The sequence below is a fragment of the Taudactylus pleione genome, unplaced genomic scaffold (assembly GCF_031769625.1).
Source record: "Taudactylus pleione unplaced genomic scaffold, aTauple2 ptg000225l, whole genome shotgun sequence".
In the NCBI taxonomy this organism is placed as follows: domain Eukaryota; kingdom Metazoa; phylum Chordata; class Amphibia; order Anura; family Myobatrachidae; genus Taudactylus; species Taudactylus pleione.
Window position 1 is genome coordinate 13,734,388 of NW_028284627.1, and position 144,179 is coordinate 13,878,566.

General features: G+C 45.3%; 2 protein-coding genes and 1 non-coding gene across 4 annotated transcripts; 1 reads left to right on the forward strand and 2 right to left on the reverse strand.

Moving 5' to 3' along the window:
- Positions 1–4,509: 4,509 nt before the first annotated feature.
- Positions 4,510–107,844, reverse strand: ITK (IL2 inducible T cell kinase). Of its 2 annotated transcripts, XM_088479019.1 has the most exons (18): positions 107,704–107,841; positions 85,025–85,129; positions 79,951–80,032; positions 77,640–77,759; positions 65,392–65,406; positions 38,187–38,227; positions 37,173–37,318; positions 36,377–36,442; positions 35,284–35,338; positions 30,510–30,589; positions 22,592–22,725; positions 15,920–15,994; positions 12,495–12,666; positions 10,424–10,640; positions 10,221–10,285; positions 7,315–7,433; positions 5,652–5,809; positions 4,510–4,581 (listed from the first exon to the last, which is right to left on the reverse strand). In XM_088479019.1, the coding sequence occupies exons 1-18, from the start codon at positions 107,839–107,841 to the stop codon at positions 4,510–4,512; spliced, it is 1,860 nt and encodes a 619-aa protein (XP_088335145.1). The 2 variants fall into 2 exon arrangements, with proteins under 2 accessions (XP_088335145.1, XP_088335146.1); XM_088479020.1 differs by lacking the exon at positions 65,392–65,406 and having other exon boundaries at positions 38,193–38,227; positions 77,631–77,759; positions 107,704–107,844.
- A 21,806-nt stretch (positions 107,845–129,650) lies between these two features.
- On the forward strand, positions 129,651–133,423 carry MED7 (mediator complex subunit 7). Its single transcript, XM_088479021.1, has 2 exons — positions 129,651–129,750; positions 132,309–133,423. Exon 2 carries the CDS (start codon positions 132,329–132,331, stop codon positions 133,013–133,015), a length of 687 nt encoding a protein of 228 aa, XP_088335147.1. The 5' UTR covers positions 129,651–129,750; positions 132,309–132,328; the 3' UTR covers positions 133,016–133,423.
- A 9,926-nt stretch (positions 133,424–143,349) lies between these two features.
- Positions 143,350–143,431, reverse strand: TRNAS-UGA (transfer RNA serine (anticodon UGA)). Its single transcript has one exon. It is a non-coding gene; the product is annotated as a tRNA-Ser (tRNA).
- Between the last annotated feature and the right edge of the window lie 748 nt (positions 143,432–144,179).

Consider the following 144,179-nt stretch of genomic DNA (forward strand, 5'->3'; position numbering starts at 1 on the left):
AAATCCAATTTCAGCAATTTTGTTGCTTTATTCGACACACAGTTCCAAATAATTTTCTAGACAAAACTGTAGCTTAGATTTGACTATGAACATGAGAGAAACGCCACTGCAACAGATGCTTTATTGTCACAAAATGCCTGTACATATGTGTCACAGCAGCTTTCATAGGAATTTTACACTACGTTGCAAATGACCCCCATTTATGTTCAGGCTATTTCTCTTCTACAAAACATAAATGGTCTGCTTATTTTATTGCATTAGAATCACAGAAAGCTATATACAGAATTACGAATACAATGTGAAATATTGAATATTTGCAGTAGAGTTTAAAGTGCAGAGAAATACTGTACTAATGTCTATGCAGTTGTACCATATTAATATTAATCCACCCCCCCCCCCCAAATAAAAACACTATTCAGCTGGAACACAGTTAATGCGGCACCTCTTCTGCCCAGCAGAAGAGGTAAAGATAATTATTTCCTATGTGAGCAAGCAATGTACATACATATATATATATATATATATATATATATATATATTTGATGTGAGATTTGGCCAACAGGTATACATAGTATGCACTAGCCATTTATCAAAAGAAAAAAAGTCAAACATTTTGGCACCAGGTGGCAATAGAAATCACTTGGCTAGGGCAAGAATTGCTATGGCAACACTTTACCGAAAAAACGGGTCATCAGATGGTAATTTCTTGGCTACCCAGATCGCTGGACCTTACCCTATGTGACTTTATGGTGTAGGTTTTTTGTAAGCATCAGGTGTAGGTGTCATATCTGAAAGACAGCATTAGATGTCATGTGCTGGTCACTCCATCTGACATTTTACGTTCCCATAGAGAATGTTGTTTTTCAAATGAAAACTGATGATGACCATAAAGGAGGACACATTAAACAATTACAGTGCACTTCAAGTAATTTTTATTGCCGTATAGTTATCAATCATTCAGTGTCTTATAATAACTTGTCTTTAATTATATATTGTGACTATATACTGGGATTTAAAATATAGAACATCCAAGACCCATGTTTTAACCAATGATGTCATTTTATTATTACCCCCTCCTATAAAAAAAAATGTACATAATTTTCTCTATATATTTTATTTTATTATATCATGGAATGAAAATCGATTTACTTGGGAATTCTTGCCATTAACCACTTAACTGTCAATTTTTTTTTCTGCACAAAAAAAACAATCAAAAATTGTCAGTTTTCTCCTTATTTAACAAAGTTTAGAATGTATTTTCAAAAATATATTTAAATATTTTATTTAAAAAAAATAAAATAAAAATAAATATATATATATATATACACACACACCTAGTGGGGGGTTTCACCCCCTTCATGTCCATAGGCCCCCTTTGCAAAATCACCTCCCACGCCCCCACCACCATCAGAAGTAGCCCTCCCCAGTGGCAAAAGATCACCACCATTATCAGCCTCCACCTCCCTAGTGGTAATAGACCCCAGGGTCAGAGCCCCTGCCCTCACCCCATTGTCTATGGGCCACCACTGTTTAGTGCCCCCTACCCATATGTCACTATGTATGCAATTCTTTATATTTTATATGTTCCCCCAGCCAAAACAACTTTTTTTGTGGGACAGCATAACCCACCCCAATGCCAAAGATGACCCATCATTACTCCCCCTCCCGTTTCACTGGGGGGGTGGGTTATTCTGCACATGAAGAGATCAGCATATTTGTGCTGGGGAGGGGGGGCTTTATTCCCCTCCTAGCACTTTTAGTTTAGGCGAATGCATCCCAGAGTGCCGTTTGCATAGCATTCTGTGGCGTGATCTTGGGAGTGATGTCGGCGGTCACAGACCACAACATCACTCCCAGGGATCCGTAGCAGGAGGAGGAGATCCGTTCTGCACATGGATTTCCTCCATACAAACGGAAAAGCAGAGGGGCGGCACTAACACATGAGATGTGACCTGGTCAGGTAAAGCACTCCTGGCTACGGTCACATCCTATGCATTTGTGCCATGCAAGTGGTTAATCATCACCAAATATTCTGTAACAAACTGTTCTAAAATCAGACAATAATTGATGACAAATGTATTTTTCTTTAATAATTACTAATTAGTGGAAGCACCTTTAGCTGCATTTAAGTGTATTTGGGAAAGTCTCCCCCAGCTTTGCAGATTTGGGGGCCGATACAGAGATGAATGTAAGTTGGCTATAATTGCTCCTGCATTGCTTGCACAAAATGCGTACATTCGTCTATAAGCAGAGTTTAATACATCTCTGCAGTAGGACCATCCATATCTAGGCCCTTGGTTTCATTGGCATCCTCATCAGTGAGTACTTGTACCAGCATTTCCCCTGGTGCAATACATCTGTTGGAAAAGAGGCATACTTATGCATGTGCACAACTCTCTCAGCAGGACCCCCTCAGAGCTCGGCCTATATGCAAATCCCAGTTACTACCCCCATCAGCTGCAAGTGGCGATGTGGCTGAGCTGCGCGGTGCTCTGCATCTACTTATGTATGCTCTGCTTCATAGCATGCACAGAGAAATTCTCTCGCTCCGGAGCTCACTACAAAAGGGGCAGCTGTCGATGTTGATCGACATCTCGCCCCGTTTTGTAGGCAGGGTGGGGGGTGGCTACACAAACGGAGGCTTTCCCAAGCGAACGCCTGCCGTTTCGTGGGCGGCCGCACGGACATCAGCAGTGATGTCAGTGGGGAGCTTCCTGCTCCCTGGGGCTTGCGGTTGCCGAGACCCAACCTTAGTGTCTCGTTGCAAGCCCTGATGGTCGCGATGGTCTTGACCATCGCGACCATCACCCTGGTCGGTCGCTAAGCTGTGGGTGGTAACCCACAGCTTAGCTAGCGACCAGGAGGCCGCACTTAATAAATCAAGTAGCCGTCCTCATTCAGAGAGAGCGATTGCTTCTTGCGACTGCCTGTGAATGAGGGCCATTGTCCTGATGGGTTATTAATCTACTCCCAAGTACTACAATTGGACTGAGAAGTCTTTCCTCTAACATTTGTCTATATCTATAATCCATTTTGTCCTTTATAATCCATTTTGCCCTCTATAATCCATTTTGCCCTCTACCTGGAGGAGACTTAAAATCTCTGGAGTAGAGAAGCTTCTCCGTACCATTATCCTCCCAGTACCATGCTTCATGGTAAGAGTAATGTCTTAGGATGATGAGCTATGTCAGGCTTGTATCAAACAGCATAGCTATAGTACCAAAAAGTTCAATCATAGTCTCATCAGACCAGGGACTCTTCCTCCTCTGGTATGAGAGTCTTTCCCATGCTTCCTGCTAAACACTAGGGAATAGTCAAAGATGACGACCAACCAGCAGACTTGATGGACAGGAGAAACGATAGTGTTAGCAACTGAAAGAGTGAAATGGGAGACAAAAAGCTCTAACATATTCATCCCTTCAAGTGGCCGTCTCACGCATAGGCTCAACCTTCAAAGACGCCCTGTTCTCATTTACATTTGCTTTAAAATCTCTACATTTCTATAGGGTGGACTCGGGAGTGCGCCAGGGATAATAAAATCTTTAAAAATCTCCTTTTATCCTTTTCCTGATTGGCGTTTTGCTTTCCATGAATGAGCTCTTGTTTAAAAACGCACTAAGCAGCTGTGGTACCTCGCCCAAACAGGTGTATTTATTTGGAAATTACTTAAAATCCTTTCATTGTACACAGGTGGTCTCTAATCAACTGATCATGTTATCAATTGTTGTATGCTTTTTATTTGTAATACTTATGAGAAAGCTTTAGCGTTTTGATTCTGTAATGTAAATGTGTAAATAAATACCAAATAGGTGAATACTGGGCCTGATTCAGAGCCGCTCGTAAGCGGCCGCTCGCTCGCTCCGAGCGATGTTCGCACATCTGCGAATGCGTATGGGTCGTAATGCTCATGCGCCAACCAGTCAGTGCGGTCGGAAATCGCGTGCTCGCAAAATAGCGAGTGCCTGCTAATTTGAGTGACAGGATGAGGCGTTTGTGGGTGGTAACATCGGAAGGTGCTTGAAAACGGGGAGTGGAGATCCGAACGCAGGCGTGCCAAACGGTCAAAACGCGCGGTTTGAGGGTGTGCATAATTAACAAAGCAGCGTCATCGACCACATCACTTGGTTGTCTTTTAGCCTGAACTACTCGGATGATTGCGGTAGGAAAATGCTACCTCAAGAATAGCGAGCAGTTCATACGCCTTTCGATGTACTCGATTAATCAAATAAATAGCGGAGATGACGTATGATGCGAGCGGCCAAGGGGCATCTTTACAAAATAGTGAGCGCATGTTTCGGACGCTCGCTCAGACAAAGGCGTCAACAGACCGCAAAGAGCGAGCGCTCAATTTAAATAGCCAGCCCCTTTTTCTGAACGAGCGAGCGCAAATAGCGTCCGGCTCTGAATGAGGTCCACTGTTTGTTATAGCTGTATGTTGATAAGATTCCCCTTTTACTCTATATGTGTCCTTTCACTTTTAATTCAAATTGTCCATTGTCTTCATTCAGATCACAATTCAGACTCTACTATATCTGTGATCTCTCTCATCAGTCGGCAGAATGTCGGACGCATTTCTGGCATCTGTTGGAGAAAAGTGTAACTAAGTTATGATAAAACAAACCCCTGATATACATATAAAGGAGTGGGAACTATCACCTATATTCCTGTTTAATATTTACCATCCTCATACTGCCCAATAATGGTATCAGATGAAGCCTCTTTAAAATGTGTTATTTAGTGGGCCACAATGTGGAGGGCATCAGAAGTGTGAATACCTGGGTAGAAGTCTAAAGAAAGTGAAACGTGTTATCATGTTGGGGAGAAGGGTTGGAGCCTGTTAATAGCTGGCACGTTATTCATTTTGCTTATCTCTAGTCTTGAGCTGCACAGAGTAAGGGCCAGCGGCAATATGTTTTTATGTACATTTTGTTATGTTTTTATTTATATATTTTTGCTAATTAGTCTTTACCATCTACCTATTGTGTAGGTTCTCACTAAACTTAGGAAGCACACACAGGGCCTGATTCAGCAAAGTTCACAAGCGCACACAGTCGGACGCTTTTCACATTCTGTGCATGCAACACAGCGCGGGTTTGCAAACTAGCCATTGCGATTGGTGTGTACACAGACCCATCGCAGAGTGATTGATAGAAAGTACCATTTGTGGGTGGTGACAGGGGTAGGGGTTTGAGCGAACGCAGGCGTGCCAGTGCGTTTGTATGCCGTTACAGAGGCAGGCATAATTAAGCCCCTGCGGCATACGCAGCCTGACCTCTAGATACCGACAGGAGGTTTAGCAGTTTGTGAGTGAGGTCTGACCTGCCTTAATTGTGCGTGAGGCTCCGATGGTACTCGATGGTACCGGTCATTTCGCAGACTTGCACGGTATTACGGATATGAGTAAAGGGAAGTGGGAGTCTTTATGTTGTGCTGAGGCGGCATTGCGGTCCCAGTCATTTGCAAAATTTTGCAGCAGAACTGCATACACGCTTGCTGCCGCGATCGCATCAGCGATCCTTGCCGAATCAGGCCCACAGTGCTTAAATCAGCATCAACCTTAAGTACAGCCCTGGGTATTGCACTTAAGTTTCCCAACTTAAAGCTGCCCTATGTATTATAAATACTCTTACACTTTATACACGGCCACTTACCTCCTGCCAGCAGCTGTTCATGAGCTTATAGAGCTTCTCTGATGCCAACTTGGGTTTGAAGAGCCTCAGTCCAGCTGATATCTCTTCCACGGCATCCGAATTACTAAGGTGTTCAAAGGGCGTCTTTCCCTCACTGAATATCTCCCAAACCAGCACTCCTGCCAGGTGCAAAGTCATAATATATAAGTGCAACATAGTGTAACCTGCTTACATCACTGCTTCCTCTACATCCTCCTGCAGAAATATTACAATGAACTGGTACCAGGCATCAGTCTGTCACTTATAGGTCATTACACAGAAGACAGGTTAGAAATATAATTGGCTGTTCTGCTCCTGATGCCGACATAGTACACTGCCTGTGGGATTGTCCGCTTGTACAGGTTTTCTGGGGTAAACTCGATAGTTATATTAAAGAGGTTCTCAAAATTGATTTCACGCTCTCCAAAGAATGGGTTTTTTGGAATATATCCACAAACACACGTTCACAGGGTTTGACAAAAGGAAATAAATTACTTCTGACCAAATTGACTGCAGCTGCAAAAAAGACCATTCTCTCACAATGGATTGAACCTAATCCACCTACTCTTACATTGCTATATCCGAGAATTAAATTTCTGTTTACCATGGACTGGACAGAGACGTCCACCAATAAAGAAAATCTTACCGAAAAGTTTTTTGGCACATGGTTACCCTATATTTATAATTTATCCTCCTCACTTAAAGATTCTTTACGGAGATGTTTCCAATTAACGTCTTGGTATAACTTGGTAATGGCCCTCCCTTTTGATCCTGATTCTGATATAGATTTTGAATATAATTTTGATTTATACCATAAGTATAACGGACATGTTAATGGTATTGACAATAATAAATGTAACTGAAAGGTATAAGTAACATTTTATATGGATGTTTTTTGTGTGCGTAGCTATATTTTATATCTAAACCTATATACTGCAAATATTTCAACTATTTTGTCAGATGCTTCTTTGCAATGTGTTCATTTTGCTGAGAAAACTCATTGTTATATTTATGTTATATTATATTGTTGTTTGTTTTTCCTAACAATAAAATATTTTACAAAAAAAAAAAAAAAAGAAATATAATTATCTGTAAATGGTGCTAATGTTCATTTCCACTGTCTGTTCATTAATGACAAATAGTATCCTGTAGAGCAGGGTGGTTGTCACTACATTTACTGACTTTCACACATTAGAAGGGAAAAACTTTTCAACTTCTTACACTCAGTGACTATCGGCAACTTTTTATTTTTATTAATCCGTTGTAAAGAAAGTTCGATAAACATAAATGTATGAGAAACACTAGCCTTAAATAAAAACCAATAAGATGGAGCGCTGTCTTCTCACAGGGAATATTAGTATTAAATATAAATATTTTATTCACCATAAAATGAAACAATAAAAGCTAGTTGGTATAAATGCATGCATGACTATTGTCATTTCTGTGCAGTAATATCTGAATATGTAAGTATTGTCAACATTTATATTGATTTGCCTATAACCCTAATTTTATTTTTCATTTGTGTTTTCTGTGCAGCATACTAGTTTTTTTCTGTCCATACACTCCATATAATCCATACACTCCATACACATTTTTTCCTTTTTAAATTGCCAGTAAAAGTATTTTCAAGGTCGGTAATCCATACCAAAAGACCACACGTCTGATTTGCTGCTGTAGCGTGCATAGCGGAAGACCTCTGGAGCTGACCATTTGATAGGGAATTTAGTGCCTGCCGAGCTGGTGTACTGGTCGTCAATGACAAACCTGGAAAGGAGTAGAGATGGATTAGATTCTATACTGTATGAAACCCTTTGGTCTTTATAAACCAAGAGGTATTTATCGTGTGATCATATAGCAAAATGCATCACAAAATGCTACTAAAACATTCAGGGCCTGATTCAGAGCCGCTCGTAAGCGGCCGCTCGTTCGTTCCGAGCGATGTTTGACCAACTGCGCATGCGTACGGATCGTAATACGCATACGTGAACCAGTCAGTGCGGCCGAAAATCGTTTGTTCGCTAAATAGCGAATGCCTGCTATTTTGAGTGACAGGAGGAGGCGTAACGGGGGAAGGTGCTTGAAAACGGGGAGTGGAGATCAGAACGCAGGCGCGCTTAAAGGTCAAAACGGGCGTTTTAAGGGTGTGCATAATTAATACAGCAGCGTCATTGACCACGTCACTGGGTTATTTTATATTCAGAACTGCGTGCATGATTGCGGTAGGAAAAACCAACCACAAGAATAGCGAGCAGTTCATACGCTGGTCGATGTACTCGATTAATCTAATAAATAGCGGACATGACGTAGGATGCGAGCGGCCAGGGGGCGTAGTTTTCTAAAAAATGACCGCATGTTTTGTTTGCTCGTTCAAACCTAGAGGCGTGAACAGACCGCAAAGAGCGAACGGTTCATTTAAATAGCCACCCCTTTTTTCTGAACGAGCGAGCGCAAATAACGTCCGGCTCTGAATCAGGCCCTCAGTTCAGATGCTGGCTACAATGCATTGCAAACATCTACTAAAATAAACACAAATGCATGTGTTCAAGTTCAACTTAATGTTCTTGTTCAGAGCCATATTGATCCTTGTGTTCAGCGCTAGCTGCATTTATCAACCATAATGAATTACATATTGATTCATTATAGAAAATAATGCTTTAAAACGGATCTTAAATTGATGCCATTTACAACCAAGTTCAAACTAGAAAACTGATTTCATACGAGTTTGGCTTCTTATGTAGTGACACATAAATAAAGAATTGTGTAAAAGATATAGGACCTCATTCAGAGTCGGTCGTAAGCAGCCGCTCGGTCGTACGCCTAACGACCGAGAAACTGAAAAAGGAAGCAATCGCACGGCCGGTCGGTCGCAACCAAAGTGACGCCCATACGTGAACAATGCACCTCCTCTAGCTAGCGAGTGATAGCAGCTAGCGATCGAGTCAATCGTCAGTCGTTGTCAGTCGCTGTATGTTAAGTTTCTTCCGATGGTTGCGGCCGCTTGTGTTGTGTTCATGTCCACATGTCGTGTTTCCATGCTCTATCGATCAGCTTGTTAATAGCTCGTTGACAATTATGTATTTACTGTTCTAAAGTGCTGTTGGCTTTATTTTACTCTCTTTCAATTGGTCTTAAAACTTTATTGTTCAAATATCATTTAGTTCATGCTGATGTTTTACTGGTAGTGCGTTTGTTAATAAAAAAGATTTTAAACCCGGATTTTGGAATAATAATGCAAATTACACCAAAGATTAACAAAAAAACGCATAAAATAAGCCATCCCCATGAAATGTATTTATTCTTATTATTCGCTAATGCAAACGCAGCTGAATCAATTACAAGCCAATTAGCAATGTTATTAGCTTCAACAAACGATTATTAGCTGCTTGCATTGTGTGGCTCAAAATAGAAATATCAATCCTAACATCAATAACATTTGATAGTATCGATTATACTCTGGGGCTTGCGAGAGCACGTACCCAACCTCAAGCTGGACGATCAGCCAGGCCTCGTACCTGCTCGCAGAGTGACGTTTTACTACTTCCGGCCTTCTATGTCAGTCATAGCAGGTAATTTATGTACGCCCTTAAAACGCCCTCAAAATGCTGAGGCACGCCTGCGTTTTCAGACCACCACCCCCATCAACACCCACAAACGGCCTTTCATGTCAATCAACTCTCGGAAGCCACTTCCTGCTCGTAAGCCGTACGATCTACAGCACATTGGATCGCAAAGCCTCGTACGCACATGCGCACAACTAACCGTGTGCATGCGTGGTTTGGAAACATCGGATGCGTACGAACGAGCGGCCGCTTACGACCGACTCTGAATGAGGTCCATTACCTCTATCTGCCTGGGACATAGAGACCACTACAAGCCAACTTGCAAACCGCCCCTGGCTCCCGTAAAAACACACCTGCATTGCTGCGTGCACCAGTGGCCGTTACGCAGGACACCCTTTTGCAGCATTTGTTGGGACACACCCCCTAACAGATCCGGCAGTAAGGACAAAGGACAGACTATTAACTCTTGGACTGTCCTACAAAAACTGGGAGAGTTGGGAGGTATGAAGTTATCAGAGTACTGTAGGGGTCAGATTTCATATCTAAAATCATAATATTAGGAAATTTGGAGTTGTGATTGGATTTAAGCACAACTGTAATTGTCGCCTGTATAAAGGTCTAGGTCCTAGAGCCACAGTAAGTCTGAAGCCAGCTGCTTTCATTTAGGTCCTAGACCTCCAAGGGTCATGTTACAGACAAGCCGGTACATTAATAGTAGGGTGACAGTGAAATACAGTTTAGTATTTTATTAGCATGTTATTACATTAGGGTGTGGTATACCAACTGTTCTGTTTTGTTCATATACTGTTTTTGTTTTCTTTTTTAACGTGAAAAGAATGTTGTCACAGACCTGCATTGTGTAAGAGATTTGTGGTTGACTTCTCCATCGTAGGGGGTAGGGTTGGGCAGAGTGGTGATTATACTTACTGAGATCACCCCTTGGTGCATTCTCAAAATTTATTATTAATTGGAGGCAATTTTGTCTCCTTACCTGGTCATGCCAAAATCGGATACTTTAACCACCAATGACTCTCCAACCAGGCAGTTACGAGCAGCCTGTAGGGACCAGGTAAGAAAGTTTTGACATTTAGGTTGAACAATAAAACTCAATGCAGTTGAAGACCAGTTACAAGGCACATTGTACTTTCAATGACCTGAATGTAGACATTTAGGTCATTGAAAAGCGGTATATACCAGATCTCGGTGAATGAAATTAGAGGCCTCCAGGTATTGCATCCCCTCACAGACATCCTGACACATCCCCAGAGCCACACTTCGAGGCAGCGTCCCCCGGTTCCTGCGTAGGTAGTCATTCAGGCTGCCGTGCTCCATGTACTCAAACACAAGGAAGATGGGCATTTGTTGGGTATAAACGCCCAGTAGTTGTACCAGCTTGGGATGGGACATCTTCCTAATGAACAAAAGGAGAGCAAATACCATAAAATAGAACAAAAACACAGAATGCATCTAATCACCTCATAGGAAACATTTATATATTTGTACACCTTGATGGTTGGGTAATATTGGTGTATTTAGAAACACCATTTGAAAAACAATTATGGCACCTAAGGGTGGATTGGCAATGGGGGAAGTTACTGCCCATGGGATAATTACTCTCTTTAAAACTGAGCTGGAACTCTGAGGGAAGAGCAAAACTTATGCTGGGTACACACTAGACAATGTGTGTACCCAGCGACGATACACACTGCACGTTCTGGTGTATGACCATCTGCTATATCGTTCCCCCGTTGCATCCAAATGTATGGTGTCAGCTGCACGATCTTCTGATCTGCTGTGCATGCACAGCAAATCAGAATATGCGACCAACTACAGTCACCACTAATGAGGAGTCCTGTAATGGGACGTTCTCACATAGGCAACGATCAGTGCAGTTGTGTTGATGTAACTGTTGGCTATGCAGAGTTGGATGGAAGGGTAAATACGCCTGTTTCCAAGTACGCCCAATTTCCATCCAGCTCAGCATCTAGCCCTCACTGTGCTTAATGGGTATTGCTATCCCATAAAGGCTATAATATAGTTAATTATTCACAGTTATTTATATAGCACACAGATATTATGCAGCGCTTTACAGAGAATATTTAGTTATTCACATTAGTCCCTGCCCTAGTGGAGCTTACAATCCATATTCCCTACCACATGTACACACACTAGGGTGCATTTTATGTGAGAAGCCAATTAGCATATCAGTATGTATTTGGATTGTTGAAGAAAACTGGAGCACCTGGAAGGAAACCCACGCAAACACGGGGAGAACATACCAACTCATCACTCATAGGGGGAGATGTATGAACCGCTGAAGCGGTATCAGCGCATGTTATGTGCACCGATACCGCTTCTCCCTGATGTATGATCAGGGGGCTGTGTGGTAAATGACAGGGGCGCTATGCGCCCCTGTAATTTTTGGCGATGCTATCTACAAGATAGCAGTGCCGATCGGTAGGGCATGTATGAACGGTCAGATCAGATGCCCTATCCCCACAGCAGGGATAGCACCGCCCCTGCTGCGGCAGCTGCCGGCTCCAGGGCTGCACGCGGGATCTCGCTATACTTGCGAGATCCCGCGCATGCTCAGTGGAGCCGGCCGGCTCTGAGACACAGCGCATCAACACTAGGCTGATGCATTATGTCCTCAGGCAGAGATCACCGGAAGGGGGAGGTAACACTCCCCCTCTCCGGCCGATGAGATGTTAATACATCTCATCGTTAGTGCTTCCTGCTTCGCCTTGGTAAAGAGGCAAAATAGGAAGCATTATAGCGGCACGTTAGGTGCCGCTATAATACATCCCCCCCATAGGGCCTTGATTGGAACTGAACCCATGACCTCAATGCTGTGAAACAGCAAGCTAACCATTTCCCAACCATGATCCCCTATGAATAATATAAGACATTTCCTTAAAAGACTTCAATAGGATAAATATTTATATCCATAACAATCTGTCTATAGGACACAGTGATCATTTCCTCATGAGTTGCTACCTACTGTGATATTATAACCTGTTGAGATAACAAGGGTCACATGGGTAAAGCATCCAGCCCCTGCAAACAATGCAATTTACAAGCTGAGCTCTTACTCAGAATTCAGAAATAACTTGGTAAACAAATACCACCCTGGTTTGGAAAGCCTTGCTTATGGCACCTCTCCACCATTAACTGTGATTAATACAGCACGTAAAGGAGAGACCTTGAGCCGCTTAGTGTAGTGTTTATTCCAAAAATAATTTTATCAGAGCCAAATTGTCCTTACATTAACACCTGGGCTTCCTCAACAAATTCTTCCTCCGACATCATTCCTTCTCGGATCATCTTTACCGCAACTTTTTTTGTCCCTTGCCAAGATGCCAGCTTCACCACCCCAAACTGGCCACTGCCAATCTCTTGAATGAATGTCAAATGTGTGGGGTCAATTTCCCATTTTCCTGGGGAGAGAACAAAATGGATAATTTCAGGTTAGCTCTAAATGTAGTTCTGAAGCTTCATATAAGTACCCAAGCAGCAGTGTAGGCAATTGTTGCATAGACCTACAGCCAAACCTTTACAGAGCAAGGAACAGACCTAACGTGCACTAAATTATAAAACGTACTTCCCTTCTTGCAAAGGTGTATATCTCTTTAGTTCCTCTCAATGCGGAAATCCTCTGTTCATGTGGAGTATTCTTAAGGCAAATTCCCATATCTTTCAAAATTATTTCAGAACAAGTTCCCAGTGCACAATGCTCCAATGCATACGCTCCAGCAGCTGGCACTGGCAGAGGAAGTGGCTGAGGTGATGCACATATATTGCACTGGGAATGTGCAGATTTCTCCAATCAGCCGCTATTTTACCCCACAAAACCCAATACCCATTTTCGGGTTTTGGTTCTTTTTTGGATGGCAATTGGTGTTTTTCGGAGTGGCCATCAGAATAGGTTCATGCGGGACTGGTCAAGAATTTGCTCCTGCTTGAACTGTTCCCCATAGTTGTGGCCCTGGAGCTCTGGAGTCCTCGGTTATGTGACAAATCCGTTGTGTTTTGGTGCGACAACCTGGGCGTCGTTCAAGCAATTAACAATCAAAGATCGTCGTCACCGCCAGTTCTGCGTCTCCTTGCCTGGCTAATGCTGTGTGCTTTGCAGTTTAATATTCTATTTACAGCCCGTCATGTGCCGGGGGTTGATAACGCCATAGCAGATGTGCTCTCCTGGCACTATTGAGGGAGGTTTCGAGCATTGGCGCCATACGTGGCTTTGATTGGTGAGCCTTGTCCCTCTCATTGTTGGCAGATCATCAAGCCAAAATGGAAGATCTCGCAAGTCGGTCCGTGGCCCCACGGACTTTGACTGCTTACCAGGCATCATGGAATCAGTGGGAGAATTTTTGCGGAGACAGACTTCATCAGGTAGATCCCGCTATTCTCATATGGTCGCATTTGTGTGGTATGTGTTTGATTCCGGCAGGTCGCGGGCATATGTCGCTCAGAGACTTGCCGGTATTTCCTTCTTTTTGCACATAGCGGGCCTTAGAGACATCACTAAGGGTTTTTTAATACAAAGAGCCCTTAGGGGTTGGTCTCGTGTCAGGCCTACAGCGGACGATCAGCGTCGTCCGATTGGCCCTGATTTGTTATTGCTGCTATGTGATAGCTTGCCAGTCATTTGTTCCACGCAGTTCGAGGTTCTGTTCTTCCACCTCGCTTTTGCGATGGCCTTTCATGGGGCCTTTCGCATCAGCGAGCAGGTCGCGGCTTCGCGGCATGCCCAACCCCCTCTACTTCGGTCCCACATTCTTCTGCGCGAAACGGTGTTGTGTCGTGTTCTGCATTCTAAGACCGATCAGATGGGTAAGGGTCGCTGGTTGTCCCTGAGATCCTGTCCTGATGTCAGGATTTGTCCGGTTCACTTGGCCTCCCAATATTATCTCTGCCAGCCGGTGCTGCCGGGCGCTTGGCTCATGCATGAGGATGGCTCTCCTCTGACAAAATTTCAATTTTGGTCGGTCTTCCATCGCTACATACGGCACCTCTGGCTTTCCCCTTCGGAGACGGCACCCATTCTTTTAGAATAGGTGCCACAACTTTTGCGGCCTCTTTGGGTCTTTCTTCACAAGAGATCCAGGCTCTCGGAAGACGGAAATCCAATGCCTACAGAAGATATGTACGTGTGGAACCATAAATTGTCATACTTTATTCGTTTTGCCTTGAGTGCCTTGGCCAACTCGCCACCTTTCTGGTGGGGATCCCGAGAGATTTTGCCCTTTTTTTTGCCCTGCTTTGGACATTGATTGGTTACTTAAAATAAATATACTAAATGAATAAATAAAAGAAGCTCATAAAAGGAAAATGTTTACAATAGTAAAGATCCAGCAGGTTTTTTGTAGGTTTTCACCTCGGGTCAAGTCTTCCTTCCCCCCTCCCACCCTCCCAATCCTCCTTTATGATTTGACATGTTGCATAAATACTCATCTATTATATTTCTGTATATTTTCAGGTTTCCAGGACGCTGGACCCATTTGGTGTATTGGTCACTCTTTTATTTTTTGGGCTGGGCAGTCGCGCTTTAAAGCAATTGTTCGCGACTTGAGGGAGGTGGTTCATCTATGGCCTAACTGCCTTTTGGTATGGTCCTCTATCATCGCCAGGCTTTCCTGGCGCTATTGTTATAATAGTGTGGCTTTGGACAGGTTCAGGAGGAAAGTGAACAAATGGGTGGCTAGGCACGTGCTGGAGTTGGGAGGGCTAGTGGTGCATCATCCTTTAATTCGGATCCAGGATGCCCATCTTTTTCGTAGGGATGGGGTACATCTCACTGAGGAGGGTAATTTTTTGTTTCTGGAAGGCATATTTGCGGTGTTAAGGGGTTTAGTTAGTTAGTATGGTGGCGGACTGGTACTTTACTGAGATCCGCTGTGGCGGGAAAGACCGGCAATATTGAAGCGTCCATCTTGCGACAGTAACAGCGGTGCGCACCCCTTCAATGCACTGATAGGCTGATTTCACCCTATTGGGGTCAGCGGCACCTCTCGACCGAGCAGGATGAAAGGTGCATTGGCATGAGTGTTGGGGCCGCATCATTTGCTCTGAAAGGGATAGTTGGCCCTTGCAAGTTTTAAGATCACACTTACCCTTGTCTGGGATAGTTGAACCTCACAATTTGTGATATACTTTTGGCCTAAGACAAGGGGACGCTGGTTGTTTGCCGTTCTTTCTCCTGTCACCATACCTACCATTGTAACTAAATAAAGCTGACCAGTTAATTTAAACGGCATAACTTGGTCTCGTGTGTTTATATCAGTTAAGTTTAGTTTAAATTTATGGGTCACATCTATCATCTGACGATAGAAAGTTTAATATAACGGAGGTTTGGGCTAGAACCGAGGGCACATAAACTTCTAGTTAGGAATAGAGGGGGTTAATAAAGTTAAAGATGTTTGTTTTTTGTTTACAGTAAGTAGGCAGATGTGATAGGGCGAGAGGTTAAGGGGCGTGTTAAGTGAGAGTGTGTGGGAAATCTGATGTTGTAAATCTGCCTCTTTGAATTTGATCTCCCACCCTCCCTCCCCTATTGTGTCGGCTTTATTTCATAACCGTATACCCTAACTCTAGTTCTTTATGTTGGTAACTCAGGTGACATTTCCTTCTGTGTGTAAAGTAAACACAATTACACCATTCTCAGCAACATCACAGCGCAGGCCTTACCATAGCTCAGTCCAGCTGTCATAGGGGTCATCTCCTTCCAGCAACACACGGGATTGCGAAGCCGCGTCACCAGACCTGAGTGAGTGACACAGGCAATAAGAAGGCATAAAGCAGACAAGAAAATAGAATTATATAATAATAATATCAATCACATTGCATAATGGGCAGATATACCCCCTCATTAATACAATGTTTTGCTAGATGCACTGGGGTAAATTTACTAAGATGGGAGTTCTATTTAAGTAGTGATGTTGCCGATAGTAACCAATCAGATTCTACTTCTCATTTATTTAGCACCTTCTAGAAGATACCTAGAATCTGATTGGTTGCTATTGCTATGAGCAACATCACTTCTTAATACAACTCCCATCTTAGTAAATTTACCCCACTGTCTAACAGAGTGTAGCACTTATCTTTACTGCAGTGTCTCGATTAGAAACTATATGAAGCAAATTATTGCACAAAAATTTTTCCTTTTAAAAATGAATAATAATAATTAGCTTCATGCATTATTGGCTCATCTGTGGTTTGACATCAGGTCAATATTTTGAGGTTGACTAGCGCTGCAGTCACCTTTCATAACGAAATACATCATTTCCCAAACATTGGTATGTACCCCTTTTCCACTGACTTGAAAATCCCGGGTTATTGCATCATGGTCAGTCTATGTACTGTATTGCTGCATCATGTTCAGTCTATGTACTGTATTGCTGCATCATGTTCAGTCTATGGCCCTGATTCAGACCCACTCGCAAGCGGCTGTCCGCTCGCAAGTGGGTCGATGGTCTGCACTGAGCATGCGCACGATGGAGGGAGCTCCGTCGTGCGCATGCGCCAGACGCGACGAGCGAAGGAAAGTCCTTCGCTCGTTGTGTCTGATCAAAGGGGGCGTGCTGTCGATGTTGATTGACAGCACGCCCCCTTTGGTGGGCGTGCCAGGGGCGTGCCTCCCTGACGGGGGCGTTCCCACGGGAACGCCTCCCGTCAGAAGCCGGCCCACTGACATCACTAGTGATGTCAGTGGGAGTGATTTTGGCTCTGATAGAGCCAAAATCACTCCGGGGCTTGCGGTTGAAAACCTCAACCGCAGGCTCCGGCTGGCAGTTTCGATGGTCGCGATGGTCACGACCATCGCGGCCATCAAACTGCACTCTCGTATAGGCTGTGGGTGGTGACCCACAGCTATACGAGCGTCCAGGAGGACGCTCCATTTTTATGGAGGGCGGCCCTCATTCAGAGCGTGCGCTCTGCTCAGAGCGTACGGCTCTGAATGAGGGCCTATGTACTGTATTGCTGCATCATGGTCAGTCTATGTACTGTATTGCTGCATCATGGTCAGTCTATGTACTGTATTGCTGCATCATGTTCAGTCTATGTACTGTATTGCTGCATCATGGTCAGTCTATGTACTGTATTGCTGCATCATGGTCAGTCTATGTACTGTATTGCTGCATCATGGTCAGTCTATGTACTGTATTGCTGCATCATGGTCAGTCTATGTACTGTATTGCTGCATCATGTTCAGTCTATGTACTGTATTGCTGCATCATGGTCAGTCTATGTACTGTATTGCTGCATCATGGTCAGTCTATGTACTGTATTGCTGCATCATGTTTAGTCTATGTACTGTATTGCTGCATCATGGTCAGTCTATGTACTGTATTGCTGCATCATGTTCAGTCTATGTACTGTATTGCTGCATCATGGTCAGTCTATGTACTGTATTGCTGCATCATGTTCAGTCTATGTACTGTATTGCTGCATCATGTTCAGTCTATGTACTGTATTGCTGCATCATGGTCAGTCTATGGGGCCTATTCATCAACACTAAAATAAAGTTTTTAAGGACATTTTCCTTAAATAACGTTATTTTGGTATTCATGAACAGACTTAACACAGGAGATATCACAGATATCTCCTTGCTAAGTTCCCCTGCGTTAATTTCCACACTCCCCATACATTAGTATGGGGATGTGGAAATTGTGGTATTCATCAAATTCCGAAAATTATCAATTTTCGGAATTTGATGCAGTTACTATTCGCCACTGTGAGGTGGCGAATAGCAGAATCCACTTACCTGTATCAGCGTGTGCAGGTCCCCCGACGAGTCCCTCCGGCGCTCTGCTCTGTCCTCAGGCTCCGGAGGATGGTCGGACATGTGTGCTCCCCAGCAGAGCACAAGAAAGTTTTGAAAAAAAACATTTTTTTTTTTTTTTCTAATCCGTCATGTGGTCTGCTGGGAAACCACATGACAGACCAGCAGGACGGAGCCGGAGGCTGCTGCGCGGACAGGTAAGTCGGGGGGGGGGGGGGTGAGCGGAGGTACACAAACTTAATGCACCTGTAGGCAGTGCTGCGCATGCGCTGGTTTTACAGATGTAACAGCGCATGCGCAGCACTGTTTCCAGACGCGATAAGGTAGTGTAGGCAGGGAGAAGTATCTATTTCCCGAAAAGCTGTCATCGCAAAAATGACAGCTTTTCGGAATAGATACTTATGGAGAGGTGGAATGATGAATTCCACCTATAATTAGCTAGAACTCCATGAGAGTTCTAAAGCTAGTTATCTCCATTGAATTTTTACGTTTAATGAATAGGCCCCTCAGTACTGTATTGCTGCATCATGGTCTGTCTATGTACTGTATTGCTGCATCATGGTCAGTCTATGTACTGTATTGCTGCATCATGGTCAGTCTATGTACTGTATTGCTGCATCATGGTCAGTCTATGTACTGTATAGCTGCATCATGGTCAGTCTATGTAGTGTATTGCTGCATCATGTTCAGTCTATGTACTGTATTGCTGCATCATGGTCAGTCTATGTACTGTATTGCTGCATCACTCCGGACGGAGTTCGGTCAGCACTACACAGTGACAAACACACAGCCGCCGCCAGCGCCAGCAGCTGTGTGTTTGTTTTAATTAGCAGCCAATGAGAGTCTGTCAGACTCTCATTAGCTGTTGTGCCCACTGCCGGAGCCGCTCCATCTTCCGGCTCCCGCAGTGGGTAATGGGAGAGACGTCACAAGGTCTCTCCCATAATGCAGAGCGGCCCGGCCCGAGTGGACGGACTGAGGAGCGGATGGCAGCGGTGGGAGCAGGAGACAGAGCGGGGATTCAGGTAAGTGGTTTTTATTTTTCTAAATACACATGTGTCTACTCGGGGGGGGGTGTCAAAGGGGGGACTACTACTAGGGGCACTACAGAGGGGCGGCTACTACTGGGGGCACTGCATAGGGAGGGAACCTACACTGGGGGCACAACAAGGGGGGGACTACTACAAGGGGTGGACTACTATTAGGGGCACTACAAGGGGGTGGCTACTACTGGGGGCACTGCATAGGTGGGGCAACCTCCACTGGGGACACAACAAGGGGGGGGAACCTCCACTGGGGGCACAAAGAGGGGACTAATACTAGGGGCACTACAAGGGCTGGCTACTACTGAGGGCACCGCATAGGGGTGGGGGGACCTCCACTGGGGGCACAACAAGGCTGGGACTACTAAAAAGGGGGACTACTACCAGGGGCACTACAAGGTGGGAGCTACTATTGGGGGCACTGCATAGGGGTGAGGAACCTACACTGGGGGCACAACAAGGGGGGGGACTACTACAAGGGGGAACTACTACTAGGGGCACTACAAGGGGGTGGCTACTACTGGGGGCACTGCATAGGTGGGGCAACCTCCACTGGGGACACAACAAGGGGGGGGAACCTCCACTGGGGGCACAAAGAGGGGACTAATACTAGGGGCACTACAAGGGCTGGCTACTACTGAGGGCACCGCATAGGGGTGGGGGGACCTCCACTGGGGGCACAACAAGGCTGGGACTACTAAAAAGGGGGATTACTACCAGGGGCACTACAAGGTGGGAGCTACTATTGGGGGCACTGCATAGGGGTGAGGAACCTCCACTGGGGGCACAACAAGGGGGGGACTACTACAAGGGGGAACTACTACTGGGGGCACTACAAGTGGGGGACTACCACTGGGGGCACTGCATCACTGGACCACTACTGGGAGGACTACATAAAGGGCAATACTGGGGGTACTGCATAGGGGGGGAAACTACAACTGGGGCCACTGTTTAAAGGGCACTGCATAAAGGGTACCACTATTGGTGGCACTGCATGGGGGGACTACTACTGGGGGCACTATATAAGGGGCACTGCATAGGGGGTACCACTACTGGGGGCACTGCATAGGGGGGAGTACTACTGGGGGCACTATATAAGGGGCACTGCAGAGGGGGAACCACTACTGGGGGCACTATATAAGGGGCTTACTACTGAGGGCACAAGGGGCACTGCACAGGGGGGACCACTACTGGGGGCACTGCATAGGGGGGGTGCCAAAAAATATACTCGCTTACCAAACAATTGGGGCTAGGGCCGGCCCTGACTGTAGTACTGTATTGCCGCATCATGTTCAGTATATGTACTGTATTGCTGCATCATGTTCAGTATATGTACTGTATTGCTGCATCATGTTCAGTATATGTACTGTAGTACTGTATTGCCGCATCATGTTCAGTATATGTACTGTATTGCTGCATCATGTTCAGTACTACATACTGTAGTACTGTATTGCTGCATCATGTTCTGTTTACTGTATGTAATGTATTGCTGCATCGTGTTCAGTCTATGTACTGTACTGCTGCATCATGTTCAGTAAATGTACTGTATTGCTGCATCATGTTCAGTCTACAGTATGTACTGTACTGCTGCATCATGTCCAGTATATGTACTGTAGTACTGTATTGCTACATCATGTTCAGTATATGTACTGTAGTACTGTATTGCTACATCATGTTCAGTATATGTACTGTAGTACTGTATTGCTACATCATGTTCAGTATATGTACTGTAGTCATGGGCATAACTACCATAGGCGCAAGGGTTGCAGCTACTATGGGGCCCAGAGCTGATGGTGCCTATCTTCCTTGTCAAAGTTACATGTGTTATAAACATTATTCACCATTGAGTTATACATAGGAGCCCTTACAAACTTTTGCTATTTCAGTGGCAAACGCAGGATTTCTAGAAGGGGGTTTCCAAATGCTTGATTTTAGAGTGAGTGTGGCCAGTCCATGAAGAGGGCATAATTAGTACTTAACCAGCTTTAATATGCGCCATACAAAGTGTATTATGTGTCATAATTCCAGCATATACAGGACCAGCAATCAGAGTAAGCTATTAGATGCGGCAGTAAGGCCATCCTGCCTGAGCTGAATGTTTTTATTTTAGATGTGGGCACCATTACAGACTATTTTAGCATGTCCGGGAGCCTGGAGGAGCAGCAGAAGAACCTAGCACTGCCCTGGACATATATGTACATATTGGGCTCTATAGCAGTGCATCTCTAACAGTGCATGTTTTCCAGATCTCCTAGTTGGTGCACAGGTTATTTAATACTGGCTGATACATGTTAAACGATCCACAGGTGGTGCTAATTATTTCATTTGTGATACTGAGAAGAATATGCAGCACTAGTAAAATTCTATTATATTACTATTTCTATTGTGGTCATGGTGTTTGCTTCAGTATTGCCGCATCATGGTCAGTATATGTACTGTATTGCTGCATCATGTTCAGTATATGCAGGGCCATAGCCAGAGCCGTAACTAGACTTTTTGGTGCCTTGTGCCAGAAAGAGCATTGGCGCCCCCTCATTTTTCAAAGGGACATAATGCACCCAAAAAAGGCCACCAAAAAGTCTAGTTACGGCTCTGAGTATATGTACTGTACTGCTGCATCATGGTCTGTATATGTACTGTATTACTGTATTCCTACCCTCCAACATGACCCCTCCCATCAGGTACAAAATGCTCTGCTCCTGGACTTACCACCTAATTTATGATTGCAGTCACCTGTGCTAAACTAGTTAACTGATGAGAAATGTGTTTCAGCACAGGTGGCTGCAATCATAAATTAAGAGGGAAGTCCAGGAGCAGAGCAATTTGTACCTAATGGAACGGGTCATGTTGGAGGGTCTGTGTATTGCTGCATCATGTTCAGTATATGTATTGTACTGCCCAGGGACGTTTCTAGAGAGGAGGGGGCCCGTGTGCAGTCTCCGACACGGGCCCCCTCCTCTCTGTCCGGCTGCCAGCAGCACACTGAGCTGTGCGCGGCCAGCGCTTGAGTTATAGACTCTGGGCACTAGAGTGTGCCCAGAGTCTATAGAGTATGCGCAGGTCACCGGGAAAATGGCCACGGCGGTCATTTTCCCTGTACTGTGCATGCACAAACGACGGGAAAATGGCAGTGGCGGCCATTTTCCAGTAGTCTTTACAGCGCCGGACCCTGCTCCGACATGGGACTCCGGAGAGGTAAGCAATACTATGGGTGCAGGGTGTGCGGTGCGGGGCCCCCCTGGACCCAGGGGCCCGTGTGCCCTGCACACCCTGCACCCATTATAGATACGCCCCCGGTATTGCCGCATCATGGTCAGTATATGTACTGTAGTACTGTATTGCCGCATCATGGTCAGTATATGTACTGTAGTACTGTATTGCCGCATCATCGTCAGTATATGTACTGTATTGCTGCATCATGTTCAGTATAAGTAAATCACAAACAATAAATACAACAAAGCGAGCATTTTCAAATTCCTTAGCCGCATGAGCTTACAATTTAAAGGAATATAATGTGACATCAACTTTACGTACCCGCACAATTGTGCTGGTGGTAATTAATAAGTTGGGGGATAGTGGTAAACACAAACTTCTCAGCCAGGTAGTATTTTGGTGATGAATCATTTGTTTGCCGAATGTGATAATGTTTCACCGTGGGAATGCCGTCACTGTAGAGAAAATCACAACACATGTCAGTTATGGAACAATAAAATCCTACACTATAGGGAGATTCAATTCTCCAAGATGGCCACCAATAGCCTTCTGGAATGGCTGGGATAAGGCACTTCATGACCAGTAACATCGCTGGGTGTACAAGGAAATTAGCAACGTGTGGCTACTGTAATACTTGGTGATGTGTGCCGTTGAACATTGTGGTGGCACATTGGGCAGCATTGTTGCTGGTGGTTAGCATTACTGTCTCAGAGCACTGAGGTCATGAGTTCAGTTACCGACCAGGGCTCTATCTGTGTGGAGTCTGTATGTATAAATGTAACTAACCTTTTATATGTATATCAACTTCTATCAAAAAACAATTAACCGTTAATTGTTCCTCTCCATCTCTTGGCTACAGCTCATACTGGCTGTGCAGCCATGCCAAATGGCTAATAGTACTGACAGAGCAGTTACTTTTATAGCATACTCAGGGCCGGTTCTCCTGTTACGCATGGTACGCAGCTGCGTAAGACGCCGCATAGTGAAGGGCGCCTCAGCTGCGTACCATGCGGGCCACGGGCAGACTGTGTCTCTGTGACACAGCTGCACCACGTGTGTAGTGCTGACCGGACGGAGTTCAGTCAGCGCTACACGGCACAAACACACAGCCGCCGGCGCCGGCAGCTGTGTGTTTGCTTTAGCAGCTGATGAAAGTCTGACAGACTCTCATCGGCTGCTGCTCCCACTGCCAGAGCTGGACATCTTCCGGCTCCCACAGTGGGTAATGGGAGTGACGTCATGACGTGACGTCACTCCCATAATGCAAAGCGGCGGACGGAGGAGCTGATATCGGGGGCGGGACCAGGAGTGGGTTTCAGGTAAGTGGTTTTTTTTTAATTTTTATTACGTCTCTACTGGGTGATGGGGGGGGAGGTGGATTACTACTGGGGGCACTACAAGGGGGGATTACTACTGGGGGCTACTACTGAGAGCACTACAGGGGGGGCTACTACTGGGGGCACTACAAGGGGGGGAATACTACTTGGGGCACTACAGGGGGGGATTACTACTGGGGCAACTACAGGGGGTGAATACTACTTGGGGCACTACAGGGGGGGAATACTATTGGGGCACTACAGCGGGGGGAAAACACTACTGGGGGCACTACAAGAGGGGTACTACTACTAGGGGCACTACAAGGGAGGGGGCACCACTACTGGGGACACTATATAAAGGGCACTGCATAGGGGGTACCCCTACTTGGGGCACTGCATAGGGGGGGGGAGTACTACTGGGCCACAAGAGGCACCGCACAGGGGGGACCACTACCGGGGGCACTGTAAAAGGGGCGCCAAAAAATGTACTCGCTTACCTAAAAATTTGGGCTAGGGCCGGCCCTGAGCATACTTGGCAACTCTCCCTCATTGTCAGGGAGACTCCCTGAAATACAGGTTGAGTCTCCCATATCCAAATATTCAGAAATACGGTATATTCTGAAATACTTATTTTTTTTGCATGACTGAGCTAATGAAACCTTTGATTTTTGATGGTTCAATGTACACAAACTTTGTCTAAAGCACAAATTATTACAATAAGGTGTATATGAAACATAAATTAATTTAATTTCTGTACACAAACTTGTTTGAGCCACAAAATGATTGAATATATTGTATAAAATTATCTGCAGGCTGTGTGGATAAGGTGTATATAACACATAAATGCATTGTGTATGTATATTTGGGTCCTATTCCCAAGATATTTCATTATGGTATACAATTATTCCAAAATGCGGAATATTCCGTTATCCAAAATACCCCTGGTCCCAAGCATTTTGGATATGGGAGACTCAACCTGTAGTAGCAATCTCCCTCACTCCCTGAAAACTCTAGCAATCTCCCTGATTACACCTTGCCCCCATTATGCAGCTGTTATATTAAAAAAACCAGAAATATATATATTCAAATGTTATGTTGTCCTGAGGAAGCGGTGAAAGACCCCGAAACATTGACTGATATTAATAAACCCCTCTGGTGAGGGTATTTGGATTTATAAGTCTCTGAGTGCCGCTTGCCACTATGGAGGATATTGATCAGGGGCGCTGACCCCATCAGGAGGGCACCAGAGCCAGTCAGGCTATATGCCTTTTTGTTATCAGAGTGCCGGAGGATTGCATGGTATATATATATATATATATATATATATAATATATATATATATATATACAAAGAAAAAATAAAACATATATAGGTTGAATTAATTAGAAGCAATGCCTGTGATTTGGTGTGCTTCCATGTCGCACGTATGACAGTCCTTACATTACGTATTTTATTACTCACCCTTATGGGCCTGCGAATGAAAATTCACAATATAGGGATGAATTTGGCATGATTTAGGGTGCTGTTGCCAGTGTTTCAATGCTGTTGCAATGGCACATCATGGGCATGTCCTGAAATATGTCCATTATTGATTGTCCCCATAGGGTTAGATTTCCTTTACTGGATTCGGTATGATATACTGCCGGCCGCATGTCAAATCCCGGCAGCGGCAGCCCGACACAGGTGGAAATCCCGAATGTTGGAAGGTAAGTAAAAACTAACCTATTCTACCCGCTAACCCTAACCCTCCATTAGGGGTGCCTAACCCTAACCTCCCCCCCAAGTGCCTAACCCTTATCCCCCCTCTAAGTGCCTCAACCTAACCTCCCCTTCCCCGCCCAAACCTTCGATCGGGATGCCGGGCGCTGGTCTCCCGGCGTAGGTAAAATGACAGGAGTCGAGATTTAGACGCCTGTCATTTAACCCTTGCTGGGATTTAGCAGTCGGGAAGCCGGCGGTCGGCATTGCGTCCGCCGGCTTCCCGTCTGTTTCCACCTTTACTGTCTCTGTGTTAGGATTAGAATTGGTGGGTAGGAGGGTGAAGTGGTAGTGGATGGATTTGTGGAATTCTTTTAGCTTTTGTTTAAGATTTGGGGTTAGAGGAGGGTTTGGTGGAAGTTTTTTTTTGAACTGTGTCCAAGTGTTGTGGTTAGTAGATAATTTGGTAGAATTTTCAGAACCTATGTCTTACGGTTGAAATAATGGATACTTTGATGGGATTTTCAGAGCCTGTGTGTACGGGTTCAGGTTATTGGATGGCTTAGTGGAATATCAAGAGCCTGTGAGTGAGTGAGTATTGTTGTTAGTTGATGGATTAGTGGAATGCTGAGAATCTTTGTGTGAGGGTTGGGCTTTAGTGGATAGCCAATTAAAGTTTTTAGGGTCAATCTATGATTGGTTGCTATGGGCAACAACTCCTTTTCTAAAAACCTGCACTTATATATAAGTATACCCCTTAATCTCATACCATAAAGTAGAATGGAATCAGTTTTGGACTTGTCATAATACTGTCATAGGTGTAGTATCAATGAAAGATTCCCAAATAGAGAAATGTTTGCAATTGTTTGTTCTTTATGCAATGATGTCCATTTTGCAGACATAGAACAATTTGTCTTTAAATGTTTGTAAAGAAAGGGAGAAGGGTAAATCCACTGCTGGAATATACATTTTCTTGCCACAGGTGAGAGTATCAGAAGCATTGTCTTACAACCAGGGTACACTAAAGATTCCATCGGTAATATACCCATCACTGCCCATTCATGAGTCAATGGCAAAAATTTAACCAGGTCTAAAAGTGCAAATTGTTTTAATTGGATACAAAATCGTTTACTATAGTAACAATCCCAAAAACAATGACACAAGGAGGCATCTGGTTTAGTACATTTGGGGCATGCTGACGTAGAGGAGATACCAATTAATTTATAATGGGAGGGAATAAAATATTTCAGTGTAAGTGGTAGCAGGGAGTTTTAAAATAGAGGAAAGTAATGCTTGCAAAGTGGTTGATTCACTCTAGGTAGGTAAGTGTTTCTGCCATTAAGTAGTTTATAAAAAAAGAGAGATGGCACCCCTGCCACCTGTATAAGAGAGGAAGGCAGTACCTAGCTGATTAACCCAATCCACAGGCGAGAGCAAGGAAACACTTTAGAAACGTAATGTTGAGCTTGTAAAAAATCTAAATTATATAAAGCCAAGAAAGGAAAGTGTGATTGGGACTGGAGAATGGTTGAAGGTGGCCATGACAACAGCTCAGTAAATTGACGTACAGTTCTATGACCTTGGGAGGCCCAATTTGAAAATCGAGAGGAAGAGAAGTCATTTTGAAAATCATCATTACCCAGCAGTGGGAGAAATGAAGAGTAAGAAGCACTGAATTTCCATTTACTCCGAATAGTGTGCCCTACTGACCATGCTGACATCAAAAGAGGATTGTTGAGAGCTTCTATAGGCAAATCATGTTTTTGTTGATGTATTAGACTGCTCAGGACTTAACCATTAGGTAGGTTTATTGTGTAGCAGTATGTTTGTACAGTCGTTCTTACAGTAACATACAGTCAGTGTCCTGGATGGAGCGAAGCTTGAGCGGAACATACATATGTATGTGGGTGTATGCAAGCAAGAGAAGAGATACTTATATCAGTCTGATGAGAACAGGAAGAGGGGAGGGGCAAGTGATCAAGAACAGGGTTACAAAGAGAATGGAAATCTCCATCTATTAGTAAATGAGGAGTATCATGTCTCATAAGTAAGTAGTTCAAGAGTTTTTTATATAAAGAAAAGTTTGGAGAGTTCGGACCATAAAAGTTAAGAATAGTAAATTTCTCACCGTGGATTTTAAGATGAAAAAGCAGATAACGACCCTCAACATCTTAAATTACATTAGTAATGGAGTATTGAAGATTTTTATGAAAAAGAATTGCTACCTCCTTTTTGTCTTGTCAAAGGAAGCAGAAATGCACTGTTGCACTCAGTAAGCAGAGCTGGGGGTCCCCTAAGCCAGTGTGTTTCACAAAACTATGTTGGGGTTAAATCACCTTAGGTTGGATACAACCCTGCGCCTTCTAAAGGTAGCACTGAGAACCGACATGTTCCATGAGATAAATCTGTGAGGGTATAAATAAATTGGGGGATTAAATCCCGAGCAACCTGAGACACAGTCTTCCTATACCAGTTATGTGGAGAAAACAATTGATGGAAAAAATTAGTAGTAGGCTAGTAGTAGGCTAACCACCTCATCCCACGGAGTAAGGTAGGAGGAACTATAAAATAACCTCTCAGCCATGGCAAGGACAATAGCAGAGGCCACATGTGGCCCAAAAGAAATTGGGGTGGAGATAGAAATAGGAAGGCACAAGGGATCAGGAAAAAAAAAGGAGAAGAAAACAGTAGAACAACTTAACAATAATAACAAACATTACCATATATGTGAGAAAAACATTTAACCAAGCAGAAAAAAAATTACTGTAGAAGCGTTACTCCTTCCATAAAGGAGGGGAACGACCTCAGCAAATGAGGAAAATTAAAGAGAAAATAAAAAATAAAAAATACTAGGAACCATAGAAATAACCAACCATTGGAGGTGGGCTACCAGGAGAGCTCAAAGCAGGAATACTAAAGTGAGTCCTAGCCAAGCCAGGATCCACAAACACAGTAGGTTTTCCATCAATAAACATTCGTAATTTAGCAGGATAAAGGAAGGGAAATTTTTTATTATGCACAAACAGCTAATTAAATGAAAACCAGCAACCAAGGCATGCAGGCATGTCAGATGGCTAATAGATGGCAGCAACAACAAATAGACCAAATTAACAAAATCCACTTATCCTATATAGGCACCAAAAATGGCTGAAAACCAGCAATAGAAAAATGTTGTAGGTAGTCTTAATCCCAATCTGAGAGGCAATAAATAAACCTTGGGTAAAGAGACGGATGGGGATTTAAGATGGGTAGACAGTCACTAAACAATGTGTGAACCCAGCGAGTCGACTGATGACCCCCCCTGCCGACAGGCTGACATATTGGGCAGCCAGTAGATATTAGACAATCCGGTGCCTGATTGCCCGATATGTCGGCCCTGCCGCATCCTGCTGAATGGGGTCGTCAGCCACATTGTCAGGTTGAGCTGCATGTAAGGATGACCTGATGATGCGGCTGATGACCAAATAGGAGCGCACACCACCCGACATAGTGGGTACACAGTCACACTAAACGATTTTGATGATTTTCCATTCTGATTCGTCGAATCGGGCATATCGTTCAAAATATCGCTAAGTGTGTACCCAGCTTTAATTGTTTATCTTCAATAGCAAAAGGGAAGGACTAGGAACAGCAAGGCTACCAGAAGTTCACCTGAACAGGACATCTGTGTGGGAGAATAAGGTATAGGAAACACAGAATAGAAGGTGGATACTGGGAAGGAAATTGGGAGAGGAAAGATAGAAGGTGGGTAGGGAATAGAGGAGGACATTAGTAAGGGATTACACAATACCAGTTTAGAGGGATGATCTGGTTCTGTCACTGCAGGTCGAGGTCAACTTCTCCAATGTTAGAAGCAAGGGACCTGCACAAGGGCAGATCAATCGGATTGACCAGCAGAAGAAGTCACCACAAAGATAAACCGAGCAAACAGCAGCCAGAAAATCCATGCAGAGACAACTGAGGGGGTCGGGTAGCAAGGAGTAGCTGCAGAGAGAGCACTAGATATCCGTGACTCAAGGACTGGCTCCGGCAGAGGAGATCAGGCAGCCAAGAGGAGAGATTCCATAAAAGAACTAAGGACCTAAGCTGGGTCAACTGTCCAACCAGCAGGGCACCCAACAGTTCAGGGTAAAGGAGACCAGGGAAACATAGATGGAGGCGCATGGAAGACAGACTCCCAGGGAGTCAGCAGTGGTGTCTAGCCTATACTACAAGTCCACAGCCCAGACCAGAGAGAGGAGTTAAGAAGAAACAGGCACTATCCACTTTCCAGCGGTGACAGGTTAGGAGGGTTGGGATCCCAGCGCTGGTAATGCTGGTGGTCAGAATCCTGGCACTGTAATCCCGATGGTGGAAATCCAAATGCAAGCTGGTAAGTATTCTAACCCTTTCCCTATCACTAACCCACCTTTTTCTGCAGCCTAACCCTAACCCACCTTTCCCGCAGCCTAACCCTAACCCTCCTCTCCCACAGACTAACCCTAAACCTCTCCTCCTGCAGCCTAACCCTATCCCTAGTGCCTTACCCTAAACCTAACCCTAATACTCACCGTCGGGATCACAGCCATCAAGATTGTGAAGATGGGATTATGACTGCTGTCGGGATTCCGCCGCAGTGATTCTAAACACCGGCATTGTGTGTGCCTGGATGTCAACTACATGTCGGTTAGGAAGGCAGTATTCAGTCAAGAGCACTGCTGCCCAGTAACGCCCCGGTGGATTAGCCATCTGGACCACGAGGAATGCCAACAGTCACTTCACTAGATCCTGATACCAGTCCTCCAGCTCAGGCAGCAGTTCTCAGAGGGAACAGGAGAGGGATAGACGGTTAGGACAGTGAAGAAAGCTGTAGCGTAGGAGCAGGTGAAGGTGGGATGAGTAGGTGAGCTGGCAGGTTGCGGCAAACAATGGCGGTCATAAAAGCTTGGCACCGCAGGCTAGGTTCCAGGCTTTGCGTGATGCTTCTCCAAAAATAAAAGGTCCAACAGTAAGCTCCAGCCCTCAACAGCAAATACATATAAGGATGCAACACATGGAAGCAATATTGGAGGGGAAATGGACAACAATTATAGGCAGGTTGGACGAGCCCTGGTAAAAAGCTGAAGTCAAATTGTAAATTTGAGTACTGGCACATTTTTGTATTAAAAATTAGCTCTGCATACAAGATTTCAGTCACATTAACTCAATCAGTTTATATGCTAAAAAATATACAATGGCATAATTACCCTAAAGATTTTGTGAAGATAGATACAGTGTACATTCCTGGCTGCCTTGAATCCCGAACCATGAACGCGCCTTCCTTTCCCTGCGTAGGAATAACAGAAATGCAACAAAAAAATAAAATAGAAAAAGTTGTTTATTAGAAAAACTTATCTTACTTCCATCGATAATACAAATATCCATCAAGAAGTTGAATTTGCTGAAAGACTATATAATGAATGGCTATGTTTGCTAGACAAAATGAGCCCAGTCCCATTGCTGGGCAAGCCATAAGTGACTGCTGTTGAATCATTGCCTTTGGTCGATGAATCTTTGCCTCAAACCTATATTTTACAGTCAGTTGGCTGTTGTAAACCGCAGGCCTGATTCAGTACGGATCGCAATTCTGCTTATACGCACGCAATGCAGTTGCTAATATCAGCGTGGATATGCAAATGTTTGCATTCACAATGCAATCGCAGCCTAACATAAGAACGCCCACTTCCCCTTACTCACATCTGTATACTTTGTCAAAATAGCGAAACAATCGGTAACATCGAGTAACATCGGACCCAGGCGCACACTTGCACAAGCCCTGACCTTAATCAGGAATTGCTAACAGCCACGCACGCTATGAGACCTCAGGCTGCATATGGTATCGCAGTGGATAATTTATGCATGCCCCTGCAACGCCGTTGAAACGCACTAGCATGCCTGCATTCGTCTGGCCACCCCTCCTCTCACCACCCACAAACGGCACTTTCTGTCAATCACTCTGCCATGGGTCTGTGGGCTTGATTCAGACCCGCTCGCTAGATGCGTTCGCACGCAACGAAAGTATGCAAATCCGCGATCGCACGGCAAGGCAATAGTACGCCCACCATGTCTTAGTGTGCGATCGTTCTGTGTATGCAGACGCCCACCAGCCTGTCTTAAGATGCCCACTTTCCCACGTCATGTCCAGGAAGTGTATGCAATCATCAGTAACATTGAGTACCATCGGAAACGATCTCAGCACTTGTGGCTGACCATACCCTACCGCAAGCACTGCGAGTGATTCAGTGTGATTTTCAACCATGTGACGTGTACTATGACGCTGTGTATTAATTATGCACGCCTCTTAAACGGCATTAAGACGTTCAGGCACGCCTGCGTTCACACCACCACTCCCCCGTTTCCATCGAACCAACTCCTGTCACCACCCACAAATGGCATGTCCTGTCACTCATTCTAGCGAACGCTTCCTGATCGCATGGACTAGTTTGCACATGTGCACTGCGATGCATATGCATGCGCAGAATGCAAACATCGGCTGGCTGCTTGCGAACACACCCTAGCGAGCGAGTCTGAAATCAGGCCCTGATCTCATTTTCGAACGCAGTGGCTAGTTCACACACGTGCATTGCGATGCATACACATACACAGTACGCAACAATCGGCCAATTGCGTGCATGTTAGCACATGCGATCCGTGGTGAATCAGGACCCAAGTTGGTCCCAATATCAATGCAGGCGAACACCTCCAAGATAGCACTGAGGGTCTCATTCAGACCCGCTCGCAAACGGTGAGCGTTCGCAAGCGGGTCAATGTTGAGGTCCTGCGGATGTGCAGCGGACGCACTGCACGTGCGCAAGCCCTGAAACGAGAGAGAAATTCTCTCGCTCCGGGGGTCACTACAAAAAGGGCGACTGTCAATGGTGATCGACAGCTCGCACCGTTTTGTAGGCAGGGTGGGGGGGTGGCTGGCCAAACGGAGGCGTTCCCGAAGGAATGCCTGCCGTTTGGGGGCGGCCCCACTGACATCACTCGTGATGTCAGTGGTGAGCTTCCGGCTCTATTAGAGCCGAAAGCTCACTGGGGCTTGCAGAAGACGAGACCCTACCACAAGGGTCTCGTCGCAAGCCCCGATGGTCGTGGTGGTCTTGACCATCGCGACCATCAACCTGGCCGCTCGCTAAAGCTGTGGGTGGTCACCCACAGTTTAGTGAGCGGCCAGGAGGCTGGATTTTAAAAAGGAAGCGTCCTCCCTAATTCAGAGCGAGGCTCTGAATGAGGTCCTGAATGTGGAGTTCAGGCATTTTTAATATTCCCAGTAAATTAAAATAGAGATTATTCACTGACATGGAAACATAGGGCCTGATTCAGAGCCACTCGTAAGCGGCCGCTCGTTCGCTCCGAGCGATGTTTGCCCAACTGCACATGCGTACGGATCGTTATACGCATGCGCGAACCAGTCATTGCGGTCGAAATTCATGTGCTCGCAAAATAGCGAATGCCTGATAATTTGAGTGACAGAAAGAGGCGTATGTGGGTGGTAACAGGGGAAGGTGTTTGAAAACAGGGAGTGGAGATCCGAACGCAGGCGTGCTTAAAGGTCAAAACGGGCGTTTTATGGGTGTGCATAATTAAAACAGCAGCGTCATTGACCACGTCACTGGGTTATTTAATAGCCAGAACTGCTTGCAAAATTGTGGTAGCAAAAACCAACCACAAGAATAGCGAGCAGTTCATACCCTGGTCGATGTACTCGATTAATCTAATAAATAGCGGACATGACCAAGGATGCGAGCGGCCAGGGGGCGTAGTTTCCCAAAAAACGACCGCAAGTTTTGTTCGCTCGTTCAGACCTAGAGGCGTGAACAGACCGCAAAGAGCGAACGGTTAATTTGAATAGCCAACCCTATTTTCTGGATGAGCGAGCGCTAATTGCGTCCGGCTCTGAATCAGGCCCATAATTCAATAAACCACTTTCTCAGATACCCAGAATAATGATATATAACTTTTTAACTACTATATATCTCTATTACCGAAAAAAAAGGCTGCCTCCTCTGTGTGTAGCCAAAAAAATGCACTTTAGGGGGTAAATTTACTATAATTCGAGTTTGGTCGAGATGACAATCTCGGGTGAGTTTAGGCATGTTTTTCATCTCACAAATTTACTAAAGACAAATTCGGGTTTACTAATCTCAATCGTAAAACACGGGCAAGATCGCAAACTCGAATCAGCCCACCAGCGGGCAAACTCGGAAGTACTTTTCATGAAAAAGATGCTGTTTGCAAATTTACTAAGATTCGAGATTACAATCTTGGGTGAGATTAGAGTAAACTCGCAGAGAAATTGAAGTTTCAAACACTCTTGCTCCTGAGCTGCCAGTTTGCCAGAAACATACACAGATTAGTGTGATTTGTGTATGTTTCTACATGTGTACTTAATGTAAAGTGTTTATATTTTAAAAAAATTACGTAGGGTCCCCCCCCCAAAAAGATATAACCAACTCCGGACTGGTCAGCCAGTCCTGGTTCCAAAAATTACGGGGAACAAAATGAGTAGGGTTCCCCCGTAATTTAGGAACCAGCATTTGGCTGCAGGGCCAGTGCTGGTTGTAAATATAGGGGTTAAAAAAATTGGCTCCCCCTATATTTAAAAAAAGCACCGGACCTAAACCGGCTGGGGTGTAATGCCACAGCCATTGGGTTAACCAGCCAATGAGCGGCTGTTACATGTAAAACGGCCGCTGATTGGCAAGCGGCCCATGGGAATTAACAGATGATCGCGGTCATCTGTCATTTTGCGAGGTGCAAGTATTATGTCACAACATATACTTGCACCTGTCTAAAAGGATCGTGTAACTCGTTTTCTTATTTTGCCAAGTACGGGGATGCTACAGAGAGCGGCGCCAGGATGGAGGTGAGTACAGGATCTTTTTTCCAGGTACACCCGTGGAATCTACATGGGACAAGGGGACAGACCAGCGGGGAAGCAATCGGGAAGCCGACTGCCTAAATACCGGTGGTATTTCATACCCATTCCGACCAGCTGGCACAGGTAAGTGTGTGTGAGTGGGTTAGGTGTATGTAATAAAGTTTTACTGTATATGGTGTGTGTACTGTGGTTTTTTAAATATTTATTTTACAGTGAGGGTACGGGTGCTGGCCGCCTGATGGCACTTGTAGTTCCACAAGTGCCAAAGGGCAGGTATGCTGGCACCTGTAGTACCCCTGTAAAATACAATCGTTTTCAACTAGTTTACACATTATTACCCCCATACCCACAGCCCAGGGGTGTGGGGAAGAGCCCCAGGCTTCAAATTAAGCCTGGGGTTTCGGGAGAGGGGGGACCCCTTTTTAGGGGGGGTCCCCACCTCCCCTGAGATCCCTGGCTTGGCCTGACTGGCTTGGGGTGTGAATGATTTGGCCATGGAGACCCCTGTAAAAGGATCTCCTGGCTGTGGCATTACACCCCGGTCGGTTTGGGTCCGGTGCTGATTTTAAATATAGGGGGACCCCTACACAATTTTTTCCCCCCTATATTTAAAACCAGCACAGGCCCTGTAGCTAGGTGCTGGTTCCTAAATTACGGGGGACCCTTCTCATTCTGTTCCCCATAATTTTAGGAACCAGGACTGGCTGACCAGTCCGGGGCTGGTTATGCTTTTGGGGGGGGGGGAACCCTACGTAATTTTTTTTAAACATTTAACCCTTCTTTAACAGGTTGACCACACAAGCAGCCTTCACATATCTCACTGCAGGCTGCTTGCAAGGGAGAGTATTGCAGAGAGAAAACACTGCAATCTCAGGTGAGTAATCTCATCTAAACTTGCTACTCGGGGGAGAAATCTTGATCTGCTTTACCATCGGAAAACTCACTTTCATCTAAACTCACTTCTTATTAAATTTGCGAGTTGAAAAACGGGAAAATCACCCGAGTTTCGGCTATGCTAATCGAGTTTAAAAATAACCAAACTCGATCAGACTCGATTCTTAGTAAATTTATCTCTAGGTATAAAAGAACTGTTTTACCTTGTCAATTAAAAGTTTTTCAGCTTGGTTTCTGCCAATGTTCCTGTTATACCACCTAAAAAAGGATGAAATAGTTAAATAAAGCTAATAATGGTCATTGGTGACACAATATTCTAAAAAGATTTTATAAAAAACAACAACAAACAATTATGCTTTCTGCCTTTTATGTTTATGCTCTGTATAACTGTGGTTCCAAGTCCTATTTTTGTCAGCCATGCTTGTAAAATATCGGGCAGGTGGCAACTCGGTGGGGCAGTGATTAGCATTGCTTCCTCACTGCACTTAGGTTATGGGTTCAGTTTTCATTTGGATCCTAACTGTGTGGAGATTGTATGCCCTCACCATATTTAAGTAAGTTTCCTCCAGGTGCTCCGGTTTCCTCCCACACTCCAAAAAACATACTGGTAGGTTCATAGAACATAGAATTTGTCGGCAGATAAGAACCATTTGGCCAATCTAGTCTGCTCTTTTTTTACCTTTTGGTAACCTCAACCCTTTATGATTCTTAGTTTTTTGTTAGGATATTCTTATGCCTCCTATGCTCATATTACTGCTTAGCTGTGTCAGACAGTCAGCAGTGTTCCCTCAGGAACCTACCATTCATGGAAATGGAACGTTCCCAAATCCCACAGGTTAGGGCAATCCATGACCGAGGTGGAGGATGCTAGAGGCCCTGCACAAGTTAGTATGGTAGAGGATCGCAGTGCTGAACTACTGGAATCTCTGGTGTTACATTTAGGATCGGAGAATCACTACACTGATGCAGTGATTCATATCTTACTTCACTCAAAATTAAATAAATGTATTTTTTGAGGGGGAGGGGGGGAGTTTTATAACAGAAAATAGGTTGACATGGAGCCTGGCTAGAGGAAAATTCTGTTTATATGAACTGCTTTATCGGAAAATAGTTTGGCACAATGATAAACTATGAAGGCGGTGGTGGGTGGTGTTTGTGGTGGGGGGTTATCAGATGGTCTAAGATACCAATCTATAAACCTTGTCTACACATGTGCATATGTGTTACAGATCTCATGGTGCAGAGATAGGGTGCATTTATATGTTACCATGTATTTATACAGCGTCATACACTTACTCATATGTAAGGAGGCTGCCTTCGCTCTGCCGCGCTAGATAGCTGCTTGGGGCATAGCCCACATGCCTGAAACAATGGAAATTAACATATTACAAATTTACAATTCACCTTCAGGGGTAACTTTATTCAACTATATAAAGAGGACAAGTGTAGAAGTTGTCTATAGCAACCAATCAGACTATAGCTCTCTCTTTATAGAATGCAATAGATTACAGCGAGGAGCTGATTGGTTGGTACTGGCAACACTTTTCCCATTCATTATTATGGGCCTGCTGTGGCTGCCTCATATTCAACATACTCCGGAAACTGAAACTTCTCTGCGTTTACTTGCGGGAACTGGGGTCATCTTCAGTTAACATTAGCTCCCGAAGGGCCGCTCCACCCGATTGGAAGGAATTTTGCAGTGCGAAGATCCCTCCGCCTCCAGTGGTCCTCTCTGTGCACTTGCATGAATTCAATTCACACAAGTGCACTTACACTGCCATGTATGGAAACTTTTGCTGTTAGTAATTAGGGGTCAGTGGAAGTTATTGGACTTGTAGGATAGTTGCTTTTTCGGAGCAGCTGTCTGACAACCGGAGCAATGCTAAATTGCTTTTTACTTAAGTATCTACTGCCACAACTCGTGGCGAGCTGGATACCTAATTATCAGGGGCCAATTTTTAAAGATGTCCATTACAGTGTTTTCTGCTTAAAATTGAAAGAACATGTAAAGCTACAGAAATTGGCCACAATCCTTTGTGTAAAACTGAATTGAATCTTGAATTTGCATCAAATAGCGTCACTAAGCACATACCCATTCTTATCCTGCACTTTCCACCAGTGTGGTTCCGAGGTGTCCAGTGGTAGATACTCTTCCCCTCTGCGGAGTACCAGCTCTTCAGAGTTTTCTGTCATATAATCATATAATGCCAGTGCCCAGCCTGGCTCTAACTGACTTATCTGGAGGCCAAGGAAGGAAACAGAATCAGAAAAGAAACATGACTTGGCTAAAACAAAATAGATTTATTTGCCTAATATAAATATTACACCCTCCGACATTCTACTCACATAACATACATAGGTGACTGCCTAGTCATTCTATTTTTTGTTTCTTTGTTTCTCCAAAGAAACAAAAAAACTAAATACTAGCCAATAGGCTTCAAAGGCTAATGCCATGTAAATATGGAGTTAGCTATCACGGCATTAAAATTGGGTATTTCCGCAGTCCCCATAAAAAGCTAATCAGAGGGACCAAGGCAGATAATAGCCTTCATAGAGGCACAAAACAGGGATCAGGAGTTGCTACAAGGCTCCAAGAAAGATCAGTACCTGGGGCCTGATTCAGAGGCGCTCGCTATTTGCGAGCGCTCGCTATTTGCGAGCGCTCGCTCTGAATTAGGGCGGATATTTTTTTTTAAAAAATCTGCCTGCAGGCCGCTCGCATAGCTGTGGGTGACCACCCACGGCTTTTCCGAACGGCCTGGCGATGGTCGCGATTATCTCTAATAAAGCAGGAAGTTCACTACTGACATCACGAATGATGTCAGTAGGGTCACCCACAAATGGCAGGCGTTCCTTCGGGAACGCCTGTTTGTCCAGCCACCCCCTGCTCTCCGCCTACAAAATGGGGCGAGCTGTCGATCAACATCGACAGCCGCCCCGTTTTGTAGCGAGCCCCGGAGTGAGTGAAGTTCTCACTCGCTCCAGGGCTCGCGTGCGCACTGGCAGACCATCGACCGGCTTGCGAGCATGTGCTTAGATTTCAGCCCCCTTATACTTTTATCTCTTTTGCTAGGGAGTGATTGGAAAAAAATATCTATGCACTTACACTCACCCTGTTGTCTTCTGGAGTGGGTGGCAGGGGTTTCCCTGTGAAATAACAGACATATATATATTTTAGGCAGGTGTGAAAAAATGCTGCAAAGTAAGAATGTTTTCAAAAATAGAAGTGTTAATAGTTTATTTTTATCAATTAACAAAATGCAAAGTGAATGAACAGAAGAAAAATCTAAACCAAACCAATATTTGGAGTAACCACTCTTTGCCTTCAAAACAGCATCAATTCTTCTACTTGCACAAAGTCAGGGATTTTGTAGGATTATAGTCAGGTGTATGATTAACCAGTCATACCAAACAGGTGATAATGAGCATAATTTTCATATGTAGGTTGAAACTTGAAACACAATCATAAACAGAAACAGCTGTGTAGGAGGCTTAAATCTGGGTGAGAAACAACCAAACTCTGCTACAAAGGTGAGGTTGTGGAAGACCGTTTCATGTCACAGGTCATACACCATGACAAGACGGAGCACAGCAACAAGACACAAGGTAGTTATACTGCATCAGCATGGTCTCTCCCAGGCAAAGACTTCAAAGCAGACTGGGGTTTCATACTGCTTCTGCTGCCTGCTCACCTGCTTCCATGGCATAGTGCCCACATCTTCTGTAACCTCCAAGACGTATAGGCTTCATAATTCGCGGCCTACTAGGCCTCAATCCACATCAGATCCTGACCTGGAGTACAGCTGTGACAAGTCTCAATCATCTGACCACAATACAGCCAATCGTAGACAGCATGAGCTTCCCTGCATCACCTTACACCGCACAGCCTATCCCAGCTAACCCAGGGGTATATTCTCTAGCCTGTGGCACCCAGAATTTGCCAATACAACGTCTTAGTTCAGTTCCTACTGAGCCTAAGCTACACTGAGTTCCTGGGCTACTTTCCCTAAAGGGGTGAGTATCCTGTAAAGTGCAGTTTTGTCATTCTGTTGTACTTCTGCTGCCTAACCTAGTCTTCACTGGGCGAAGCTTTCCTGCATCCTGTACTACTTTCCCTACTAGTATGCCTTCTAGCACTTGTAGGGCCGTGGGCCAATCAGCAGCCGCTACTATAATAACTGGTTGCTGATTGGCTTTGAGTGGCCTAGCTGTCACTCAACAGTCAGGTCACTGATTGGCTAACAGACACAAAAACCATGCTAAAATAAGAAGCATGAAGTAGGACTATTATTTGTGAATGTTGTATTCAATTTTGTGTTACATTTTATAGGTGATTTTATGTTAGATATAGAAATGGATTCCAAAACCGAACGAGAAATCACTAATCAAAATTGAACAATATCAAATTCAATTTTGAAATAGAGCTCAATTTTGACAGTGATATCTACATAACTTTTGCAAATATACCCCCTGGTGACTGTGGAAGCCTTTGGAGTACACTGAACTTATTGGCATGTCCGAGGAAACAGCTTGAGATAATGGTGTATTTTTATGCTGGAAGTAGCCTTTAGAAGATGTTAGACTGTGGCTATAAAGGGAAGCACATGGTCAGCAACAATACTCAGGTAGGCTGTGGCATCTAAACAATTCTCAATTGGTATTACGGGCATACTTATCACAATACGCATTTTTAATGTGGATGTGATAAATATTTTTTGCCCAAGTTCGCAAAGTGAAGATGAATATATATTTACGCATATTTACTAAACTCCTCTTGCCAGGAGACGGGCTCATATAAGAGTGATGGCGTAAAGCATGCGTCAATGGGGGGCGTCTGGCTCCCTCTTCGAAAATATTTGCGAATCAGTAGCCCATAAACTACTATAGGGTGACACCATCTGGAGATGGGATAATCCTATCAGGGCCAAACTACAGAATGCTTGGTAAATCTGACAGCTTTGCAGCCCCCACAGAAACCTATGAGGGCTGCGACTGCTGTCGGAAATGGATATTGGGGACATTTATACATTCAGGGGGATCCTTAATATTTGCGTTTATCCCACAAATATTATTTGATAAATAGGCCCCTAAGGGGTCTATTTACTAAGCAGTGTTAGGAGACAGAGTGAAAAGTTATAAGGTGCCAGCCAATCAGCTCCCAACTGTCATTTTTCAAACAGCCTGTTAGATGACAGTTAGGAGCTAATTGGCTGGCACCTTATCACTTTTCACTCTGTCTCCTGTCGAAGCTGGATTATTGGCTGAGACAAGATCAGTTTAAAATTGAATTGCAGCGATGCCATCTTGCGACTAGCCGCAAGACGCCATCTTGGAAATGAGATCGCAAGACACCATTTTGTGAATGGCCGCCCAAGCGCCATTTTAGATAAACTCACACTTTAGTATCGTATGGCGATATTACTATTAGCATCATGTGATTGCATCTTTCACCATTTCTTATACGCACAATTGCGCTGTTAACTAGTCGCATATTAGCGAATGCCTAGGTCATGCACACGCATCTGCCCCAAGTACACTAGCATCTTTACATCAAACCCCACATACTCACACATTACACATTCACATACAAGGTTCCATAAGCTTTAAGGTATAAGATTCAAGTATGCACATTTACTATAATTGCTATGAAATAAAAATTATTTTGTAACTAAGGTTTTATACGTGATAAGTAAGCCATGTTTGGTATTGTACTGATGCGTACTCTCTCAACAGTATTCCGGTAACATCGATGTAGAGATCGCAACAGGCATTCTCAACTTATGGACCGCAGAGACTTCAAGCAACAAAATGTACATTATATGACCAACTGTTAGGATTTGCATGAGGCAGGAAACCAGAGACCCCCAGTTGTTAGAGGCTGGACTGTGTCTATTTGAACCAACTTGTTAGATGCCTTGTAACATATGCCCTCTCCTTTAGGACCAATGTTATTAGCAACAAACTTCTCTATTGTGTTGCCAATTATTCTGGGGGGTATAAATATGTGTGCTCTGACCCTGGGTTTCTAGTCTTCATGCTGAATGCTGATTGACAAGGGGTTTCTTGCTGATGCCTACATCTGGTCCAGAGCGCTGCGTATGTATACTGTACTTGGGTCTGTATAATTTCTTTGTGTTAAATTGTACTTAGTCAGGTCCATAAATATTGGGACATTGACAGAATTTTCATATTTTGGCCTCTATTCACCACCACAATGGCTTTGAAATGAAACAAACAAGATGTGATTTAACTGCAGACTTTCAGATTTAATTTGAGGGTAATTACATCCAAATCAGGTGAACGGTGTAGAAATTACAACGGTTTCTATATGTACCTCCCACTTTTTAAGGGCCCAAAAGTAATGGGACAAACTAAACAATCCTAAATCTAACTTTCACTTTTTAATACTTTGTTGCAAATCCTTTGCAAGCAATTACAGCCTGAAGTCTGGAACGCATAGACATCACCAGACGCTGGGTTTCATCCCTGGTGATGCTCTGCCAGGCCTCTACTGCAAATGTCTTCAGTTCCTGCTTGTTCTTGGGGCATTTTCCCTTCAGTTTTGTCTTCATCAAGTGAAATGCATGCTCAATCAGATTCAGGTCAGGGGATTGACTTGGCCATTGCATAACATTCCACTTTTTAGCCTTAAAAAACTCTTTGTTTGCTTTTGCAGTATGCTTCGGATCATTGTCCATCTGCACTGTGAAGCGCCGTCCAATGAGTTCTGAAGTATTTGACTGAATATGAGCATATAATATTGCCCGAAACACGTCAGAATTCATTCTGCTGCTTTTGTCAGCAGTCACATCATCAATAAATACAAGGGAACCAGTTCCATTGGCAGCCATACATGCCCACGCCATGACACTACCACCACCATGCTTCACTGATGAGGTGGTATGTTTTGGATCATGAGCAGTTCCTTTCCTTCTCTTCTCTTCCCATCACTCTGGTACAAGTTGATCTTTGTCTCATCTGTCCATAGGATGTTGTTCCAGAACTGTAATGGTTTTTTTAGATGTTGTTTGGCAACTCTAATCTGGTCTTCCTGTTTTTGTAGCTCACCAATGGTTTGCATCTTGTGGTGAACCCTCTATATTCACTCTTGTGAAGTCTTCTCTTGATTTTTGACTTTGACACATATACATCTACCTCCTGGAGAGTGTTCTTGATTTGGCCAACTGTTGTGAAGGGGTTTTTCTTCACCAGGGAAATAATTCTTTTGTCATCCACCACAGTTGTTTTCCGTTGTCTTCCGGGTCTTTTGGTGTTGCTGAGCTCTCCGGTGCGTTCTTTCTTTTTAAGAATGTTCCAAACAGTTGATTTGGCCACACCTAATGTTTTTGCTATCTCTCTGATGGGTTTGTTTTGATTTTTCAGCCTAATGATGGCTTGCTTCACTGATAGTGACAGCTCTTTGGATCTCATATTGAGAGTTGATAGCAACTGATTCCAAATGCAAATGTCACCTCTAGAATCAACTCCAGACCTTTTACTTGCTTAATTGATAATGAAATAACGAGGGAATAGCTCACACCTGTCCATGAAATAGCTTTTGAGTTGATAGTCCCATTACTTTTGGTCCCTTAAAAAGTGGGAGGCACATATTGAAACTGTTGTAATTCCTACACCGTTCACCCGATTTGGATGTAATTACCCTCAAATTAAATCTGAAAGTCTGCAGTTAAAGAACATCTTGCTTGTTTCATTTCAAAACCATTGTGGTGGTGAATAGAGGCCAAAACCTGAAAATTCTGTCAATGTCCCAATATTTATGGACTTGACTGTAGATCATAGCGTGTAACTGACTGTACTTTTACTTGAATAATACTTTGTGCTTTGGAACCACAGGTTCTAGGTCTGGAGTCTTTATTTACTGTATGACTGCGTACGCAAAATTAGTGTCATCCTTAGAGGTTTATAGGCAGGATATTAGAAGGTATAGGCAGGACATTAGAGGGTATAGGCAGGAGTGTATAGAGGTTCAAATATAGTTTCCTTAGTTGGGGGCTCGTAGTGAAGTCACTTACCTACTCACACAGCACATATGGTTATCGATATCTCACCAAAGGGTGGAGTGGCCACATGCAGGGTTTACCTGCAACCGCTCGGTGCTGAGAGATCGCTACCCATTTTCGTGTGAGCCAAGGACGCTGACTAGAATCCAGGGACAAGAGAGGAAAAAGTTTGTTTTCCTTTGTTGATAGAACCTAACGTTTAAAGGGGTGCCGCAGTATTGAACACGCGGCTGAGTCGCAGTTTTGCGCACAGTAAAGACGCACTTTTGTGTACGCAGCTAAAGGTTGTTATACGGTTGTGTGGTAGTCGCATTATTGTGTATGCGACTGGTTGCACAATAACATATACATACTTCCGGTTGTGCTGCCACGTGTTTAAACAAAGCCATTGAGGTTTACATTCTTTTCAATTGTTGACAATAATTGGGTTAACGTGTAGTTTTCTGCGCAGGAAAAGAGTGTGTGATTGTGAGTATTTGTTTAGAGTGTAACACGGGACCTAAAGGTTAAGGGTATTGTATGACCCTTAAGTACTAGGCACAGGAGTTGGCCTAGTAGCTCGGTAAGTAGCTTACCGTTCTATACACATCAGCAGCTGTACATGTTGTCTTTGTTGTAGGGACCGGCTCTTAGTGTGATTGCAGTGTTCAATAATTAGGTTGGGTTATTTGAGCATTGTAGTTGAGCCACACTAGGAAACTTATGATTGTGAGCTGAGAGATAATAGGTGAGCGGGGGCATGTAGAAATTTTTTCCGTAGGTGAGCGGGGGCATCTATAAATTTCTTCCGTAGGTGAGCGGGGGCATCTGGAAATTTCTTCCGTAGGTAAGTGAGAGTATCTAGACTGTCTTTCACCAATTTAAATCTTTATTGAAAACTTAGGGTTCTCCCAGGATGAGGGCCAAGCGATCGGTAGAGATGTTAAATGATTTGCTGCTGTTGGAAGCGCCACTTGGGTCGGCGCGGCATATTATGCATATTAAGTACGGTGCTAATGCAACCAGGTATTGTGATTTATGGTTTAATATGACGAGGAAGAGTGTTAAACCGTTTCCTAGAATTGTTAGTTTTGGTAAAGATGTATTGAATAATGTGCGAGACCACATCAGTCTGATGCGCTCTCGAGGTAAAAAAAGGTAAAATATTCTGAATGTTTAAAGTTGTGGCAGCATGAAGGGGATGCGTGGCTTAAGAATACGCAAGCGACGCAAACTAGCGTTGTGAGCGCATTGCCAGAGAATGCATCTGTGACGCTAAATTGCAATACGAGCGAGCCGCAAAATGGCGCGCACGTGCGGCAAGGTAGCATTGTAGAAGGTATTGCCAGCAGTTCACGTACACCAGCTCCACCTTATGTGGATGGAGGTGCAAGTACAGTTATCAAAAATACCCATAAAAATGTAACAAGCAATTTGTACCCTCTCTTAAGCAACCATAAAGAAAATGTTCATGATGTGGATGATGAGCCTATTGTAATGTCTGCCATTTCCCATGCTGTACAGATGATAGATGTTGCACCAAAACAATCACGAGTGGTGCCATCATCTCCATCAGTAACAGTAAGGGAAGTGCTAGCCCCCTCTGCACCCATAGAGGAAGTTGTTAATATCATACGATCATACGTAGCAGCAGCAGACTAAACCCCCAGCCAGGTAACAAGGTCAAAGGTAGCAGCGCTGCCGGTCTACATCCCATTCAGACTATAACTGTTCCGAATGGAAATGCAGATGCAAACGGTGTAGTGCCCACGAGGGAAGTGGTAATGCATTGTCCTTGGATAAGAGCAGAACTAAATTCCATCATAAATGATTTCCCCGATCCCAAAAAGGAACTAGCCAAATGTCAAAGATTTTTTAGGAATTTGGGTAGTTCTCATGAGCCAACTAATAAAGTTTGGCGTGTGGTGTTAAGGGCCTGTCTACCACACAATACCAACGTGACAAAATTTATCACGGATTGTGTATTGGATGGTGACGTTCCCTTAACAGACCAAGTAAACCAAGATAATATTTCCCGCATCATAACTCATTTGAGCAGGGGCGGATTGGCCATAGAAGTAATCTGGAAGATTCCCGGGGGGCCGATGCTCCTGTGGGGCCGCCTGTCGACCAGTCAGGTGATTTTTAATTTTTTTTATAACAGGCAGCTGTTGCAGGGGTTGTACCGCGGTAAGTGACAGCCAAGTGTCAGTGTGAGGGACAGGCAGCTATCAGTCTCAGCCAGCGGGGCTGTGGGGGGCTGGGCTGACTGATTAGGTCAGTGGGAGGCAGAGCTAAGGGGTCCGGACGCCAGAGAGTGCTGGATTGAGAGGCTGCCTGCCAAGATGGTGGCAGGTGGAGCTGCGAGTGGCCGGATTACCTGTAGATTTAGGGGGCATAAGGGAAGGTACTAGAGGAAGTACCAGTGACCATATGACAGAGGGGCCCGCTGTTTCTGATGATCGCGGCTGCAACCTGCTTCTCACTCACACAGGCAGATGTCTGCCTGTGAGTGAAAAGCAGTTCAGGGCTGGGATCATCAGGGCCAGCAGGCCCCTCTGTCATATGGTCACTGGTACTTCCTCTAGTACCTTCCCTTATGCCCCCTAAATCTACAGGTAATCCGGCCCTTCTGTCAGCCTTTGATAATTAGATCCAGATAGGGGCTGTTGTGTGCTCCCCTCCCCCACTCTCGCAGCAGGGGACTCCAGTCTTCTCTCCTGCCTATCACAGCTTCCTTTCCTGACTCCTCTACATCTTGTCCTGCCCCCAGGTCTCCTGCAGCTCCTCCCTTGTCCTCCTCTCCCTGGCTGGGCTAGACAGGCATTCAGGAGTTGAAGTTGATTAGCTGTGCCTCTGCTCCTACCCTCCACGATGTTTGCCTCGACCTCCCTCCTGAATCAGCTACATCTCTGCCCCCTTCCATGTGTGCCTCTGCCCCTCCCTCTTCTATGCATCAGCCCCCTTTGATTCTTGCCCCCTCTGTGACACTGCCCCCTTTGCCATCTGTACATCTGTTATTATCTGTTTGTCCCTCTGCCCCCCCATCATGTGTGCCTCTACAACTTTCCCCATCTGTACCTTTGCTATGTGTGCTTATGCCACTCCCACCCACTCCATGTCTGGTGGCTGCCATCAGAAGTGGTGCTGGCCTGCAGAAGAAAGACCTTGAACAGCACCAGAATTCATCTAAATGATGGCAGAATTTCCTGTAATAATGATAATTTTATATTTCTATTTTATGGTTTTGTGTGTGTGTATATGTATGTATGTATGTGTGTGTATATGTATGTATGTATGTATGTGTGTGTATATGTATATGTATGTGTGTATATATATATATATATATATATATACACAAGGTATATACAGTATATATTTTTTATATATATATTATGTACAGTATATATTATTGTTATTATTAAATTTGACCCCAGTGTAAATGAATTTTGTCTGTGGCACGTGCACGTCTCAGGTCCTCTTCATTCCCATTGCTGTGGAAACACCTGCACGGCACGCCTAACGTGCATGGCACGTGCAGTGGGACTGGGCGCTAGTGGTGCACTTTAGGTGTGACGTGCAGGTTTTCACAGCAGCAATGGGAATGAAGAGGACCTGGAACAATGGAGCAAGGACAGGGGTAGCAGAGTGGCTGAGGAGATCGACCGTAGATGCCGGGACCATTTATTTACGTGGGGTGTATACAGCATGTATACTGTATGTGTGTGTATATACATATATATATATATATATATATATATACATATATATATATATATATAATTCTGTGGCATGGATGTGGTGGGCAAGCCTTTGGGTTTCTATTCACGATGCTCCCGAGGGAGGGATCCAAGCACATCCCTTTCATCTCCTCCTGCGGTGCATGCCAGAGGGACTTCTGGGTCATAAACCCCGAAGTCTCTTGCTCGCAAAGGACAGTTCTTACAGAGAGAGCTGTCCTTTGCATTTGTCTTCATGCACACCAGCGTAGTTGACGCTGGCATGCATGCAAAGAGTGGAGGAATGCATCGCGTGCAAATTGAGATGCGTCATGCATTTCGTCCATAATGATGTACTAACCCTGCCTACTTTGCTGTTGGTTCCACCTACAGTTGATGTGACGCCACTTACAGACTTTTTGCCAGGGCCACTTTTAGTTCACAATCCGCCCCTGCATTTGGGTGTATATTTTCCAGTAGTAGTTAACTGGAACAAAAGTTAAAAGCAAAAGGAGAGTGATTCTGCAGAAGATTATTGCGACCGGGCTCTGCAGACTATCACCCAGTACACTGGGTTAGAAGATATTAAAGATAGCACTCACCACAGGGGAATGATTGTCACCATACTCATGGATGGCCTTAAAGAAGACTTAAAGACCAGGGTTCAGACCTCACAGCCTGGCTGGAGGGGAGTCACAATAGATACCTTCATAGAATCTGCCATAGAACATGATAAAAACATCTCAAAGAAGAGAGAGACCCAGAGCGAAAAACTAATGGCTGTCAGTATCCAAGCTCTGGAAGGAATGACTGTAACATCACAGCCAGTAGACACCCACTGCACCTATACACACACTTGCACCTGAACAGTAACATGTCCTCACCAATCCCACACCACAGCAAACACAACCTTGCCCCACATATCATACACAACCACAGGTCCCATGCTACCCACAAACTTCATACCTCCCACCATACCCTTATTCTCCATATTCCTACCCATACCCACCATCTTTCCCTCTTGCTCAACTCCCACAACAATCCTTTCATCCACCCCGTTCAAAAAGATGTTTTAGCTGTCACCAAGTGGGACACATAAGTAAGTACTGCAAAGTGAAGAACACCACCCATGAACACGGGTTTCCCATGGGTTCATAGGCAACCCCAGTATCTTCTCCCAGGCCTTATATGACTGTTTACAATCTTTTCAACCTGTCAATGGATCTGTTCTAATGTAAAATGTGGACGATTTATTGTTGTATTTAGGTCATGTTTAAATGATATTAAACTGTTGTGCTTTATCTCTCACACACAGGACACAAGGTTGCTAAGGATAAACGGCAGCCATGCCAGGCTATGGTCAAATACTCGGAATACTATCCAACCCAGGGGCCCAGGCATTATTTAGAGCAGTAGCTATTAAGATTTAATTGCAGGAACCTGTATGCAGATACTATGGGGGTTATTCAGACCCGGTCGTTAGCGCCAATGCGCTCGGACCGGGTCGATGGCCCCCCACAGAGCATGCGCACGACGGCGCCAGCGCCATCGTGCGCATGCGTGAGACCCACTATGACCGACAGCACCGGTCGTAGCGGGTCTCGATCCAAAGGGGCGAGCTGTCGATGTTGATTGACAGCTCGCCCCATTTGGAAGGCGGGTCGGGGAGGTGGCAGCCCAAACTGAGGCGTTCCCATGGGAACGCCTACCATTTGGAGGCGGCCCCACTGACATCACTAGTGATGTCAGTGGAGAGCTTCCGGCTCTGACAGAGCCAGAAGCTCTCCGGGGCTTACGACAAGGGAGACCCTACCCTAGGGTCTCGTCGTAAGCCCCGATGGTCGCGATGGTTTCTGACCATCGCAACCATCACCGGAGCGGTCATTAGAGCTGTGGGTGTTAACCCACAGCCTAACGACCACAACAGAGGCGGCCGGTCCGGATGCAAGTGGCCGCCCAGTTTCTGAGCGACCGCTTGCATCCTCCGACCACCTCTGAATGAGGCCCTCTATCCCTAGAATTATCAAAAGTGATAGGGGGACTCATTATACAGGTAACGTTTCCCAGAACATGTGTAAGGTGATGGGTAATAAAACCAAGATCATTCCAGACTGTCATTTCTTTTATCTGTCCCCCCCTTTGAGATACTGTTTAAACAGGCAGCCTCATGTGAAAAAAAAAATTATAATGAGGTTGTTGTGCAGGGTCCAACAAAAATGAATAAGAATAACAGAAATTGAAAGTGTTATTAACTAACATGTCTAATGCAAACTGTCATGATGTCAAACCATTTGTTATGATCCGAATTTTTTTAGCTCAGGTTGTTTGACTGATCGGTGGAAAGGTCCATATCTGACGATTGTTGACAAAGTACCACATCCTCAAAGGGTGGCCGGGGAAGATACGTGGGTCCATTCCACTCACTATAGGGAGGTTAACCAACTGGTGGAGATACAAGGCGGAGACGAGGCCGATAACGTGGACCTGACGATTGCAAGCTTGTGCCGGAAGGATTAAAAAGGTGACAGTGAGATACCTGAGCTATAAAATGTGAAAATTCTTCCAGCAATGGAGCGGTCTGCTGTGGTCATCCTAGTTCTTTCTTCCAGAGTTTCTGTCGTGATGATCTGTTTGGGGAAACCCAGTTTGTGATGGAGGACCGATAGAGGAGATGGAAGCTGATGGCAGCACTGATGGAGTGGAGTCAGGAGGAGTGCTATGCCAATCAGGGGAGTGTCTGACCAATCTTAGTACTGTTATTGTTAAGAGAGCTGTTATTCCGGATACTTGGGGACGGTGTGAAAGTTTGTCATCTGAAGATTCCTGTATTTGTGAGCTTTGTGGGTCCCTAGTTGATGAGAACTGTATCCAACGGTGCCAACCTAAATATAACCCGTACTGGGGTGGGTATCCTTTAGAGGATTATCATAGCATGGTAGGTAAAGTGTTAAATCAAACTGATTGCTGGGTGTGTTCACATGTGCCACAGCGACAGCATAATGTAGGGTTGGTGCCATTTCCGCTGAATACCATGGAAATTTTAGAATTACAAAAAGGGAAAACATTGGATGGAAAATTCCTCTCATCCAAACCACCTCATTTCAAACTCTATCAATTCCAAGTAGATAGATCACTTTTGTGTTTAAACATAACCAACCCCAATAAACCCAGGAGTTGGGAAGTGACAGGGAATAATCAGACGATGACCTTCTCACAAAGAGCTGATGAGTCCATAAACCATGATCTGTTATGCTCAATTAAATCTAGTGGGAGACATTTTAGGTACCGGTATTCATTGAGTTCCACCAAAGAAATTATTGGTAAGGTGCCAGATGGTTATTGTGCTAAAATAATACAGCCAGAGACTTGCATGTACCAGATGGAAGACCCAGAAATAGGATTGTTTGCAAGGGAAATGTGCTTAATGATAATGATGCATACCATTCCTTATGTTCTCCCTGATAATGTATATTTTATATTAGGGATGTGCAGGCTCGGTTCTACTCGGTTCCGTTCGGTTCTTTTTACCGGATCTTATTGGGTTTCAGCTGTCACGAGTTTTGGATAGCCAATAAGATTCGGTAAAAAGAACCGAACGGAACCGAGTAGAACCGAGCCTGCACATCCCTATTTTATATGTGGAAGAAAAGCATATAAGTGGCTCTCCCCGAGTTCCGTAGGTTTGTGTTACCTGGGAAGAGTAGTCCCAGAAGTTATGACCCTCACACATGTTGAAATGCTTGGTATACATAAAAACACACCATCACCATATCTTCACAAGCAATGTGAACACAGAGGCAAACGAAATATGATGCCTGGTGACGTGCACAAAGCCACTCAGTTAATTAGTGAGACAACTGGCTTTCAAGTTTTAGTCGCACTGGATCCCACCAGGATCGCTCGGGGTACATTAAATTTTAGATATATTCAGGAACTTGCTAAATTGATAGATAATATCACCGAGATGTATGATGACACATTCAGGTATACAGGGAGAGAATTGCAAGCGTACAAGAACTGGTGCAACACAGGCTAGTGTTGAATTATTTAACTGCTGTTACTGGAGGGTATTGCGTAATGTTGGCCACCCAATTTGGAGTAAAATGTTGCACCTATGTCACCAATGATACCAGCGATCCCAAGGAGGTGATAGACTGGAAGATGGATGAAATTCTGTAGCTAAAATGGGAATTTTCGTAAGAACCATAATGCTTCAGTGGCTGAAGTAGGGGAGAAGATAGAAGGATGGGTTTCATGGCTGAACCCAGTGAAATGGTTCTCAGGTCTAGGGGAATGGGTCCAGGAAGTGATTGCCAGCATAGGCAAATTCTTAATACTTATACTGATTGTCATAATAATAATTGGCATATGTGTCCGGTGTGTTCCTATTGTGTTAAAGTGTGGAAAATGTAAAAATAGAGTAAAACGAAAGAACGAAATTATGATGGTGGTCAGTATGAATACTGAGGTAAATACAGAACTGCATTACAACGCTGAACTAGGAAATACCATCATTTAATGTATTATATTTAGACCTGCATAGAATGTATTATTGAAATGTTATTTTTAAAACACCTCAGATAATGTAAAGTCTCAAATTCCCCTTCAAGACTGCCTTTATAGGACTGGTGTATCCCCACACCTTTCACATGATCTTCCAAGATTCGCGGTGTGCGTATAATAGTAGTTTTATGTCCCCACTCAGAGACACATTATTGATGGATTAAGAACCACCTTGTGCCATCCCATAATAACACTAAATAGTATATAAATGTAAGCCTAAAGAATATATTTTAAAATCATATTGTGATAGCATGTTGTTCGCTATCAAAGGGTGGACTGCCGAAGCTGGATAATTGGCTGAGACAAGATCAGTTTTAAAATTGAATCGCAGCGACGCCATCTTGCGACTGGCCGCAAGATGCCATCTTGGAAATGAGATCGCAAGACGCCATTTTGTGAATGGCCGCCCAAGCACCATTTTAGATAAACTCACACTTTAGTACATGTGGCGATATTACTATTAACATCATGCGATTGCATCTTTCACCATTTCTCATACACACATTAATACGCACAATTGCGCTGTTAACTAGTCGCATATTAGCGAATGCCTAGGTCATGCACACGCATCTGCCCCAAGTTAACTAGCGTCTTTACATCAAACCCAACATACTCACACATTACATATTCACATACAAGGTTCCATAAGCTTTAAGGTATAAGATTCAAGTATGCACATTTACTATAATTGCTATGAAATAAAGATTATTTTGTACCTAAGGTTTTATACGTGATAAGTAAGCCATGTTTGGTATTGTACTGATGCGTACTCTCTCAACAGTATTCCGGTAACTTCGATGTAGAGATCGCAACAGGCATTCTCAACTTATGGACTGCAGAGACTTCAAGCAACAAAATTGCAAATTATATGACCAACTGTTAGGATTTGCGCAGAGACCACCAGTTGTTAGAGGCTGGACTGTGTCTATTTGAACCAACTTGTTAGATGCCTTGTAACATATGCCCTCTCCTTTAGGACCAATGGTATTAGCAACAAACTTCTCTATTGTGTTGTCTATTTCTGGGGGGTATAAATATGTGTGCTCTGACCCTGGGTTTCTAGTCTTCGTGCTGAATGCTGATTGACGAGGGGTTTCTTGCTGATGCCTACATCTGGTCCAGAGCGCTGCGTATGTATACTGTACTTGGGTCTGTATAATTTCTTTGCGTTAAATTGTACTTAGATCATAGCGTGTAACTGACTGTACTTTTACTTGAATAATACTTTGTGCTTTGGAACCACAGGTTCTAGGTCTGGAGTCTTTATTTACTGAATGACTGCGTACGCAAAATTAGTGTCATCCTTAGAGGTTTATAGGCAGGATATTAGAAGGTATAGGCAGGACATTAGAAGGTATAGGCAGGAGTGTATAGAGGTTCAAATATAGTTTCCTTACTCCTAACACTGCTTAGTAAATAGACCCCTAAGATTACTAACGTGTGCCAAGAAAATATTTCCTACACTATTACTGTCACCACCACCATTGGCACAAGGCAGTATAGATCCATGGCTTCATGTTTATGCTAAATTCTGACTCTACCATCTTTACTGTATGTTGCAGAAGAAATAAAGGGCCGCTGGGTGAAAGTGTCATGTGCAGTGGCGTAACTACAGAGGGTGCATGGGGTGCGCTTGCTACGGGGTCCGGCAGCTTAGGGGGCCCGGCAGCCCAGCAAGCATCCCCCTGCACCCTCTGTAGCTGGTGCAACTGGAAACGCTGGACTATGAGGCGATCAGAGACTAAAGACACCTCTGATCGCTTCAAAGTCCAGCGTTCCCAGAGATGCAGTGTGCGGGTGACGTGATGACGTCACCCGCATCACCTGACATGTGAGGAGCCTGCCGGATCTAATTAGATCCTGTCAGCGGCATGCACAGACGCCGGAACGGTGAGCGCTGACATGCGTGGAGACGGGTAAGTACTACAAAGCGGAGGGGTACAGCATAAGGGGCATTATCTGGGGGCTCAGCATAAGGGGCATTACCAGAGGCTCAGCATAAGGGACAATAGCAGGGGCACAGCATAAGGGGCATTACCGGAGGCTCACCATAAGGGGCAATAGCAGGGGCACAGCATAAGTGGCATTACCTGGGGGCTCAGCATAAGGGGCATTACCGAAGGCTCAGCATAAGGGGCATTAGCAGGGGCACAGCATTAGTGGCATTATCAGGGGGCACATCATAGGGGCATTACAGGGGGCACTGCATAATTGGCAATGTATAAGGGGTACTACTGGGGGCACTGCATAAGGGGCTTTAATACAGGGGGCATTGTATAAGGGGAACTACTACAGGGGGAATTGCATAATGAGCACAACTACAGGGGCACTGTACAGGTAGACCTATGGCGGCCCCGAGGAAATTTTCCTATGGGGCCGCCATACCTCTGGTTACGCCCCTGGTCATGTGCATAGAAACCAGTCACTGACAGCAACAGAGCTGAAAATACTGCTGAAGAGGGGGATCATTGCTGGACCTCGCCAGACCTCACTGGGGAGTGGAGGTAATGGTGAATACCAGTGACATATTTGTTAGTATCACTGCGATACTAAGCGCAGTATGCCGCTGGTATTTAGGTACGTTCTTAAATGGGGCCCAAAGATGAGTCAGAGCAGGTGACGTTTTCCCAATCTTCAACTGTGAAGATTTGCTGAGCCTGTGCCCACTGTATCCTCAGACTCCTTGCTCTTAGCTGACTTTCTGGCTGCCAGGTCATTGCAGCAGGGGGCGTGGTGGCGGTGTAAGTGGGCGGTATGTGGGCGTGGCAGTGCGATTGTGTCATCGTTGCCCCGCCCCTGCTTTATAATGCCGATATTACAGTCATTGTAAAGCAGGGGTTGGGGCTACAATGATGCGATTCAGCGATTTCGCTTGATAAGTGAGTGCAACCGGGGGGTGGGCGCGGGGGCTGCAGCCAATCCAGGAGTGTTGCCTTCTCTTGCGGGGAGCCAGGAACGCCACCCGATTATCGGGAGGGAGAGTAGATAACCATGTTTTGCATGTGGCACACAAATGCTGGACAGCTTTATTGTTACACTGCCATTTAGATTTATGTTTGGACACACCCCTCCCAAATCTAAATCTCTCTGCACAATTTACATCTACCCCCACCTGCAGTGCACCATGGTCTTATCAAGGTGTACAGTTCCTTGCTATACCTTACTCTAGTCACAAAGCTGAATCAGGCCCTTACTTTGATAATATGTAATTCTCACATGCAGTGGAAGTCACACAATCACTTCCTATTCCTGCTTCCACTCTGCACTGTAACACAGGTACCTGTAGACGCATGTGTTACTTGCTGCAGGGGGAACATATTCATATTCAATGTTTCACTTCCTATGACAACTAATATTCTTACTAGTGTCACTGCTTGATAACGACAGAACACAACCACATTCCTCACATATAGTACATGACTCAGTTATGAAAGACCCACCCCATCCAGTGTGTGATCTCTAAAGCTGCATACACATAAAGATTTTCTGCCCAACCATCCATAGTTGATTGGTTGGAATGAAAATTTGGTAAGGTAAGAAAGCAAATGACAATCAGCAATTTGCTCCCAAATGCCGGACAATGGACAAAAACTGTTGTCTGAACAAATTGTTTAGATTAAACATTTAACAAACTTGTCTGACGACCATTTTCAGCTGTTTTCTAGCATTTAGGAGCAAATTGCTGATCATCAGTTACTCCCATACGTTACCAGATTTTCATTCCAACCAATCAACTAGTTGGATGGTTGGACAGAAAATCTTTATGTGTGTACCCAGCTTAACACAAACAATCTCCAGCTCTAGGACAGAGACAGAGGACTTCATTCAGAGTTGGTCGAAGCGGCCGCACGGTCGTACGCCACCGATGTTCGCTATACTGCGCATGCGTAAAGTTCGAAATGCGCGTGCGCAAACTAGCCGCTACGATCAGAAATTTCTCTCTCCTTGAACACAGCCAGGTCGGTAGTTTGAGTGACAGTTTGAGGCGTTTGTGGGTGGTAACAGGGGAAGGTGCTTGAAAACGGGGGAGTGGAGATCCGGACGCAGGCGTGCCCAATTATGCGAACGGCGTTTTATGGGAGTGCATACGGTTTATGGGAGTGCATAATTAGCAAAGTAGCATCATGGCACATGTGACATGGGCGGTTTTTACACTGACATGATAGTAGAGCTTAAGAGAGGGTATAGTCAACCTTAAGCTCTACGACCAGTTCTGATAGATCTCGATGGTCTCGATTAATCCTTATATGGCCGGAGATGACGTGTAATGCGTACGAGAAGAAGGCTTATTTTTTTGTATTCCGGCAGCTTCCTCCCCTTGGTCGGCCAGCAGCCGATCCGAACTTAGGGACGCAACTTGCGAGGGAATCATTTACATATCCGGCCCCTTTTCCCGTACGACCGTGCGGCCGCTTCGACCGACTCTGAATGAGGTCCAGACTGCTTAATAACAATAATTGTACCCCTACTTCCATGCCCACAATCGGGCTAATCTAGTGCAGTGCGAGTACTAAGCCAGCTTGTGTTCGGGCAGCAATATGAAGACTTGCATGATTCTGGAACCTACATGTACCTGTGCCTAGAGAGACATGACCGCAGAGGGAAGAGACGTTCTTACTTAGGCTTAGTGCAGTTCCCAAAATTGGTAACACATGTACAATGGCAACCAGGCACATTTACACCTGAGAAATCATATACAGGTGGTCAGGAGCAGATACCAGTGCAGTGATGAGGTTGACGACTATGGTACTTTCATTGTGATGTAAAGTTCTATACTTTTTTTTTTTTTTCAGTTGCGCAAACATCAGCCTATTGCTGAGATTTGTGGGCATATTCAATTCATAGGCAAACGCAGGGGGGGTTTCCTTCTGCCTGGAAACCCCCCTCCCCAGCCCACAAAGTGACCACAATAGAAATAGTAATATAATAGATTGTTACTAGTGCTGCATGTTCTTCTCAGTATCACAATGAAATAATTAGCACCACCTGTGGATCTTTTAACATGTATCAGCCAGTAATAAATAACCTGTGCACCAACTAGAAGATCTGGAAAACATGCACTGTTAGAGATGCACTGCTATAGAGCCCAATATGTACATATATGTCCAGGGCAGTGCTAGGTTCTTCTGCTGCTCCTCCAGGCTCCCGGGCTTGCTCCAATAGTCTGGAATGGTGCCCACATCTAAATAAATACATTCAGCTCAGGCAGGATGTCTTACTGCCGCATCTAATAGCTTACTGTGATCATTGGTCCTGTATATGGTGGAATTAATACACACAATACACTTTGTATGACGCATATTAAAGCTGGTTAAGTACTAATTCTGCCCTCTTCATTGACTGGCCACACTCGCTCTAAACTTAAGCATTTGGAAACCCCTCTCTGGAAATCCTGCGTTTGCCACTGCAATTACGCACAGAAGCTGCCAGAACCCATGTTTATTAATTTGCTCTACTTCTCTATCGTTCCTGTTATTCCCAGTGATATAAGGACATCTTGAGGCCGATACCAATTGCACATGCTCCAGACACTTGGGGCCCAAAGACAGGAAATGCAGTCGTACGCATTTTAGTTGCATATTCACTTGCATCTGTAGGGGCTTAACTGCGCTGTAACTGGGCGTTCTCACATAGGTAATATTCAGTGACGGTGTGTTGGTGGAATTGCAGACTATGCAGCGCCACCGTTCTCGGATATATCCACTTCCTCACTGTAAATATCAGTACAGAAGAAAAATATGAATACAAAGCGACAATAAGGAAGTGGACATAGGCCCTGATTCAGAGCCGGACGCTGTGACCAGAGCGCTCGCTCTGAATCAGGGCCCACCTCCATAAATATGGAGCGTCCTCCTGGACGCTCGTATAGCTGTGGGTCACCACTCATTCAACATCGACAGCACGCCCCCTTTGATCAGACACTACGAGCGAAGGAAAGTCCTTCGCTCGTCGCGTCTCGCACATGCGCACGACGGAGCACCCTCCGTCGTGCGCATGCGCAGTGCACACCATCGACCCACTTGTGAGCGGACAGCCGCTCGCGAGTGGGTCTGAATCAGGCCCATAGTTATCACTACAGACAGCCGAGTTGCTTAACCAGATAAATGGTTTATTTGGTGTTAAATGTTGTCCGGCCATACACACTGTGAAACACTAGTTAAGATCAAGCAGAGGACCGGATTCAGACCTGCTCGCTAGGATGCGTTCGTTCGTACCTAGCCGATTGACGCATTGTGCACGTGCGTACGTATCGCACTGCGTGTGCGCGAACCAGTGTGAGAGATCGGGAAGCGTTCGCTCACTGCGCATAGACAGCCCAGCAGAGTGAGTGACAGGAGAAGCCATTTGTGAGTGGTGACAGGGGCAGGCCATTAAAAACGGGGGAGTGGAGGTGCGAACGCAGACGTACCTGAGCGTCTCAACGCCATTTCAGAGGCGTGCATAATTTATAGACAGTGTCATAGAGCACATCACCTGGCTGGTTTTTACACTGAAGTGCTCGCAGTGCTTACGGTAGGGTATGGTCAGCCACAAGCGCTGCGGACGCTTCCGATGGTACTCGACGTACCAGTGGTTACATACACTTCCTTGAGATGACATGCACAAGTGGGCGTCTTAAGACAGGCTGGTGGGCATCTGCATACACAAAACAATCGCACGCCAAGACACAGTGGGCGTGCTAATGCCTCGCCTGCCTTCCCAAATTTGCATACGCATCGTGCGAGCGGGTCTGAATGAGGCCCAGAGTTTGAGCAGAACAGGGTTTGACACACCTCACCAGCTGGTGAGTGTATATTGGATACAGGTAACAGTAAGACCGGGTAATATCTCAGGTCTTTGATGGAACTAAATGGGAGAAGTCTGTCTCCTACTGTGTCACTCTTACACAGAAACAAGATGGCATCGTACATGCGCAGTACTGAATTCGGTGGCCATCTTGGATCAGGGAATGAAGCTTTCCAGGAGGTACGCTTCCACTATCAACAAATAATTCACTCAGATTTATTATCTCGGATGATTCAGTTCTTATACAGTATATTTAATCATATTTCATGCACTCACATTTGAAAAGCTTCATATTTGCAACTAAACACAAAAGTGTGGGCAGATGCAAGTAGTTCAAGTTAAATGCTAAAACAAGTTAATGTTATCTTGCATTATCTTGCATTATCACTCCTGCATTGGTGCTGTTCACGGTTCAGAATGTGGTGAATCTTTTACACATTTTCAGCTTTAGGGGGAGATGTATCAAACCTTGGAGAGAAATAAAGTGGAAAAGACGCCCATACCACCAATCACCTTCTAACTGTCATTTTGTAGACTGTACTAGATAAATGATAGCTAAAAGCTGATAGGTTGCTATAGTCAACTTCTACACTTTATCTCTCTTGAAGGTTTGATACATCTTTCCTTTAATGAGGAAACGCCCCAGAACTTGCATTTTGTATTTTAATTTCTGTAATAATTAAAATACCTTTAATTCAAAATATAATTATGTATTTGTATGTCCCTCTACTATTTTGAGCTTTAACCACAAACTGTGGGTTCTAGCAGTGCATCCTCTGCACAATGAGCCACAAGCTCAATAACCATTGCGTCTGTCCAGACCTGCACCAGGAACGGGCCTAATGGCTGGCTGCTAGTAATGAGTTTCCGGCATCTGAGGCTCATTACCACAATTGTAGGCTTATATACTGTAAGACGCTTTCTGAACCATCATCCTGTATCTTTTATGTTCCTGGCTGATTTGTTGGTCCGATCTGTTGGGATCCGCCAAATCGTTTAAAAAATCGCTAAGTGTGTACGCACCGTAAAGGGACTTATTTATCCAAATGTGCGAAACACCATCACTAATTGTTCTTATCGCAGCAATTCATGATGACAATAAATTTCTTTTCAGTGCTATTGATCATTGATGCAGAGCCAGGACACCACTTGTGAAAAGCTGCTTTTATGGCAAATGTTTAAATCTTAACTTTCATCGTTAATAGCAACAATGAAAGTTTAAACTGCAGGGCTCCGTCCCGTGTTACTGTGCTTGTACACCCAGAGGAATCTACATGGGTCCCTCTTCTTTCAAAAGGAAAGGGTGAGCCAACACCTTTGAGCCCTATTGGGAGAAAACGTGTTATATAAATAACATTATTATTATTCATTTTCATGAGTCATTTTCCAAGCATGATAAATAGCATACAGATAGCTGTGAAATTCCGTGTGTTATAAATTGCCTTTGTATTCAAGTTAGTGATAATAAACAGCCATTTTCACATGATCAGGTTTGTTTTTTTTTGTAAATTGAGAATTTCTATGAATGTCTTTTATGATAACAAAGAAAAGAACATAAATCATCAAAACAAAACAATGTAACTTAACAAGAAGGTAAATGAGCACAGACAAATGAGTGTGACCAGAATAGACATGTCATAGAAGATACATGCAGAACATACACAAAGCTTTTACAGAGTAAGAATGGTAGCAAAAACATAACAGAGGAGTACTATTAAGCATTAATCATATGTAGGATACCACAAACCGAGGAGAAGTAGAGCGAGCCGCGAGGACAGCCACTAAGCGGAGCAATTATAGGTCAAAAGAGGAAAGCTCAGTAGCATACCTAGACAATTGCTAGAGGGCCTAGACCATGTCAAATTTAAGAGAACACTTTCTTTTGAGACACATAAAGCATTCCTGAGATATTGTAAGATTAACCAGGGCCACCCAGGAAGGAGGGGGATTGGTGGGGGTAGGGGGGAGGCATGTGAAACGATCCAAGTCCGGGCAATACCTATTCCATCTACAACTAGGAGCTAACATTTAGCTGTAAATAGAAGTACAAGATATCCACCAGGCCAAGACCAAAGAAGCAAATACGGGAGTATCCGTATCCAAGTTCCACTAACACAATTAACACGAGACCAGAATGAGGCAACCTGAGGACAGGTCCAAAGCACATGCCAGAAACCAGCAGCAGAGGCTTCCCATTTAGGACAGGCAACTGAAGACAGAGAGGAAATATGATAAATCCAATGAGGGTGATACTCAAGTGCACTGAAGTCAGTCAAGGAGGGGCACCCTGTCCTGGAGCCTGCAAGTCAATCCAAGTTGCAGCCTCACTGGGGGGATTCGAAGAAGTTAGTACAGCCTTCCAAAACCACCTGTAAATGAGCAGGGAACAACATGGAGTAGGAGAGCTGGAGATCATGCAGTCATCTCTGTACTTGGTGTTACAAGTCGTGGTCACGACTTGTCTCCTAACAATGTTGTTCCTGTTCCATCGGTTGCTAGGCGATCTGGATGCCACCGGATGTCACATGTTCTTCGCAGCATGACTTCATTGGTTTCTTCCCCCCTATTTCTGCATGCTGGCCCTGCATTGCCGCCTTTGCCGACTATAGCCTTTCTTGTGGATCTCTCGGCTCAGCTGCATGGTCAGCGCTCCTGTATTTCCCCTTGTTTTGATATCCAGCGACATCGGCATCCCAGCTGCACCGTCAGCTCCCAAGCTAGTACCGGCTTCAAGGCCGCATCTCACTACCGGCTCTCCAGCCACACCGCCGTCTCAAGGCCGCATCTCACCACCGGCTCAAAGGCCATACTACCGGCTCTCAAAGCTGCATCTCACCACCAGCTCTCCGGCTACACCACCAGCTCAAAGCCGCATCTTACCACCGGCTTTCCGACCACACTACCGGCTCCCAAAGCCGCATTGCACCACCAGCTTATAAGCCATACCACCGTCTCTCAAAGCCACATCTCCCCACTGGCTTACAAGCCATACTACCGGCTCTCAAAGCTGCATCACACCATCGGCTCTCGAAGCTGCATCTCACCACCACCTCTGCAGCCATACTACCGGCTCTCAAAGCTGCATTTCTCACCACCAGCTCTCCAGCCACACTACTGGCTCAAAGACGCATCTCACCACTGGCTTACAAGCCATACCACCGTGTCTCTCAAAGTTGCATCTCACCACTGGCCCACAAGCCATACTACCGGCTTTCAAAGCCGCATCTCACCACCACCTCTGCAGCCATACCACCAGCTCTCCAGCCACACAACCGGCTCAAAGCCACATCTCATCACCGGCTTACAAGCCATACTACCGGCTCTCAAAGCTGCATCTCACCACCAGCTCTACAGCCACACTACCGGCTCAAAGCTGCATCTCACCACCGGCTTACAAGCCATACAACCAGCTCTCAGAGCTGCATCTCACCACTGGCCCATAAGCCATACTACCGCCTTTGAAGCCACATCTCACCACCACCTCTGCAGCCACACTATCGGCTCAAAGCCGCATCTCACCACCGGCTCTCAAAGCCACATCACTGGCCTACGAGCCACTGCATCAACTCTTCTAATTATACTACCAGCTTTAACCGCATCATCGGCATTCAAAGCCACACCATCGGCTCTCATAACCGCACCATCAGCTTCTTAGCCAAACTACTGACTTCACTCCCAGTTTCCAGTATCTTCCGTGATTCTCTGGTTCCGAAGGTAACCAGTGTAAACCCCTACTACTTCGAGTAATAAGTCCAGGCGGCCACTTAAGTACCAGTGAACGTCTCCCAGTTCTTAGGGAACAGCGGGTGGCTGTTAGTGGCGGAAGACATCGCTAAGCCTGGGTTCTAGGGGTTTACATGGAACAGCCTGAGAATCCATAACACTTGGCTGAATTGGGAGCTAGACTTTTGGAAATCCTGAAATACCGCCACTCTCTGACCGTAATACTCCAAGGGGCATTTGGTCCTGGCTCGGCAAAGAACAGCATCACGGTCCTTGTAATGGAGAATTTTAGCCATAAATGTTCTTGGAGGAGTTTCAGGTGGCAGATCCTCGTGGGCATACAGTGAGCCTGTTCAATAGCAAACTGAGGAGTGAATGAGTCTCTTCCAAATCAGTCTTCAACCAGGATTCCAGAATATGCTCTGGATTTGAAGCTTTCTCAAGCAATTCAAATAAATTGATATTATTGCGGCGAAGGTGCCCTTTAGTGTCTGCAAGCTTTTGCTGGCACACCACCATCTGAGATTCCAAGAAGGTCAGCCGACCAAGGACAGGAGCAGTACGATCCCCAAGGGTGGATATATACGATTAGCAGTCTTTCCGATTCCTATCCCTCATCTTTTGCATATCTTGACGGATAAGGGACATATCAATATGTATTTCTGCCAATCGATCTGTTACCCTTTTTCCCAAAGCTGTAATGGCTTGAAAGAGCTGTTCCATAGTGACCGCAGATGGCTCAGCCACAATAGGAGAGGACCACACTCAGGGCTGGATTATAGGAGGGGTGACAGGGGCGGTTGTCCCGGGGCCCTCACACATAGGGGGCCCCCACACACTGTCCGCCATCCCTGGCCACATCAGAATTTTTTCTTTTTTCACGGAGGTCCACGAATAAGCCCCGCCCCTTTGTCATTTGGCTCCCACCCCTTTCAAAGGACCCGTGAAGCAGGTGGCCCCTTTTGGCCCCTTAAAAAGTGGGAGGCACATATAGAAACCGTTATAACTCCTACACCATTCACCTGATTTGGATGTAATTACCCTCAAATTAAATCTGAAAGTCTGCAGTTAAAGCACATCTTGTTTGTGTCATTTAAAAGCCATTGTGGTGGTGAATAGAGGCCAAAATATGACAATTCTGTCAATGTCCCAACATTTATGCACCTGACTGTATAAATATATATATATAGTGAGTGTGTATATATATTATATATACAGTGTGTATATATATATATATATATTATATATACATGTGTGTGTCTGTCTACATGTGTGTGTCACAGTGCAAACTGTAAGCTACAACGGGGCCAGGCTTAATGCGATTACACATTCCCTGTACAGCACTGCATAATATGCTTGGGCCTAAAATATATATATATATATATATATATATATATTTAAAATCAACTTTGATGATTTAATTTTTATGGGCCCCCACACGTTTGTTGCCCAGGGGCCCCCATAGACCTTAATCCGGCCCTGACCACACTGAGCCTGAGACTCCAGAACAATCCATCACAGCAGAAGCGGAATCCTGGATGGAACAGGAAAACTTTTCCAGCCTGACAGCTGCCGAGGTTTGCAACTTCTGTCTCGTGTGGTATGAATGACTGTTTACAGGCCTGGCAACAAGGGGGTTCAGAGGAGCGCAAGGTTCTAAGGTGCACAAAATGACAGAGACACTGCAGCACCTAAATTTTATATATAGACTGACTGCGCTGGCTGGCCATGCAACTAAACAAAATTAAACAATCAATTTGGCCAGGGCACCCCCATCTCCCCCCCCTCAGTACCCCCATCACCTGGTCCGTGCTGCGCATATTAATGAATGATGTCTGCCTCTGCCCTTCTGTCCCTGAGGAGTAGGAGGGGAGGGGGCAAAGTGAGGGCAGCAGGTTAGTACCAGCAATAAAAGTCTAGAGGGTAGGACTGAACAGGAGACCAGGGCTACAAGGGGAGAAGAGCAGGGAGGATGAGTATAATACCTTGCCCTCAGAAAGTTGAGTCCAGCAGGACCAGTGCCACGGAAGCAGGCAGGAAAAACAGCAGCTACAGTTACAGCAGCGGGAAACACACTGGAGCAGAGACCAGTTTCCAAGATGGCTGCAGCCGGCGGGAGGCCTGTGTATTGAGGTGCAGCCACGGGGACCAGCGGAGAAACAATCACAGGATAGCAGCTGCTAACAGGAGCCAGCTGCTATTATCTGGAGCTGCGAATCATTGGGAGAGACATCAACAACCAGAGGGGCAGCACGCAGGCAGAGTCAGAAATGGCGTCCACGACAGGAGGAGATCCCTAAGGCAGCATGATGTGGCGGAAAGAGGCACATAGGGGACCATAGGCCTTTAGAAGCACCCCCAGGAGGACAGAAAAGTTCAAGTGCACAGGCGGGGCAAGAAGACTCCTCCAGCCGCTACAGGATAAGTGCACAAGTTATGCTGGAGAGCACTAAAGGCGAGATGCATGACAAATGGCATTTTGAATGCGATGCATCCCACCACTCACCGCAAGCATAACGGCGTTTATTAACACCATATGCTTGCAGAAAATCCCAAAGGACAGTCCTCCCAGTAAGAGCTGTCCTTTGCGATAGAAGGACTTACGGGTTTATGACCCAGAAGTTCTTCTGCACATGCGTCAAGTGACGCACGTGCCACAATGGGGTGCTGGGAGGGATACAATTGGATCCCTCTCAGGGGAAGTTGCGAATAGAAGCCCATAGATTTCTAATGTTCTATTGGGCAACACCATCTTTAGATGCCCACCGCATCCAAGCACTGGAATGTATTGCATTTAGGACCTTGGTGCATATGTGGTAAGCGTACAAACCTCCAAAAATTGCCATTTTCTGAGGTTTCACCATAGCATAGGCTTTGCTGCTTCCCGCCCTTAAGGTGCCCACACACATAGCGACGTACTCACGATCCGACAATGTGTCCAATTTCCCTTGACTTATGTCTTACCAGGCCGCGCCCAATCCGGCCCCATCCCCCCCACCGACATGATCAGGTTTGATGAATAGGCCCATAAGACTATTCCTGAAATTGGAATCAGTATCTGCTGTACAAAGATCAACATTTCTGCCTCTGTACATTAGACATGCAGCCATCATTGTACCATGTCAGGAAAACTGCCCAGTTATTACTGTACTCAGTTCTGTGTCACTGTATACTATGGATAAACATTGCACTCTAAGTAGATATGACACTGACTGTTCTTTGCAATCCCTATTTGTTAAACACTTTATCTATGGAATGATTCTTCTCTATATTTTAGTGATTTCCAATATTGTTTTGCAAGTTTGTAAAACCATGTAGGTGGCAAAATCTTGTGGATTGCTGCGACCTTTAGGTTACATTGGCTAGCACGATAAAAAATCTATCATGAGGCAAGCTCCCAAAAGGTAATCTTTTTGGAACTTGATGCAGTGCTCGTAGGACCCTATTGACACATAAAGCCAAGGCATATCTCCCAACATGGGAGTTAGCAGGAGGGACACTTGTGCGCACTGGTGCAGACTTGTCAAGTTTCTGGCTGCCCCCCGTCAACAAAAAGGAGCATGGTCTAACAGCAGTGGCGTAAGTTCATCCCAGACGCCCGGAGGCAAGTTATAATTTGGTGCCCCCCTGTCACAGCCGCTGACACTGTAATGTAGCAATTTGCATGAAGACAAGGCTCTAGATAGACGAAGACAGCAGCTGATGGTCTGACATGGAGCTCTCCACTAGTGTATGGTGGTTTCTCAGGTGCCGTGAAGGGCCATGATGTTACAAGGTACATAGTTACAGCCCTAAGTGGGGTGAATATGTTGTGGACAACGAAGGAGGTGCCCCCTTCAGAGCTGGAGCCCGGCGGCAGGCGCCTCCATTGTCTCCCATAGTTCTGCCCCTGTCTAACAGGGAAGGGTGAGTTCTTGTGGCATGCCCTCATATTTATCACTCGGGGCGGGGGGGATGCTGGGCTGCCACCAGGCTTTTCCACGTACTGTGTAGATGACGTGTGCATGCATGCGCACGGCATCTATTCATCCGCTGCTCTGCGGCCCTTGGGTGGGGCAGTGGGACAGTCGCTAAAAAGCATCACTGTCCCCCCCCCCAAAGTGGGAGGTATGCAAAGCAAATACTTAAAAAATGAAGAAGGAAGTTTCCGCAAAATTACTTTAATAAATATGCCCTTAAGTCTTTGCAATATTGTAGTTTCCATTTATCTTAAATTGCACCCATTATCTAAACACAGTCTAAACACTGAGGAGGCAGCCATATTGTACTTATCTACTGAGAAGTGATGACCTGACGTCACCGAGGAGCGAGAACCTTTAAATTTCATAATTGGAAGAATCATTCTGAGAAAGACAATACAGTACCGACATTTACTTTGTTCTGTTTACTGCTGACAATAGGAAACAATGTGTCATCTTTCAGGGAAATGAAACAATTGAGAAAGTAATTAGGGGTAAAATTTACCAAGTGGCGGACTTGGCAGAATTTGGAAACTAAAAGGATCTACCGCAGATCGGGAGCGAGTTCACAGCCAAACCTCAGTATTTACTAAAGATTGTTTTGTCCTTCTGCCATTGATCCGCGGCAGTGTCCAAACTGCAGGTGTCGCCACAAAGCCGTTTTTGTAATGGCTTTGTAGCGCTGCCCAGCTACCTTGGATCCGTGCAGCCCTTTTTATTTATTTTTATTTTATAAATGTTTTTATTAAACCAATTCAGAAAAAAAAGAGGGAGCATAGGGAAATTGGCAGTCATATCCATGTTAGCAATAATCTAAATGCAAAGGAAGACTATTTTATAATTTAGTTAATATAAAAACAGTAATAACACAAATAAAGTTAAACATGCTCAGGGTGCAAGACAAGACAGATAAAAGACCGGAGGACAGGGGAGGTGGTAATGGCATACTTGCCTACCTTTAGAATTTCCTCTCCGGGAGGAGACGAAGGTGGGCAATGAGGAGGTGGGGCCGGTCTATTCATGTCATTACGTCCCACCTCTTCACTGCAAAATGCCGCGCATCCTGCATATTTAAATAGGGGATGGGGCTAAATGACAAGATTATCATAGAACTGCGTCTTTATGCCTAGCCCCCTCCTCACGGATCCGCTGATTGTGATTCTCCCCATTCTGCCCTCTTCTCTATGAAGTGGGCGAGATCCTGGAGGAAAATCGGGAGCCTCCAGCAGGTTCCGGGAGAGTAGACAAGTATGGGTAATGAGAGAAAAGGAAACATTTACAAATCAGCCAAAGCAAGGGACAGGGGAAATCAGTTAGATCCAACCAGTGCACAAAAAGAAATGGATGACAGCGCCAGGGGCGGTTCTATAATGGGTGCAGGGTGTGCAGGGTACACACCGCACACCATGCACCCATAATTTTAATACTCTGCCATCCGAGTCTCACGACAGCGCCGGTATCAGCGCTGTCAAAATAGCCTGGAAAATGGCTGCCTCTGCCATTTTCCCAGCATTTTGCGCATGCGCAGTAAGGAAAACACCAGGAAAATGGCCACGACGCCATTGTCCCGGTGACCTGCACATGCGCTGTAGACTCTTGGTGCACTCTAGTGCCCAGAGCCACTCTGCTCAGTGCGCTTACGGCCGCCGGAGAGAGAGAGATGAGGGGGCCCTGGACAGAGACTGCACACGGGCCCCCTCCTCTCTTGAAACGCACCTGGACAGCGCATGTGTTATACATTTAATATAGAAAAAATAATACCAGCATCAACTCCCATTAGGGTATATAGTATATACTGAAAATAGTATAACACATGCACCGTTATCCATTTCTTTTTGTGCTTTAGTACTCTCCCTGGGTGACTACCATGGTTATACGACAGCATTTAAACAACAGTGTGTTTATTGATTGAACATACCTATTTAGATAACAGTTTTTAAATACCTACCTGAAGTGACTCTACGCATTTTATCTATATACTTAGTTACTTAGAACCAACCAATGCCTTTTTTTATTGTGTTTAAAAATAGAAATATAAAAAAATGCATTGCACTAGAACGTCACCATAGCTGGCAGTGGGAGAAAATGGGGGGGCAGGCAAATAGCATAGGATCCCATTGCCATAGTGCCGTAGTGGGGATGTAATCCTAGAGTGGACATTCAAAACAAATGCACCAACTTCCCTAGGATAAATCAGCACATCTAGGATGGTATGTTTATATATTAGTAAAACTATGGGTTTTTTTTTACTGGCGCACTACAGATCCCAGAAAACCTTGACATGCTCAATTTTAATGAAGAGCTAGCATGCCCTGGCATCCAGAGCCCACTGGAATCTGCAGTGCACCTGTGAATAAATAAAATAAACCCAGTACATATACACATACACAGAATATTTGAATGATTTATTGATGAAAAGACACCCAAACACAGCACCCTTTGACCGATATACAGTATTACTTACATGTATTTGCATCTTGGCCTAACTCCGTTTCACATGGCAGATGGGGTATTCATAGCACTGTCTAGTCATGTACAGCTATTACTAAAGCATACGCAGGCGGCCATTTGTTGTGTACTGCGCGTGCATATGCAGTACATCGCAGTGCTCGTGTGCAAAGGCACCACTGCGATCGCACTGTAATCACGGAGACCATGCAGAGTGATTGACAGGCGGCGAGCGTTTGGGGGTGGTGACAGGGGGCTGGATGGAGAAATGCAGGCGTGCCTGACCGTTTGAACGCCGTTGAATGGGCGTGCATAAATTAGCCAGTGCGATTGCTTGAGTACTCGCTGTGTACAACGAAGTTTGCAATTTCTAAGTAAGGTCAGGGCTGCTTCTACGTGAGGGGCTGATGGTACTCAAAGTTACCGATGTTTATGGAGGTTTGCAAAGTATTACAGATGTGAGATAGTGGTAGTGGGAGGCAGTGGGCGTCTCTATGCTGGTAGTGCGACGGCATTGTGATAGCATTCATTAGCAAATTTTCGCAGCAGACTTGCGTGCGATTACGGCGCTACGATGGCAGTAGCGATCCATGATGAATCAGGCCCTGTATTTTTTAAGATTTACTGCTACACCTATTGGCAAAAGCCATTTATACTGTAGTTTTACTACTGTGTTCATTTACTACTGTGCACTCCAGGAGTAAAGAAGACGCTTACACAGCCCATTCAGTACTGGACGCATTTAATATATATAGGGGCCTAGTCATCAACACTAAAATAACGTTTCTTAGGACATTTTCCTTAAATACCATTATTTTAGTATTCGTGAAGTATCTTAACACAGGAGATATCACTGATTAAGTCCCCTGTATTCATTTCCACACTTCCATACATTAGTATGGGGATATGGAAATTATGGTATTCATCAAATTCCGAAAATTATGTATTTTCGGAATTTGATGGAGTTACTATCCGCCACTGTGAGGTGACAAACAGGGGCGCCGAGAGGGGGGGGAGCAGATACAAATGGCCCGTGCTTCCTGAGGGGCCCGGCAGGGACCTGGGTCCGCCGCCGCCCCCCCCCCTCCCTCACAGCAGCCCAGAACACAGCGTGTGCTGAGCTGCAGTGGGAGACTGCTCGTGGTTGCTGAGCGACAGCCACAGCAGTCTCCTATGCCTGTGGGGGGAAGCGATCACACTGATCATGTCCCCAATGGCATTTTCGCTGGGCTGAGGGGGCTCAGAGCGCCCCCCTCGCCAGCGTGCAGCGCCAATTCGCGGTGCAGAAAATCAGTTTTTTCTTTCTCCGAAGTGGGTGTGGCCACGCCTCCCGCGATTAGGCCATGCCCCCTGTTACTCGGGCCCGCCATGGCTCTTGGTGGGCCTGGTGGTGAATAGCAGGTGACACTTACCTGCTTCCAGCTGGTGAGGTGCCCCGGCATCTTCCTCCAGCGCTCTGGTCCATACTGTGGTCAGCTGGGAGAACACTTGTCAGAGCACACACCAGAGCTGGAGGCGCTGCAGCGGGCAGGTAAGTGCGGGACAGGGGGACACAAAATGACCGCAGCTGTAGGTAGTGCTGTGCATGCACTGCTTCCAGCTGCGGTAAGTTAGTGTAGACAGGGAAAAGTATCTATTTCCCGAAAAGCTGTCATCGCAAAAATGACAGCTTTTCAGAATAGATAGTTATGGAGAGGGGGAATGATGAATTCCTCCGGTAATTAGGTAGAACCATGCGAGTTCTAAACCTAATTACCTTCATCGAATTTTAAGTTATGATGAATAGGCCCCGCAGTCAGCTCTGCATATTAAGAAAAAAAAAAACTTTTTTCATGTTGCATTGTATACTTGCAAGGTAGGCGCAAATTCTGCCCAGCTCATCATGAGCCCCTCAATGTCCACTGAGGTGGGAGGGTCTTGTTGGAGCAATTTGCATTATTATTACATCCCCCCACCCCACCCTGCTGCCCACTGCATAGGACAGTACAGTAATGTGGGCTGTACACCTACGGCCCACTATCCCGTTCTGCCAATGCCGATCCAAAACGTTGATTGGTGGACAACGATGATTGGCGATTCGTCTAGGAATCCGGGAAATTCAACATGCTAAAAATCCCGATTCCAACAATTTTTGGGTCAGAATTCGGGAATCGAGATTATCCAACATATTGGATTTCTCCAATGCCCCAACCCCTTAAGTTTCCTTCAATTGTCCCATAAAGTTCCTTCAGGGACAGTTGCCAGCTGGCTGTCAGCCTGGGAGGACTTCCAATAATCCCTGAGTCTCCCAAACATTCTGGGATATTGGGCAACAATGTCATTCACTCACCTAACCAGGGTCAGGGCTCTGATAATTGATAATACTAAGTACCTGTTGTATACAACATAATCAGGGATGCCGAGCAGGGCGGGAGAGGGCACCGAATTCCCAGGCCCAAGCCTGCTGGAGGGACGCGTGGGGGCAAATGTCCCCCTTCGCTGTGCGCCGCAACAGCAGCACATAGTATTTTACATTCTCTTCTTTTTTTCAGAGGGGCCGTGACCACACCTCCTCTATTTGGCCATGCTCCCTTAGTATCACCCTGGCCCCGTGGATGTCTCAACGTCCCTGAACATAATAAAAAAAGTGACAGGCGAAGTGACAGGCTATGGATACTAAGATACAGAAGCAAGAGTTAAAAAAAATACCTGCAGTTCCAACAACAAATCTATATAGATTAAAAAACATTGTGCAAAATTAAATTTATACAATAAAAACAACTATAGCCTTTAAAACATATCTGAATATATATTTAAATAATATAAGCTTGACGACGATGTTCATGGGTTGCGTATGACAACGTGTATGTAAAAAGTTGAGTAGCCTCACCTGAAATGAGCCTGGTTACATCCAAAATGCACACAGATTGTATGGCTCAGGCCATGTTTTGTGACGCTTAGGGGTATGACCGAATTTGTCCCACTTTTACATTAGAGATTGTTGGTAGGTATGCAAGTTGTCATTGTTCTGAATCTGTATATGTCCCACTGTGGCTGGAGGCTGACCACACGTGTTTAAAATATTTGCTACGGCGCTGAAAGGGTTAACCCCCTGTGCTGCGGCGTCATATTTAAAGAGACAAAGGGCGCTTGGCGCCATGTTTAAATGTATTACCGGCGCTAGGCGCCGAGTGTTTAAACATAAATACGTATTCAAGATGGTATGTGCAGCACTGAGCCAGGACATGTATTTAAAATGTATGATTTTAAATGTAAACTGGTTTTAAATGCACTTATAAGGAATGTATAAGTTGTTTTGTTTTAGAAGGCTGTAACATTTAAGTCAAAAGGCCTGAGACTATCTTCTGTGTGTGCGCATTTCTGGGGGAAAAGTTTGTTTTTTCATGATTGTTGCAGAAACAAGATGCTAATTGTCATTCCCTTAGCAGGAGGACTGATGAATAGAAAGGTTTGACTGGAAGTTCTGTGTGTAAAGGTGTGACTAGTGTCATATAGCCAAACACTTGATGTACAGAACTTCCTTTGAAAAGACAATCTGTTGTTAAGAACCTTTTGGATGTCACTGAATGTGTTAAGGTTGGAAATGCCAAACTGATTGATAAGGATGAATGTCATTTCATTTCCTGTGAAATGTTATATCAACATTTTAGGAGACAGTATAATGTATGATAAATCAGTTTGTGTATAAAGTTTGGGTGGTGGATTAGGAAGGAGGATATTGAGTGACTCCTTTGAATTGTAATATGTTGTTAATTTATGTTTTCTGAGATAGCCTGATTGGCTAGAAGGAACACAATGTGGATTTGCCCCCCTGTGATGTTGTGTGTAAGAATGACATAAAAAGAGGGACTGTGAGCCCTGTATGTGTACAACCCTGTAACTTCTTTGAGGAGAAGAGCTGCTGATAAGATTCCTGTATGTGGTACATCTTTGACAATCCTTTGTGGAGGAGACCTGCTGTTTTGATTCCTGTAACATCTTGTATGCTGATTATTTCCCTTCAATCCGAAGGGAGGGTCTTTTTTAAGACTGAGAGCAATAAACACTTTTGCCTTTAAATTCTACTACATCTGTATCCTGCGACCAACAGAATTGCGCAAAACGCTATTCTGTTCTCCAGCTGTTCTGGGTAAGAGCTCCGTGACTCCAAGTTCAAGCCCTCTGCCAAGCTACCGTGCAAACTTGGTCCATTGCGAGGGATCAGGTGGGAACAGCTGACACCAAACAGGAGGTGTGTCCGCAGTTAGTCGACGCATACACAGCAGAAGCGGTTCCAGGTGCCGACGTAGGAGCCTGAGTGTACCTAATAAGCGGTTCCAAACGCCTATGGTAGAGTTTGGTGGTGGCAGCATCGTTAAATGCCCACAGCGCAGTGGGTGGAGTCAGTGACAGGCGGTCACTGACGGTGAGTGGAAGTCCAAAAGCGCTAACCCGTGACCAGGGACAGCCTAGGCGAAAGGCGTCCGGTCACATCTGGTGGCATAGCGGTGGGATAATCCCAGGCGGCTTTTCGGTCACCTGACGAGAGAAGCCGAGTTACTCAGGAGAGGAGTAACTGCAGTTCAGGAGAACGCGCAGGATGGCTGATTACAGCGGAATGTCCAAGAATGATCTTGAGATGGTGTGCCAGGAAAAGGGCATTTCACTCCCTTACAGTGCAACCGCAAGCGACATGAGGAAGGCATTCAGGGGCTGGATGGAGTTGCATCAGACGGAGGTGGAAAGTGCGGCCAGTGTAACAATGGACGCCCCTCAGAACGTGGTGAGAGCAACAAGTCCCGCCCCCTCTTGCAGCAGTTATGTTTCCCAGCATGGCAGGGATCCCAAAGAATGGATACCCTAGCGGAGCGGCTAGCGGAATTGGGAGAAAAGGCAACGGAACAAGAACGTATGCTAATCATTCGGATGTGGCATGACGAGCGGGCACCACGGGCCGTGGTACCCCGAACACCGTTGCAGACTGCTGTACCCAGATCAGGACGCATACAGTTTGCCAAGTTTGCAGACAGTGATGGGGACAGTGATGGACATTTGCAAGTATTTGAAAGGACTTGTAAACTACACGATTTACCCAAGCAGGAGTGGGTCAGACACCTAGTGCCCACACTGCACGGAGAGGCCCTGGAGGCCTATCGAGGAGTGGCCACCGAGGACTGCGGTGACTATGACGAAGTCGTAAGGGCCCTCCTACAGCGATACTTTGTCACTCCTGAGTCCTACAGGAAAAGTTCCGGGACTTGCCCAAGAACCCTACCAGCACCCATGAGCAGTTCGCCACCCAGCTGAGGCAGTACGTGGTGAAGTGGGTGAAGGGATCTGGTGCCACTGCCTGGGATGCACTGATTGATCTGCTATGCCAAGAGCAGTTCTACCGCAGGTGCGCCCCAGAGGTGAAGGAGTGGGTGCTAGACCGGGAGCCACCCAGCTTGAAGATGGCGGCCCAGTTAGCAGACAAGTATGTGGCAATTCGGCCACAAGGGCAGAAGTGCCCAACTAGCAGCTGACCCCAATGGACTGTACAACCAGGGGAACACCCCTCTTCTGCTCATCACCCCCCAAAGCGGGCATCCTCCAACCCGGGTGCTCTTGGCCAGCAATCGCCCCGCCCTGTCCCTGCAAATCATCAGAGACCACCGGGGCCCCGACTGGTCAAGAAGTGTTATGACTGTGGGAAAATCGGACATCTGAGGATGAACTGTCCCACACCCCAAGCACCCCAGACTCGTGCCCCAAATCCGAGTGCTGGAACCAGGCTTGCTTGCCTGACCAGGGGAGGTGAGCCCAAAGAGACTGTTCCTACTCCAGCTAGTCCAGTGGAGTGTGAGGAGAATCAGGTGGACTTTACGGAGAGAGTCACCTGCATGACCAAGGGGCCACCCAAAAATATGTGGCAGCACCTGCAGATAGTCCAAGTGGGGCCCCTGCAGGGACAAGGATTAAGAAACTCTGGGTCCTCAATCACTGTTGTGAGCTCCCAACTTATTGATCCTGCTGCAGTACTGCCAGGTCGCACTGCCAAAGTGACCGTGGCAGGCGGAATGGAGCAAGAGGTACCTGTGGCGAGAGTCTACCTTGACTGGGGAGCTGGCCCAGAGTTGAGGGAAGTTGCCGTCATGGATGGCCTTCCAACTGATGTGGTCCTGGGGAATGACCTTGGTGGTGGAATCGTTACCACGTTTGCTGACGCCATCGCCCGTAGTCAAGTTTCCAGATCACAGTCTACATCAACTACACCAGAACAACCCAGCCCAGAGGAAAAGACCACAGCGGCTAGACCACTGCCAGCACAGCCTACCACAGCATCAACCAGCCCAGAGGAAAAGATTACAGCGGCTAGATCAGCACATCTACCCAGCATGCCTTTTGCCTCTGGTATGCCTACATCCCTTAGCAACGCAGAGGATGTTGGTTCCGGCTCGTTGGATCCTGTGAGGGTGCCCAGTGATGCTCCTGTCCCTAGTGGTTTGCCAACTCCGGCGGTGAGTATGAATGACCACACTGACTTCCCTTTGACTGACCTCAACCAAACTGACCCTAGCGATCCCAACCCATATCCCCCTGTAGACTGTCCCTACTTAGAAGGAAGTGAGGGCCCCAGACAGGAGTTCAGGGAAGCTCAACTTGCTGACCCATATCTGGAAGGCATATCGTGCCAAGCTGGCAGCGGCCTTTCAGGGATAGCGGCAGTGAGTGTGACCTGGTGGGAAGGGTTAAGGTACAGGATAGCCAGGAAGGAAGAAGGGGATAGGCCAGTTAGGGAGCAAGGTCCCCTGCTTGTTCCAAGTAGATCGGGGAAGACACACAGCTTACCCGTGGTGGATTCCACACGGAGCTCAGAGGCTGATGATCTGTCCGCCATCACTACGGAACAGGTAGCGGACGAGGTGGTGAGAAAAGGCCTAGGTGACAGGGTAGGTTCCCCTAGTCATAGGTCGTTGGAGGAGGATGGTAGGGCAGGTCTGACAGGTAGCGCAGACAGATGCCCAGTGGAGGTGACAGAGGTGCAGTGCCTGGGGTATAGAGTGGGGGGAGACAGGTGTAGGCCCAGACCCGTGGGGGTGGAGGCAACTAGAAACTATCCCCGTCCCACAACCCCAAGACAGGTACTGACCTCAGAAACTGTAAGGCCCTACGGACGAGTTGTCCCTGACATTAGTGCTGTAGTGACAGCCCTTACAGAGTTGACCAGGGAGGGACTTCCCAAGTCAGTGGACTGGATACCCGCTTGTGAGTTGGCATTCCAGTCATTGAAGGAGGCTCTGATACCTGCTCCAGTGCAGATGGCGCAATTTCAGGACCAGGACATTGTGGTACGAACTAATGCATCATTGCACGGACTGGGAGCAGTACGGAGCCAGAAGGAGCCATATGGGCAGGAGCACCCTTTGGCTTGTTTGAGCAGGGTACTACTACGGTGGGAGGTGGGGTATGCCAGAATTGGAACACAGTGGTTGGCAATTGTTTGGGCATTGGACCACCTTCGGCACTATGTGTGCGACTGGCCCCCCAAAAGGGAGACTGGCAGACTGTTGTGGTGGAGCATTGGACTTCAGTGTGACTATTTGGACATTGTGCACAGACAAGGAAAGGCCCACTGCAATATGGATGAACTGTCACAGCCGGAGCCAAAGCCCCCCAAGTAGCTTCCCTGAACCCCCCAAGAGACTGCAGGACCAGGAGCCAAATCGTTGGGACATGGCCCTCTGGTAGCCCGCTTGAGGGGGGGGGGGGAGAAGTGTGGCTGGAGGCTGACCACACGTGTTTAAAATGTTTGCTACGGCGCTGAAAGGGTTAACCCCCTGTGCTGCGGCGTCATATTTAAAGAGACAAAGGGCGCGTGGCGCCATGTTTAAATGTATTACCGGCACTAGGCGCCGAGTGTTTAAACATAAATACGTATTCAAGATGGTATGTGCAGCACTGAGCCAGGACATGTATTTAAAATGTATGATTTTAAATGTAAACTGGTTTTAAATGCACTTATAAGGAATGTATAAGTTGTTTTGTTTTAGAAGGCTGTAACATTTAAGTCAAAAGGCCTGAGACTATCTTCTGTGTGTGCGCATTTCTGGGGGAAAAGTTTGTTTTTTCATGATTGTTGCAGAAACAAGATGCTAATTGTCATTCCCTTAGCAGGAGGACTGATGAATAGAAAGGTTTGACTGGAAGTTCTGTGTGTAAAGGTGTGACTTGTGTCATATAGCCAAACACTTCATGTACAGAACTTCCTTTGAAAAGACAATCTGTTGTTAAGAACCTTTTGGATGTCACTGAATGTGTTAAGGTTGGAAATGCCAAACTGATTGATAAGGATGAATGTCATTTCATTTCCTGTGAAATGTTATATCAACATTTTAGGAAACAGTATAATGTATGATAAATCAGTTTGTATATAAAGTTTGGGTGGTGGATTAGGAAGGAGGATATTGAGTGACTCCTTTGAAAGATAGCCTGATTGGCTAGAAGGAACACAATGTGGATTTGCCCCCCTGTGATGTTGTGTGTAAGAATGACATAAAAAGAGGGACTGTGAGCCCTGTATGTGTACAACCCTGTAACTTCTTTGAGGAGAAGAGCTGCTGATAAGATTCCTGTATGTGGTACATCTTTGACAATCCTTTGTGGAGGAGACCTGCTGTTTTGATTCCTGCAACATCTTGTATGCTGATTATTCCCCTTCAATCCGAAGGGAGGGTCTTTTTTAAGACTGAGAGCAATAAACACCTTGCCTTTAAATTCTACTACATCTGTATCCAGCGACCAACAGAATTGCGCAAAACGCTATTCTGTTCTCCAGCTGTTCTGGGTAAGAGCTCCGTGACTCCAAGTTCAAGCCCTCTGCTAAGCTATTGTGCAAACTTGGTCCATTGCGAGGGATCAGGTGGGAACAGCCGACACCAAACAGGAGGTGTGTCCGCAGTTAGTCGACGCATACACAGCAGAAGCGGTTCCAGGTGCCGACGTAGGAGCCTGAGTGTACCTAATAAGCGGTTCCAAACGCCGATGGTAGAGTTTGGTGGTGGCAGCATTGTTAAACACCCACGGCGCAGTGGGCGGAGGTAGTGACAGGCGGTCACTGACGGTGAGTGGAAGTCCAAAAGCGCTAACCCATGACCAGGGACGGCCTAGGCGAAAGGCGTCCGGTCACACCCACCTTTTCACACAAATGATGTGTCCCAAGTACAAATAATACAATTGTACTACACCCCAGACACTCATCTGGCTATTCCCACATTTTCCAGTACACTATTTGCCAATGTTATATAGACAAACTAAAATATATATGATAGGAAGAATCACAGGTTCAACCCATAAGAGTTACCACAGAATGTAAATACATGGTATTACTTACAGCCAACACTCGGGTCATATAGAGTACATCCGGCTGCCATCTTTTCTGTCTGGCAGCAACATCTCCACCGTCCCTCTACCCAGAAGTTGGGGTGATACTTGGGTAGGAGACAGTGGTTTTCCTTGGTCACTGTATAAATATTAAAAATGTATGTTAGATACATTAGATGAGAACTAAAACTTATGCTGGCCATATACTGTCAGATGAAACTCAACATCAATATCACACACAGAAGAAAAGCAGAGCGTGATCTATCATTGGTGCACAAAAAAAATAAAATAAATAAATTAAAATGTAAATTATTATCTCTTTAAACATCAGAGAAATATTAAAATGAAGAAGAAAGTGAAACAGAAAAGAACATATGTGAATACAAATTCCTAGAACCAATGTGTGCCTGTTTATCTTATTGATAAGTGCGCCTTCTGTCTGTCCATATAAAGCAATAAATCAGTGCGACTTTTCAGGGCCTGATAGACGCTAATGTAATCGAGTTGAGATTTCGCATAGAACGCAGCTGCAAAAATATCGTGACTCCAACTGCTGCCTTTTCATCTGCCTCCGACATTGCGTACCTGCGTCTACATCGGTAACGACGAAAATCGGACAGCCATGCGGCCATTGCGGCAGGTCTGATTTGTCTCAAAAACTGCAGCTCTCCTCGCATGCAGAGAGGCCTCAGGCTACTAAAGCAATCACATTGATTAATTTATGCACGCCCACGGAATGATGTCAGACACGCCTGCGTCCACCTAACCCCCCACGTTACCACCCCCAAACGCTGACCACATGACTTTTACTTTGCGAATAATTCCTATGTGCGTACATAAACACAAAGTGATCACAACATGTGTGCCGTGTGACTTACTGTACATGCATACGCAATGGCAAATAATCGCCCGATCTGCATAAATCGCAGAATTGTGTCCGCTGCTAAATCAGACCCACTATACGTTATAATAATCGTCTACAGCCATGGCCAAAAGTGGGCTCACATCCTCCAAGAGCATCCAAGAACAGTTTGGCCTTTTCCAGCATGATGGAGCACCTTGCCATAAGGCAAAAGTGATAACTAAGTGGCTCGGGGAACAAAACATCTATATTTTGGGTCCATGGCCAGGAAACTCCTCAGACCTTACTCCCTTTGAGAACTTGTGGTCAATCCTCAAGAGGCGGGTGGACAAACAAAAACCCACAAATTCTGACAAACTCCAAGCATGGATTAGGCAAGAATGGGCGGCCAACAGTCAGTATGTGGCCCAGAAGTTGAATGACAGTATGCCAGGGCAAATTGCAGAGGTCTTGAAAAAAAAAGGGTCAACACTGCAAATATGTCATTGTCAATAAAAGCCTTTGACACTTATGAAATGCTTGTAATTTTACTTCGGTATACCACAGTAACATCTGACAAACAGGTCTAACAACACTGAAGCAGCAAACTTTGTGAAAACCAATACTTGTGTCATTCTCAGAACTTTTGTCCATGGCTAGTAGTTTATTATGAAGAACATGTAGAACAGAATGGAGCATTGAAAGCTAATGTATGGTAGTATTGGATTCATAATATTTTTTTAGTATAGCAGGTTATACTGTAGTAAACTGCTGTGATGATCACACTTGTGTCCCTGTAATTAGCTCTGTTCATCAGAGCACAAGAAGCTTTCGGGTTGTGTTCGGGGTGAGGCTATGATGAGGGGATTCCCTACACCACGGCCCCGAACCTTCCACCTTTACCTGCTCTCTGAGATCTCCAAAGATTGCCAAGTGTGAGGGTATTCTCTCAAACAAATGAGTGTTGTTTGATCACCATAGGGTGTGGCATGGGCATGTACACGTGGGGCAAGCTGCCTTGTGGCTAATTGACTCGACACTTTACAGTAAAATTACATTTTGTAATAGTACTGTCTACAAGTTAATACTGGAAAACTAGTGGGTTTAGTACATTATCACAAAGTCAACGTGAGAATGACGATATGGTTGTAATGTTGAAATTGAACATGTTGACATGTTCATAATGTCAACATAAACCATGTCAACATTAACCATGTTGACACTGTTGTAATGTCAGCATTGTTAAAATATTTTTGAAATATCGACAATGTCTCTTTTTTTACATAATTCTCTCCCTAACAATAATCCTAATGGAAATATTGACATTCCCGATGTTGACAGTCTGTCAACATTTTGTAGGTGTTGACAATAATAATGTCAACAGTTTAACCATGTCGGCATTATTAATATCAACCTTCTGCTGTCAACATTGTGTAGGTCAACATTCTGATCGGTGATATTCTGACTGCAAACCAAATTAGCATATTACCTTCTTTTAGCGCTAGCACCCATTGCTGCCGACTCTCCTTGTCTGGAGCGAAGATGTATAGAAAATAATTATCATGGAGGACCTGAGGAGAGACAGGAGAGTCAATTATTAATGAACTGTTAGGCGGTAAATAAATAAAGACATAGAAATTCACATTTTGGCTATATACATTTACTGTTGTACATTGCATGTGACTAGAAATGAGTGACATTTTCAAAACTGTTCTGAGACATATACACTGCACATTTGGTTGTAAAATCTTAAGTGTTCCCATACTGTTTGTTTCTCTTGTGAGCAGTGCTTAAGGTGGTCCCAGAGAAGTAGTGGAACCCTCGGCGTTTTTTCAATAAAGGGTCAGCGAGCATAGAAAAAAAAGGGACGTGGTCTCAAAAGAAAGGGGCGTGGTCACACTATAGCATTCCCAATTCAATTTACACCACACAGTAGCACAATCTTATTCACATTACATCGCACATAGGCGCACATAGGCCCTGATTCAGAGCCGGACGCTCTGACAGAGCGCTCGCTATGAATCAGGGCCGTCCTTCTTAATTTTTAGAGCGGCAAGCTGTGGGTGACCACCCACAGCTATAGCGAGCGGCCAGGAAGATGATCACGATGGTCAAGACCATCGCAACCATTGGGCTTGCGACGAGACCCTTGTGGTAGGGTCTCGTTGCCGCAAGCCCTGGAGTGCTTTCGGCTCTATCAGAGCCGAAAGCACTCCTACTGACATCACTTGTGATGTCAGTGGGGCCGGCCCTAGACGGTAAGCGTTCCCATGGGAACGCCTCCGTCTGGGCAGCCACGCCCCCGGCACGCCCACCTGCTGTCACTCAACATCGACAGCACGCCCCCTTTGGTACGAGACCCGGAGCGACGGCTTGATATGATTTACTGCCGGGCACATGTTAATGTAAACTCTCTCCCTTTCTGTCTCTTGATAACAACCGTTTCACGTAGATTGTTGGTTATGGTATTGTTAATATAAATTATTCGTATATATTGTTCTATGATTATTTTACACCAACGGTCTATATGCAAGACACTATAATAAAATAAAATAATATAAAATAACAAAATAAAATTAAATAATATAATAAAACAATCAATCTGCATGAATGTTTATATGTATGCACATGCATTATGTTTACACACACATTAGCTAATTGATAATAACGTAAGGTTATCCTATATGTTTATAATAGAGGTATCTAACATGTAGTTAATTATCCATTTGTATGTAGAGCATATATTATTGTGATGTACTCTTTATAATATGAGAGAGTCTGTAATTATTGGATGACTGTAGAGAGTGCTATTGTAGTATAATTAGTATAAGTAATAACCTCATTTTTTGAAAGTTATATTATTAAAGATCATCGTTTGATGCAGTTATTCTTATTCTTATTTATTTACTATTAAACTATTAGATATTTAACTCTTTTGAAATTAACATCTAAATATATGGTAATACATACCCAAAAGGGGTTAATTCAATAGCACTCTCTCTATCAATGAATATATGATATTATAGGATCTCTTTAAGTCTATTCTAACCTTTTAAATTCTCAATTCTAATTGTATTTTAAACTCCTTCATAAAGAGAAACAAATAATATGTATAAATAGATACTTAGGATCTATAAATAACGAGGTTCGTTAGTTTTTCTGGTTAGAATACTACCAACACATGTTTTCAATTATTTTAATTAATTAATTAATTATGCCAAACTGGTTACCCTGGAGGATAAATAGAGCTTGAGGCAGGCAATACTTACACCTTGACAAAGACGCCAGAACAGCGTTGAAATGCGTAGGTGATTCCCCTGCCAAGATTTCCTGATTGCTGCAGAGATCTATTAAAGGACACATTGCCATTTACAGCCACTTTTAAGCATGGATGCTTTCAGGGTATTATCCCTTGATTAAACCTACAGGTTTATTTCCACCTGCCGCTTCACTGAAAAGCCGGTTACACCATCTGCTGACTAGCCCACGTGATTTTCTCTCCTGCATTTGGACATTCCTACCAGCGTTTTATCACTCCTCCACTTCGGGATCTCTGCTGGGTGAATTCCTCTTTAACCTCACAGAGACCCGTCATTCCTGCGGAAACCACACGGAGATCCAGGCTCCCGCAATAAGGTTGAGCCCTACTAGTGACACCGTGAACCCCGCTGGTCCAACAGAGGACATCTACAAATTACGGCACATATACCTATCCCCCCCTGCTACCAACGGGGGCGGCTGCCGGACGAGGATTCCAGTGTCCCCAATCAGGACAAATTCTGCTGGTTCAGGAGATTCACGGAGATCCAGGCTCCCTTCAATCAGGTTTGAGCCTTCAGTGACATCGGAACTACTCAGTTTGCTCATAAGGATTTTGGCTGTCAGTGCTATTCAAATCCTTTTCTATGGAAGTATACTTCTTCAATTTTCCGATTGGCTGGCAAGTATATATATACCTTTTGAACTTGTTTTTAAATACATCAGAAACCACACAGACTCTAAGTGAGTCGCAAGACTATATACTCTGCAACAATTTGTGTTTTTAATGTTTATTTTAAAACATGTACTAATAGAGGCATAATATATGTTTTGATACATTTTTGACAATAAATATTATACAAAACTAACGAACCTGTTACATTGTTTACACAACCTGATTTTTCCAGCTGCTTCTTCTATTTTATGTTTTTCTGACTATTGGGATTGACTAACCCTATCAGCTGTGAATTATAGGCTGTGGTATCCACTCATTAAGCGCCAGGTACTTTATCCATTTTACAGCTCAGTTTGCTCTACTGATTCTAACCATAGGGTGGTAATTTCTCCGATCTCAAGGTCTTCACATTTCAGACAGAATGAGTATTTCACTGTGTAGACAGCCATGACCTTGATCCACAAATACTTGGTCTAATGCTTAGATTGCCTATCTGCACATATAGGGTCTCAGTCCAAGTGGGAAAAACTCAGCTTTTCTGTGAATTATTTTTTTTCCCTTTGGATCTTCTTGGCGTGAAAGCACTTAGAGTCAGCTGCTCTATTATTCTATCATATGCTTTGCTGAATGGATCAGCAGGAGATCATCATCTAGGCCAGTGGTTACAAAACTTTTTGAATCACGGTGCCCTAGAGTATCATCACTGTTCACACGGCACCCCTAACCAAAAAAATTCAGAAAAAAATATAGTAAAGTGAAGTAAATTCTGCTTCCCTGTCATCCTTAGGCTCAGTTATGTGGTGGTGGACAGGTTTGCGCTTTTGTTTGTCCACATATTTACATTACATTGACCATAAACAATTTAATTTGTTGCTGGACCACCAACCTGAGGCACCCCTGCAAATGCCTCAAGGCACCCCAGGGTGGGACGGCGCACAGTTTGGGAACCACTGATCTAGGCATAACCCTTCATAGAGTCCAGACTATGATCCCCTCTATGCTGGATCTTATAGGGTTGTCCACTATGAATTCTTTTTGTAGGCCCTGAGATCTGATTGCTACCTGGGGGTATATTTACAAAGGTTCGATTTTGTTTACTGTTCGATTTGCCCTTTGATTTTAGTTAGATTTTTTATGAAAGGATTTACTAAAGGCCAAATCGAATGTCAAATTGAACAGAAAAATTTATTAATCTGAAATCGAATTTCTGAAAAATCTCAAAGCATAACCAGCCCCGGACTTGGCATAGCCAGTCTTGGTTGTGTAAATATAGGGGAAAACTTGTGTAGGGCTCCCCTGTACTTAGCGCAACCAACACCAGGCTCTGATCCAGTCCTGGTTCTGGAATTACAGGGGAAAATAGAAAAAAAGCATAGGGTTCCCCTGTCATTTCCATAACCACCACCGGACCCTTTCTAGCGGAGGGGGGGGGGGGGGGGGATGCCACAGCCAGGGAAACCCTATCACCGGGTTCCCTGACCAAAACATTAACCCTGATGGGGTTACTAAAGGTTAGCCTGCAGTTCTAACCATTGACTTCAATATGTTCATTGGCTGAGAGAGGTGGGGGCTGACCTCTCTCAGCCAATGAACGCTCAGCCATTGTACTTCAAAGGGAAATGCTGTGTCTGAGCCTGTCATTCAGGAGGTACCATCCTTCGTGGATGGTACTTGAGTTCGTGGGTCAGTGTTTTCTTTTTTTTATTTTCTGAAGAACCAAGGATGCCTACATGGAGAAGTGGACCTTTCCAGGTTTTGTAGGTGAATATGTGAGTGTGTTTGTGTGTATTAAATGTATACTGTCACGGTGTGTCTTGTCTTTCTTTTGACATTTCTTTACAGGTGAACTACAGGTACCAGCAGGCCCTTAATTCCCCGCATGCTGGTACTTGTGGTTCTCCAAGTACCAGCATGCGTGGGAGGCTTGCTGGGACCTGCAGTTCTACTGGTAAAGACAATGTTGACACTTCTAATTTTACACTACATTATTACACTATCAACCCGGCACCCACCGTCCACGGGTGCTGGGGATAGCTCCGGGCTATCAGCCTAGGCCTGGGGTGCCCCAAATCCCCAGGTATCCCCGGCCTGGGCTGACTATTGCTGCTCATGCTGAAAATTAAAGCGTGAAGTAGGTCTATTCATTTGGGGATTTGAAGTTCGTTTTGGAGTGGGATTTGGTGTTTGATTTGTACATGAACATACAAAATCGAACATCAAATCCCTTCTTAAACTGAATCAAGATCGAATTCGATTTGAAAATAGAATCTTAGTAAATTTAAGATTTGCTAAGGGATTTTGCTGTTCGATTTCAGTTTGATCTCAGGAGATTTAAGAGATTCATAAAAATGAATCTCAAATCGAACTTTAGTAAATGTACCCCCTGATGTGAGAAAGAGATTTAGAATTTAATATTTAAACTAGGGTTCGTCACAAGATGGGCAACCCCTTTAACCATTTGCCATGGTCCAAATGTTCACATTCCAAAATTCACAGTGAAATCTAAGGCACATCAATTTGCCTTGCAGCAAGGTAATATGAAGGACAACATCTCTGTAAAGAGTCTCATCCTGCATATCACAATTGTTAGTAATTAAACCATAATAAATATTCAAAAGAAAGCTTTTACCTGGAAAGCATACTTGTTTCTGCAGGGGATGCTGACATCAGTCGTCACAATTTCTACGCATTTTATTCGGGGCACATTAACAAAACCACGAAGATTACGCACCTTCTACAGAAAGAGAGAGAATATTCATTATTAAATAGTAGTCTGTTATTGCACCATCTTACAGTAATGTTATGTAAATATAGCCAAATGCTGAAGACTCACAGGTTTAGAAACCAATTTTAAAGCTTTGTCCCTGGGAGATTTGTCTCCTGTTAGTGGTCACTGACAACACATTACCTGTCAGAAAAGGTACAGGCTGTGCAGGACCAAAGTGGACTCATTTAGCTCTTCAATCAATCTGCAATGGGCCTCCATGGTCTGCGTGAATGCACAGCGAACGCACGGCTGCCTTCGCGAACTGCGATGCATATGCATGCACAAAGGTAAATTATCGCTCGATCTGCGTGCAATTTGCAGTTGCGTTCCTCTCTGAATCAGGCCCAGTGTCCTGACCTGCCTGGATACAAACTACAGCCTCATATAAGTGATGGTGAAAGACTGAACGATATTAAACTTAGTGGTGCCAAAATGCTATACTTATGTTTACGTTGGGGGGGGGAAGTGGTTTAGGTGCAGGAAGAGTCCATATTACCTCAAAGTTGTGTACTTATTCTGCCACAGGAACAGCTCTGAGCTGAACAATAAAGAAACTATGCAGCTACTTACACTTGGGCAGATACTGTGGTCTCCTTTACCACTACAAAATGCGGGGATCTTTGCTGTGGATGCTGCATTTGCTCTCACCAAGAGTCTCATTCAGACCCGGTCGCAAGCGCTGAGTGCTCGCAACCGGGTCGATGTTTGCCCACTGGACCAGACCCGGGTAGCGACGGGCGCTCCGTCGCTACGGGTCTCGCACCAAACGGGGCGAGCTGTCGATGGTGATTGACAGCTTGCCCCATTTGGGAGGCGGGCAGGGGGGGTGGCTGGCCAAACGGAGGCGTTCCCGATGGAACGCTTGCCGTTTGGGGGTGGCCCCACTGATATCAGCAATGATGTCAGTGGGGAGCTTCCTGCTTGATCAGAGCAGGAAGCTCCCTGGGGCTTGCGCTTGACGAGACCCAACCTTAGGGTCTTGTCGCAAGCCCCGATGGTCGCGATGGTCCTGACCATCGTGACCATCAACCTGGTCACTCGCTAGAGCTGTGGGTGGTTACCCACAGCTTAGCTAGTGACCAGGAGGCCGCACTTCACAGCACAAGCGGCCGCCCTCATTCAGAGCGACCGCTTGTATCTAGCGATCGACTCTGAATGAGGGCCCAAGTGCATTCCTGAAGAGTGTGCGCTTCTGTCAGCCTTCTTGTTCCATCCTAGACTGACTGGTAAAAGCAGTGGAGCTCATTCAGACCCGCTCGCTTAGATGGAAACGCTCGCTGCTGCCGATGGTATTCAGTGTGTATGCATTGTGCGTATACCTTAGTGAAAGTTCACAATGCATTCGCTTGCTGCGCACAGACAGCCCAGCAGAGTGAATGACAGGGGAAGCCGTTTGTAGGTGGTAACGGGCTGGACGTTAAAAACAGGGGAGTGGAGGTGCAAATGCAGGCGTGCCTGAGCATCTCAACGGCGTTTTAGAGGTGTGTATCATTAAAAGACAGCATCATAGTACACATCACCTTGCTTGTTTTTACACTGAAGTACTTGCAGTGCTTGTGGCAGGGTATGGTCAACCTCAAGCACTGCGATCGCTTCCGATGTGCTAATGGTTGCAAACACTTCCTGGACGTGACGTGCACAAGTGGGTGTCTGCATACACTATGTGATGGCTCTCTAAGAAATACTGGGCGTGCTAATGCATTGCACTGCCTACGCAATTTGCACACACATCGTGTAAGCAATCGCATCTAGCGAGCGGCTCTGAATCAGCTCTAGTGTACTAAACACCATCAGATGGCAATAGAAATCTAATGCTGACCACACGACTGCTGTTTTTACTACTTGGGTTATATACCCAGCAAAAGGATTAGGGCCCTGATTCAGAGCCGCTCGTAAGTGGCCGCTCGTTCGTTCTGACCGATGTTCACACATCTGCGCATGCGTACGGATTTTAATACGCATGCGCGAACCAGTCAGTGCGGCCGAAAATCGTTTGTTCGCTATATAGCGAATGCCTGCTATTTTGAGTGACAGAAGGAGGCGTATGTGGGTGGTAACTGGGGAAGGTGCTTGAAAAAGGGGGTGTGGAATTCGAACGCAGGCGTGCTTAAAGGTTAAAACGGGCATTTTAAGGGAGTGCATAATTAATACAGCAGCGTCATTGACCACGTCACTTGTTTTTTTTTACTCAGAACTGCTCGCAAAATAGCGGTTGAAAAAACCAGCCACAAGAATAGCGAGCAGTTCATACGCTGTTCGATGTACTTCGATTAATCTAATAAATAGCGGACATGACGTATGGTGCGAGCGGCAAGGGGGCGTATTTTTCAAAATTACAACAGCAAGTTTTGCTCGCTCGTTCAGACTTAGAGGCGTGAACAGACCGCAATTAGCGAACGGTTCATTTGAATAGCCACCCCTTGTTTTAGAACGAACGACTGCAAATAGCGAGCGGCTCTGAATGAGGGCCTATGATCTAATTTGCCCACACATGTAGATGGTAATATTAGATGAATTTGTCATATGGGCCAAGCAACCAGTGCTGTACCAGGGCACTTGAAGTCATGGCATCACAGAAGAGGAAAGCTGGGGCCAGCGAGCCCTTGTGGGCAGTGGGATACCTCTTCAGGCAATCCGCAAACACTGGGAGCAGGAAGCTGGGTTTGAGACATGTGGGCAACAGCTATGCCAACCCTTTGTTCTTATGCCTTGGGCAGTGGCACCAGTTGCACCACACTTGATACGTCCCTGCAAGCAGCTCTCTCTCTTCTGGTGTCACTGGGGTCTGTTAATGTAGCCAGATGACCGAACACAAAGACCAACAATGGTGACATTTACCACATGTCCATAAATCAGTTCCTATTTATGATTGGGCTGGTTTTGGTCCACACGTTACCAATTTGGAATTGGTCAACATTGCTATGGATATCACAGAGGCCGGAATTCAATTGTTTCCAGCCCCTATCGCGCCCGACGGAGCTATTCAATTCTTGCTCCTGTCGGGGGCGTTCAGCTGCCAGCGCTACATTTCAGCTCGCAGCCCCAGGGGGATGAGAGCTGAAATGTGCAAAAAGTGACTTGTTTGGGCGCCCAAACATCACTTTTCGCGGTCGCGCCCAGCACTTTGGTCGGGTTTAGCTGCTTTCTGCGGCTAGACCTGACCTCTATGGGCGCGATCAGCGCGAAAAAACGGCATCAATTGAATAGCAGCCAGCGATCTCCTGTCACTTTAGACAGGAGATCCGGACCGCGTAATCAATTGAATTCAACCCAGAGTGTGTGGCCAGAATAAAGCTGGATTACCATTGAATGATACTCACCTGCTCCTCCCCACCCACATTTGTCCCAGTTACATTTGTTTAACACAGAATTCAATTAAAATTCACCACTTAGGGCTCCATTTAATAATGTTACTAACCAACGACAAATTTAGTTTAGTATCACAGTGATACTAATGAATTTGTTGCCAGTACTTTAAATAACCTGTCTGATGAGGTCCAGCGGTGCCTCAGCCAATGAACAGTTCCCTCCATTGAGGTCAATGGTGAGAACCACAAAGGTAACTTTTGCGGTTCTCACCATTGAAATCAATGGTAGGAACTGCTCTTGGCTGAGAGGTGGAAGGCTCGCCTCTCTCAGTCAATAAGCGCTCAGCACCAGGATTTCTATCATGAATCCCACCGCTGAGCCGTCATTCGTTGGTCTGGGTAATTGCATTTTTTTTGTTTTTGCCAAGATCCTGGAGGCTACATGGAATGTAGAAGACCAGGGCCGGCTCGAGGCATGTCAAACAGGGGCGCCACCCCATAGAGGGCGCACCCCTCCCAACATCCCGATTTCAGCGGGACAGCACTGTTCCGCTGTTTCACCCATGGGCCGAAGTGTCCCGCGGGTGGTCTGGTTGGGAGGTTGCAGCTGTGCGGTGGTGCCAGACCCTGGAGTAGCTGAATCGATGCTGCGTGCATGCGCACGGCATCCATTCAGTGCCAGGAGAGGGCTGGGGGAAGCCCAGCTAGTGACGAAGTGCTGGTCTCGCCCCCAGCCTGACGGTACACGGGAGGCGTGCCATGCGGGCACTCCCACAGAACACGTCATTTAGGTGGTGTGGCCTATGGTAATTAGGCCAAGCCCCCATTTTCAGGCCACGCGCGACTAGAGGGCGACAACAACCCAGGCGGCACAGGGCGCGGCTACCCCTGGAGCCGGCCCTGAAGTGGACGTGATCCATGCATAGGAGGAGGTGAGTATGGATTTTTTTTACAGGTACTCGTGGATGCTACTTGGAGAAGAGGACGTGATTATTGGCTTCAGGGATACATAGGTGAGTATGTGAGATAGTGAGTGTGTGTGCATGTGTTTGTGCATGTATGTTTTAGTAAACTTTTACTTTCAACAGTGGCTTTTTAAATATATATTTTTCTGTGGAACTACAGGTACCAGCGGGCCCGTAATGCCCCACATGCTGGTACTTGTGGTTCTCCAAGTACCAGCATGCGGGGAGGCTTGCTGGAACCTGTAGTTCCACAGCAAAAGACAATATTTTTACTACTATCAATAGCATCCCACTTTATATCAACCTGGCACCCACCGCTACAGGGGTGCCGGGGATAGCCCCGGGTTATCAGCCTAGGCCCGGGGTGCCCTGGAGAGGGGGACCCCTTTATTGGGCGTTCCCCAACTACACAGGGATCCCGGGCCTGGGCTAACTAGCGGTCAGGGGTAATGCTTTGGCTGGGGGACCCGGTGATAGAGTTCCCCTGGCTGTGGCATTACCCCCCCCCCCACTAGAAAAAGTTTGGTGCTGGTTCTGGAATTTACAGGGGAATCCTACGCATTTTTTTCCCTTGTATTTCCAGAACCAGGACTGGCTCAGAGCTCTGTACTGCCTGCGCTAAATACAGGGGACCCCCAACGTCGTTTGTCCCCTATTTTCAGCACAATCAGTACTGGGGGTCTCATTCAGACCCGCTCGCGAGCGCTGAGCACTCGCAAGCGGGTCGATGTTTCCCAAATGTGCATGCGCACAACGGAGGCGCCTCCGTCGTGCGCATGCGTGAGACCCGAATAACGACGGGGTAGCCGTCGTTATGGGTCTCGCACCAAAGGGGGCGTGCTGTCAATGGTCATTGACAGCACGCCCCCTTTGGTGGGCGTGCCGGGGGCGTGGCTGCCCAGACGGAGGCGTTCCCATGGGAGGCCGGCCGGCCGGCCATCACTAGTGATGTCAGTGGGAGTGATTTTGGCTCTGATAGAGCCAAAATCACTCCATGGCTTGCGACAGACAAGACCCTACAGCAAGGGTCTCGTCGCAAGCCCGATGGTCGCGATGGTCTTGACCATCGCGACCATCATCATGGACGCTTGCATAAACTGTGGGTGGTAACCCACAGCTATGCGAGCGTCCACGAGGCCGCCTCGCAAAAAAAACCCGCATGCCCTGATTCAGAGCGGGCGCTCGTTCATAGCGTCCGGCTCTGAATCAGGCCCTGGGTCTACAAAGCCTAGGGCTGGGTCTGCTTTTGGGTGGAGGGGCCACACGTTTTTTTTATTTCTTTCTAATTTTACACAGGTAATTCATTTTTTATTTAACACAGCAGCACAGATGAATCTCGCTGATCCCATCCGTGCATCTGTGTTTATTTTTTTTATACAAACAGATGCATGCATCACGGATCTCCACTGTCGAAGCTGAATAATTGGCTGAAACAAGTTCAGTTTAAAATTTAATCGCAGCAACGCCATCTTGCGAATGGCCGCAAGACTCCATATTAGAAATGCGATCGCAAGACGCCATTTTGCGAATGGCCGCCTAAGTGCCATTTTAGGTGAACTCACAATATAGTACATGTGGCGATATTTATATTAGCACTATGCGATCGCTTCTTTCATCATTTCTCATACACACAATAATAATGCATTATTTGTATGAAACCGCTGTTTTATTAGCTTTCTGCGTACGCATCTGCCCCAAGTTAACTAGCATCCTTATACCAAACCCTGAACACCCACACATTTCATATTCACTCATAAGGTTCAATAAGCATCAAATGTGTGATTCAAGTTGGTTTAGTTAGTTTAAATGCTGAGAAATAAAGGTTTTTGATAACTAAGGTATTATACATGATAAGCAATTTGTGTTTGGTCTTGTTCTGATGCGTACGCTTTTTACAGCATTCCGGTGGTATCGGTGGAGAGATCGCATCATGCAAACTCAAGTTATGGATCGCAGAACCTACAAGCAACAAAATGTTTAGCTGTTGGAATGTTACAGGAGGCGTTATTAGAAAGATTCCCCTGCTGTTAGAGGCAGGGGGAGTCTATTTGAACCAGCCTGTTAAATGTGCTGTAACATATGCTTCTTCTCTGGGAACCAATGACATCAGCAGGAAATTTCCCCTTTGTCCTGTTTTAGTCTGGGGGGGGATAAATACATGTGCCCAAATACTGGTTTTTTAGTCCATACTGAAGGTTGTATGAACTGAGGGTCTATCTCTGGGTCCGGAGGCGCAGCGTATGTATACTGTACTTGGGTCTGTAATATTTCCTTTTACGCCTAAATTGTGTATGTATCAATTGCGTGTAACTGACTGTACTTTTACCTGAATAATACTTGTGCGTTGGAACCACAGATTCCACTCCTGTCTTTATTTGCGGTCAGACTGCGTACGCAAATTAGCGTTATTCTTAGAGGTTTATAGGAAGGATATTTAGAAGGTACAGGCAGGGGTATATAAAGGTTCTGATCCAGTTTCGTTACCCTTATCGATGCATGCATTTCTCTGCTATCACACACGATATAATGAATATGCAAATCATTTGATCGTGCACCATAGATTTGGTGTACATCGTGCAGCTTTTGCTGCACATCATGCACTGGAGCAGCCGGGGAGAGTTCAAGGGAAATCACTAACGAGATTGGATCTTTAGCCAAATCTTAAGTGATTCCAACTTCCTGTTGGTACTCCAGCTTACAACACCTCCTCCCCCAGAGAGCCACATAGGGCCTGATCCATAGGTGGATGCAAGTGGTGTTGGTGCTGCGTCTTTGGCTTCAGCACGCCCCAGAAATGGAGACAACATGTCTCTGCTTTCTGAAACACACACCCTTTCCACCCCCAAACACCTGCAGCCTGTCAATCAGACTGCGTCTTCCCCCACACTGCGTCAGGAGCTACAGCACCATTGCAGAACAGGCGCACTGCGACTCCAGAGTATGCGCAGTAAAGTAACCATTATTATTATTATTATCATCATTTATTTATATGGCGCCACAAATGTTCCGCAGCACCTTACAAAGTACATAAACAAGTTGTAGACAAGCGACTTACAGAACAATACAATACAGGACCAGGACATGGATAATATATATTGCTACATTAGTGACCATAACACCCAGATAAGCAACAGAACATAAGCAACCAAGTGTTAGGTGCCCTAGTGGTGAGTAAGAAATAGATGAAACTAAAGTAGGGAGAAGCACAAGAGGGTAGAGAGCCCTGCTCGTAAGAGCTTACATTCTAAAAGGGAGGGGAAGACAAACAGGGGTGACACAGATGGGGTAGATGGGGAGGAGCATGTAGCAGGGAGTTAGAATGATAGCTGGAAGGCTTTAATGAAGTAGTGGGTCAGCTGGCATGAAAGGCGGCGTGCATTAGTTGAACGAAGAGAGCGGAAAGGAGAGTGAAGGGAGATGATATCAGAGATGTATATGGGGTAGATTGGGTGAGGGCTTTGTAAGCGAGCGTGAGAACCTTAAATTGGGTTCTAAAAGGAAAGGGAAGCCAGTGGAGGGCTTGTAGGAGAGGGGAGGCAGATGTAGAGCATTTGGAGAGGAAGATAAGCCGTGCAGCAGCATTAAGGATGGACTGGAGAGTAGAGAGATGGGATTTGGGGAGGCCAGATTGGATCAGGTTACAGTAGTCCAATCTGGAGATGACCAGTGAGTGTATGAGGGTTTTTGTAGCATCCTGGGTGAGATAGGGTCTGATCTTAGAAATATTTTTGAGATGGAAACAACAGGACTGTGAGAGGTTCTGTATATGTGGTTTGAAGGAGAGGGTTGAGTCCAAGATAGCTCCAAGACAGTGCACCTTGGGACTAGATGAGATAGTTATTCCATCAATTGATAAAGAAATAGTGGGAGGTGAGGTTATGTGGGAGGGTGGGAAGACGATCAGCTCTGTCTTAGCCATATTAAGTTTAAGAAATCACTGGGACATCCAGGAAGAGATAGCAGAGAGACAGTTGGAGATAAGAGTCAGAAGAGAGGGGGAGAGATCAGGGGAGGAAAGGTAGATTTGAGTATCATCAGCATAGAGATGATAATGGAGGTCAAAAGAGCTGATGAGTTCACCTAGAGAGGAAGTATAGAGTGAGAATAGGAGAGGTCCAAGAACAGAACCTTGGGGAATACCTACTGTAAGAGGCTGTGGGGGAAACGGAGAAAGATCGGTCAGAGAGGTAGGATGACAGCCAGGAGAGGGCAGTGTCATGTAGACCAAGGGAGTGAAGGATATTCAGCAGGAGAGGGTGATCCACAGTGTCAAAAGCAGCAGAGAGATCAAGGGGAATGAGAAGAGAGTAGTGGCCCTTTGATTTGGCAGCAAGGAAGTCGTTGCTGACTTTCGTGAGGGTAGATTCAGTGGAGTGGAGAGAACGGAAGCCAGACTGAAAAGGGTCAAGGAGGGAGTGGGAGGAAAGAAAAGCGGCAAGGCGTTTGTAGACAATCCGCTCAAGGAGTTTAGATTCAAAAGGGAGGAGAGAGATGGGTTGGTAGTTAGAAAGAAGGTTAGGATCAAGGGTAGGTTTTTTAAGAATGGGGGAGACAAGGGCATGCTTGAATGCAGAGGAACAGTGCCTGATGAGAGGGAGAGGTTAATGAGGTGGGCAAGATGGGAGCAGGCAGGAGAGAGGAAGCAGAGGAGGAGGGAGGGGATAGGATCAAGGGGGGAGGTGGAAGGGGGGGGGGAGGACCGGATGAGGTCCATGACTTCCTCTCCAGATACAGGGGAGAAGGATGTTAGAGTTGGTAAAGTTGATGGGGAGGGGTTATATGGGAAAGGAGGAGGTGGAGAGCTGGGGGACTGGTTGGATATGATGTCTTGACATATGGAATTAATTTTAGATGTAAAGTAGGTAGCAAAATCAAGGCCAGAGAGCAAGGAGGGGAGATGAGGAGGGGGTGGGCGAAGGAGGGAGGTAAAAGTGGTGAAGAGACGCTGGGGATTAGAGGACAGAGGAGATGAGGATCTTGAAATATGACTGTTTAGAGAGGGAGAGAGCAGCACTATAGGATGAGAGCATAAATTTGAAATGGAGAAAATCTGCCTTAGAGCGTGATCTTCTCCACTTTCGCTCGGCAGTTGGAGAACACTTTTGCAGGTATCTGGTGCATTTGGAATGCCAGGGTTGAGGAGTAGATCTGCGAGTGTGAGTATTGATCACCATCAGACAGTTGCGACTGACTCTGTCCAGTGTCTAAGGTTGAATCAGGCCCATAGTTTCTGTTTCTTTTATCTGCCATGTGAACTCCTAGAAGCCATACTGGCCCCATTTGTTAATCTTTCCCATATAAATTTTTAGAATTGAGATCTAAATATTTATAAAAAAGCATATTTATCTAAAAATCTATACAGAAAAAGTTTTCATACATTTAATGACTGTGGGCCTGATTCAGTCCCGTTCGCTAGCAAGCGATCGCTCGGACTGAGCAATGTTTTGCAAAGTGCGCATGCATCGTAGTGCGCTTGCACAAACTAGTCCAAGCGATCGGGAAGCAATCGCTCGCCCAGCAGAGACAGCCCAGCTGAATGAGTGACAGGTCAAGCCATTTGTGGGTGGTAACAGGGGTAGGCCACTGGAAACGGGGAGTGGAGGTGCGAACGCAGGCGTGCCTGAGCATCTTAACGCCTTTTTCAGAGGCGTGCATAATTAACAGGCAGCATCATAGTACACGTCACCTGGTTGAATTATACACTGAAGTGCTCGCAGTAGGATACAGTCAACCGCAAGCGCTGCGGTCAGTTCCGATGGAACCCGACGTACCGATGGTTGTATATACTTCCTCGAGATGACGTTCGCTAGTGGGCGGCTAAAGACAGGCTGGTGGGTGTCTGCATACACAAAGTGATCGCACGCCATGACATAGTGGGCATGCTTATGCCTTGCCGTGTGATCGCCTGCATTGAAGTCATTAAGCTGAATTTGCATACGCTGGGAGCGAGCATCCGCATCTAGCGACCGGGTCTGAATCAGGCCCTGTGTCTGTTACAAAGAGCAGTTGTCCACAAAGAGCAATTGTTTATTTCTGAATGTGTATGCTTAACATGTAAAGCTACGTATCCACTAGACAATATGCTCCATGAGTGGTATCGTCTAGTGTTTCCCCGACAGTGATGTGCTCGAAGTCGTTAACGACATTGAGCACCCACACCGAACAATATCATTCACGATATCACTCTGTGACGTCACCCTACCTCATCCCCCGTACTTGCAGAACCAGACGTTATCGTCAGGTTGCCCTGCAAGTACGGGCGATGAAAGATGTCAACGCATCGCTGGACGTTTACGTCATATCCACTGGACGATATTGCGGACAGTGAATGATAACGATATCATTATCGTTCAAATAGTCCAATATATCGTCTTGTGGATCCGCAGCTTAAGACTGGATTGCTAAGGATCACTCCCTGCTGTGTTTACATAAATTAGTGTACCCAGTCTCTGACATTAGTCCTGACCGCGTGCTGCTAGTTCTGTTACTGACTGGGAATATACATGATGAGAAAGAGATAAAATAATGATCGGTTTAGATTAATTTATGTTTTAAATGAATCATCACAACTGCTTCTATTATGTATCACCTTTTTTTTTCCCCATTTGAAGATGTAGTAAACTATGGACCCCCACCCTCCACACGGTAAAAGGATAGGCCACATCTCCCTCTTAGAAGTCTAGATTATGCAAGAGTGGAAGATGGATCGATTTATGAGCATTAAGGCGAAATTTATGGTGCAAATATTAATCCTTTAATATTTGTTCATTTCTAAAAATTGTATTCCTTTTTTATGATATAGTCTTAAATTGTCCCCAATATTAAATTCATAAGTAATTGTGCCCTATAAATATATGGATTATTTTCACTTCAATAAATATGTTGAATATGGCTTCTTATTAGGTTCTGGTCAGACAGAGAGCAATTTCCCCGGCCATCACCAGTCAGTTTGACCATTCAAAACTATCAAATATCGCTGCACATTGTCGGAGATTTCCCCGTTTAGGGAAAAATCGCTGTCAGTTTGCATTATTATTGAAATCGATGAAGAAACTGCATTTCATTAAATTTCCGCCTGACTCTGTAAAAAAAATAAATTGATCCAAATTTGCTTCCAAAAGAGAAAAATAATAAAATTGGGTAGACTACAAATAAAAGTTATTCCTGACGAAAATGTTCCGAAGGCTTAATGGTTACCTACCACAAAAATGGTCTTGTGACAAGGTTGGTAACTATAAAAGATACTAGGGGGGTATATTTACGGTAGTGTCTGGATGCCCTTCACAGAGAGGATCCTGACATCAGTTACTTTCCAATGTCATTCCCTACCATCCACGTCGACATAGAGGGGGAATATAAACCTGTGGTGAGCCACTATGCCAGAAGCGTGGCGAGCGAAGAGAGACCGCGAGGGGACAAATTTCTTCATTTGGTGTCCTTTATGGGCATAGAACCGCACTTCTGCCCTCACTCCACGTCACTTCCAAGTCCTAACAATGAAGGGGAAAGAAGCTCTACTGTATATTTACTAAAGTGCAGGTTTTTAGAAGTGGAATTGTTGCCCATAGCAACCAATCAGGTTCTACCTATCATTTATCTAGCACCCATAGGCAAACGCAGGGGGGAGGGTGTTTCTGGTTGCCTGGAAACCCCCTCCCCAGCCCACACCATGACCACAATAGAAATATAATAGAATTTTACTAGTGCTTCATGGTCTTCTCAGTATCACAAATTAAATAAATATCACCACCTGTGGATCTTTTAACATGTTTCAGCCAGTAATAACTACACCTGTACATCAGTTAGGATAACTGGAAAACATGCACTGTTAGGGTGCACTGTTGTAGACCTATCAATAGGGTCAATTATTAATACTGTATAATCATACACTACCCAGTGCATAAGGAGACCAATATGTACATATATGTCCAGAGTAGTTATAGGTTATTCTACTGCTCCCTCAGACTCCCGGACTTGCTTCAATGCTCTGGAATGTTGCCCACATCTGAAATAAAAACATTCAGCTCAGGCAGGATGGTCCTATTGCCGCATCTAATGGCTTACTGTGATCGCTGGTCCTGTATATGCTAGAATTATGATACACAATACATTTTGTATGATGCATATTAAAGCTGGAAAAGTGCTAGTTATGCCTTCTTCATGGATTTGGAAACCCCCCCTCTAGAAATCCTGCGTTTACCACTGAGCACCTTCTAGAAGATAATAGCTAGAATCTGACTTGTTGCTATGGGCAACAACTCCACTTCTAAAAACCCGCACTTTAGTGATTATACCCCTAGGAGTTTGGTTTCTCCAAAACATCGCTGCTGAGTATGTAAGATAAGTTCTCAACTAACCAGATTTGATAGCCTGCTTCCTTTCTTTGGGAAAGACAAAGAAAATATAAGTAGGGCTATAGTGGTGTCAATTAATCACAAATACATATAGGTAAAATACCTTATTTATAAAAAAATATATAATATATTCTATTAACCAACCTATAATCATAAGCATCCTGTACAAAAACTTATTTGCAAACATACAGTGTACATACGAATCACATCAACCAATATGTATAGTTAGTAATCTGTGTGCTACTATATAAAAAATCTATTCATAGTTAGCTCAATGATTTATTAAGTTCAGTCCAGAGCATCGTGAGAAAAAAAAATAATAAAAAACCCAGAAAGCGGTCTTTGCTAGGAAATATGTAAGCAAAATGATTGATGGAGCCGGCTTGCGACCTGCCGTGTGCTCCAATATAGTCACTCACCGCCGGTATCCAACCACTGTGGTGTAATAAAGGGGCAAAACGGAGCTGGCTTGTGGCCTGCCAGATGACGCTTCTATGCGATTGTATCCCCTGATACCTCCGGTATACGCTCTCGCTGGTCTCCAGATATTGAGATGTGTAATGAGGGGGCCAGCGGAGCTGCCTTGCGACCTGCCAAGTGTAGCTCAGATGCAAGTAAGACCCCCCTGGTCTCATGAATACTGGTTCTCTAGTGAGCGGAATGTAGCGTAAGCTCAGCGGTGCGACAACATGCAAATAATTATGCTCCTGGATAACAGCACACCAGTGTGTATACGGTCATGGATAGCAGCAGGTAGGAATAATGAATTTCCCAAGCACACCTTCTGACCAGTTTCTTCCGGCAAACAGATTTGTTTCAAAGAAAATACAGTAGGTGCATGCTGGGTGTCCTCTAAAATGCACTTATATATGCTCCATAGTAGGTTTGATGATTTAAGCTGCATACACGCACAACGATTTAGTAAATGAATGACTTTAGTAAACGATTTTCGTTCATTTTGTGAAGGGAAAAATGAACGAAAATCGTTTACTAAACTCGTTAATTTACTAAATGTAATGAACGATATTTTGAACTACAAACGATTTTTGTATATTCCCTTACTGAAAATCGTTGAGTTGGTCAGTCTGACTGAACTACAAACTACAAACGTGAACGCGCATGAACGATAATCGTTCATCGTTTCAACTCAGAAAGTGAACGATTTTTTCAACGATTGAACGATAAACGATATTGTTATCGATAATCGTTAAAAAAATCGTTGTGTGTGTATGCACCTTAACACCTGAGTGGTGTAATTAGCTCTCAGCAAATATGCTGCGTTGGTTTCACTTGCACAATGCATACTAAGTTTAATCTAACTATTCGGATGCCAAATTAATATAAACATTATAAAAACACACAACATTATTTATAAAGTATAAAAAATAAGGATCTTTGCATCTTGGCTATAAAGATAGTGTACATACAGTATACACGTTTAAAAAGTATAAGCCCTTATATGGGCTTTTTATTAGTACTTAGGGCCTGATTCAGAGCCGCTCGTAAGCGGCCGCTCATTCGTTCCGAGCGATGTTTGCACAACTGCGCATGCGTGCGGATCGTAATACGCATGCGCGAACCAGTTAGTCCAGCCGAAAATCGTTTGTTCCCTAAATAGCGAATGCCTGCTATTTTGAGTGACAGGAGGAGGCGTATGTGGGTGGTAACAGGGGAAGGTGCTTGAAAACGGGAAGTGGAGATCCGAACGCAGGCGTGCTTAAAGGTCAAAACGGGCGTTTTAAGGGTGTGCATAATTAATACAGCAGCGTCATTGACCACGTCACTGGGTTATTTTGTAGTCAGAACTGCTCGCAAGATTGCGGTAGGAAAAACCAACCACAAGAATAGTGATTAGTTCATACGCTGGTCGATGTACTCGATTAATCTAATAAATAGCGGACATGACGTAGGATGCGAGTGGCCAGGGGGCGTAGTTTTCCAAAAAACGACCACATGTTTTGTTTCGCTCGTTCAGACCTAGAGGCGTGAACAGACCGCAAAGAGCGAACGGTTCATTTGAATAGCCACCCCTTTTTTCTGAACGAGCGAGCACAAATAGCGTCCGGCTCTGAATGAGGTCCTTAGTACACAATTGAATGTATTTATCTCACTGTGTGAAACAACTCTTTTGTCTCTGTTACAAATTCGTGGACCCTTGAGATAAATTTAGCATAATTACAAAAGTATACATTCTATATGTTAAAAAATAGACAAATGAAACAAATATATGCTTTGGTTATGTAAGACTAAACAATGTAAAAGATGTGGGTAATATTTAACCATATGTGGAAAATATTGAATGCATTCTCCTTGCAACTCTTTTTATAATAACACCTAGATATTTTATACTTTATATACAATGTTCTGTATTTTTATAACGTTTATATTCATTTGGCATCCGAATAGTTCGATTAAAGTTAAGCTGCGCACACATGGGACGATTTTTGTCAATGCTATGAAAGATAACGATATCGTTCAGTTATGTCGTCCATATCGTTGACTTTTTTCAAACGAACGATGAAAGATGTGTTTTCCCGCATGGACGATGAGAGATATCTTTAATCATCCATCCTGCCTGTCCAACTTTTACTATATCATTTTTCAAATCGTTCATATGATTCATACTGAACCATATGAACGATCAACGATGAACGATAACCAACCTTCTGGGAAGAAGTGGACCAATCATTGGCTTTTCAATTCAGCTTCATTATCTTGTAAACCATATCATTGGTGGTTGATCGTTAGTGAAATCGTTCATAGATCGCTTGACAAAATCGTTCATATCATTCAAGGATATCGTTCATTTACCAATACAATATATTATTTATTTGGTGTTTTTTCTGAAACTGACTCCTATATAATATTATTTACATTTTAAATAAACCATTTTTTTTTATTATTACTTTTCATCCCTGTCAGTAGCACAGCGCTTCTATCGTTTACTCTTTTTCATCAAGGTCATTCAGAAAGGTTCAGTACCTCTTTAGAAGCAGCAGTCCTGCGGGATTTTTAGCTATTTAAATTTAACTTGACAGCCAGACCAATTTGGCGCCCTCCAATTCTCTTTCTTCGTTCATTTTTAACACTGGAAATTTTAAGGGAAATCGTTCAACGATATCGTTGTTTGTACAAGTCGTCCCGTGTGTACGCAGCATTAGTATGCATTGTGCAAGTGAAACCAACACACAGCAATGCGAGCGGCCAGGAGGCCGCTCCAAAAAAAAAAGACAGCCTGATTCAGAGCGAGCGCTCTGTCAGAGCGTCCGGCTCTGAATCAGGGCCTAAATACTAATAAAAAGCCCATATAAGGGCTTATACTTTTTAAACGTGTATACTGTATGTATACTATCTTTATAGCCAAGATGCAAAGATCCTTATTTTTTTATACTTTATATATAATGTTGTGTATTTTTATAATGTTTATATTCACTTGGCATCTGAACAGTTAGATTAAACTTAATATGCATTGTGCAAGTGAAAACAACACAGCATATTTGCTGAGAGCTAATTACACCACTCGGGTATTAATCATCAAACCTACTATGGAGCATATATAAGTGCATTTTAGAGGACACCCAGCATGCACCTATTTTCTTTAAAAAAAATAAAAAAAATCTGTTTGCCGGAAGAAACCAATCAGAAGGTGGGCTTGGGAAATTCATTATTCCTACCTGCTGCTATCCATGACCGTATACACACTGGTGTGCTGTTATCCTGGAGCATAATTATTTGCGTGTTGTCACAGCGCTGAGGTTACTCTACATTCCGCTAAATAGAGAACCAGTATTCAATTCATGAGACCAGGGGGGTCTTAGTTGCATCGGAGCTACATTTGGCAGGTCGTAAGCCAGCTCCGCTGGCCCCCTCATTACTACACATCTCAATATCTGGAGACCAGCGAAAGTGTATATACAGGAGGTATCAGGCAGTGGAGGAACTCCCGGAGACAATGGAGTAATTTGCCGCCGGGCACCAGCCCTGAAGGGGGCACCTGGCTCCATTGTCACCAGGAGCTGCATGGAGAAGGAGCGCCACTGATCGGCTCACCACCTCCAGTGGCGTAACTACGGAGGGTGCAGGGGGTGCGGCCGCACCCCCTGCACCCTCCATTTGCCGGGCGCCCGCTGAGTGTGTTACCAGCGGGCGCCCGGCTCCTTCTCTCCCTTCGGCGGCAGCATAGGATGGAGCTCACTCTTGAGCTCCGACTTCTGGGTCCTGCAGTGCACTATGGGAGTGACATCATGACGTCACTCCCATAGTTTCGAGGAACGGGCGCCGGGTACGGATGGCAGCAGGCACTGGAGCGGGGTTTAAGGTAAGAATTTTTTTGTGTGTGTGTGCGTGTGCGCGGGGGGGCACTACAGGGGGCTTACTACTGGGGGCATTACAGGGGCCTTACTACTGGGAACTTATTACAGGGGGCTTACTACTGGGGGCACTACAGGGGGCTTACTACTGGGAACTTATTACAGAGGGCTTATTACAAGGGGCTTACTACAAGAGACATTACAGGGGGCTTACTACTGGGGGCACTGCAGGGGCTTATTACAGGGGGCTTACTACTGGGGGCACTACAGGGGGCTTACTACTGGGGGCATTAAAGGGGCTTACTACAGGGGGCACTACAGGGGGCTTACTACTGGGGGCACTACAGGGGACATTATGTGGGCCTTACTACTGGGGGCATCATATGGGGGCACTACAGCAGCATTACTACTGGGGGCATCATGTGGGGACACTACAGGGTCCTTACTACTGGGGGCACTGCATAGGGGGACCACTACTGGAGGTACTGCATAGGGGGACCACTACTGGAGGCACTGCAATGGGGTGACCATTACTGGGGGGCACTACATAGGCAGGAACTGCATAGGTGGACCTCTACTGAGGGCACTGCATAGGGAGACCACTACTGGGGGCATTGTATAAAAGGAACTGACATTTATCTTGCCTCCGGGCTCCTGGGTTGAAGTTACGCCACTGGTATCGGGGGATACAATCGCATAGAAGCGTCATCTGGCAGGCCGCAAGCCAGCTCCATTTGCCCCTTTATTACACCACAGTGGTTGGATACCGGCGGTGAGTGACTGTATTGGAGCACACGGCAGGTCGCAAGCCGGCTCCATCAATCATTTTGCTAACATATTTCCTAGCAAAGACTGCTTTCTGTGTTTTTTTCTCATGTTGCTTTGGACTGAACTTAACAAATCATTTAACTATGAATAGATTTTTTATATAGTAGCACACAGATTACTATACATATTGGTTGATGTAATTGGTATGTACACTGTATGTTTGCAAATAAGTTTTTGTACAGGATGCTTATGATTATAGGTTGATTAATAGAATATATTATATATTTTTTAACAAGTAAGGTATTTTACCCATACGTATTTGATTAATTTACACCACTATAGTGCTGCTTATATTTTCTTTGTATTTTAAATATTGGTTTGGCTACCCATTTGCAGCTGCTTTTGGTGGTGTACAGAGATATCACTACCTCCCAGTGCCTAGGTGGAATGGGTATGAAATACCGCCGGCCGCAAGGCCCGACAGGAGCAGAGCGCGACGCAGCGGAAGCCCGACAGCGCTGGAAATCCCGATCTTGGATAGGTAAGTATCCACTAACCTAACCTAACCCCCCTAACCCTAACCCTCCTTAGGGGTGCCTAACCCTAACCCTCCCAAGTGCCTAACCCTAATCCCCCCTCTAAGTGCCTAACCCTAACCACCCCCTTCCCCGCTACCTAAACCTAAGTCCCCCGGGGGGGTGCCTAACCCTAAGTCCCCCCCGGGGGTGCCTAACCCTAACCCTCCCTCCCCCTAGCCTAACCCTAACCCTCCCGGGGAGGTGCCTAACCCTAAGTCCCCCCCGGGAGCCCTAAACCTAACCCTCCCCCCCGCGGCTGTCCGCTCGTGGCGCCCGGCATCGCTACGATCATGATGCCGGGCGCCGGTCTCCAGGCGTCGGGGAAATGCGGGCGTCTACATCTAGACGCCCAGCATTTCACCCTTGCCGGGTAAGACAGTCGGGAAGCCGGCTGCCGGTATATAGGCAGTCGGCTTCCCGATTGCTTCCCGCCTAGGTTAATACTGTTGTTCCTTTCTTTGAGGCCTATTTAAAAAAAAAAAAAAATACTCTAACTAAAATAATGTGAAAACGTGTGTTTTCACAACCTTTTCACATTGTTTTAGTATAACTTAAATGAATCAAAGGGCTTTTGGAGCAGGTTTCGTAAAAAGCTACTCCAAGCACTTAATTTCACATTTTATTTTTTAATAAGCAGATCACATTTCCCGTACTTGTAATGGGAAATGTGATCTGCTCCAGATTACTAAAAGAAATTGTAAAAGAAGAAAAAAAATACCAGGAGAGAGCCCTGCAATAATAACGCTATCTGGAGTTGTAGTAAAGCAGGGTTCCCCTCCATTTCACCTACAGTACTATTGCTCAGCCTTCCCTTCCTGCTGACAGGGGGAGCAGAGCCTGGAATAGGCTTCTGTGATAAGGCTGTGGGGTCTATTTACTAAGCAGTGTTAGGAAACAGAGTGAAAAGTGATAAGGTGCCAGCCAATCAGCTCCCAACTGTAATTTTTCAAACACAGCCTGTGAGATGGCAGTTAGGAGCTGATTGGCTGGCACCTTATCACTTTTCACTCTGTTTCCTAACAATGCTTAGTAAATAGACTCCTGTGTGACTGATAGACAAAAAAAAACAACACACTTACCTCCATTTAGGTGATCATTAACCGAGTGAGCTCCCCAGTGACTCGGTCATCTGATTGGTAAACTGAGATGCTGTGAAGTCCCGGCAACATCCTCAGTTTACTGCAGTGTTCAGGTGACCGGATCACTGAGGCGCTCATCAATCATCTGAACAGAGGTAAGTGTAAGCTGAGCGGAGGAGGGGGCCAGCGGTGCAAGCACAGTCTCAGGGTATTTTTTGCGAAAAAGTGCAGGGGAGAGAATTTGCATGGGCAGAGCATTCTCACAAGTGCTGTCCATGAATGTGATATTCGATACATCCTTGCGATGTATTAAAATATTGCAACGCGAATTTGGTCAAATTTATCACATCCCATCCGCATCTGAGATGTGGATTGTGATAAATATGTCCCTATTTGTGTATATATAATACAGTGGTTCCCTGACTAGTTGCCGCAGGGCGCCTGCAGGGGTGCCATGTGTTGGTGTTTCAGTGTCACATAAAATTATTTATGGCCAATGTGATAGGCAAAATTAGTGCTGGTGGCTCCCAATAATAAAATATGTGTACAAACAGAAGAGAAACCCTGTCCATCACCGCATAACTGACCCTAAGGATGACACACAGTATAAGCACAATTTACTTCATTTCATTTTTTCCGAATTTCTCAATAAGACCCCTTCGGCCTAGGGGTGCCGTGAAACAATATTGATTCTCTAGGGGTCTGTGATGCAAGAAAGTTTGGGAACCACTAATATAATTTGTAATTTTTAGTGAGATGTCTGAATAATTAAGATTTGAAAGAGCTCAGGCCCTGATTCAGAGCCGGACGCTCTGACAGAGCGCTTGCTCTAAATCAGAGCGTCTTTTTTTTATAAGGAGCGGCCTCCTGGCCACTAGCATTGCTGTGGGTGACCACCCACAGCTAATGCGAGCGGCCAGGATGATGGACGCGATGGTCAAGACCATCGCGACCATCGGGCTTGCGACGAGACCCTTGTGGTAGGGTCTCGTGACCGCAAGCCCCAGAGGGCTTTCGGCTCAAACAAAGCCGAAAGCTCTCCCACTGACATCACTTGTGATGTCAGTGGGGCCGCCCCCAGACGGTAGGCGTTCTCATGGGAACGCCTCTGTCTGGGCAGCCACCAAAGGGGGCGTGCTGTCACTCAACATCGACAGCACGCCCCCTTTGGTGCGAGAACCGGAGCGACGGATTGCCCGTCGCTATCCAGGTCTCACGCATGCACACGACGGAGCCGGCTCCATCGTGTGCATGCGCTCTGGGCCACCATCAACCCGGTTGAGAGCGCTCAGCGCTTGCGACCGGGTCTGAATCCGGCCCTTAGTTTATTTAATATCTGCATCCTATATTATTTGTCCTTACATTGGACCTGTCTTTTACATAGGAAAGGCAGTCATTCTGTGTGGTGAATCAATATGAAATCTAATAATTCATTAGGATCTAGGGGGGTATTTATCAAAGCTGGGAGAGAGATAAATTTGTGAGAGATAAAGTACTAATCAATCAGCTTCCAATTTACATTTTGCAGGTTGTGTTTAAAAAATGAAAGTTAGGAGCTGATTATTTGGTAATTTATTTTTCACAATTTTATCCCCCCCTGCCTCCTAGTACATGAGGCACATTATTTTTAATCTGTTGGACATTAGAATCAATATTTAATATGGCAAATGAAGAAAGCTGCACCCACTGCCCCAAGTGACATCACATTATCACCTACTCTGACTGGAATTCCCACACTTACAAGATACTGCTGAGTGTGGAGATTCCAGCACAGGGTGGTAAGGCAGTGCTATGATGTCACGGGATAAAAGGTACCCTTTGCTGTACAAATATGGCCAAAAAGTGAAGCAGATTACACTATTACCTACAGTACTAGTAGGACCATTTCTGCATCTACTGCTGTTTTGTATGCTAAGCTATTACATTATATGCCTGAGATAAATGAAAACACTACTGTATATCCTGTTGAACAATGGGTAATCATAGTGACCAACTTACTTTGAAAAAATCCTAGAATATTTTCTTTACATTGCAAAGCAATACATTAATAAAAATAAATGACCATATTCGTTTATGAGGAAATGTTATTCATTAAACTATTCCCCAAACTAGGTAACTTTTCAGTACAATATTCCCTTTAAGATGGTACAGATTTTATTGTTAGCTTAAAGCCAGGGGCATCTTAACAGAGGAGGGGGCCCGAGTGCACTCCCCGTGCGGGGTCCCCTCCTCTCTCCCCGGTGGCCGGCAGCCGACTGACGTGGCTGGCCAGCCACCGGAGCATCAGTTGACTCCGGGCACTAGAGTGTGCCCGGAGTCTACTGCGTATGCGCAGAACGGCGGAAAAATGGCTGCGGCGGCCATTTTCCCGTGTTCTGTGCAGCGCTGACACCCGCCACAGAACCACGGACAGGTAAGTTTAAAATAATATTGGTGCAGGGTGTGCGGTGCGGGGCCCGTGTGCTCCACACACACTGCACCCATTATAGATACGCCACTGCTTAAAGCCTCTGTTCGTATACCGTAATGCTGACAGAAAATGAGTCCAAAGGCTCATACACACTAGATGATGTGTGTGATGAACGATATTGGACGCGGCGGGGGTGCCGACATCGGTAATTGTATACACACTCGCCGATGCCGGCCACGACGTACGACGGCGGAAGGGGAGCAGGGCCATGCTGCATTCGGCAGCATGGCATCGTTAACAATATCCCCAGATTGAGCTGCACGTTCAGCCGACTGGGGATATCGTTAATGACCGCGGGAGCGCGCATCGTTGATCGTTCACTGCATACACACTGGACGATATGAACGATATATGGTTGAATGTTATCGTCCATATCGTTCATAAATATTGTCTAGTGTGTACGCTGCTTTAAAAGTATGGTGCCTCAAAGCCTCCATCGCCCCCTCCCATTTTAGGCTTCCTCATCAAACTTTACAAACAGGTTGTTATATTAAATGAGCTACAATAACAGATGCATTCATATCTGAGCAGCAGAAGTATATACCTGAATATATCATTTAAAAAAAAACAATGTGTAACCAAATAAACTTATCAACATTTTTTTTTTTTTACAATTTTCAAAAATTCTAATACTACACAAGCCTGAAGTACAGGGGAAACAGCTGGCAAGCACAAAAACAGTGTCACAGTCCCCACTCTGACCCCTTACCCCATTACGATGGTCATAGTAGTTGAGTGAGGTGTGAGTGAGGATGAAGACCCTGGACTTGAAGTTGGCCGGAGACGTCCTCCTTTTCTGCTGGGATCTCTTGATAAGCGGCTGTTGCAGTATGACTGAACTAGTCATCTGGAATATCAGCCTCTTTTCCCAGGGTCACAGGGGGACCCTGAGGTGCTCATATAGACACAACCCTCTGGAGTCCAATCAAAATGGTGAAGACATAAGTCCCGGGTCAGTAACACGGATGATTGTACAGTTCCACACCTAGCACTGCGAGAGAAGAAGCTACAAGTAAAGGGTGTCTGGAGTGGAGGTGGAGTCCCTGTAATGTTATCTACAGATCTATGAGCTGAGAAGGTGCATTATATCACCTCATCGATAACCACATCCTCTTTTCTACTGAGCTGCTGCTTCTGTAAGATTGTCGGTACAAAGAAATATACTCCCCCTCCAAAGGTTACACATTCCTCCCACTGAACTGCATATCCATACTGTAAAGTGACTAAACAAGACACAGTTAAAATCAGGGCTTATACCGATTGGGGTATTGGAACCTTAAGAGATGCAGCCCATACTCCCGAGGGTCCTTGCTCAACTGGCCACGCTAAATAGTGTGTGTGGCTTTCCTAATAATCAAACACTGATCCAGTTGTATTTCATCAGATAAAATGGGATATTGGGTCGGCCCATCACCTCTATCCATTTCTGTTGGTAGGTACTGTATGTTTCTATGGATGGTTATTGAAAATGTACTGTAAGAAGCTATAAACACACTAGAGGCCAATCAAAAAAATCAGCTTTTGTTTTGTGACATCCCTTAACCACTTAACTGGTTAATATATTTTCTAAAAACCGCTCAGAAATTGTCGGGGTTTTTATGATTGAATTAGGTCAAGAACATCAATTTAAAGTTATTCAACACAATTTTACTAAAAATATATTTTTCTTTTTGTTTAAAACACAGTATACCATTAAAAAATAGCTATTTTTTATGGTATACTGTAGTGATGTCCATCGATGGCTGTATCATCAATGGCTGATGGTTTCAAACAAACGTTAGGAAACAATCGATGTTTCAACAATCGATGGTTGAGTTCTGCATGAAATCAATTTTTCAGATGTATCGGAAAATTCCACAGTAATGATGATCGGGACTGACTAGGGGAAAGAGGGACTACTAAGGATGGCCATCGGTGGAGTATCCATTGATGGTTACCATTGATGTGTCCATCAGTGATTACCACCGATGGCACACAAACCATTTACGGTTAAACATTGAACCATTGGCTCTCTGCCATCGATGGCAAAACCATTTAACATCAGTGATCAATATCGATGTTGGAAAAACATCGATAACGATCACTACCCTAGGGACTACTATTTTTTATTGGGATGGCCACCGGTGGTGTAACCATTGATGTTTACCAACGATGGCAAAATAGCAAGTAGCCATCAATGGTTATAAACTATTCAATGGATTACCATCGATGGTTTCACCAACCGATAGTCATCCCTGTCTTTTGACTAGCCAGTGGGCCAATCAGAATGTGGAAGCGGGCCTTCGCTGGTACCAGGGGGCGGACCTATGCTCCATGTCTTGGCACTCCGTAAAAAAACCCCATTTGGTTATGCCTAGACATCGATGGAGAGAAACCATCTGGTTCACCCCCATCGATGGCATAAGCATTCAACATCGACCATAAACCATCGATGATTATGAATCATTGATGGTCAATTGACATCCCTACTATTATTATGCAGTGAGTTGTGGTAGGTTGGCTTTCCTTAGCGGCTGCCCCTCTGCTTCTCATTGCAGCCGCTGGGTACAGTGAGGGGGCATGCGCTGCTCGCTGTGTGTTTCCCGGGCAGCTGCTTCTCTCTGCAGCCGCTGGGTAGAGTGAAGGGGCAGGCGCCTCTGTCTGTGTGTCTCCCTGGCGGCTGCTTCTAACTGCAGCTGCCGGGTGAGGGGTCCCGCCGGGCTGCCCGATCACTGCTGGGCACAGTGATCAGGACAAACTAGGGGAGGGCCTGGAGGTCCCTCTGACACCGGTGGCTGCTGGAAGATTATCTTCCGACAGCCGCCCACAGGGCATTTCTGACTGGACGCATCAGATGCGACCATGTCAGGGAAAGCCCAGCCTGGTGTGGTCGGATCTTATTTGACCACGCCAGGCAAGTGGTTAATAGATTGGAAGATTACAAAGTACCCAGGCCCGAGCTTCTTTAGGGGTCCGGAACTGCAGGGGAAGTTTACCACGTCCCTCACATTGCTGCAACCACACCCTCTTCTACGCACTTCTCGGGTCATAGTGCCTGTTGTCGCCCACCAATGGTCATCCCTGTTTTCTTACTCACAAGGCAATGGGCCAATCAGAGAGGACACTTCCAGCTGTAAGTTCAGTGTGCTCTAACTCATATCAGTTCCTGCAATATAACAGTCTGAAATTCTATGAAACGCAGGTCATTGGAAATTTGATGGTTCTTTGTATAATGCTTTTTTTTAGTAGGCTCCACTTTCCCAAAGTTTAAACTGGAGTTTGTGCAGGACTTGCACTGATTTGAGACAGATATCTGGAAACCTTACATCGCTCCTGCTATCGTTAACCCTGACATTACATTCAAGTTCTTTGTTGCTCTTTTATTATCAACAACAATGCTTTCCTGTTTGCACTTTTCTCAGTTCTTTCTATTCCTTCCAACTTCCCTACAACTCTCATCACATCCACATTTTCTAAAAAAACATGCTATATATATGCTATATATATATATATATATAAGTAGAAAACAGAGAGAGGGCACTCAATGGGACTTATGCAGCAGATATAAATAAATTAGGTCAAACCAGAAAATGCTGTTGGACCTAATTTATTTATATCTGCTGCATAAGTCCCATTGAGTGCCCTCTCTCTGGGTCTGATTCAGAGCCACTCGTAAGCGGCCGCTAGTTCGTTCCGAGCGATGTTCGCACATCTGCGCATGCGTATGGGTTTTAGTACGCATGCGCGAACCAGTCAGTGCGGTCAGAAATCGTGTGCTCGCAATATAGCGAATGCCTGCTAATTTGAGTGACAGAGTGAGGCATTTGTGGGTGGTAACAGGGGAAGGTGCTTGAAAACGGGGAGTGGAGATCCAAACGCAGGCGTGCCAAACGGTCAAAACGGGCGCTTAATGGGTGTGCATAATTAACAAAGCAGCGTCATCGACCACGTCAGTTGGGTGTCTTTTAGCCAGAACTGCTCGCATGATTGCAGTAGGAAAATGCAACCACAAGAATAGCGAGCAGTTCATTCGCCTTTCGATGTACTCGATTAATCTAATAAATAGCGGAGATGACGTATGATGCGAGCGGCCAGGGGGTGTTTTTTAGAAAAGAACGTCCGCATGTTTTGTTCGCTCGTTCAGACCTAGATGCGTCAACAGACCGCAAAGAGCGAACAGTCAATTTAAATAGCCAGCCCCTTTTTCTGGACGAGCGAGCGCAAATAGCGTCCGGCTCTGAATGAGGTTTTCTACTTATTTAACCCATGGTAGACTGTGGCACCAGGGCTGTTGATATTTTGTAGGAGAGTGCTGGACTATTATTCTTACATATATATATATATATATATATATATATATATATATAATTATATATATATATATATATATATATAAATATATATATATATAGATATATATATATATATATATATATATATAATATAACTTCCTCCTGCTGTGCTTTGGTGGTGACCTCTGTGATGAATAGATAAGGTCCGGGCAGCTCACAACAGGTGTCGGCTCAGCTGCGCCTGCGGTCTGTGAGGCAGAGCAGGGCAATGGGGAACAGGAATGTCCACATATCCCTCTCTCCCAGCTGAAGAACGGCATCTGAAGATGGCGTTAATTTTGTGAGGCTCCCTCCATATTAATTTACAACTGACTATAGTAAATTTGAACAGATCACATTTCCCATTACAGGTATGTACAACTATGCAAATTTCAGGGCATGGAGGAGGTTTTTTTTTTTTTTTTAATTTTTTACATTTGACATTAAAATAAGGTGAAAATGGTGTGAAATTCTCACATTATTTTAGAATGTGATAAATAGGTCCCTGTCACGTTTAGGGTTTTTAGATCCGAGTCAGGACCCGTGGACTGGGCTGACAGGTTGTAGCAGAATTGAGGTGGTAGGATCAGAGATCTACTCATTGGTGAGACCCAGGTGGTAAATGCCTGGTGCCCTTAGAGAGGTCAGTTATACCTGGAAGGCTCCCAGTCTGCCCCTGCAACCAATTGAATGGCACTCAACCTCTTACCCTGAATGTAGAGATAAGGGTCCGAACCAGTATTTGAGAACTCAGGGGACAGCACAGCGAGTAATACAGGTAATCAGTACCCAGTCTGGAATCTGCTAACAGATGCTGCAGACCAATTAACAGAGTGGGGTCACTGGAGCCTAAATCCGCAAGGAGGAGTCTAGGTCCAGCACTCAGTACCCAATACGTGGAATGAAAACTGTAGCAGAAACTCAGCGCAAACCCCAACACTCTAGGAGAGGGCCCACAGAGCAGCAACCACCATTGATAGTGATACCAATGGTATAGTGAGTAGTGAGTCCCAAAGTAGATCATGAGCTGCAATACTGAGTATAAGCAATATAATGCAGGATAGAAGTAAATCTGAAGTTCAGCGAGGATAAAGTCCACTTGAACCTGCAATGAACAGGAAAGATGTACTCAGGGGACTTGCTAGTAGATAAGGTCACTGTGGCAGAAGACTTGGCACTAGAGTCACTAGGAAAGTCTTTGGAATGCCCAGGAGACTTCAGAATACAAGCAGGCTGTAGATGAACTTGGACGGTAGATGAACCAGATAAGAACCAGAGGTTGCAGACCTGGAACTGGAGACTTGAACCAGAATGGGACTGGAGGCAACAGCAGAGTACTGGAGTTGAACCGGAGACTTGAACTGGAATTAAACCGGTGATAGTAGCAGCCAGCCAGAATGGAACCGCAGGTTTGGACCGGAATGGGACTGGTTAGAGTTGCAGCAAATCTGAGTGGAACCACAGGCTTGGACCACTATACAACCAGTGATAGCAGCAGCCAGCCGGAGTGGGACCGTGGGACCGGAGATAGCAGCAGCCAACAGGAGTGGCACCGCAGGCTGGAACCGGAAATAGCAGCAGCCAGCTGGAGTGGGACCACAGGCTTGAACCGGAGTGGGACCACAGGCTTGAACCGGAGTGCGACCGAATGGGACCGGTTAGTGTTGCAGCAAATTGGAGTGGAACCGCAGGCTTGGACCGGAGTGCAACCAGTAATAGCAGCAGCCAGCCAGAGTGGGACCAAAGGCTTGAACCAGAGTGGGACCGGAGATAGCAGCAGCCTGTCACGGCCAGGGTTTCTCGGCATGGTAGTCACCGGGTATTACCTGTGAGGTCGTTATGGCGGGGGGTCTCTGGCAGCGGTGCTGGTGTTTGGCGAGGGGCATTGGCTGCGCGTGGTTCTGTGCGGGCATATTGTCACTAGGCCTGGTGAGGTCTGGCGGTGTTTCCATTCCGTTGGCATGGGTGCCGCCATCTTGCCTGTGGCCATGTGATTCCAGCTGTCCAATCCTGGTAGGTCATGTGCTCATTCCAGCCAGTCACAGCGCGGCACTGAGTATTTAGGAAGGTCCAGAGCCTTCCTTCCTTTGCCAGTGGAACGTGTTTCTCAGCTGCGGCTGAGAGAGAGAGTACCTGTGCCTTCCCTGCCTGCTTGTAATGCGCTCCTAGCCTGAACCTTGCCTGCTCCAACCTGCTGGACTTACCCTGCACCCTCCATATACCTTCTTACCTGCCTGAGTTCCTGAACCTGCTGTTTCCCTGCAGCTTGCTTCATTTCACTCCCAGCTGGACTTCATTACTTCTGCCTGCATCAGTTACAGCTCACCAAACCTGCATTCAGTTACAGCTCATCAAACCTGCATTCTGTTTTCAGCTCACTATGGCCCTCATTCAGAGCCGTACGCTCTGAGCAGAGCGCACGCTCTGAATGAGGGCCGGCCTCCATGAAAATGGAGCGTCCTTCTGGACGCTCGTATAGCTGTGGGTCACCACCCACAGGCTATACGAGCGTGCATTTTGATGGCCGCGATGGTCGAGACCATCGCGACCATCGAAATTGCGAGCCGGAGCTTGCGGTTGAGGTTTTCAACCGCAAGCTCCGGAGTGATTTTGGCTCTATCAGAGCCAAAATCACTCCCACTGACATCACTAGTGATGTCAGTGGGCCGGCTTCTGACGGGAGGCGTTCCCGTGGGAACGCCTCCGTCAGGGAGGCACGCCCCCGGCACGCCTACCAAAGGGGGTGTGCTGTCAATCAACATCGACAGCACGCCCCCTTTGATCAGACACAACGAGCGAAGGACTTTCCTTCGCTCGTCGCGTCTGGCGCATGCGCACGACGGAGCTCCCTCCGTCGTGCGCATGCTCAGTCCAGAACATCGACCCACTTGCGAGCGGACAGCCGCTCGCGAGTGGGTCTGAATCAGGCCCTATATTTGTATACTGGACTGTTCCTGCCTGTCACTATCTGGACATTTTCTCATTAACCCCCACTACAGTTAACAAGTGCACTTTAGTGCTATACCTGGACTTTTTCATTTGCCATTCCCATGTCTTCTAAGTCACTTATTAAAAACTCCACTTTTTCATTTAAGTCTGCTTCTGTGTCTGCTCCTATCACCACCCCGGGTCCACATCAAATTCAGAACCTCACACAGCCAACCTGGAGTGGTACCGCAGGCTGGAACCGGAAATAGCAGCAGCCAGCCAGAGTGGGACCACAGACTTGAACCGTAGTGGGACCGGTGAGAGTAACAGTAGCTGAGCCTGACAGGGACCGGTGCTTGAACACAGGCTGCACAGGCTGCTGGAAGTAGCATACAGTGCAATGCTATAGAGTGCATGGGCCAGACTCAACAGCTTGCAGGAATCCAGTAGCTGAGGTTCAGGCAGTAGATCGGAGGTAGCACTTACTCACTAGTGAGTGAGATCACTGGAAGGCAAAGAACCACATTGTTCTGACAAGGTGCTAGTGTGAGGTATAGGCTTAAATAGGGCGCTCTTGTCAAGTATAGGATGACGTGATCATGTGACTGCAGGAGACAGGAAGAGACGATATTGGTGCTCACCTGATCAGAGACATACCTGCTTTTGTAGAAATTAAGTTTTGGGGCCATTCATCAAAAAGGTAATGCAGGAGATAGCACAGATATCTCCTGCTTACCTTTCACTTGCGATGTGGCCCGCTGTTCCCCTACAGTAGTACAGTGGTTCTCAAACTCGGTCCTCAAGACTTCACACAGGTCACGTTTTCCAGGTCACCCAGCAGATGCACAGGCTTATTCATTACTCACTGACACATTTTGAAAGATCCACAGGTGGAGCTAATAATTTCACTTGTGATTCTGTGAGGAGACCTGGAAAACATGCCCTGGTTGGGGTCCTGAGGACCGAGTTTGAGAACCTGTGCACTAGTAAATAAACACAAGTCATCAAGCTCTGAAAATACAATATTTTCTGAGCTTGACTGCAGGAGCATTCGTCATCTTCAGATGACGTTTGCTCCCACACTTGGCGCTCACCCTGCTCCTTCACTATGGGAAGGAGTCCTGGGTTGTGAAGAGGGATCCTTTCGGATCCCTCCGCCCCTGTCCGGCTCCTTCTGACGGACGCCAGGGCTTTGTGCGCCTGCAGGGACTCTAGTTTAGTTCATGCCGGCGCACTTTAGCACTGCCGGGTCAGACTTGGCAGTGCTAAGTTTCACCGCTCCAAAAGGAGCAGTAAAACTGCTCCGGGGAGACAGCTGATCTTCGAGTCAGTTGTCTCCACACCGGAGCAATGATGAATTGCTCGGGCACTCACGGCAAGTTAGTATGTTATTTATCAGGGTCGGCACTGACCCCGATATTTAACATAATGAATAGAGCCCATAAAGTGGAGAGAGATATAAACCCCTCCTAGATTTGCCCCTGGCTGAGGGGCACATGTTTGCTTAGTGGCAGAAAAGTAACAAAAAATAATTTGTAAGGAGGCGCGGTCGCACCTCCTTACATTAAGCCATACCCGACCTCGTCACAGCTCTCTATGGCCCTGCATGGTGCCGTTCCTTTTAATTATTCAAAAGGACACAGCGATACAACAATTTTTCCTTTCTTCGTTTTGATTTTTTATTAAGTTATTGACCTTCTCCCTGAGATAGAAAGTGAGAAAATAAATCTAAATATTATAATAAGGGGTAGATAAATAATTTTGATCACAGAGAGATATCTGTATGGATGGTATTTTTTGTCTTTGCTGATTTTTATACCGTTACTGGAATAGGCTGCTGTTTGAATGGGCTGTTCAAATGCACAATGCACACAAATGGTTGTGATCGCTGACCAGTTCTTAAAGCTTGGTGTGCTCATATATATATATATATGTATATATAGACAGGGGTGCTGAGAGGGGGGGTGCAGGTACAGATTACCCGGGCCCGTGCATGGCAGGGGGCCCGGGCCGCCCGCAGCAGACCATCGTTTGTTCATTTTTACAAGTTTTTTTTCTTTATTCCCCTTTACTGGTGGTGAGCGGCAGTTTGGGGGAGGGAGGGGGGACGAGAGGTCTCTGTCACCGCACTGTCTGTGTTTCAATGTGTCACACAGACAGTGTCACTTACTTGCAGGCTGCTGCAGCAGCGCCGCTGCGGAGCTCATGCTCTCACGAGTTGATGACGTCATCATCTCGCGATGCTTCTCTCTTCAACAGCAGGCACCACTGCACCAGTTCCAATCCAGGCTCCGGGCGGCGGCAGGCTGGGACGGGTAGGGGATCACAGAAATGTAAGGTACGGCGTCGCGGGCGCAGGTCCAGGATCTTGTAGTTTGAGGGTGTGAGACTGGGTGCACCGTGAAGGAAGAGCCCGAGCGCGCCACTGACTGTGATTCTGTCACTGTGTGAGTGACTGACACTGCCCATCCAGTGTATATTAGATATATATATATATTTATGTGTATATATATATGTGTGTATATATATATATATATATATATATATATAAATATATATACACACATGTGTGTGCATTTATTTATATATATATATATATATATATATATATGATATATAATATATCGTATTGATATTAGGTATATCTAGCTAAACATTTGTGTAATATATGCAGGAGTGCATAGTAGCGATTTTTTTTATTTGTTTTTTTTTTATAAAAAGGTAAAAAAAAAAAAAAAAAGACATGCCTCCTCCCTGGCCGGCTACGCCTTGCAGGGGTGTATCTAGGGGTCTGAGCGCCCCTGGCAAATTAAAGGACAGCACCCCCCCCCTCTCTCTTGCAATTTCCCTTACCACACAATAGGGCGGGTCGGTTTAAGAATGAACCCTGACTCCTCCTATCTCTACTTATGACTCCTCCTACTTCCATTCCTGACCCCTCCCATTGTATTGTTATTTGTATAGTTTATATTTGATGAATTTTTTTGTCCCAATGCAACTCTTCACTTATATGTATAGTTAATTATTTGTTGTTGTTGCCATCACCCCTTCTCTTATTTATAATTAATGATCCCCTATTACTCTCCACGTTCACTTACTGTTTATGTATGTGTGTGTGTTTCAACACACACACACACACACACACACACACACACACACACACACACACACACACACACACACACACACACACACACACACACACACACACACACACACACACACACACACACACACACCAAAAAGAACAAGCCCGGCACTCCCATTACAATGAGGAAGATAACTGGCATGCGATGCCCTCCTAGGATGACGGCCCATCCAAGTATATGGAGAAGAACAAGGCGGCACTCAGCAGACTTTCAAGGTAAGTAAAAATCCTTTAATCCGACGTTTTGTATATGTATCCCTGAAGACGGGGGTTAACCCCGAAACGTTGGATTAAAGGATTTAGGGCCTGATTCAGACCCACTCGCGAGCGGCTGTCCGCTCGCAAGTGGGTCGATGGTGTGCACTGAGCATGCGCACGACGGAGGGAGCTCCGTCATGCGCATGCGCGAGACGCGACGAGCGAAGGACTTTCCTTCGCTCGTTGTGTCTGATCAAAGGGGGCGTGCTGTCGATGTTGATTGACAGCACGCCCCCTTTGGTGGGCGTGCCGGGGGTGTGCCTCCCAGACGGGGGCGTTCCCAAGGGAACGCCTACTGTCAGAAGCCGGCCCACTGACATCACTAGTGATGTCAGTGGGAGTGATTTTGGCTCTGATAGAGCCAAAATCACTCCGGGCCTTGCGGTTGAGAAACTGAACCGCAGGCTCCGGCTCGCAGTGGCGATGGTCGCGATGGTCAAGACCATCGCGACCATCAACCTGCACGCTCGTATAGGCTGTGGGTGGTGACCCACAGCTATACGAGCGTCCAGGAGGACGCTCCATAATTATGGAGGTGGGCCCTGATTCAGAGCGTCCGGCTCTGAATCAGGGCCTTAGTCTGCTGAGTGCCGCCTTGTGTGTGTGTGTGTGTATATATATATATATATATATATATATATATATAAAAGATCCAAGGTCCTAGAAAGGAACTGGCGGCACACCAAATCCAAATGTAAACAAAATGTATTCAAAACATTAAGGTGAGAAAAACATCATTCATCGACGTTTCAAAGTCCGCAGACTTTTTCTTCAGGATGTATCACTAAGACATCAGCAACAAACAAGTGTTATAGTGCAGGTGTCCTACCTTATATGCGCCCATATCGCGCCATATCCACACTCCCAGAAGCACTGTCTCCGGATGAGGGGGCGGGGCCTCCGCAATCCCGGAACCGGAAGTGATGCGGGCGATGACAATTCTGGTTGCTAGGCAACCTCTGTAGCCACAACTCACCACGCAGGCAGCGCAGCACTGGAGGGATATAACATGTAAACATTAAAACAGTGCATCAGACCATGTGTCACAGTCACATGGAAAGTGATATTACAAAAGTAACTACGTGTATCCTCATAAAACAAAAAAAAAAAAAAAGAAAGGAAAAAAGAGAAAAACCCTGATGTAGACATTAACAATAATATCAAATATATAATCTCAAAGCTCATAATTAAATAACTACTTGTGTTTAATAATTAACAATTTACTGCTTCTATACCATTTATGGCTATAAGCTTACTGACATAAAATTACAACCGACAGAACTCATTATTAATTCTAACTGCAAAAAATTTTTTGGCTAGCCTTAGCTAACCTGACGGTTTCATGTTAACACAATGTATATTATATAACTGATCTCAGCATCTCATAATTGTAACCTGCTCAACCTATTTGCTTAGAGAAATACATTAAACGATAACATCTCATTGAGCCCCCAGGGCGCCATCGTGTCTAATTGATGGATCCAACGAGCTTCGGCCTGGCTCAATTTTTTACCTCGGTCACCACCTCTGATGTCTTTAGGAATGTGGTCTATTATTTTATATTTAAGGGACGCCAAAGAATGTTGCGCGTTCTTAAAATGTCGTGCAACGGATCATTAACTCGTCCCTCGAGAGCTGCCCGGATGGCAGAGCGGTGTAGTGCCATCCTCTCCCTGAATGTACGAATTGTTTGGCCCACGTAGTAGAGCCCGCAAGGGCACATTATAATGTATATCACATATTGTGTTTGACACGTTAAATTATATCTGATGTCAAACTTGCGACCCGTATGCGGATGCTTGAAATAAGTACCTGGTTCTAAGTATCTGCACGTAATGCAAGAAGCACATTTGTAGCACCCAGGTTTTTTAATTTGAGTGAGAAATGATTCCGTGTGCATTAAAGGGGGTGTGCCAATCCTAGATTTTACTAAGATATCCCTGAGGTTGCGTCCACGTTTGTAACATGGCATAATTTCTTTGTTTTTAAAAAAAGGTAACTCACGGTCACCAGTCACTATTGGCCATAGTGCTCTGGTGACCCGAGGAAGTACCTGACTTGCCATAGTGTATTCCGACGCAAACGGGATTTTATTCGTTTTAGGCCCTACTTACAAAGCTTACAAAAGTGCTGAATAAAAGAGCACTGAAACGTTGCTACTACATGCCGTGTTAAAGTGGATTTATTCAAGTCACCAGGAGTGCCGCAATGTCTCCATGTAAGTGTATATATATATTTACTTGCCTCCTTTCTATCTTCTCCTCTGTCTTTTTTCTGTAGCTGGAGGTGGGGTTTGGTTCTATTCTCACAGGGCAGCCAGGGGCAAGGACATGATTTTCAGGGGGTGGTTTCTATATATACACATGACATTAAATCATTCACACATTACATACAAGCATACACACAACATGCACACATGACATACTTACAAAACACACACATAACATACACACATGACATACTTACAAACACACACACACACAGCATACAGTCAGGTGCATAAATATTGGGACATTGACAGAATTTTCATATTTTGGCCTCTATTCAGCACCACAATGGCTTTAAAGTGAAACAAACAAGATGTGCTTTACCTGCAGACTTTCAGATTTAATTTGAGGGTAATTACATCCAAATCAGGTGAACGGTGTAGGAATTACAACAGTTTCTATATGTGCCTTCCACTTTTTAAGGGGCCAAAAGTAATGGGACTATCAACTCAAAAGTTATTTCATGGACAAGTGTGGGCTATTCCCTCGTTATTTCATTATCAATTAAGCAGGTAAAAGGTCTGGAGTTGATTCTAGGTGTGACATTTGCATTTGGAATCAGATGCTGTTGACTCTCAATATGAGATCCAAGGAGCTGTCACTATCAGTGAAGCAAGCCATCATTAGGCTGAAAAATCAAAACAAACCCATCAAAGAGATAGCAAAAACATTAGGTGTGGCCAAATCAACTGTTTGGAACATTCTTAAAAAGAAAGAGCGCACCTGAGAGCTCAGCAACACCAATAGACCCGGAAGACCATGGAAAACAACTGTGGTGGATGACAGAAGAATTATTTCCCTGGTGAAGAAAAACCCCTTCACAACAGTTGGCCAAATCAAGAACACTCTCCAGGAGGTAGTTGTATATTTGTCAAAGTCAACAATCAAGAGAAGCCTTCACAAGAGTGAATATAGAGGGTTCACCACAAGATGTAAACCATTGGTGAGCCACAAAAACAGGAAGACCAGATTAGAGTTTGCCAAACATCATCTAAAAAAGCCATTACAGTTCTGAAACAACATCCTATGGACAGATGAGATAAAGATCAACTTCTCCCAGAGTGATGGGAAGAGAAGAGTATGGAGAAGGAAAGGAACTGCGCATGATCCAAAACACACCACTTCATCAGTGAAGCATGGTGGTAGTAGTGTCATGGCGTGGGCATGTATGGCTGCCAATGGAACTGGTTCCCTTGTATTTATTGATGATGTGACTGCTGACAAAATCAGCAGAATGAATTCTGAAGTGTTTCGGGCAATATATTATGCTCATATTCAGTCAAATGCTTCAGAACTCATTGGACGGCGCTTCACAGTGCAGATGGACAATGACCCGAACAATACTGCAAAAGCAACCAAAGAGTTTTTTAAGGCTAAAAAGTGGAATGTTATGCAATTCCCAAGTCAATCCCCTGACCTGAATCCGATTGAGCATGCATTTCACTTGATGAAGACAAAACTGAAGGGAAAATGCCCCAAGAACAAGCAGGAGCTGAAGACATTTGCAGTATAGGCCTGGCAGAGCATCACCAGGGATGAAACCCAGCGTCTGGTGATGTCTATGTGTTCCAGACTTCAGACTGTAATTGCCCTCAAAGGATTTGCAACAAAGTATTAAAAAGTGAAAGTTAGATTTAGGATTGTTTAGTTTGTCCCATTACTTTTGGCCCCTTAAAAAGTGGGAGGCACATATAGAAACCATTGTAATTCCTACACCGTTCACCTAATTTGGATGTAATTACCCTCAAATTAAATCTCAAAGTCTGCAGTTAAAGCACATCTTGTTTGTTTAATTTCAAAGCCATTGTGGTGGTGAATAGAGGACAAAATATGAAAATTCTGTCAATGTCCCAATATTTATGTACCTGACTGTACATACATACACACACATGACATACTTACAAACACACAGCATACATATACACACACACACACACACACACACAAGAGACTGACCTGTTAACAGAAACACACACCCCCTACCCGGCCTACACTAACAAGAGACTGACCTGTTAACCTCTCAGTGCTGTGCCGCGCCGAACACCTCCTCGATCCCTTGCACTGGGAGATGAGTCACTTCATGATGTCTCAAGCCAGTGCTTCACAGTGCACCATGCGGGAGCCGAGGGAGGCAGAGCTCACAGGGTCACAGCAGGGTTGTGGATATATATCCCCTTCCGTAGATGTACCTACTGAAGGGGATCTATACACAACCCTCACAGTCACAGCAGTCAGGACAGCCGGGTGCGCCGCTGATATACACCGCAGCGGGCACCCGACAAACAGAAATTACAGCAGCGGCTGGGTCAGCATTCTCCGCTCAGTGTGGCCACCCTACCTACCTATCCTTTGCAGCGGGTGGCCAGCACACCATACCTGTCTGTCCACAGCAAAGCGCATGTATTGCTATGGTGGCACTGCCGGGTGGCGCCCCCTGGCGGCCGGCGCCCCTGGCAAGTGTCATCCTGGCCAAAGTATAAATACGCCCCTGACGCCTTGGCTGCGCGCTGAGACTCCCTGCCTGTGGTCTAGCGGGAACACTAATCCGGCTGCTATGCACTGCGGCCAATAACATCTTGCCCTGTCTCCCCCACCAATAGACGGCGGAAATGTCATGCGCTGCGTATAGCTGGGGGGCCCAGAAGCTTGCTGTATCGGGGCCCAGGATTTCTCTTGGCAGCCCTGTATGTAGATATATGGAGCAAGTGCCTGAATGGGTCTCCAATGGCTCTTCTCAGTAGGCTGCAATGTAGAAGTCGTAACAACAGGAGTGAGCATGAAGAAATTAAACAGGATACAGGATATGACTAGAACGATTTTGGACTAGACTTGGACTCCCTGTGGACCTCTGGTTGCGTACGCTGAATCAGCAACGGCATATTCCCCTCTGGTATTGGTAGCTCCTAGCAATGTTCTCTGTTAAATTGGCACCTATGTTAGCAAATGACTGACAGCTATCTAAGGCCCTGATTCAGAGCCGGACGCTCTGACCAGAGCGCTCGCTCTGAATCAGGGCCCACCTCCATTAATATGGAGCGTCCTCCTGGATGCTCGTATAGCTGTGGGTCACCACCCACAGCATATACGAGTGTGCAAAATGATGGTCGCGATGGTCTTGACCATCGCGACCATCGGAACTGCGAGTAAAAGCCTGCGGTTGGGTATTTGAACTGCAAGGCCAGGAGTGATTTTTGCTCTATCAGAGCCAAAATCACTCCCACTGACATCACTAGTGATGTCAGTGGGGCCGGCTTCAGACGGTAGGCGTTCCCTTGGGAACGCCTCCGTCTGGCAGGCATGCCCCCGGCACGCCCACCAAAGGGGGCGTGCTGTCAGTCACCATCGACAGCACGCCCCCTTTGATGAGACACTCCGAGCGAAGGAAAGTCCTTCGCTCGTCAGGTCTCGCGCATGCGCACGACGAAGCTCCCTCCGTCGTGCGCATGCGCAGTGGGGACCATCGACCCACTTGCGAGCGGACAGCCACTCGCGAGTGGGTCTGAATGACCCCCTAAATCTGCATACACACGTAACGATTTTGTTAGTGAACGATTTTCGTTAACGATTTTCGTTCAGTTTTTCTTTTGAAAAAGTGAACGATTTTTTGAACGATGAACGAAAAATGTTCCTTCCTTTAATGAAAATCATTAAGTTGGTCAGTCAGAATGGACGATAAACTACAAATGGGAACGCGCATGAACGATTATCGTTCATCGTTATAACTAAGAAACTGAATGTTTTTTTTTTAAAAGATTACGATGTCGTTATAGTTAAATCGTTCAAAATATCGTTACGTGTACGCACCTTATGTCAAACATGCAGGTTTCTCTGGAAGACATACAGCTCACCGTAAGGGGGTTGCAGCCTCTAGTGTCAATACAATAGTATTGCCCTCTCTGTCTTTGCCTTTCATGCAGCCATTCTCTGCACGGCATACTTGCATACTTTTTACCTGGGAGATGCCAGAGACCCAGGTATGGAGCGAGGTGCCATGAAGTAACAGCATTATGCAGCGGGGTACAGGTGTTGAAGACTGGAGAGCGCTACTGCACAGTCATCATGATACTACTTCAGGGATGCATCAAGTATTTTACCAAGATGGTCGCCGTTTGGTCTTCTGCGCATGTGTGGCGCCATCTTGTCATTGTGTTCAGAGCGCCACAGTGGAACACGGACATGTTCCACTTAGCTCAGTGAGACCCTGATATATACTGCATTCCACACACTATTTACTGCTTGTATCCTGTACCGCTACCAACATACAGTCACCCGCTGGTGGTCTGTATGCTCTGCTGAAGCTCTGCTCCATGCTTAGTGTCTGTTACATGCATAAATCTGAGTATGGCTGTACATCCACATTACTGCTATATAACCAACCCACTGATTAAGTACTGGGCTGGTTTCTGACTAAGGAGGTCCGCTGCTGTGTACTATAACTCTGCCATATTACCACCAACAATACACACTTATTTCAACAACATAGCCATTATGACGCAATTCACAGTCAATTGCATCATCATGGCCTCTGTCCACCAACTTCTGTGAGTCTCCCAGAGTAGTCAAGTATGCTCCACAGTACTCATTGTCCCAGTAACTCCTTATCTCTCTGGCAGGCTTAGTAGACTCAGCTATACTGATCTCCTTATCTCTTTCTCCCAAAGCTCTGTTTGCTCTGCCTCCTGCAAGCGGTCACCATCTCTTAACTCCCAGGATCTAGCCATCAATGTTGCCATCAGTGGCGTAACTCCCAGAGGCAATGTAAGCATATGCCGCTAGGCGCCTGCTGTCAAGGGGTACAGATACATTCTTCTATAACTCATAGTTGCCTACCTTCTAAAATCTCTTCCCGGGAGAAGCCCGGGTAAGTGAAGCAGGAGGATGGCAATGGGGGCGTGGCCTGATGAGTCGCGTCATTAAGCCCCACCCCCTCACTGCAAAATTGCTGCGATTGGCTGTAATTTGCATAGGGGGCGGGGCCGAATGACATGATTCATTTAGAATCACATCTTAAGCCCCGCCCCCTACACGGAGACCCGCGATCGCCGCGGGAATTCTCATTCTCCCCACTTCACTAGGAAGTGGGCAGAATGCAGGAGAAATGCCTACCCTTCCGAGGGTGCAGGGCGTTGCCCGAAAAATCGGGAGCCTCCCGCGAAAACCGGGAGGGTAGGCATGTATGCTATAACTGCTGACTGCGTCCTACTGATCTATCTATCTATGGGGTCCGGGCAGCCACTTTCACTTGACAGTGTCTGTCTGGTACAATAAAACTTTTCTTTATTGTGACCCGCCATGATTTCACATGTGCCGCACCACTGACAGAGGAGACAGCTGCACTGCTGACAGAGGAGCAGCTGCCCAGAAGACAAGGTAAGTGTGTATGGGCTGGCTGCGGGGGCTGGCTGGAGAGACAGAAGGCTGCTGGCTGAGGAGACAGAAGGGTGCTAGCTGGAGTGATAGAAGGGGGCTGGCTTGGGATACAGAATGAAGCTGGCTGGAGAGACAGAAGGGAGCTGGCTGGGGAGACATAAGAGGGCTGGCTGGAGACAGAAGGGGGCTGGCTGGAGAGACAGACAGGGGCTGGCTGGAGAGACAGAAGAGGTCTAGCTGGAAGACAGAAGGGTGCTGGAGAGACAGGAGACAGGCTTTAGAGACAGACGGGGGCTGGCAGGGGAAACAGAAGGGGTCTGGCTAGGGAGACAGAAGGGGGCTGGCTGGAGAGTCAGAAGGGGGCTAGCTGTAGAGACAGAAGGGTGCTAGCTGGAGAAACAGAAGGGGACTGTCTGGGAAGACTGAAAGGAGCTGACTGGAGAGACAGAAAGGTTTTGGCTGGAGAGACAGAAGGATGCTGGCTGGAGAGACATACGGAAGCTGGCTGGAGAGACATAAGGAAGCTGGCTGGAGAGACATAAGGAAGCTGGCTGGGAAGACAGAATGGTGCCAGCTGGAGAGACATAATTGTGCTGGCTAGGGAGACATTGGGGAGCTGTTGAGACAGATGGGTGAGGGCTGGCTGGTGGGGCACTACCGTCTATTTCGCCTCTGTACGCATGATATGAACATATGCCCCTGATCATCGATAGTGTTAAGAAAAATATAATAATTTAAAAAAACAGCTATTGACCACTAAACATTGTCATCTGATTCAGCTGCCAATGTCTTCTCTGAGAGGTTGGCACCAATCAGAATGCAGAGGGAGCCAGGAATACAGGAAGTTCAACATGAACAAATAACTGTACAAAACCATCAATGTAAGGGAACCTGTGCCTAAATCAGAGACACACGCAATGCTGATGTTCAGGGAGTTGAGTGTATTTTTGCTATTGCGCATACGCGAAAATCCTTAAAAAGTGACATTTGCATGCGTTCCACTGTGTGTACACACAGAGGCGCAGTAGTGATTGAGATGCATGTATCAGAAATGTATTGAAAATGTGACGGGCGTTCCTGGGTGGTGGCTATAAAGAGGAGCAAAAATGGTCCATCTTACAGGCATGTTGTGGGCGTGTCGCTGAAGTGTTTGCGTACACAGACGCTTAATCGCTCACATTGGAAGCCATAATCAGATGGAGAACTGCACCTGCCATAGGGCTAGTGCTTTCAATGGTGCGACCAATGGTGGTGTCTAAGGACGCACCGAGCGATATTATAGCGTCTACAGACGCTCATAGTGGGCGTCTCAGTCCTTGCACATTCAGGCTCATACACCAGGGGAAAATCTGATACTAGCATTAGCACAAAGTCGCAGACACAACTACGCAACAGATGCTAAAGCCGTCACAGCAGCATGCGACCCAGACTCAGCCCCCCATATTATTGGGAGACCACAAGGGTATGCTAGGCTCACAGCAGCCGAGAGAGAAGGGCATTCTGTCCAGCAATTAGGCTATGATTCTGTGGCCAATCACTGGCGAGTAGTCAGGCAGAAATGAGCAGGAATAAGAGTGGCATGGGAGGAAGTTGGACTTAGAGTTAAATTACGCCGGTATGTATCTAGAATTGTGATTCTAATGGCAAAGGACACCTCTCCAAAAAAAGAGTCCTTTGCGATAGAGGGACTATCGGGTTTATTACCCAAAAGTCCCTCTGCATATGCGTAGAAAGGCACGTGCCAATGCGGGGATCACCGGGAGGGATCACTCCTAGAAGAAATGCGATAAGAAGCCCATAGGCTTCTATCGGGTAATGCCATCTAAAGACGGTGTTACCTACCGGGTACAAGCTCTTGAATGTATCGCATTCCAGAGCTTGGTACATATATAACTGCGGCCAAAACTCAGAAAGCTGTATTTTCAAAGTCTTGACCGCATTTTTGCCCTTAGTACATCCCACCCTGATAGAGAAAATAGCTCTATAGAAAGGGGCACAGTGTGTAGGATAAATGGATTCTGACTAAAAAAGTGTATCATATACTGTATAAAATTAATTGGTCTTATTGTTTGTTTGTTTGTCTGTCTGTCTGTCCGGTTATGCATTCAGACACCGATGCACCAATTGGGAGGTGGTCCAGTTGGAACCTGGCCAGGTGGGGGGTAGGGTCCCAGTTGGACTTCCCGTTGGTATATGCAGGGCAGAACTTTGACTCGGGGAGCCTGTTCTGAGTCTTCCACTGGATGGATCTGGATGAAAACTTCACAGAGTGGTAACATTGGATCCCAGAAGACATACTAGGGGGTTGAGATCTCAGTCAGACTACCCACTGGTGTATGCTGTGCAGAACTTTGACTCAGGGTGTCTCTTCTGGGCCTTCCACTGGATGGATCTGGATGAAAACTTCACAGAGGGGTGGCAATTGGTCTGGGATGCCAATGGAGTGGTTGGGGTCCCTGTCAGGCCTTACGGTGGAGTGCACCGAGAAGAACTTTGACCCAGGGAGCCTGTACTGGGCCTTCTCCTGGAAGGATTTGGACGACATCATAAAATTCTGCCGAAAACTTCACAGAGTGGTAACATTGGATCCCAAAAGACATACTAGGGGTTTGAGGTCCCAATCGAACCTCCCATTGGTGTATGCTGGGCAGAACTTTGACCCGGGGACGCTGAGCAGAACTTTGACCCGTGGTGCCTATTCTGGGCCTTCCACTGATTGGATTTGGATGAAAACTCACAGAGGGGTGGTAATTGGTCTGGGATGCCTAATGCAGTGGTTGGGGTCCCAGTCGGACCTCACGGTGGAGTGCGCCGGGCAGAACTTTGACCCAGGGAGCCTGTTCTGGGCCTTCCACTAGATGGATTTGGACAACATCAAATAATAATACTTAATACATAGTTGCCTACTTTTAATTTCTCCTCCCCGGGAGATGTGCGGGGAGGAGAAGCAAGTGAGTTGTGACAGGGGTGGGGCTTGACGATTTGTGTCATTAAGCCCTGCCCCTTTTGCGGTAAATAGCAGCGATTGGCGCACATTTACATAGGGGGCGGGGCTAAATGACGCTATTCGTGAAGAAATGTGTCATTAAGCTCTGCCCCCTACACGGGGACCCGCGATTGCTACAAAAATTCTCCCTATCCTGCCCACTTCACTAGGAAGTGGGCAGAATGTGGGAGAAGTGCCTACCCTTCCGGGGGTGCGGGGGGTTACCCGAAAAATCGGAAGCCTCCGGGTAGGCATGTATGACTTAATAACTTGAAGATTTAATCCCGGGCAACACCGGGTACTTCAGCTAGTAGTGTATATGTGTGTACCGGGGTATCGAGAAAGGAAGGGGGAGCAGGTACTAATTACCATTTGTTGGAGGCACCTGACGGGGGCCCGGGTCTGCCGCCCCCCCAAACACACACACCTTCTTACCTGTTAATGACAGCAGCCTCTATCCCCATCTCAGCAAACGCTGCTGTGTGCATGGCCCCATCCCCAGGAGCTACCTCTGGGTGAGGGGTGCATGGTGCCCCCCTATGCAGCACCATGCATTCTTTGCAACTGCGCGGATGCTGTTTTTTCATATTATAAGGTGCCTGGCCACACCTACTCAATTAGGTCACGCCCCCTACAGTACCTGACCCTGCTCTCTATAGCCTGGTATGTACATAGGGGATATAAATTGTAAGCTTCACTGGGGCAGGGACTGATGTGAATGGCCAAATAGTCTCTGTAAAGCGCTGTAGAATATGTGTATGCCAGAGGTACTCAAGGCACTCCAACAGTTCATGTTTTAGAGATATCCATGGTTGAGCACAGGTGGTTAAATCAAATTGACTAAGGTAGTAATTAATTCACCTGTGGTCAAGCATGGCTATCCTTAAAACCTGGACTATTAGGGTGCCTTGAGGAACAAGTTTGGGAACCTCTGGTGTAAACTATATACAATTTGTTAATAAATAATTAATATAAAGTCCCTGAAATTAGATTTTGAAAGTAAGCAAGTAAGGGGCAGTGAAGTGAGGCAGCAGGAATGCGTTGCCTATAGCAACCAAATTCTAACATTTTATTGTATAAAATGGGGTCTTCATAATCAGCAACAATAATAACTAAAGTGTTATACACGCAAATAATTCTATCATTTATCTATCTAGAGATTTGTAAGATTATTTGCTCCTGTAGGTTTATTGGAAGTCTGTTCATAAATAGAGACAGTAGGCTCCACTGACTACAGTAATGAATGAGATGGGGACTTGCTAGTAAGTAGAGGAGTGGACTGGACCCTCCCTGACTACACTGCACGCAGTAAGCGCCCCCTAGCGGACGCTGCGCTCTCATTTCCCGTGTGACTGCCAATCAATGCACTTTCTATAAGAAAACAACAGAAGGCATCAAAAATCGTCACATCCGGGAAGTTGGGACATCGGGACTGGATGAGTGCAGTGAGCGGAGCTGTGCGTACTTAGCATTGTGCCGGGTGTGGCAGGTATGGTCTTTGAGACCCTTATGCGATGGTGAAAGATGGTTTCTACCAGTACAACTCACAGGGCTTGGCCGTGGCCCGTCACATGGCAGAGGTTCATTCAGCGCTTTAATGACGAGCAATCTGCAGCTCCATAGCTGTTGTGGGATTACAAGTCCCAGCACACACTGCATCATGTAACTGAATTTGTAGTCTCACACCAGCAGCTGGATGGTCATAGGCTGCTGATTTGTGCATTAGTACATGTAGAGCATTATAGCATGCCGAGCTGGGAGGATGGTTTCTTTTTCACCTGGAGCAATTTACATATTTCCAAAGAGGATCTGTTGCATCTGTGCCTCTGATCTTCATGAATAATACCCACATTTAGCTTAGTGACCAGCAGATGCCCATGTATCTTACCCTGCTTGCATGTCCACTCCTTTGCGTACACATAGGTTCCCCAATGCCCTGAGGTGTGTGGGCTCTGTGGTGTATGTAAAGTGTATTGCCCTTAGTGTGCCAGGAGCAATGCCAGCTATATGTGTATTCTGAATGTGCCCTTGTCAAATAAGCTACATAAGATGGTCATGCATGTGGCCTGGTGGTGGGGATACAGTAGTGAAATGTGTACAGTCAGATCTATATGTCAATTCTAATGCAACTTGATCATATTTTGATCATCTAAGGCCATCCATTTTGGGGCCACATGTCCCAGTTATTCCATTTCTTTATTGGTTTACAATGGACGATGCTTTGTAAATATTTGTTTAATCTATGCCTTCTGATATCAGAGCGTATCTCCTATATTCCTTATTGACCAGTAACTAGGGATGGACATCTGATTTAGATGTTTCACTACCATTTATGTTTTCTTTTCGATGGTAGTGTTTTCATGATTCAATGACTGCTTTCCAATGGTAGCTGTCATCGAATGGTGTGGAAGCGGTGGCCATTCGATGTTAAAATACAGCTGATTTCAGCTGTTTAACATTGGGTACGGCAGCAGGATGCTATTGGACATGCGCCAACTGGGATTTTTTGTTCATGCGCTAATCATGTGAATAGTTCTTTCCATCATATTCTTTTGATGCGATGGTTAGTTACGATCACATGGAAAGTTTTGATGGTGGAAGCCCAACCATCATTTGTAAGCTTCCAATGTCCACCCCTACCAGTAACTGATGGTACCAGTCCTGTCATCCCATGCATTTTACAGGGAATGTGTGTGACTCTGTCCTGGATAGACTGACGCAGCGAGTCATCACAGTGGCTAACAGCGAGGGTAACGGGATCTATTGCACCAGCCGAGGAGTTTGTGTGTATCTTAAATTCATGCCACATGCTATTTTAAGTTCAACCTAATACCAGCCTTTTTTGCCAGAGTGATACTATAGGTGTTACACACAGCCAGACATAAATATCATATAATGTATATTTTGCAGTATTAGACTGTGTGCATTATTACATAAATTATGTATATAAGGCACACATTACGCAGCGCTTTACATCAAATATTTCAGTCATCCACATTGGGCTGGATTCAATTGAACGCAAATTAAATAGCGCCGGGAGGGAGCTCCCAGAGCTATTCAATGCAGCATGCTTTTAAGCCCGACTAAGGTTTATTTGGTGCGAGCAGAAATCCTACAAAAGTACAGGCGCCATGCTGTTTTCTGCCCTTAGTGCAGCGGAAACAGCATTGCGCCAGGCAGTTTAGTCAGTATGCCCGCTCTAGCGACTAAACACCCTGTTTTAGGTCGGAGAATGCACATTCTCCGACCTAACAGCGAGCTGTATTGAAAAGCTCTGGGAACTCCCTACCGGCGCTATTAAATTCGCGTTCAATTGAATCGAGCCCTATGTCTCTATCCCAGTGGAGTTTACAGTCTATATTTTTGCATGGACACACATACACTAGGGTTCATTTTGTCAGAAGCTAATTAACCTACCAGTAGGCTTTTGGAGTGTAGGGGCAAACCGGAGCACCCAGGGGTAGTGCAGGCAAATATCGGGAGAACATACAAACTCTACATAGATAGTGAACTCATGACCTGGCTGTGAGGTAGTAATGTCGTCCGTGCTGCAGATTTACATTATTATATATATAATTGTGTATTATAAGGAAATTTAGATACAAAAAATTATGGTGATCAGAAATTGCCTCACAGTTCAATAACCTATAAAAGAAATTTGGCTGCAACTGTGTATCTGAAGCCTGCTACATGCACCAATATGTAGGGTCCTACCAACATAATATTCCAGTAAGGGGAGGAGATTTACTAGAAATGTTGTTGAAAGTAGGAAAACCCCTTTTGCGCAGATTGAGATGATAATAAGACCACTGTAGTTTATCAGTAGAAGCAATCAGCCTGTGTATGTGCCATCACCCTGACTTCATGGGTGGGTTAGTCTTAATTTTAAACACACTTTTATGAAGCAAGATTGAGAGATTGTGCCGCCTTCAGTTTTAACATGGCTGTCTGTTTCTGTGCATACGTATCGTAATCATGTCTACAATCATTTGCTCCAGATTTTTGTTACCTACCTATGATCCATCTGACCTATCACTCATCTTGCAGGTTCTCTTTCACTGTACACCATGGGCGAGCCCCAGCAAGTGAGTGCTCTACCTCTACCTCCGGTGCAATATATCAAAGAATATACGGATGAAAATGTCCGTAAGGGTCTGGTCCTTAAACCACCAACCCCCATTAAGGACAGCTACATGATGTTTGGAAACCAGTTTCAGTGTGACGAGCTGATCATCCGCCCCCTTGAGAGCCAGGGCATCGAGCGGCTCCATCCACAGCAGTTTGACCATAAAAAGGAGTTGAGGAAACTGAACATGTCCATCCTCATCAACTTCTTGGACCTGCTGGACATCTTGATAAGAAGCCCTGGCCATATACGGCGAGAGGAGAAGCTCGAGGACCTGAAGCTGCTGTTTGTTCACATGCACCACCTTATTAACGAGTACAGACCCCACCAAGCCCGTGAGACCCTGCGAGTGATGATGGAAGTCCAGAAACGACAGCGCCTGGAGACGGCAGAGAGGTTTCAGAAACACCTTGAGAGAGTGGTAGAGATGATACAGAACTGCCTGGCTTCATTGCCGGATGACCTACCTGTGCCCGACGGTGGAGTTACCATAAAAACTGAACCTATGGAGATGCAGGATGCCAGTTTAGACCAGCAGGATGTTCCTCCGGAGGCAGCTGCCACGGTACAAGGGCCTACCGCAGATAAGGATGCAGCCATGTGTGTTCTCATTGATGAAATGACATAGGCGACGTTTCTAGCACTTTCATGTGATGAACTATCTCTGGAGTCTTGAGGTGGCCTCTTGAACCCAGACAAATAATTTGTGTATGTTCTGTCACCTGCTCTGCCCTGCGGGCCTGGCACCATCACCCTATCATGGACCTATTTATGGGTGTTGGGCAGGCACGTTAAAGCAGTATGGAAACATTTTTTGAAACTGCTGTGCTGAATTAAATGGACTTTCTCAGGAATCTTTTATTATACACTTGGCGTAGAAATACTCCATTTGCATCCTAATTCCTGCCTAATAAGTATTACTGCCCACCCCTGGTTTCCTCACGTTTGAGTGAGTGTTCTCTTGCCTCATAAGTTTATCAATGTTGTTCAGTTTTTTTTGTTTTAATGAGTAAAGATTATACTGTGTAAAAGCTGATGAATAGCATTTATTTTGTTATGTATTATTCACATTTTCTAGGTCACTTGATTTGGGGGAGAAGGAACTTTCTGGCCTGCCAGCTGCTGTGGAACTATACATCCCAGCATGCCCTACTACAGTTTTAACATGCCTTAATAGCAAATTTGTGGCGGGGCATGCTGGGATGCATAGTTCCACAGCAGCTGGAGTGCCACAAGTTGCCTAATTTTCTTGCAGTAGCTGATTGGTTGCTATGGACAACTTGTTCACTCTTTAGCAGACTTGATACTTTTCCCCTTTTAGGCCTCAAAGAACCACCAAGCATGACATAAAGGCTTTTTTTAGTTACATAAAGTGGCTAACCATGTGCAGAAATATGCAGCTATGTATGGTATATCCACTCTATGCTTTGGCAGAACTACACATTTGTACATTGTATTTCCTTTAGCTGTACAGCAGGGTTTAAGCTATTGTTCTATGGGGATGTAGTCGGGATGCTGGCAGTCGAAATGCCGACCGACAGAAACCCGACCCTGAAAGCCCGGCATGGGACTAAAGTAGGGCGTCTAAATATCGACGCCTATCATTAGCCCCATGTTGAAATACTGACGGCCGCCATACCAAACGTAGGTTATCCGGGCTTTGCGATGTGTTAGCCGCTGGGGTGGAGGGTTTGGTTTATGCACCACCATTGGGGGAGGCTAGGGTTAGGGTTTAGGCTAGGGGAAGGGGGCTTAGGGTTAGGCACCCCCCCCCCCCCCCCCTCCCCGAGTCTAAGGGTTAGGCACCCCCAAGGGAGGGTTAGGGGGGGGGAGGGAGGGTAGAGAGGAGGGTCAAGGATACTCATCAGCCGGCGTTGGGATTATGATGTATCGGGCTCCCAGGGTCGGGATTTGTACCGACTGCTTTTAAGTCGTCAGTATTTCATGCAAAACCCGTTCTATGCTATTACTTCCAGACTGAGGTTGTTTCTCCCCCCCCCCCACCACCACTCCTTGGGGGAAAAAGTCCCTCCACAATAACTACAGCATCCCATGTATCTTCACTTCTCAAGAGTCCCTGAAACTTTCCCTATCTACTGTATATGAATCACTGTTTCATGGCAGGGATGTCATATGAGTTGTTTGGTCAGCTGGAAGGTACAGTTTGATTCCTCTCGGCAAAATACTAACTGATACACAAGGGTGGTGGTGGGGGGAATATTGGGGCTACTACAGAATAGTTCCAAGTATTACATTATCAGGTAAACATAACTGCTGATCACTTTTTTTTATTTATTGAGTTGGTTGTATTGTTTTTTTAATGTAGCTACTATTTGGGGGTTTAATGTTCTGTGTTCTTCAAGTTCCTCTCCTATCAGATGAGTACCATATGCATTATTAATCCCTCTGAGGAGACTTCACATACATTATACAGATCGATGTCTCTTTGTGATCTACTTTCAACACCTTGGGTTTTGCCGCTGATTTTCTTCAGAAGTTTAGAGGCCGTTACTCAAACTGCTGGCAATGTGCAGCCATTTTAAATCACATGCCGTCTGTATACAGCAAACTGCCATTACAGAGTGAAACGACCCACTACCTCCCCAACGCCCTAATACTGCATCACCCAGAGAGGAGAAATAAAAAGTAGGTTAGTATGCCACAGGGACAGGGGCTCTGAAGGGAGTCTGTCTCTGTGGTGTGTTAGTAGTGAAGGGATCTCTAATACGACCTTGGCGCCAGTCTGTGCAGTTGGTGTACTGACCACGCATATGCGAGTTTAGGGTGCTGGAGATGGATTCTACGGATCTATCTCTGCTACATTTTGTGGTAAGTAGCCCATAGGGTATAGTGGCTAATTCTGTCTGGAGATGGCATTTGCTATCAAGGGCTGCTTTTGTGATTGAAAACTGGATCGGAGCGATATCTGCTGCGCTCCCCCGTAGATGGGTTCAGATGATGCTTAATATTTGTGGGTGCCCCCTGAAAATGAGTGTTCTTGGGGAATATCCCGCAAATATTAATTGATAAATAGGCCCCTTTGGGGGATATTCAGTTAGCCGTGGCTAATTGCCAGCCAAAATCCCTGCGGCGCGGGGAAGGCTATGCAATTAGCCTTTTTCTTGCCGGCGAAAATTTGGGACTTGCGCGAAAACACTGATTCTACGTAAACTGCGGAATAAATGTTTTGTTTTTTCCCGCACATGAGCATGATTTGATGTGTTTTTCTGCTGACTTTACCTCGCAGCTGCATAAGCTGCGAGGTTCAGTCAGACTGCAGGGACTCGCTCATGGTGTAATCCCCTCTAATTGAATAACACCCTTTGTGTGCTCCTCATAAACTGTTCCTGTGGTTGGTCACACCGCATCCCGAACTAATATGAGTGTACTTATGCAAAGCCTAATTTCTCTTCTCATTGCATTAGAGAGTGGGTGAAAAAAATAAACAAAGTTTGAAGGCTTCCAAATAGTGCATATTGTCCATTTAGAGGGCAGGTTCCATGGACACAAGAAAATACTGGAATATCAGACACTGCTGCTGCAGATCTGTGGTTAGTTGGGGTATTATGTAGGTTGTCTAGAATAGAGTAGATTTTAAATGTCAAGGGAGTCATTTAAACAAACTCTGTACTTGAGATCAGCATGGTTAAGAGTTCTATATGAAATGATATATACATGGTCATCCAAACAGTCAATTATCTAATTTGTGATTTCTTTATTTATTTTTTTTTTTCTATTCCCATGTGCCTGCTCTTTCTTTTTTTCCTGAATGCGCTAATGTTAACCTGATTATTCTATTTGTAGAGCTGAAAGTTGAGTTTCCAGATATAATTTTTTATTTTTATTTTTTTAAAACCCTATCCCCCACACTCCTTATCTTAGTTGTGGGGGTTCTATCCCTGTGAGACCTTTTTTCTCTGTAGTGTGGGGTTCCCGTGTGCAGTCTCCAAGCGGTTCCCCTCCCCTCTAGCTGGCAGAAAATGGCGCCATGACATTTTCCCGGTGATTTGACACTCCGGCGAGGTAAGTATTAAAGAACATAGGTTTGCACACCCTGCACCCTTTTTAGATATGTCACTGACCCCCAACAATACACTAATAACGTGTCCCTTTTATTTTTTTAAATAGTCATTCTCTCTTTCTTTAAAAGAAAATAATTAATTTGTCCTCCAAATTAAGTTTAATATATGCAGCTCTGCTTGTCCACCACATATTTCTGTTTTGATCCAGTGTAGTTGGGAATTAAAGAAATAAATAATGACCATAATAATCTGAGACTGTTACACAGACCTCCCCAATGTGTCATGAGATAAGGAGCAGAGGAGAAATTACCCATAGCAACCAATCAGCTGCTAGCTAGGATTTATCAAGTACATTCTATAAAATGATAGGTAGAAGCTGATTGGTTGCGAGTAGCCAGCCAATCAGGAGTGGTCTCATCTGAGAGAGCCGACAGGAAGTGACATGTGCAACATCAGATTTGGCTGCTCTAGGTCATTTGCTTCAAACCTTTTTCTTGCTTTGACCTCTGTCATGCTCAGTAGAAGAAATAGGAAAGAGTGTTAGGAGGAGTCATAGTATTCCTGCCAGGGGTCATCTGTATACTGTCCCTACTCGGCTGGCAAAGGACTAACTCATCTGCCAGGGCTGCCATGGAGTGCCCCAAATAAATGCAATTATCATGTAAACACATTTCTGAATCTTCTTTATCTTTAGAGAACTGTTTCACTTAATGCAGACATTCTTGTACAGAGGAGGCCTAGCATTGATATAGTCTTACTATTTATTACTACTGCTTGGGTTTGATGGAAAAATTACATTTAAATACTGTATTTGTTAAAGAAAAAAAAATTAACCCCACACCCTAATGCAATCACAGAGTAGTCAATGTCTGTGACAAGCGTGGTGTGCTTAGGGAGGCCAATCCCGGTATTTTGGGGCTAATGAACGCAAGCACTTTTTTTTGTTTTATTTTTAATGCCGAGCAGCGCTGAGCACCTGCAGCACTTGCTCGGGTGTTGCCCCTGCCTATGCGCAGTGTGATGTCAGAGGTAAAGTTGTGCAGCTCCATTGACTAACTCAATCCTGGGCGTCCCCGGGATTGAACATTTTTCAATCCTGAAACCTGGGATTGGCCTCCTAGGTGTACCCTTTTATCAAGCTTAGTATAAGCTAGAGGTTCCCAAATGCGGTCCTCAAGGCTCCCCAACAGTTTAGAGATATCCATGGTTGAGCACAGGTGTTAAATTTACTTGACTGAGGTACTAATTAAGTCACCTGTGCTCCGCCATGGAGATCTCTAAAACCTGAACTGTTGGGGAGCCTTGAGGACCGGGTTTCGGTACCTCTGGTATAAGCCTTAGCAAATATTCAGTCAACAATAAAAAGGAAACTTTCTTGGCAGACCAATATTGATTACTTCTACTAAGATAATCATACCAAAAGTTTCTATTAATAGGTGTGATACGTGTTTCTAGCACTAAAGCCATATACACACACAACGATTTTGTTACCAACGATTTTATAAACTATTTTCTATCAGATTTTTTAAAGTGTAATGAATAGATTTTTTGAACTACAAACGATTTTTGTAACTTCCCTTAATGAAAATCGTTCAGTTGGTCATGCAGAATAAACTACAAACGGGAACGCGTATGAACGATAATCGTTCATAGTTATAACTCAGAAACGGAACGATAATGACGTCGTTATAGTTATATCGTGTGTATGCACCTTAACACAGGGTCTGATTCAGCAGTGCATACTACCGTACTGAACGCAGTTCCTGATGGTCAGGAATCTTTTCAGGCGACTGACCCCTACTGCGCCACGGGTCACTTAGCTGGCCGATGTTCTCACAGATTATCAGATGCTGCATTGTACATCAGTAAGCGTGATGCCTCCTGCTGCATTATCATAATGGCAAGGACGGAATTGCAAAGCTGCTTGCATGCAGTTTTGCAATTCCGTCCTACGCTGAATCAGGCCCACAGTCTTGGATGTATTTCCATCATGCTGTGCTTTGTGCTGCTTTAATCAAAACTGTCATTAGCAATTACTACATGTCATGCCCACCAGTTGTGGTGTAGGCCTGTATTCTTGTTAAAGAGTTTAAAATGTATATAAAGTGGGTCCCATAGGTACTAGCGTTCACAGCACCTAATCGCGTCTGTGGTGACAGGTTGAAGTGAAGGGGGAATGATTTTCATGTCCTCCGCAAGAGATATCCTTCAGAAAAATATTGCATGCAGCAGCTTCAGACTTAATTGCCCCTGGGTGATGCGGAGGAGCTTGCACTTCAAACAGCACCACAGGAGTTATGCTATATGAACACAAATGTTTTCCAGCTGCAGAAGTGCCAACATTTATAGCGGCCATGTGACACCACTGCTAGGCGGGAGCCTTTCAAAGATGAGAAAAACATGACAAAGTGAATCTACAGATAAAATACAGTACAGAAATATATTGGTGGATGGCACAGTTTGCCTGTATGAAGGAGCGTATTGTAATTGGGCCACCTCTTTAGTTTTACCTCAGTGGCAATCACTATGGCAGCTCCCAGTTCTATACTGTATATAAATGCGAGTCATAACCTCTCTAATACTAGTTTCAAATGCTAAAATGAGTTTTCACTGCAATTCAATATTTATCAAACAGTGGTAAGCTTAACTTACCGCTGTTTATGAAGAAATCATTATGATAAAGGTCCCATAGCCACCCACGCTTTGCTGGTTCCCATCTGGGTTGAAGTGCTATGTGCATACGGCCACCATGCATGTGCATTTGACAATATCCCATCGCTCGCAGTGTTAGGCTGCCGGCAACACAGCAAAGGATGCCTCAGAGAAGGCTTATACTGCTGCTGGGCATCGCCGGACATGTAAGTGATGTTAAATAACAGCAGCATACTATAAGAAATATACCACTGGCAATTAATTACAACATTAAATGGAACCCAAATTGCAAAAAGATTGACTTTGAATCAGAAAGCAAACATACAGGTTCCAACTCTACATACAGTGATAACAGCATCACCATAACTACATGAGATAAGAGTTTAACATCATTACCCCTTTAAATATAGCTGCTGAAGACGCGGCAGCTTTAAAAAAAAAAAAAATAGCTGCTAAGTAAATTTAGCCCCGAGAGTTGGACAAATAGTGGGATCTGAGATTGTAAAATCGCAGCACACCAGGAATACTTTATAATCTGACATCACCCTGATTAGGGGCGCCAGCATGGGCGGAACTACCGTAGGTGCAGCTGCTATGGGGCCCAGAGATGAGGGGGCCCATCTTCCTTGTCAAAGTTACATGTATTGTATACATTTATCACCATTGGGTGGTACACAGGGGCCCTTACAAACTTTTGCTATGTGGCCTTCAGATACCTAGTTATGCCCCTGGGCACCAGTCCTGTATATGAGGAAACAATCTGAAGTTACTGATCTGCACAGAATGGGGCTGAGACAGAATTTGTAGCAATGTCTCAGTTTGCACGTAAAATAGCATATCTATATATGGTTGGAGATGTGTATGTCTCCGCACTAGTAGCACATTGTTTACTACAAGTGCTAATCACCAGCGTGTGCTTGCAAGAGGACAAATGTATTTGTGCCAACTTGGTGGTCTGCATGGGCCATATTTGCATGAACATGCCCTTACTGAACTTTGCCTACATATGAATGTCCCTACCAACCTCTGTGCTGTGAACGTAAGGTTATATATGTGTGAAATGCGTCTGGTCCTTCATAGAGGTGTATGCGTGTGTTCACTTTTTGAGCATGTACAGTACAACTTCACGCAAGGTGTACTAAGCATACTTCATCAGCGCCAGTGAATGCTGTGTACACAGACTACATGGGCCTGGGTCTGATCCACATGACTCCCAGGCCTACAATGATAACCCGTATATAATGTGCACAGCATTGTGTGAGGTGGGGTGTATTGACCATGGAAATTATACTATTTGATCCCATGAATAGAAGTGCACATTTCACACTGCTCCCAATGTTTTATCTATCAGTTGGTGCTTCCATGGAAAAGTCTCAGCTTGCTGAGGTTCCACAAGGAAAAGTGGGTAAGATGCTTGGAGACACCATGAAGTAGAGGAAACTGTTGGAAGAAAGAAACTTTGGCTGTGTTTGAGGCAGTATATCGTTGCTATGGTAACCCATAAACAATTGAACACGTCACCAGGATGTCCTACATCCCAGTTTGGGTTTGTTTAGGGCAGAGGGGACTTGATCCACTGATAACAGTTTAGTAAAAGTATTGATTAGTTTCCAATAGATTGATAGACCTCTCATGAGCTGCACCCTCACAACTCTTCTCATGCTGGCATTTAGTTTGTTTTCCTTTGTTTGCCCCTGTCTTTTGTACCCACGCCAACTGACTGCCAATCACTGTGGTGCCTTACAAATGAACAACACTAATAATAATATATTGCTAGCTGGCATGCCAGTTAGCATTAGATAACTATTACAAGTGATATATTGCTGCAGAGACGCAAAAGTGGCCATGAGTCAGTTCTCCACTGTACAGATATAAAAGGTAGTAAAAAGAAATATATATATATTTTATTAAATATCAACTTAAAAATTGTCTCTCTCACCCAAGTCACTTCCCAAACCATAACATAATTGCCCTATTCTCTGACACAATTTTGCATAAGTGGGCAAAACACCATGACTGCCATCCAGAATCTGTTATCCCAGAGGTTCCCAAACACGGTCCTCAAGGCTCCCCAACAGTACAGGTTTTAGAGATATCCATGGTTGAGCACAGGTGGTTAAATCAAATTAACAGAGGTAATAATTAAGTCACCTGTGGTCAAGCATGGATATTCTTAAAACCTGGACCGTTACGGTGCATAGAGGGCAGAGTTTGGGGACCTTTGCCTGACCCTATGCCCTCTTACTCTAATCCTGAGGATTTCTGCAAAAGGGTGCATTCCCTGCACAGGCGTGATCAATTATCAAGCTTATAAACATGTCATTATAGAGTATTTTTATGTTGAGGCTTTGTTGACCGAGGCTACTTAACCCTTGCACAACTACAGCTTCTTATTGAAAATGACAGAATCTGGTGCCCGTGCCCGCTTTACTGCCCTATTTATGCCCAAATCCTTTTTGTACCAGGTAACATACAATTGAAATATGTGTAAGGGACACAATTTTTTGTTTACATAGTGTTAACTTAGTGATCTAACTTTATTTAAATGTTTTAATATAACATGTTCTGAATAAGAAGCTGGAGCACGAATAAGAAGTGAATAAGAAGCTGGCCGAATAAGAAGCTAACTTCAGCCTGGTCGTATAATGTATACTTCTTATTCTGGGCCTATAACTGCCTCAGGCTTTGCACAAAGTACTGAATATTTCTGTACCTGGGCGTTTTTGCCAATAGTCCACAATATAAAACACATAAAGTAAGAAGATATTCACTGTGCAGTTACTGATATTTTACAAAAGCCCTTAGCGAGATCGCAGAGAATAGATGCCGGTGGGAGGTGCCAGGGACGTGGCACGGTAGTTTGAAGCCTTGGGGAGCACAGCCACGAATACACCACTCACTGTATATAGCGTCACCAAGCCCCTGGATCGCTCACATCACCAGGAAGTTGGCAGATCGGAGAAGTAGTCTTCTCTCTCAACAACCTGTGATCATAAACAGGGTAGCAGCAGATATCTGCTGCAGTATCCCCCTTGTTAAATAGTCCCAAAGCCCATCAAAGTGCCAATCCTCCTAAAGCAGCTGTTTTGGGAGGATTGACTGCATTTTTGGGCTTAATAAATAGGCCCCCATGTGTTGTAATATGCTAGTCATGCACTTAGTCCAGGGAGGTCACTAGCTAGCCATTTAAATAGGTACACAATGGCGGAAAAGAACATTCACATAAATATCAAATTGGAGAGGGTGGGGAATCAGTTTATTATGTGTATTAAAAATATATGCATTTAGGTTATCATTGATACTCGCTGATACAGCAGCTGACCTTATAATACATAATTGATCCTTAGGGCCGTATTCAATTAGCGGTGAAAAGCCATTTTCCGTAAAAAAGTTTCGCCATTTGAAACTTATACCCGTATTCAATTGTGGCGACTTTTCACCGGTGCGAAAACGCAATGCAATGTACCCGGCGGAGAAGTTTCGCCTATGAATAGCTGTCGGAAAAAAGTGCAGAATTGCGGTTTTGGGGTGCAAAGGTTGGGAAACCACCCTGCACCCTTGGAACAGGTCCCCAGAGGTAAACTGCGTAAAAAAAAAAAAACCTAAAAAAAAATAAAGCACACCCTAAAAAATTACTTTGAAAAAGGGGCCGTCAAAGTTGGGATACAAACTTAAAAACTAGTGATATAGACTTTGGGGGGGTCTTCAAGTATGGGGAGGTGTATTTTTAATTGCAGGTGCCTGCTTCAGGTGGGTTTTTAACACTTTTTTACCCAAAATTTGCTGGGACTAGTTATTTTCACCCCAAAAAACTGAACAAGTGGTGAAGAATAGCATTTAGCAAAGACGCTAATTAGCAGCTAATGAGAACTATTCGGGGGCATCTACCATGATCCCCAATGTTAGTGCATCTTTTGGGGGGTGTCAGGCTGATTTCCCCAAATCTGACAGCACTTTTCGCCTGTTTGAGTTTCACGGGGACGCATTTTCGCGTCCTTTGGAATTGAATATGGGGATAAGCGGGGACACGCGTGATACTTTTTCGCATGTGATGTTGGCGACAATTATGGGACTTTTCGCGGCTAATTGAATATGCCCCTAAATCTCCAACAGTCATAATTATCAATCGATTGCATCTTAATTATTGCCTCATATATGTATTGCACTGTCTTTTGTTTTGGAAATTATCCCAGTCCTAATTTAGAAAATAACAGTAGTAAACATTAAATACTAATAACTAAAAACGAAGTACAGTAATAGATTCAATATAACAAAAAAAAAAAATATTCGCTGCGAGCAGGGTTCGAACCTGCGCGGGGAGACCCCATTGGATTTCAAGTCCAACGCCTTAACCACTCGGCCATCACAGCACCACATGTAATTCCTGGTGAGATACCTATTCTCAGCTTTATCAAATGCTGTCATTTGCGGTTCTACCCCAGTTCACTTTGTGTATGTAATGATACCAGTGTGTACACCCGCACGGCACCCGGGCCTGTGCCGTATCCCTATTCCCCTGTATGGAAGGCGGGCACCGGCATATGTGGCGGCCGTGTACGTTGTTATATACAGACGCACACAGCTCCCTCTGCTGGCCATTGTGACGAAATGCTGAGTCCCGAGATTTACATTGCAGGTCAGCAGGTGTTGCTCAGCCTATCAGGGAACGAATAACCCTCTGCCTCTCACTCGAGTCATAAACTGTTGCACACACATCACTTCAGCATAAATGTAAGAATCCTTTGGTGAACTACATGTGCCATCATGTCCTTCTGGACTAAACACGTGAGACTGTCTCGTTTGTTGCTCCTGGTATTTAAACTCGTGCACGATTTTGGTGTTTATGTATTGGATGTGAATCTGGCACTAGAGATCTACTCCTGAGGTAACAGCCTAACCCCATCATGTCACACCTGAGATGATATAGGCAGGAGAAGTACAGTATGACAACAATGAGAAATTCTGTACAAATTCCAAACACAATTCATGTATACAAAAATGAATGAGAACTGTTAAAAAAAAAAAAATCAGGACAATTTCTTGCAGTTACTGTAATGCCCCTTTGCTCCTATTGTCTTTCAGTTCCCCCTCCCTCTATAACACCGCTTTCTCACAGAA

What these genes read in the sequence shown, in the direction of transcription:
- MED7 (XM_088479021.1), top strand. Translation starts at nt 132,329, where the DNA reads ATGGGCGAGCCCCAGCAAGTGAGTGCTCTACCTCTACCTCCGGTGCAA.
- ITK (XM_088479019.1), bottom strand. Translation starts at nt 107,841, where the DNA reads ATGACTAGTTCAGTCATACTGCAACAGCCGCTTATCAAGAGATCCCAG. An exon ending in AAAAACTTTTAATTGACAAG is followed by an intron (nt 30,590 to 35,283) that starts GTAAAACAGTTC and finishes ATTCCTACGCAG; the next exon opens with GGAAAGGAAGGCGCGTTCAT. An exon ending in TGAACAGCTGCTGGCAGGAG is followed by an intron (nt 4,582 to 5,651) that starts GTAAGTGGCCGT and finishes TTTCTCCAACAG; the next exon opens with ATGCCAGAAATGCGTCCGAC.